The sequence below is a fragment of the Coregonus clupeaformis genome, chromosome 24 (genome assembly GCF_020615455.1).
Source record: "Coregonus clupeaformis isolate EN_2021a chromosome 24, ASM2061545v1, whole genome shotgun sequence".
Classification (NCBI taxonomy): domain Eukaryota; kingdom Metazoa; phylum Chordata; class Actinopteri; order Salmoniformes; family Salmonidae; genus Coregonus; species Coregonus clupeaformis.
In genome coordinates, this window is record NC_059215.1 from 48,248,959 (window position 1) to 48,370,854 (window position 121,896).

The 121,896-nt window shown below is 44.4% G+C and overlaps 3 protein-coding genes across 5 annotated transcripts; 2 read left to right on the forward strand and 1 right to left on the reverse strand.

The window, feature by feature from the left end:
• Positions 1 to 19,936: 19,936 nt before the first annotated feature.
• LOC121537729 (ATP synthase F(0) complex subunit B1, mitochondrial) lies at positions 19,937 to 26,260 on the forward strand. The gene is made up of 7 exons (XM_041845335.2): positions 19,937 to 20,063; positions 22,457 to 22,493; positions 22,682 to 22,824; positions 23,584 to 23,747; positions 24,207 to 24,332; positions 25,038 to 25,217; positions 26,017 to 26,260. The coding sequence occupies exons 1-7, from the start codon at positions 20,036 to 20,038 to the stop codon at positions 26,092 to 26,094; spliced, it is 756 nt and encodes a 251-aa protein (XP_041701269.2). The 5' UTR covers positions 19,937 to 20,035; the 3' UTR covers positions 26,095 to 26,260.
• An 89-nt stretch (positions 26,261 to 26,349) lies between these two features.
• On the forward strand, positions 26,350 to 41,760 carry LOC121537728 (epidermal growth factor receptor kinase substrate 8-like protein 3). 2 transcript variants are annotated; one of them, XM_041845334.2, is made up of 20 exons: positions 26,350 to 27,082; positions 28,602 to 28,665; positions 31,044 to 31,107; positions 31,438 to 31,508; positions 32,564 to 32,628; positions 32,849 to 33,007; positions 33,641 to 33,790; positions 34,355 to 34,446; positions 34,574 to 34,671; positions 35,096 to 35,235; positions 36,063 to 36,183; positions 36,433 to 36,503; positions 36,838 to 36,912; positions 37,217 to 37,362; positions 39,360 to 39,525; positions 40,018 to 40,046; positions 40,268 to 40,364; positions 40,719 to 40,921; positions 41,148 to 41,280; positions 41,462 to 41,760. In XM_041845334.2, exons 3-20 carry the CDS (start codon positions 31,067 to 31,069, stop codon positions 41,504 to 41,506), a joined length of 1,902 nt encoding a protein of 633 aa, XP_041701268.2. In that variant the 5' UTR covers positions 26,350 to 27,082; positions 28,602 to 28,665; positions 31,044 to 31,066; the 3' UTR covers positions 41,507 to 41,760. The 2 variants fall into 2 exon arrangements, with proteins under 2 accessions (XP_041701268.2, XP_041701267.2); XM_041845333.2 differs by lacking the exon at positions 28,602 to 28,665.
• Positions 41,761 to 54,305: 12,545 nt separating this feature from the next.
• On the reverse strand, positions 54,306 to 103,289 carry LOC121537725 (AMP deaminase 2-like). 2 transcript variants are annotated; one of them, XM_041845329.2, is made up of 18 exons: positions 103,071 to 103,289; positions 79,907 to 80,031; positions 79,649 to 79,779; positions 77,639 to 77,707; positions 77,130 to 77,241; positions 76,733 to 76,919; positions 76,069 to 76,216; positions 74,965 to 75,054; positions 74,424 to 74,553; positions 73,107 to 73,301; positions 69,975 to 70,106; positions 69,523 to 69,686; positions 68,736 to 68,862; positions 68,264 to 68,427; positions 66,087 to 66,207; positions 65,025 to 65,198; positions 61,540 to 61,650; positions 54,306 to 54,774 (listed from the first exon to the last, which is right to left on the reverse strand). In XM_041845329.2, the coding sequence occupies exons 1-18, from the start codon at positions 103,174 to 103,176 to the stop codon at positions 54,400 to 54,402; spliced, it is 2,661 nt and encodes an 886-aa protein (XP_041701263.1). In that variant the 5' UTR covers positions 103,177 to 103,289; the 3' UTR covers positions 54,306 to 54,399. The 2 variants fall into 2 exon arrangements, with proteins under 2 accessions (XP_041701263.1, XP_041701265.1); XM_041845331.2 differs by lacking the exon at positions 103,071 to 103,289 and adding an exon at positions 86,565 to 86,654.
• Between the last annotated feature and the right edge of the window lie 18,607 nt (positions 103,290 to 121,896).

A 121,896-nucleotide genomic window follows, 5' to 3' on the forward strand; every position in this document is an offset into this window, starting at 1 on the left:
CCTCCGTTTTTGTTTCACCTGCAGTCACACGTCCGGAACCTTCACCCCACCTCTGCCTGATGGTCGGCGGCTGCCGAGCCATCACTGGACCTTGCACTGCACCCCCAACAACTCATCCACGCCGCCTCGCTCTGTCCCTGGAATATTCTGCACCTTTTGTTTGTATCCGAATAAACCCTCACTTTCGTTCAACTCTCCTTGTCCTGGTCTGCTTTTGGGTTCTGGCTGAGGGAACTGTGACAGAACGATCCGGCCAATTATGAACCCAGCGGACCTGGACTCCGTTCGCCATGCCATTACCCAGCAGGAGAAGATGTTGGGCCATCATAGCACGGTACTACAGGAGATCGCGTTGTCAGTTCGGAACCTTTCTACCGGCCTGATGGAGGTCCAGAACCAACGCCAGTGTCCGGTGGAGGATCCACTACCGGTTTCACCCATCTCGCCTGCCGCTTCTGAAGTTGTGTCCCTCCGTGAGCCCAAGGTTCCGACGCCGGATAAATATGAGGGGAGCTGGGAGGATGCCGTTCCTTCCTTATGCAGTGTGGATTAGTGTTCGATCTACAGCCCTACTCTTATGCCACAGACAAGGCTAGGATAGCCTTTGTGATTGAGTTGCTGCGTGGTCGAGCGCTAGAGTGGGCTTCAGCCGTTTGGGAACGACAGGATCCCTGCATGGCTTCATACCAGGGGTTCACGGCCGAGATGAGGAAGCTCTTCGACCATTCCGTCCGAGGGAGGGACGCAGCTAGGCGCCTGTTTTCTCTTCACCAAGGAACTCGCAGAGCGTGGCCGACTTCGTGATCGAGTTCAAGACGTTGGCTGTGGAGAGTGGGTGGAACGAGGAGTCTTTGCAAGCGGCCTTTTACCAGGGTCTGTCGGAGCAGCTCAAGGATGAGTTGATCTCCTATCCGGAGCCTAGTGACCTGGACAGCTTGGTAGCCTTGTCTATTCGGGTGGATAATCGAGTCCGTGAGCGAAGGAGGGAGAAGCAATGGGGTCCATCCAATCGATCAGCTTCTCAGTTCCCAGTCGGGTTGGGTGGTGGTCCAGAACACGCCGATCATTCTCCTCCACAAAGGATTAGTGGAGAGGTCCTCTCTCCCGATTCTGAACCCATGCAAGTGGGGGGCGGCACGGGATAACCAAGGAGGAGCGTCAACATAGACGTAGGACCAACTGCTGCCTCTACTGTGGTCGCTCGGGACATTACATCTCCACTTGCTCCCTGCGGTCGTCAAACTGCCCGGCTCGCTAAAGTTGGGAGGACTTTTAGCGAGCCAGTTTCAACCTCTCAGTACCTCTGTCAGACCCCGCTTCCGGCTACCCTTGTGAACAGGAATCAGAGCTTAGCGCTTAACGCTTTTATCGATTCAGGTGCCGATGGAAGCTTTCTTGATGCCGAGTTGGTGGAGCAGCTGGGGCTTTCAAGGAGCAATTGCCGGAAGCCATTGAAGCGACCACTCTGAACGGCAGTAGTCTGGCACGTATCACGATGAGGACTGAACCGAGTTAAGATGCGGTTGTCAGGAATCATTCTGAGATGATTTCATTTTTCATTCTGCCGTCTTCCCATGTTCCTCTGGTCCTTGGATACCCCTGGCTGAAGGAACACAATCCCACGTTCGATTGGGTGACGGGCAAGGTAACGAGTTGGAGCCTGGATTGTCATGCTAACTGTCTCAAGACTGCCTGCCCTCATTCGGTTACCAGTCAGGTGATTGAGGCTAAACCTCCAGATTTGTCCCTGGTTCCCGAGACATATCACGATTTGGGGAAGTTTTCAGTAAGCAGAAGGCTCTGTCACTCCCCCCCACCGACCATATGATTGTGCCATCAACCTGGTTCCTGGAGCTGTCTACCCCAAGGGAAGGTTATACAGTATCTCCCGACCTGAACGTGAGGCGTTGGAGACCTACATCAAGGAGTCCCTAGCTGCTGGTCTCGGTCGTCCCCTCGTCATCACCCCCTGGGGGCAGGATTCTTCTTTGTGGGTAAGAAGGATGGCTCTCTTCGACCATGTATTGATTATCGGGGGTTGAATGACATCACGGTCAAGAACAAGTATCCCCTGCCCTTGATGAGTTCTGCCTTCGACTCTTTACAGGGTGCTACGGTGTTCACCAAGTTAGACCCTACGCAATGCGTATCACCTGGTTCGGATCAGAGAGGGGGACGAAGTGGTTGACGGGTTTCAATACACCGATGGGGCACTTCCGAGTATCAGGTGATGCCGTTTGACTGACCAATGCTCCAGCGGTATTCCAGAGTATGGTGAACGACGTCCTGAGAGATATGATCGGGTCTCTTCGTGTTTGTTTACCTGGATGACATTCTGATCTTCTCGAAGGAACCTTCCGACCACGTCCAGCATGTCCGGCAGGTTCTGCAGCGATTATTGGAGAATCGCCTGTTCGTGAAGGCCGAGAAGTCGCGAGTTTCACGCCCACACGACATCCTTTCTCGGGTACATCATCTCCAGGGGTGAGATTAGGATGGACCAGGAGAAGGTTAGAGCGGTTCTGGAATGGGCCCAGCCGGTACGAGATTGCAGCTCCAGAGATTTTTTGGGGTTTCTGCGAATTTCTACCGCAGATTCATCCGGGGATTACAGCCGTGTGGCCGCTCCATTAACTGCCTTGACTTCCAGCATCAGGACCTTCAAGTGGAATCCGAGGCGGATCGAGCGTTTCTGGATTTGAAGAGGCGATTCACCAACGCACCGATTCTCTCTCAACCGACCACGGCCCGTCAGTTCGCCGTTGAAGTGGACGCGCTGATGTGGGAGTTGGCGCCATCCTGTCGCAGCGATGCTCCACGGACAGTAAACTCCATCCCTGCGCCTACTACTCGTCGCCTTTCGCCTGCGGAGAGGAATTACGATGTGGGTAACCGGGAGCTTCGCGGTGAAACTTGCCTTGGAGGAGTGGCGCCACTGGTTGGAGGGGGCGGAGCAACCGTTTATTGTCTGGACTGACCACAAGAATCTTGCTTGCAATCGGCTAAACGTCTCAACTCCCGCCAGGCCAGGTGGGCGTTGTTTTTCGGACGATTCAAGTTTGTCCTGACGTCCGACCTGGATCTAAGAACGGCAAGGCGGACGCCTTGTCCCGGATGTTCTCCAAGACGGAGGAGAGTGGGTCCAAGACCGAGACAATTCTCCCCCGGAACTGCGTCGTGGGAGCAGTTATGTGGAGGATTGAGGAGGAGGTGCTGGTGGCCCTTCGGACTCAGCCCGGTCCCGTAACGGTCCACCCGGTCGGTTGTTTGTGCCTGAGTCGGTTCGTCCTGCTGTTCTCAAATGGTCCCACGCCAGTAAGATGGCTTGTCACCCTGGCGTGGCTCGGACAATGGCGTTTTCTTCGCAGACGTTTTTGGTGGCCTGCCATGGCCGAGGATACTCGGTGTTTTGCTGCTGCCTGTCCAGTGTGTCAGAGAATAAGAGTACCAATCGGCCCAGCTCTGACTACTTCACCCCCTTCCTATTCCCCGGCGTCCATGGTCGCATCTGGCCCTGGACTTCGTCACGGGGTTGCCCGCTTCTGAGGGGAACACGGTCGTTCTGACTATCGTGGACAGGTTCAGCAAGTTCGCCCACTTTGTGCCTATTGCCAAGCTTCCTCTGCCTCGGAGACGTCCGAGATCCTGGTCAGGAGGTTTTCAGGGTCCACGGTTTGCCCAGTGATATCGTTTCCGACCGTGGCCTCAGTTTACCTCTGCTGTCTGGAAGTCCTTCTGTTTGGCCATTGGAGCTACAGTCAGTCTCACATCTGGTTTTCACCCCCAATCCAATGGTCAGGCGGAGAGAGCCAACCAGAAGATGGAATCCACGCTACGCTGTCTGGTCTCTTCCAACCCCACCTCCTGGGCCTCTCAGTTGCCTTGGGTTGAGTATGCCCACAATACTCTCCCTACATCTGCCACTGGGATGTCTCCCTTCCAGTGCCTGTATGGCTACCAACCTCCCCTGTTCCCTTCTCAGGAGAAGGAGCTCTCTGTGCCTTCTGTTCAGGCCCATATTCGTCGCTGCCACCGGACCTGGCATCGGGCCAGAAAGGCACTCCTTAGAGGTTCGGACCGGTATCAGCTCCAGGCGATCGCCGCCGAACCCCCGCTCCCACCTATACCATCGGAGATAGGGTTTGGTTGGCCACACGGGATCTTCCGTTACGGACTGAGTCTAGGAAGTTGTTACCGAAGTTTATTGGTCCGTTTGTGGTGGAGAAGGTGATCAATCCAGTGGCAGTGCGACTCAAACTACCGAGGACGCTCAGAGTCCATCCCACCTTTCATGTCTCCTGCCTCAAGCCTGTCTTCCTCAGTCCTCTGTTGCCTCCTCCGCCTCCTCCTCCTCCTCCTCGGATGATCGGAGGTGGTCCTGCCTACACGGTGCGCCGCATTATGGATTCCAGACGGCGGGGCCGGGGTTTCAGTATCTCGTGGACTGGGAGGGGTATGGTCCTGAAGAGAGGAGTTGGATTCCGCGGCGACAGGTCCTAGATGCGGATCTCATCAGGGACTTTACCGCCTCCATCCTGGCGCTCCGGGAGTCCGCCCGGTGGCGTTCGTCGGAGGGGGGTACTGTAACGATCCCGGCTGTTTGAGTCGGGTCCTGGTCGTAATCTCCAGTTTCCCGAGGGTTCGGGAACGCTCCGGGAGCGCTCTGGTTTCCGCACCTGCTTCCCATTAGCAATCTGCACACCTGGGCCTAATCAGCACCTTTCTTAGGCTCTGGCCCAACATCCAGTTCCCTGCCGGATCCAGTTGCATGAACAGTAGGTGTATCTGCGTATCAGTTAGAGTATCTAGCGTGAGTTTTTGTTGTTTTGTACTTTGTTGAGTTTTGTGTCCTTACCTCCGTTTTTGTTTCACCTGCAGTCACACGTCCGGAACCTTCACCCCACCTCTGCCTGATGGTCGGCGGCTGCCGAGCCATCACTGGACCTTGCACTGCACCCCCAACAACTCATCCACGCCGCCCGCTCTGTCCCTGGAATATTCTGCACCTTTTGTTTGTATCCGAATAAACCCTCACTTTCGTTCAACTCTCCTTGTCCTGGTCTGCTTTTGGGTTCTGGCTGAGGGAACTGTGACACTCAGACCATGAGAAACAAGATTATCTGGTCTGATGAAACCAAGATTGAACTCTTTGGCCTGAATGCCAAGCGTCCAGTCTGGAGGAAACCTTGCACCATCCCTACGGTGAAGCATGGTGGTGGCAGCATCATGCTGTGGCGAGGTTTTTCAGCCGCAGGGACTGGGAAACTAGTCTGGATCGAGGGAAAGATGAACGGAGCAAAGTACAGTGAGATCCTTGATGAAAACCTGCTCCAGAGCGCTCAGGACCTCAGACTGGGGCGAAAGTTAACCTTCCAACAGGACATCGACCCTAAGCACACAACCAAGACAACGCAGGAGTGGCTTCGGGAGAAGTCTCTGAATGTCCTTGAGTGGTCCAGCCAGAGCCCGGACTTGAACCCGATAGAATATCTCTGGAGAGACCTGAAAGTAGCTGTGCAGCGACTCTCCCTATCCAACCTAACAGAGCTTGAGAGGATCTGCAGAGAAGAATGGGAGAAACTACCCAAATACAGGTGTGCCAAGCTTGTAGCGTCATACCCAAGAACACTCGAGGCTGTAATCACTGCCAAAGGTGCTTCAACAAAGTACTGAGTAAAGGGTCTGAATACTTATGTACATGTGATATTTCAGTTTGAAGTTTTAATCAAATTTGCTAACATAAAAAAAAGAGCATACAGAGACCCTGGGGACAGAGCATACAGAGACCCTGGGGACAGAGCATACAGAGACCCTGGGGACAGAGCATACAGAGACCCTGGGGACAGAGCATACAGAGACCCTGGGGACAGAGTATACAGAGACCCTGGGGACAGAGCATACAGAGACCCTGGGGACAGAGCATACAGAGACCCTGGGGATAGAGCATACAGAGACCCTGGGGACAGAGCATATAGAAACCCTGGGGACAGAGCATACAGAGACCCTGGGGACAGAGTATACAAAGACCCTGGGGACAGAGTATACAGAGACCCTGGGGACAGAGCATACAGAGACCCTGGGGACAGAGTATACAGAGACCCTGGGGACAGAGCATACAGAAAGGGTTTGGATTTATGTTCCTCTGAAAACGTTTTTGGGGGAGTCAATATCTCATGTGGGCCAAATTCTAGCTGGGTCATTTGGGGATTTGGGTTTCTTGATGAGAATTTAATATTAGTCTAGACAGTACTCCAGTTGACACCTACTGCTGGTATATATTTGTTCCATTTTGAATAGATTGGTAATTGGTAACATGTTGGTTTCAGTAAGAATATATATAATTTCAAGACTGTACCCTTACTTACCCTTGCTGTCATTATTTTGTGGATAGGATGAGATACTAGATCAGAACCACAGGGTACTCCATAAGGACGTAGAGCAGAACCCCAGGGTACTACATAAGGATGTAGATCAGAACCCCAGGGTACTACATAAGGACGTAGATCAGAACCCCAGGGTACTACATAAGGATGTAGATCAGAACCCCAGGGTACTCCATAAGGATGTAGATCAGAACCACAGGGTACTACATAAGGACGTAGATCAGAACCCCAGGGTACTCCATAAGGATGTAGATCAGAACCACAGGGTACTACATAAGGACGTAGATCAGAACCCCAGGGTACTACATAAGGACGTAGATCAGAACCCCAGGGTACTCCATAAGAATGTAGATCAGAACCCCAGGGTACTACAAAAGGACGTAGATCAGAACCCCAGGGTACTCCATAAGGACATAGATCAGAACCCCAGGGTACTCCATAAGGACGTAGATCAGAACCCCAGGGTACTACATAAGGACGTAGATCAGAACCACAGGGTACTACATAAAGACATAGATCAGAACCACAGGGTACTACATAAGGACATAGATCAAAACCCCAGGGTACTACATAAGGACGTAGAGCAAAACGAAGCTGCAAATAAACGAAAAATGAAGAACCAGGCAGATCGTGTTGCTTTTTCAAGTCTTGGAACACAAGTAAGCTACAACTGTCCACAATGTCAGAGAGAGTATGCGTTCCCTTCTCACTCCAAGCTGGAAAATATATTGGCTGGCCACCCAAGAGGAGGCTGGGATTTTAAACAAAATATATTGGCTGGCCACCCAAGAGAAGGCTGGGATTTTAAACAAAATATATTGGCTGGCCACCCAAGAGGAGGCTGGGATTTTAAACAATGGCATTTGGGGATGATGATTAATTATATACTTGGAATGGTTCCCCATTGAACACGGTAATGTAAGCATTTGCGTGACGATGGGCCAAAGGTGAGTTTGGCCTTTTTGAAAGAGATTAGGGGAATATACCAGATCTTGGTGCCTGTACGGCTTTGCAAAATTCTCCTCCAGGAGGCGCCATGCCACTGAGATATTGGGGTTCAACCACACGTAGTGGGCGTAGCATAAAGGCCCAAAAGTATAATTTAAGATTGGGGAGGATTTGGCCTCAGAACACTTCAGTCTATGTAAAGTGGACATTTTGATCCGAGGGCGCTTGCCCTTCCATATACATTTGGAGATCAACGTGTGCAGTTTCTTACAATATCCCAGTGGCGGTGAAAGGGGAATCATAGAGCTGTAAAAGTTTATCAGGTGGAAGTATGTTCATCTTAACGATGGAAATGCATGTCTGAAAAGAGTTTGAGAATTTGAGCATTGCAGGTCAGAGTCTTATTTGTTTATAAACACTATTACAAATTGGTAGTGGTGATGATCTGTAAAGGACGGTGAGATGTCAATACCTAGGTAATTTTGTAACCTGAGATTGAACTGAAGTTTTTCAAAGATATTGAGAAGGATACGGTAGAGAATGAGGAACGTCTCCAACAAATAATAAAATATACTTTGCATAAAGTGAGATATGGTGGTCAGAGATGTGAGCAGTGATAGGAACATGTGTGGACTGATGGACTTCCTGACCCAGGGGTTCTAATCATAAAGTGAAGAGTAAGCTGCTGAGAGGACAGCCTTGCCTTGTCCCTCTGGAAATGGGGAAGTGTTTAGAACATCATTTCCCAGTAAGCTCCATAGCAGATGGATTAGAATACAGTACTTTGATCATGTTCATAAAACAATCTCTGAAGCCCATACATTTGAGTACTGTCAAGAGGTACTGCCATTCAAGGTGACCGAAGGCCTTTTTTCGGCATCAAGTGAGAGAACAGCAGCAGGAAGTTCTACATTTGGTACAATTTCATCATTATGTTTAACCTGTGATGAGTACAATTCAGATAACCAACTGTTGAAGTAATCATTTTGCCTAGCTCAGGTATCTGAACTTCCGCGATGCTGATTGAATGTAGACGCTGTTATCAGGGAAATATCAGGGAAATATCAGGGAGTGTTCAGAGGGGTTGGTAGGGTACAAGGAAGTAGTATTAGCTCTTCTAGTAAACAACTAGCACGTGCCATAATAAGGCCTTTGTTCCTTCAATTGGAAATTCTATCAATCTTTACCTAGACATTCAAGAGTACAGTATCACATTAGTGCTGATATACAATACGTATAAATGTTTTTCACTGACATCAAAAAATCAATCAATCATAAAATGTAAATTAAACTTATAACAGAACAAATGATCAGGAGAAAGGTTGCCTTGTCTAAGAAAAGTTTCTCACTTGTGCATAGTTGTAGCTTTGATTTGTTAAAAACTTTTTGGGGTATAAATTATCTCACTATTTGACAAGCTTGATGTTTGTCTGAGACTCTGCCTTTAAGAGGGGTGTGAACAGTTTGAACAGTTTAGGATCACATAAAGTTGCGAGGTGGGGGTTTGTTATTAAGCCGATAAATGACAATATCCATCCGGACCGTTGCCACCCAGGAAATGTGTGTGTCTGGACCTTCTCAAATAGTATTTGAGTACCCCTGTTCTAGACATTCAAGAGTACAGTATAAAAAATAAAATATATATATATTTGTTTTAATGTATGCACTCACTAACTGTAAGTCGCTCTGGATAAGAGCGTCTGCTAAATGACTAAAAATGTAAATGTAAAAAATCAAATCAAAGTTTATTGGTCACGTGCACGTAAACGGTACAGTAAAATGCTTATTTGCTAACTTATTGTACTGCACATTTGAGGAGAGTTCGCAAGTAAGCATTTTACTGTACCATTTACATGCACGTGATTAATAACAGTATCTATATCAATCAAGAAAATCAAATGCCAAAATACAAAGTCCAAAATAACAAGTAGTAAAAATAAGTCTAACATTTTTTTTTTTTACTGCTGATATACAATTCCTAATTATTAGGGGTAATGTTTAACCTGTAATATCTTATCTTAGCCTGCTGATAATCTTATAAAAATGAAAATGTGTATACATGTAGGCAGAGCAAAAGGATCAGGAGAGAGGTCGTCTTGTCATCAAGTGTTCAAAATGGCAAGATATTTATCAAGTCTGTTGCTGTGTAAGTGAAAGTTTCCTATTAATTTGTTTATATTTCTATTTCACAACTTTGATCCTGTGATCATATTTTTTTAGCCTATGAATCAATAGTGTTATGTTGAATTTGTTGTCAACTTTGCTGAAATAGGACTGGATCAGAATTAAATAAATAAAAACAATCTCACTTTACGAGACTTACAGTATATATTCACACAAATACCTTAGCCATCTTTTTCAAAATATTTGACTAAAAATAAATGTTTCTCTCACTTTCAGTGTTGATTTCATCGTGGCAAGTTGAATTTGGTAAGAAGCCGTTTGTGCATTATGATACAGTAGTCTATACATTTTTATATCACAATCATTATTTAAAATCAAGGTACTGTACATTATCTTCTTAGCAATGTATCAAACATGGTAAGCAAAGTTTTTAAAAAAGCTCAGTGAGCAAAGAAATTGTTATTACAAATGAAAATGTATACAATGAACTACAGAAATATGATCAGAAATAAAATACAAAAATATTCTGTATGCTAATCAGGAGTTTCACAAAGCTCCAGGATTGCCTGTGAGGGGCAAACTGCTCATCTTCATTGTGGTAAGTTCTGATAGGAGCCTTGCTCATACCGTTATTTCAACATATTATATATTATTTCCATTTATTATCTTCCATTCAAAGTTTTCATGAGATTTCTGTCATTTTGTAAAAGCATATGGTGGAGGTACGTGGTGGTGGAGCTTAGGAGTGTGCGGGTTCTATTTCCTTTATAAACAGAGGGTGGAACCATAAGGATCATTGGAGCCAACTATGGACGGAGAGATCATCGGACCTGCGGACGTGGTATCTGGATATACAATGGCAACTGCATACACCATGGTACCTACGCTATTGTGTCTTCCAGGTAAGGCTTTTTTTCTTTTCTTTACAAGATGAAATGTTCTCTGTACACTTTTAAACTTTAGAGAATTTTTCTAATGATAACACAATTTAAATTGAATCTGTGTTATTAGCAAACTGAAGGCTGTTGTATGATACTCATTCAGCAAAATGGCATTGAAAATATGTAGAATATGTCTTTATGGACCTGTATATTTTATTTTACATATTTTATAGACGTTGCTGACTATTTTTGGGCCAAATCAAGGCTGGGCCAACACAATTTTCAACATCTGTGGTTGTTCAAATCAAGGCCAGGGTGGACAAACCAAATTTCAATCAATGATTAACGTCCATGGATGTCATGCATCAGTTGGTGCTCACTGGGTAAAAGTCTGGCAGTTGTACGTGTATAACCTCTCTCTTTTAACTTCAGGTGTAATGGCAGAAGCTACTGTGCGGTCCCTGCAAGAAACTCTGTTTTCGGGGACCCATGTCAAGCAATTTGGAAGTATTTGGAAGTTAAATGGTTATGCAAGCGTGCTGCCTGTGAGTGTTTTCCTACCAATTTATATAACAAAATAGCATATATATATATATATATATATATATATATATATATATATATATATATATATATATATATATATATATATATATATATATATATATAACACAATAACATATTTATATAACAAAATAACATATTTCACAGTGATTGTCATTGTTTCATAAAGCCTTTGTATTTCAACAGCAGCTGCTGCTGCAGGTCAAATGGGATCAGGCATGCTGGTACAGCGTGAGCAATCCGCAGGCCCACATTACCAGTTGACGAATGTACAGCAGACTCCGTATCTGAACAAGCAGTCACCCCCCCGCAGGAAAGTTGCCCCCTCCAGTGGAAAACAACTCACAGGACAGTGATAGGCTTAATCTTTCACTTTTGTCTTGAGTGTTGTGTTTTTCAACTTATTTTACCACTTTTTCTTCTTAAGGCATTCATGATGATGACGACTCGTTGGAAATGGTTTACCATATCAGACCTGACAGTGAGTCATTTTAGTCACATCTATTTCCATAAACTCTACACACCATTCAACAAAACAAACAAAAAAACATTGTAGTTGAGTTGTTGGAAAACAATCATTACCATTAAAGTGTAGGAACACTCATTCAGTACTTTGTTTCTTAAACAAAATGACTCAAATAGAATACTTATTGTGATACTTATTAACTGATTTGCATGATTTTTGTAAAGTCAAATATGAAGTACAGAAGACAAATATTAATTTCAAACAATTATTACATAATGATGGCAGTAAATTGTTATTTTTGTCCCTGAGTTTTTGTAATAAACATTGTAAATATTGTTGTTTATGTAAAACTATTTGCAAAGAGACTTCTTAAAGATGAAATTAAAAGCAACTCATTCATCTATAAAGGCACACAAAAGTTCTGAGTTAGAAATATAAAATCAATGATTACAAATTGTTTTATCTTTTATCATGTGCATAGTTTTTTGTTATTTTTTTCTCATAGTTCAGTCTGCCCCCGGTCCCCCCTATTGAAATGTACATATGTATAGGTATTGTATATTGTAATTTGTAATTGTTTATGACTTACAATAACAAATAAATAAATGTTTAATACCCTAACAAAATTTCCTAATTTACAATTTTTTTTAGTCATTTCAGCAGACGCTCTTATCCAGAGAGACTTACAGTTAGTGAGTGCATACATTTTCATACTGGCCCCCCGTGGGAAACAAACCCGAACAAATCCCTAATTTACACCAAACAATCTCAACATACGAATTCTATTCCTGAGCTGAGCTGTGGTAGCCTGAGTCCCAGATCTCTCTGTACTGTCTTGCCAAGTTCAATGTCATAGAGTTGGCAAGACGGCCTCCAATGTCATACAGTTGGAAAGAGAGCCTCCTATGTCATAGAGTTGGCAAGACAGCCTCCAATGTCATAGAGTTGGCAAGACAGCCTCCAATGTCATAGAGTTGGCAAGACAGCCTCCAATGTCATACAGTTGGAAAGACAGCCTCCAATGTCATACAGTTGGAAAGAGAGCCTCCAATGTCATAGAGTTGGCAAGAGAGCGCACACCAACCTTGGACTCAGGCTAGTGTTGTAGCCAGACAGGCTTGAAGCAGCCAGAGTGTTGTGGTCAGACAGGCTTGAAGCAGCCAGAGTGTTGTGGTCAGACAGGCTTGAAGCAGCCAGAGTGTTGTGCTGAGGCTGCCTGCAGTAGATAGCCCCTCTATGTGTTCCTCTACAGCTGAGTACAGGTCCTGGACCTGGTCCCTGAAAGGAGGGAGCCACGCCCACAAGATGGCCACCATCACCACGGACAGCACCAGCAGCACACACAGTCAGTCACAAGACACAGGGCTTCTAGAAACATCTTTAAAACCTTAACCTGTACTGAAGAACAGCAGAAAAAAACAACAACATTTACTTCAAAGTGGATGTAACTGCGCCGTCAGGGGCATATTTCAGAAATGCATTTCATTACATGGGTTATGGGGTGATTTTGGGCAGAAGGACAATAGAGGGAAGGAGATGTTCACTGCTGCTGCTGCTGCGTCGCTGGCTGAGCTGTCTGAGTTCGTCCCTGCACTGCGTCAGACGGACCTGGCACGACTGGCACTCTGCCTCCACTGCCTCCAGCTTGTTCTGCAGCTCCACACACACACACACACACACACACACACACACACACACACACACACACACTCAATGTTTTCACCTTCCTCGTGTATAAAATATTCATTTCATAACTGAATTGAAACATCTGTACATTCTATTCACAGTTACTGGTCCATTTCAGATGATGATGATTTGAGGTGATCAATGAACATGTAATAACTCATATTCATCATGCTTTCACTGTCAGGCTTAGCACAGTAAAGAGGCTCCCTCACCTCTCTCTCCTTCAGCCGTAGTCGGTCCTGAGTGTGACGGAGCTGCTCCTCAACTTGATCTCCTTCTCCCCATGAGAACTGCTTCTGCTGTGATGACACAATAAGCTCCTACCTCCACCTCCCTCTCTCTTTCCCCTCTACCTGCTCCTCCTCTAGCACTTCCTCCAACACAGCCAACTGCACCATGGTCTCCTCCAAGTCTTCTGACTCCTCTGACAATACATCCAGCTTCCTCTGCTCCTCCTCCTCTGGTACCTTTCAGCAACACACTCATCTGCTCCTCCTCTTCCATCAACACAGCCACCTGGGCCAGGGACACCCCAAAGGGACGACTCCTCAGCGCTGGGATCTAGGAGTCAGGGCAAGCAGGGATAGTCATTCATCCCACAGGGACGACTCCTCAGCGCTGGGATCTAGGAGTCAAGGCAAGCAGGGATAGTCATTCATCCTCCAGGGATGACTCCTCAGCGCTGGGATCTAGGAGTCAGGGCAAGCAGGGATAGTCATTCATCCCACAGGGACGACTCCTCAGCGCTGGGATCTAGGAGTCAGAGCAAGCAGGGATAGTCATTAATCTTCCAGGGACTCCTCCTCAGCGCTGGGATCTAGGAGTCAGGGCAAGCAGGGTCAAAGTGGAGAAACTGCCACTAGTTTTCTGGTAGAGTTCTTCTCATTTTTTCCTAACGGTGATTGCTCTCCATAATGAGGCCTGGGCGAAAGGAAAAGCAACAATGAAGGGACTCCGTAATTAAGCTAAAATAACATTTCCTTAATAAATGAGCTCAGGATCGTCTGAATAAAAGGATAAAAAAGGCCTAATATCAACAAGATGAACTTCAAATATATTGATAAAGACAATAGACATGTACAGTAGATGGTAAGCTAAGGAATAACATGCATCTTTTCTTACCCATTCACTGCTGTACAGTTCAGCCAGGTCATCTTTGGTTGTTCTTGTTCTTCAAGCCATAATCAACGGACGTCCATTGGATGTAGGCCTAGAAGTCATAGGCCAACACACTGGGCACAGACGTCAATTCAATGTCTATTCCACGTTGGTTTAACGTAATTTCATTTAAATGACGTGGAAACAACGTTGATTCAACCAGTGTGTGCCCAGTGAAAACTGACTCTACCTCACAACGACTCTGTCTTGGCTTCGTCGCAAGATAGTACAACTGTTGTCCTTGACCTTTGCCCTTTCTGACCTTGGCAGATTTGACTTAGGGGGTCACACTGTAGTAAGCCTGCAATGTCTCGGACTTGGCTGTATCGGCTTCACAGATGACACAACTGTCATCCTTTCCAGAGTATTTTGCCCTTTTTGGGCTGACTGATCTTCTCCTGGTAAATTCCTGCTGTCTCCTCTGCCTCAGCTCCTTCTTTGATCCACCTGGTGAACAAATATCTAATGGGGTTTTGAGTCTGCACGCAAACTGATGTCACATAAAGCAATTACTTCATTTTTCAATTGTTTTTATCAGGATGCAGTTTGTCAATATAGTCCAACACAAACAGTGTAGCCTCTATGGCACATTTGCTAACATAACATCATGGAGCTTGTGTAGGGAAGGAAAGCTTGAATACATGGAGAGGTTTTAGACGTCTGCATTGAGTTGTTGCAATAGATGGATGGGACATGTTACCCTCTCAGTTACTAATCTTGTCTGAAGTAATGGATCCTGAGGAGCCGGTGTGTGTTAAAAAACAGCCTCATATGCCTACAGTCTTTCTCCCTCTTTGTCACGCCCTGGCTCTGGGGACTCTTAAATGTTGAGCCAGGGTGTGGACTTGTTATGTTTAGGTGTCTATGGGTGTTCTAGATTGTGTATTTCTATGTTGGCCAGGGTGGTTCCCAATCAGAGACAGCTGTGGCTCGTTGTCTCTGATTGGGGACCATACTTAGGCAGCCTATTGGCACTTTTGTATTGTGGGATCTTGTTCTGTATAGGTTTGTGTTGGTGAACCGTTAGACTTCACGTATCGTTTTGTTGTTGGTGTATAGTACTCATTGAAAGATGTACGCCTATCACGCTGCGCCTTGGTCTGCCTCTTACAACGATCGTGACACTCTTCTAAACTGTGTCCTCCCAGTAGCTTCTCTGGTAACTTCTCTGTCTGTCTTTCTCAAGTCGCTCTTTCTGTCTTGCTGTCTTGCATGTTTTTTTCAGGAAGTGGAGGGGATGGGGAACCACACCAGTCTTATGTGTTCCTCCATCTCACCAACCAGCTGTACTAGAGCTGATTCCACACACTGCTGGGATCCAATGATCACAGACTCAGCCTGCAAGGCCAAGTTGACCCAATTGTCACACCCTGGCTCTGGGACTCATTATGTTGAGCCAGGGTGTGTTCATTTCTATGTGTGTATTTCTATGTTGGTGTTCATTCTAGTTTGTTGTATTCTATGTTTGCCTGAGTGACTCCCAATCAGAGGCAACGAGTGTCAGCTGTTGGCTGGTTGTCTCTGATTGGGAGCCATATTTAAACTGTATGTTTTCCCTTTGTGGTTGTGGGTTTTTGTTCCGTGTTCGGTCATTGATACCGTGGACGTCACGAGTCGTGTTTTGTTTTGTATTTTGACGCTTTAACTAATTAAAGTCATGTTTGTTCATCACGCTGCGCCTTGGTCTACTCCTTACCTCGACCTTGACACCAATGATTACAGACTCAGCGAGACTGGTCAGCTGTTTACAGTGCTATGTAGTTGGTCTCATATGTAACTAATGGAAAGAATGCATATATTGTAAACCTCCCATCAGTCTCTTACTGTTAACGTGTGTGTGTGTGTGTGTGTGTGTGTTTGTGTGAAAATAAAATGGGTGTTTATCCAATACACTGCCGATTTTGCTGGTTTTCCTACTTACAAAGCATGTAGAGGTCTGTAATTTTTATCATAGGTACACTTCAACTGTGAGAGACGCAATCTAAAACAAAAATCCAGAAAATCACATTGTATTATTTTTAAGTAATTAATTTGCATTTTATTGCATGACATAAGTATTTGATCACCTACCAACCAGTAAGAATTCCGGCTCTCACAGACCTGTTCGTTTTTCTTTAAGAAGCCCTCCTGTTCTCCACTCATTACCTGTATTAACTGCACCTGTTTGAACTCGATACCTGTATAAAAGACACCTGTCCACACACTCAATCAAACAGACTCCACCCTCTCCACAATGGCCAAGACCAGAGAGCTGTGTAAGGACATCAGGGATAAAATTGTAGACCTGCACAAGGCTGGGATGGGCAACAGGACAATAGGCAAGCAGCTTGGTGAGAAGGCAACAACTGTTGGCGCAATTATTAGAAAATGGAAGAAGTTCAAGATGACGGTCAATCACCCTCGGTCTGGGGCTCCATGCAAGATCTCACCTCGTGGGGCATCAATGATCATGAGGAAGGTAAGGGATCAGCCCAGAACTACACGGCAGGACCTGGTCAATGACCTGAAGAGAGCTGGGACCACAGTCTCAAAGAAAACCATTAGTAACACACTACGCCGTCATGGATTAAAATCCTGCAGCGCACGCAAGGTCCCCCTGCTTAAGCCAGCGCATGTCCAGGCCCGTCTGAAGTTTTCCAATTACCATCTGGATGATCCAGAGGAGGAATGGGAGAAGGTCATGTGGTCTGATGAGACAAAAATAGAGCTTTTTGGTCTAAACTCCACTCGCCGTGTTTGGAGGAAGAAGAAGGATGAGTACAACCCCAAGAACACCATCCCAACCATGAAGCACGGAGGTGGAAACATCATTCTTTGGGGACGCTTTTCTGCAAAGGGACGACTGCACCGTATTGAGGGGAGGATGGATGGGGCCATGTATCGCGAGATCTTGGCCGACAACCTCCTTCTCTTAGTAAAAGCATTGAAGATGGGTCGTGGCTGGGTCTTCCAGCATGACAACGACCTGAAACACACAGCCAGGGCAACTAAGGAGTGGCTCCGTAAGAAGTATCTCAAGGTCCTGGAGTGGCCTAGCCAGTCTCCAGACCTGAACCCAATAGAAAATCTTTGGAGGGAGCTGAAAGTCCGTATTGCCCAGAGACAGCCCCGAAACCTGAAGGATCTGGAGAAGGTCTGTATGGAGGAGTGGGCCAAAATCCCTGCTGCAGTGTGTGCAAACCTGGTCAAGACCTACAGGAAACGTATGATCTCTGTAATTGCAAACAAAGGTTTCTGTACCAAATATTAAGTTCTGCTTTTCTGATGTATCAAATACTTATGTCATGCAATAAAATGCAAATTAATTACTTAAAAATCATACAATGTGATTTTCTGGATTTTTGTTTTAGATTCCATCTCTCACAGTTGAAGTGTACCTATGATAAAAATTACAGACCTCTACATGCTTTGTAAGTCGGAAAACCTGCAAAATCGGCAGTGTATCAAATACTTGTTCTCCCCACTGTATATAGGTATTACGCCCCCCCCACTTCTAAAACCAAAGTTGCACCCCTGCTTTAAAGTACCACTTAAGGAGTTTTTTGGGGTATCTATACTTTACTTTACTAGTTATATTTTTGACAACTTTTACTTCACTACATTCCTATAGAAAATTATGTACTTTTTACTCCATACATTTTCCCTGACACCCAAAAGTACTCGTTACATTTTGAATGATTAGCAGGACAGGAGAATGGTCCAATTCAAGCACTTATCAACAGAACAACCCTGGTCATTCCTACTGCCTCTGATCTGGCTTACTCACTAAACACACATACTTAGTTTGTAAATTATGTCTGAGTGTTGGAGTGTGCCTTTGGCTATCCATAAATAAATAAAACAAGAAAATGGTTCCGTCTGGTTTGCTTAATATAAGGAATTTGAAATGATTTATACTTTTACTTTTACTTTTGATACTTAAGTACATTTTAGCATTTACATTTACTTTTGATACTTAAGTATATTTAAAACCAAATACTTTTAGACTTTTACTCAAGTAGTATTTTACTGGGTGACTTTCACTTTTACTTGATTCATTTTCTATTAAGGTATCTTTACTTTTACTAAAGTATGACAATTGGGCACCTTTTCCATCAAATCAAATCATTTTATTAGTCACATACACGTGTTTAGCAGATGTTATTGCAGGTGTAGCGAAATGCTTGTGCTTCTAGCTCCGACAGTGCAGTAATATCTAACAAGTAATATCTAACAATTTCACAACATATACCCAATACACAAATCTAGTAAGGAATGGAATTTAAGAATATATACATATATGGACAAGCAATGACAGAGCGGCATGGACTAACATACAGTAGAATATTATAGAATAGAATACAGTATATACATATGAGATGAGTAGTGCAAGATATGTAAACATTATTAAAGTGACTAGTGTTCCATTTCTTAAAGTGGCCAGTGATTTCAATAGGCAGCAGCAGCCTCTAATGTGCTAGTGATGGCTATTTAACAGTCTGATGGCCTTGAGATAGAAGCTGTTTTTAATTATCTCGGTCCCAGCTTTGATGCACCTGTACTGACCTCGCCTTCTGGATGATAGCGGGGTGAACAGGCAGTGGCTTGGGTGGTTGATGTCCTTGATTATCTTTTTGGCCTTCCTGTGACATCGGGTGCTGTAGGTGTCTTGGAGGGCGGGTAGTTTGCCCCCGGTAATGCATTCGGCAGACCGCACCACCCTCTGGAGAGCCCTGCGGTTGCGGGTGGTGCAGTTGCCATACCAGGCGGTGATACAGCCCGACAGGATGTTCTCAATTGTGCATCTGTAAACGTTTGTGAGGGTTTTAGGTGCCAAGCCAAATTTCTTCAGCCTCCTGAGGTTGAAGAGGCTCTGTTGCGCCTTCTTCACCACACTGTCTGCGTTGGTGGACCATTTCAGTTTGTCAGTGATGCATACGCCAAGGAACTTGAAGCTTTCCACCTTCTCCACTGTGGTCCCGTCTATGTGGATAGGGGGGTGCACCCTCTGCTGTTTCCTGAAGTCCACGATAATCTCCTTTGTTTTGGTGACGTTGAGTGAGAGGTTATTTTCATGGCACCACACTCCCAGAGCCCTCACCTCCTCCCTGTAGGCGGTCTCGTCATACTGTTGTGTCATCTGCAAACTTGATGATTGAGTTGGAGGCATGCTTGGCCACACAGTCATGGGTGAACAGGGAGTACAGGAGGGGGCTGAGCACGCACCCTTGTGGGGCCCCAGTGTTGAGGATCAGCGAAGTGGAGATGTTGTTTCCTACCTTCACTACCTGGGGGCGGCCGGTCAGGAAGTCCAGGACCCAGTTGCACAGGGCGGGGTTCAGACCCAGGGCCTCGAGCTTAATGATGAGCTTGGAGGGTCCTATGGTGTTGAATGCTGAGCTATAGTCAATGAACAGCATTCTTACATAGGTATTCCTCTTGTCCAGATGGGATAGGGCAGTGTGCAGTGTGATGGCGATTGCATCGTCTGTGGATCTATTGGGGCAGTAAGGAAATTGAAGTGGGTCTAGGGTGATAGGTAAGGTAGAGGTGATATGATCCTTGACTAGTCTCTCAAAGCAACTATATTTAGGAGCTTTACTAATATCCCGTGCAGCAAAAAGTCAAATCTATGTTACTTGTCTGCCACCTAGTGAATAAAACATTGAATAACTGGAGAATTTGTATGACCCGGACATACAAGTCCCGTTTACGAAGGCATAGAATCTCGCGACGTTTGACAAGGCTTTCCCATTCCTCCGCCATTCTTGTGGCTCTTTGCAGTAGAAGGGCACGAAGAGAGCAGTGCCCAGTAAACCAAGGTCTTGGTACTTTGTCGTTCAACCATGCTGTCTAGGGTCGTTTTCGTTTCAGGTATGCAATGCCAGCCTTTTATACATACGATTGAGTTGAAATAGCAGTAGTAATGCCACGAAGTGTGGCTGACTTGAATGTGAATCTGAAGGGTAAAGTCAGGAGGAGAAGGCCGCCCTCACATTGAATGAGCAACATGCAACCCTAGCAAGGCTAACGACAGCTAGTAAATGTAACTATAAATGTAACTTGCAAAATGTTATTCATTTGTCCAATTTGGGTAGGTATTGCACAGGTTTTGAAATAGTTAGCTAAATGTCAAGGTAAGTCATTGTTTTTCGCGATATTAGTTAGATAACTAAAGTTAGCCACTAACTGACGTAAACCAGGCTAGCCTGGTTTGATTTCTGCCCTTGGCTAGCCAACATATCTGACCCGCTTGTTTACAACTGCACTAGGGTCAGACCGCATTTCTGTGTAGATTAAGTTACTCTGGAGCCTAAACGAGATATGGTTCAGAAAACATACCTCAATCCAGAGATGAGAAATGCGTTGCGCTCTGAATTGTCCCATTATCCCAACTGTTACTCTGAGAAGATTAAACAACTGCTAGTTTAAGTAAAATGCAGTTTTCGTCCTCATGCTAGCTAGCAGTAGCCACAGCAGCCATTATGGATGCAAGTCGCGTTGAACAACAAAGGAGCTGATTGGCTGACACTTCCATTCCAAAATGGCTGCTGTGGCTTCTGCTACCTAGAATGAGGAGGAAAAGGACAGTTTTCAGAGCAAACTTGATATTTATTCCGAGCCATGTCTCCGCAGTGTCTTAATCTAAATGGGTCATTCTCATGAAACGGTCCAAAAAAACAAGTGTAATTTTTGATTAAATTTCCTCTTGAATCACTGAGATTAGGATCTGTAATTATCTATTTCATAATTATTCTAGTTTCTTTATCAGATATGCATTTTCCAAAAATGCACATTACGTAAGTTTTCGAAGTCCCAATTAAAAAAAAAAAAATTAACATTGCTCCCCTAATGAAAAAGCCTGAGTTAAACAACACTGAACATAAACATATTTCAAATGAAATTATACAATTATTATGAAATTAAATCAACTTTCCCCCAATTTTAGTTCTTTAGCATTTTCGGTAATGGCGAAGGCCAAGTGGGGTAAAGGGGGTGTTTGAGAATAAGAACTTCATTCTGAAGGAATATAAGTGAATAAATGAACTTGTGCTCATCTAAGGATTACTCCTCTAGATGATGCATCATGGGGTGAATAAAACTTTATTTAAAAACTGATTGGAGTTTTTACAGGAACTTGAAGAAGTGTTACGTTAATGACATGTTCAGACACTGTTTGTACATAATAAATATTATAGTTTAATGTAAACTTCAACTAGTATACAATTTATTCAGATTTATGGACAAACTAGACCAACATATTTTGTGTTTTATCCAAATAAGTTAGGTTTTTCTAAAGATCTTTTATATTTTTTATTAAATGACACAACATTTAATCCGGACGCATTTCGGTAATGAGAAATTTGGCCTGGAAATATTTTAACATACTTTACCGGTTGACCGTGGGGTTGGTCCTTTTGGAGGTAGGAATGTGAGACTACATATCCACAGTAAAGTATAATAACAAACTTTTCAAAGCGCTGGTAGTGTGTTCAGATTTCTATCACCTGAAGCATGAGCAGGACAACCGCATGGACAACCGGTAAAGTACGTTAAAATATTTCAACTTTTGGGCTAGTAGAGGTCGTGCAACAAGCTAACTGTTTGCAAAGCTAACTGGCAGTTGGCAACACATCTTGCAAGTTCATGCATGATATTGGCCTCTTGAAGTTTGTATTTGTTAGGTAAGTATTTAGGTAACTAGCTAGCTAGTTATCCATGTAGCTGTCCAAGTAAAACTCAACTCCACAATGTACTTCAGGTTAACCGAGTTGAGCAGCAACAAGTGTGGGCAGACTGGAGCTCCAACAGTACATACAATTAAGTTTGTATGTGCTGAAATCTGTAGTTTATTTTTTTTAAATAAACGCTCCAGTCCGCCCACTCTCGTCGCCGCTCTATCATGTAACTAGCAAGCTAGAGACAATATTTATTATTATTATTACAATATTGAATTCTGGAAGCTTGCTAACTAGCTAGCATGGTAACGCTTGCAGATGCCATGGCTATTGCGCTTGACGGCTGACTAACGTTGGCTAGCTAAAGCTTGTCAGTGTGTACAGTTCACAAGCACATTCTCTTTGTTTGATTGATTGCATAAGTAAAAGTCCATATTCATCTCTACAATTATGTTCAAAATTGAGCAACAGAGCACTCTTTCAAGCAGCCACAGTCTCCACATGTTTAGTTTCATTGACACTTTCATGACGTTCAAAACATTTGTACTTGTCTTTTTAATTCTATTGGCTGTGCTTTTTTTCCTCCAGCTAATGCTGTAAAGAGCAGTGGTCCCCTCGGCGCTGGGTATGCATCTGTTGTCTTATTATGACTTCCAACCTTTAACTGAAGCAAACATTGGTATTTGTTAAATATACATATAAACTGAAATAAGGGTGACAAAATTATAACGGTCACCTTGAACTCAACATTGAAGATCTACATGCCCATCCCTTCTGCAGTTCCTGTAATAAGTCGTCTGTCTGTCCTCCCAGGTTGGTCCAGCTGTCCCACCTCCACACGTCCCCCAGCAGCCAGGCCCCAGTCCCCGCTCTGCCAGACAAAGGAGGCAAGACACGCCATGGAATCATCCCAGAGGAACTCTTTCAGCTCCTGTACCCCAAGACTGGAGTCACAGGTCAGTAGAACTTCCCCAAACCTGGAGCATCGTTCAGCAACGTTCGGATAGAAATATGACATCTAGAACAGACATGACTCACTGATATGTAGACTAATAATTTCAGCTGTATTCATTACATTTCTATCTGCGTGATCAACGATGTTTGCATATTGAATGTGGTCACTCCTCTCACCTTTCCTCATCCCCTCATCTCCTCCTCTTCTCTCCTCCTCTCCTCCTCCCCTCATCCCCTCCTGCCCTCATCTCCTCCTCTTCTCTCCTCCTCCCCTCATCTCCTCCTCTCCTCCTCTCCTCCTCCCCTCATCTCCTCCTCTCCTCCTCCCCTCATCTCCTCCTCCCCTCATCTCCTCCTCTTCTTTCCTCCTCCCCTCATCTCCTCCTCTCCTCTCCTCCTCTCCTCCTCCCCTCATCTCCTCCTCTCCTCCTGCCCTCATCTCCTCCTCCCCTCCCCTCATCTCCTCTTCTCTCCTCCTCCCCTCATCATCTCCTCTTCTCTCCTCCTCCCCTCATCTCCTCCTCTTCTCTCCTCCTCCCCTCATCTCCTCCTCTTCTCTCCTCTCCTCCTCTTCTCTCCTCCTCCCCTCATCTCCTCCTCTTCTCTCCTCTCCTCCTCTTCTCTCCTCCTTTCCTCCTCCCCTCATCTCCTCCTCTTCTCTCCTCCTTTCCTCCTCTCCTCATCTCCTCCTCTTCTCTCCTCCTTTCCTCCCATCTACTCTTCCCTTGACACTCACCTCACTCCTGTCCTGTTGTCTCCAGGCCCCTACATGCTGGGTGCTGGGCTACTCACATACATCCTCTCCAAGGAGATCTACATCATCAACCACGAGACCTTCGCTGCTGCCTGCATGGGTACCGTCATCATCTATGGTGTCAAGAAATTCGGCCCCGACGTTGCAGCTTTCGCTGACAAACTGAACGAGGTGGGGAATTTGTCCTCAGTCTGTTTGGGTTATTTGATCATTCATTGCAGGAGTTGTTAGCATAAATGTATGTTGTAGTTGTGCTCTGGAGTGCTGAAAAGATGCACCATGTCAACACACAGCCTCGTTTCTACTCAATTTTAAATTTAGGCTTTGAGCTCCTCCCCCCTTAATGCCAGCCCGTTCTGAGACATTTCATATGTTTGAGGAAATGGATCCATACTGCAAACGGTCCATACTGCAAACGGTCCATACTGCAAACGGTCCATACTGCAAACGGTCCATACTGCAAACGGTCCATACTGCAAACGGTCCATACTGCAAACGGTCCATACTGCAAACGGTCCATACTGCAAACGGTCCAAACGGTCCATCGTACGCTGTGTCCCTCTGAGGCTCGTAGTCTCATAGCTGACCTATGACCCTGACCCTCTTGATGTTGTCTGTGTGGTTTTGCAGGAGAAAGTTCAGAAGGCTCAGGAAGTGAAGGACCTGGCCATGAGCAGCTTGGCTCAGGCCATCCAGGATGAGAAGAAGGAACAGTGGAGGGCGGAGGGCCGACAGATGCTCTTCGACGCTAAGAGGGTGAGTGTGACTGACTGAGGGTAGAACACGGGTCTCCTTTATGCATTCAAGACCGTGTTAAATCTGAGCTAAAACCTAGGCTCGACCATACACACCCAAATTAGGTGGAATCAAGCCAACTAAAAAGCATTTGATAGAGACCTATTGAACATGGTCTTTAGTCTGTGTAACCACTCCTAGGGCTGGTTTAATTGGGCATAGACCTTGATTAAAAATCATTCTCAATGGAGAATATCTGTTGAAAGAGTGTTTTAGTTCAAGACTAAACTTTATCTGGGTCTGGGAAACCAGACTGTAATGTCTTGGTATGATTTTGGCATGAGATGGTGTACTAATGTCTTCTCCTGTCCTGTCCTCTTCTCCTGTCCTCCTGTTGTCCTGTCTGTCCTGTCCTCTTCTCCTGTTGTCCTGTCCTCTTCTCCTCTTCTCCTGTCCTCTTCTCCTGTCCTCTTCTCCGGTTGTCCTGTCCTCTTCTCCGGTTGTCCTGTCCTCCTGTCCTCTTCTCCTGTCCTCTTCTCCGGTTGTCCTGTCCTCTTCTCCGGTTGTCCTGTCCTCCTGTCCTCTTCTCCTGTCCTCTCCTCCTGTCCTGTCCTCTTCTCCTGTCCTCTTCTCCTGTTGTCCTGTCCTCTTCTCCTGTTGTCCTGTCCTCCTTTCCTCTCCTCCCTCCTCATTCCCTCCTTTCCTCCCCCCCCCCCCCCACCTCAGAACAACGTGGCCATGCTGCTGGAGACCAACCGCAGGGAGAGGGTCCACATGGTGACCAACGAGGTGAAGAAGAGGCTGGACTATCAGATCGCCCTGCAGACCCTCCACCGCCGCATGGAGCAGGAACACATGGTTAACTGGGTGGAGAAGAACGTTGTCACCAGCATCACCCCCCAGCAGGTGGGTTAGGGATGGGAGACAGATGGGGAACATTACATACTTGACTGGAGTGTGTAGTCAGTGTGTGTATAGTTGGTATATAGTCGTGTGAGTGGGTAGTCACTCTCCTGAGTGGCGCAGTGGTCTAAGGCACTGCATCGCAGTGCTAACTGTGCCACTAGATCCTGGTTCGAATCCAGGCTCTGTCGCAGCCGGCCGCGACCGGGAGACTCATGGGCGGCGCACAATTGGCCCAGCGTCGTCCAGGGTAGGGGAGGGAATGGCCGGCAGGGATGTAGCTCAGTTGATAGAGCATGGCGTTTGCAATGCCAGGGTTGTGGGTTCGATTCCCACGGGGGGCCAGTATTAAAAAAATATGTATTCACTAACTGTAAGTCGCTCTGGATAAGAGCGTCTGCTAAATGACTAAAATGTAAATGTAAATGTAGTCGGTGTGTGTGTGTATATAGTCAGTATGTAGTTGGTGTGTATGTAGGTGGAAGGTGTAACAGTATACAGGTGAGTCAGAAAATAAAATCTCAGAGAGATACGGTGTATAAAAAATAAAATTAAACTCTCCACTAGAGGTAGTTACTGTACCCTGCCATGTTTCTGGTAGGTAGGTAGCTTGTTCTCAAAATGAACTTGGCAAATGTCAGCCGGCGTTTGCTGTATTGATGGGCAACAGAATTACAGCTCAACCCGCTGCAATTTGGTTTATTTTGACTTTTAAAAAAAATGTATTCTTGTTTCAGTTGACCCTTGACCTTGCTAATGCCTTGCTGTCTGACTAACCATGTTTGTTCGTTCTGTGTTTCAGGAGAAGGCGAGTATTGCCAAGTGCATCACAGACCTGAAGGTGTTGGCTAAAATCCAGCAGGCTAAGGCCACTGCATAACTCACTACTGTACTGTCGACACCTTTGCCACTGAACCCCAACTCATTGATGCCCACTTTTCATTACAAATCAACTATTTCCTCTTAACGATATGGTCTCTGTCCATGTTATGAGTGTATATACACATCAACTGATCATAAAATAAAAGGTTCATTTTATTCACTAACCTTATAGTTTGGCGTTATTAACTGTCTGATAGTGCTGTTACGATCCTCAACGTGCTGAAAACACTTTTGATAATATTTGTTGGTAGTGTGGGTTCTGGTTCAAAGCAACAATCCGGGATTTGTTTTTCAGCAAAATGGCCCCCACCACAAGTTCTGTTATACCAGGCCCAGTTTTGACAGATTCTAATGGTGTACTGTAGGTGATAACACACTGTTGGAAAATTGCGTAAGAGGTCTTAACGTTTCCTGTCTTGTGGGGCGCTAATAATCTCTTATCAACAGAACTGCCAGGCATTCCCAACCCTTTGGACTCATAACGGACAAAAAAAAACAGAGATTTGTTGCTTTCCATCGAGCCGTAATGACCCTTATAGAAACTAAGGACCGAGTCCCAAATTACACCCTATTCCCTATGGCTCCTGGTCATAAGTAGTGCGCTATACAGGGTGCCGTTTGGGATGCACGTTAGCTGTGGGGCTGGCCATTCTCTGTCGCTGCTGGGACCTGTTCAGGAGTGTGTAACGTTAGCGATAGGAATGTGTTGGGACAGATACGACTGTATGTGTAGTACAAGGAGACGGGACACGGCTGTAGTTATGTTTTCTATCAACTGTCAAATGTTCACCTCACTGAATGCACTCTCGCAGGTGGACTTTGACCGTGGCGTTTCCAAGCAGGAAGTCAAGGATAATAATTGTCCATATTTTTTTTTAAACCTGCCGATTGTGTTGGATGCTGCTCCTCGAACATGTATGCCACTATTGGAATATAAGAGGATTGATCATGGAACAGTGAATTGAGGACACAGGCTACATTCACAGGTAATAATATTGGACTTCATCCAAGTGGATGCTTAAGAGACTATATAAAAATATGTACTGTACTGAAATGTCTGTGGTATAAAGATACAGAAATGTGGAAATACGGGAGGGACCAAGAAAGGACAATGATGAGCTTTGGAATAAAGTTATTGCAAGTTGGTGCATTCGGAAAGTATTCAGACCCCTTCCCTTTTTCCACATTTTGTTACATTACAGCCTTATTCTAAAATTGATTTTTTAAAATATTTTTCTCAATCTACACACAATACCCCATAATGACAAAGGGAAAACTGGTTTTTAGACATTTTTAACAAATGTATTACAAATTAAAACAAATCCTGTATTTACTTAAATATTCAGACCCTTTGCTATGAGACTCGAAAATTGAGCTCAGGCGCATCCTGTTTCCATTGATCATCCTTGAGATGTTTCTACAACTTGATTTGAGTCCACCTGTGGTAAATTCTATTGATTAGACATGATTTGGAAGGCACACACCTGTCTATATAAGCTCCCACAGTTGACTGCATGTCGGAGCATAAACCAAGCCATGAGGTGGAAGGAGTTGTCTAGAGCTCTGAGACAGGATTGTGTCGAGGCACAGATCTGGGGAAGGGTACAAAAAAATGTCACACAGTGGCCTCCATCATTCTTAAATAGAAGAAGTTTGGAACCACCAAGACTCTTCCTAGAGCTGGCCCCCCGGCCAAACTGAGCAATCGGGAGAGAAGGGCCTTGGTCAGGGATGTGACCAAGAACCCGATAGTCACTTTGACAGAGCTCCAGAGTTCCTCTGTGGAGATGGGAGAACCTTCCAGAAGGACAACCATCTCTGCAGCACTCCACCAATCAGGCCTTTATGGTAGAGTGGCCAGACGGAAGCCACGCCTCAGTAAAAGGCACATGACAGCCCGCTTGGAATTTGCCAAAAGGCACCTAAAGACTCTCAGACCATGAGAAACAAGATTCTATGGTCTGATGAAACCAAGATTGAACTCTTTGGCCTGAATGCCAAGCGTCAAAGATTGAACGGAGCAAAGTACAGAGAGATCCTTGATGAAAACCTTTTCCAGAGCGCTCAGGAGTTTTTTTTAATACATTAGAAAAAATGTCTAAACCTGTTTTTGCTTTGTCATTGTGGGGTATTGTGTGTAGATTGGAATTATGGAAGAAAAAAACGATTTAATCAATTTTAGAATAAGGCTGTAACAATGTGGAAAAATTCAAGGGGTCTGGACACTTTCCAAATGCACTGTATATTGCAGTCTGAATTTGTTTAGCTTCATAACAGAATCAACATTGCATTTATTACTGATATCTCCATTAGTAAATATTGATTTTGTGACCACATACTTTTTAGCCAGTAGGGAAATGGTTTTTATTGTCACCTGGAAGGTAATAAATGTGTTATGAACTAGTTGATATATAACTGTGGTGGTACCTGGCAAGGTGAACTGGGACTAAGCCTACCTTTTCGATCAGTGTTACATACATCTCTTATTTTACTATACTGGCTAAGGACCCATTTTAAAGGAGGAAGACTGCTGTTCAACTGTCAGCTGCTGACTGAATAGAACACTGAGGTATGTCAGCTGCTGACTGAATAGAACACTGAGGTATGTCTGCTGCTGACTGAATAGAACACTGAGGTATGTCTGCTGCTGACTGAATAGAACACTGAGGTATGTCAGCTGATGACTGAATAGAACACTGAGGTATGTCTGCTGCTGACTGAATAGAACACTGAGGTATGTCTGCTGCTGACTGAATAGAACACTGAGGTATGTCTGCTGCTGACTGAATAGAACACTGAGGTATGTCTGCTGCTGACTGAATAGAACACTGAGGTATGTCTGCTGCTGACTGAATAGAACACTGAGGTATGTCTGCTGCTGACTGAATAGAACACTGAGGTATGTCAGCTGATGACTGAATAGAACACTGAGGTATGTCTGCTGCTGACTGAATAGAACACTGAGGTATGTCTGCTGCTGACTGAATAGAACACTGAGGTATGTCTGCTGCTGACTGAATAGAACATTGAGGTATGTCAGCTGCTGACTGAATAGAACACTGAGGTATGTTTTGAGGTCTTGCCATGCCCTTTTTATAAGCCTTATCAGACTATTTGTATTGCCGTCGAAATGTTCCCTGTTCTGCGATGAGAATGATTAGACCTGAAATATTACTTTGATTTCTAGGCCAACTTTCATTGACAATCACTTCACATTTCAAGCATTAATTCATTCATGATTTGCTTTCTTGTCGACATGTTTATCTGAACTATTTCACCTTAACCTTAACCATTCACCTGTTGAATGGGATATGTACTGGTTTGTGAACAGAGGTGATAGCAAGTGTTTTATATTCTATATAAATTGCCAATCACTAGGAAAAAAATCCTTGGTAGTGATTAACCAGTGTCTGACTGATGCAAAGTTTGTGTAACTCAGCTTGTTCGTTCTTGGTTTCCTACACTACCAGTCAAAAGTTTGGACACACCTACTCATTCAAGGGTTTTTCTTTATTTTTTACTATTTTCTACATTGTAGAATAATAGTGAAGACATCAAAACTATGAAATAACACATATGGAATCATGTAGTAACCAAAAAAGTGTTAAACAAATCAAAATATGTTATATTTGAGATTCTTCAAATGGCCACCCTTTGCCTTGATGACAGCTTTGCACACTCTTGGCATTCTCTCAACCAGCTTCATGAGATAGTCACCTGGAATGCATTTCAATTAACAGGCGTGCCTTCTTAAAAGTTAATTTGTGGAATTTCTTTCCTTCTTAATGCGTTTGAACCAATCAAGTGCTTTGATGGAACTGGCTCTCATGAGGACCACCACAGGAATGGAAGACCCAGAGTTACCTCTGCTGCAGAGGATAAGTTCATTAGAGTTACCAGCCTCAGAAATTGCAGCCCAAATAAATGCTTCACAGAGTTCAAGTCACAGACACATCTCAACATCAACTGTTCAGAGGGGACTGTGTGAATCAGGCCTTCATGGTCGAATTGCTGCAAAAAAAACACAATTAAAGGACACCAATAAGAAGAAGAGACCTGCTTGGGCCCAGAAACACGAGCAATGGACATTAGACCGGGGGGAAATTGTCCTTTGGTCTGGAGTCAAAATTTGAGATTTTTGGTTCCAACCGCCGTGTCTTTATGAGATGCGGTGTGGGTGAACGGATGATCTCGATGATGATGACAATGACCCAACACACCTCCAGGTTGTGTAAGGGCTATTTTGCCAAGAAGGAGAGTGATGGAGTGCTGCATCAGATGACCTGGCCTCCATAATCCCCCGACCTCAACCCAATTGAGATGGTTTGGGATGAGTCGGACAGCAGAGTGAAGGAAAAGCAGCCAACCAGTTCTAAGCATATGTGGGAACTCCTTCAAGGCTGTTGGAAAAGCATTCCAGGTGAAGCTGGTTGAGAGAATGCCAAGCGTGTGCAAAGCTGTCATCAAGTCAAAGGGTGGCTATTTGAAGAATCTCAAACATAAAATATGTTTTGATTTGTTTAACACATTTTTGGTTACTACATGATTCCATATGTTTTATTTCACAGTTTTGATGTCTTCACTATTATTCTACAATGTAGAAAATAGTAAAAATAAAGAAAAACCCTTGAATGAGTAGGTGTGTCCAAACTTTTGACTGGTACTGTAAGTCAACTGAATTGGCACATTTCCGGATTCATAATAGCTGTCGGCTTGTAAGACTGATTACTCAGTCAGAACTAAAGGTGTGTGAGCTTCTATAGAACTAGAGTTGAACGATCATCCCCATTCCAAGTCATCGTTCTGTGATGCGTGGTAGTTCTATTTCTTTTATGGCTGGTTTCCTGTACATCTCTTTCCTGTCATGTGATCAAAGCAGGTCACAGGTCACACGCTGTTTTCGCAAGACCGGCTGATACACTACCATGACCTTTGCCCTTTTTGCAGGTTGGTGACGTCACGATTCAAAAATGTTTGGGAACAACAGCGGGCTGTTTTCCTCTCAACCAAGGTACAGTGCACATCTGTGTTCTCGTTGTCTTGATTATTAAGTGGGTTGCTAAATCCGGTCAAGGAAAGACAGTAGCGATATGATCAGCCACCTTACATCAGGGGTGTCCTCTGGAGACTGGCTGTACTAACTACACACTCCCGTTACTATATAAACGATACATCATATTGTGTGGCAATGCTAAAACTCCCTTAGAGTTAGTTGATCTGAACATTGCTAACATACTGCACTTCACAGGTGCTTGTTGATCTAGTGTCAGACGACATACAGTAATGTTGTATTGCCTGTAAGTACACAGCAGAGTTAGTAATGTGTGTGTGTGTGTTGTAGAGGGTTCCCTCAGGTGGATCCTCCCTCTCAGAGGTCCAGTTTGTCCAGGCCCAATGCCAGATCCATATACAGTGAGTTCAAAGTTCACCTCAATCATGCTTACCCAATGCGGGAATCATTTTGTGTATTGACTCTTTTCCATGTTGTCTGTAGCTTGTGAGGTGTGGAAACACTGTTGCTTTTGTATATTTTGTTTTGTTGCTTTTTGCGCTATTGCTCTGTCTGCGTGCTACGTGTTGCTTGTTCTATGTTGCTCTGTCTGCGTGCTACGTGTTGCTTGTTCTATGTTGCTCTGTCTGCGTGCTACGTGTTGCTTGTTCTATGTTGCTCTGTCTGCGTGCTACGTGTTGCTTGTTCTATGTTGCTCTGTCTGCGTGCTATGTGTTGCTTGTTCTATGTTGCTCTGTCTGCATGCTACGTGTTGCTTGTTATATGTTGCTCTGTCTGCGTGCTACGTGTTGCTTGTTCTATGTTGCTCTGTCTGCGTGCTATGTGTTGCTTGTTCTATGTTTCTCTGTCTGCGTGCTACGTGTTGCTTGTTCTGTTTCTCTGTCTGCGTGCTACGTGTTGCTTGTTCTATGTTGCTCTGTCTGCTTGCTACGTGTTGCTTGTTCTATGTTTCTCTGTCTGCGTGCTACGTGTTGCTTGTTATATGTTGCTCTGTCTGCGTGCTACGTGTTGCTTGTTCTATGTTGCTCTGTCTGCGTGCTGCGTGTTGCTTGTTCTGTTTCTCTGTCTGCGTGCTACGTGTTGCTTGTTCTATGTTGCTCTGTCTGAGTGCTACTATGTTGCTCTGTCTGCGTGCTACATGTTGCTTGTTCTATGTTTCTCTGTCTGCGTGCTACGTGTTGCTTGTTCTATGTTTCTCTGTCTGCGTGCTACGTGTTGCTTGTTCTATGTTTCTCTGTCTGTGTGCTACGTGTTGCTTGTTCTATGTCACTCTGTCTGTGTGCTACGTGTTGCTTGTTCTATGTTGCTCTGTCTGCGTGCTACGTGTTGCTTGTTCTATGTTTCTCTGTCTGCATAAAAATAAACTCAAACTCAAATTTTGGTAAGCACTAAGCCTATTTGTTCAATTCAATCTTTCAGTAAGCACTAGGCGTAATGGTTCAATTCAATCTTTCAGTGCAAAGGAAGGAGTATTCTGAAACAATCAACAAACAACCAGATAGCTTCCAGTACAGAGTGGAGGTAAGGTCAATTCTGAACATTCAGATTGAAATGTATTGTGTGGCTCTCTTATGATGTCCGTCATGTAGAACAGGAGTCATGTCTCCCTTTAACTCTGCTTAACAGCACCTGTTCACATTCTATTCTAGCACCTGTTTCCATTCTATTCTAGCACCTGTTTACATTCTATTCTAGCACCTGTTCACATTCTATTCTAGCACCTGTTCACATTCTATTCTAGCACCTGTTTACGTGTGAGTTGGACGGCCAGGAGGTGCGTAGCCTGGATGACTGTGTGGCCAGGCTGCAGAGACTGCAGGCTAAGGGCCGGGTCTGGGGACAGGAGATGATCCTGGAGGTCCAGGGAGGATACCTGCAGCTCAACGACATCGAGACCAAGGTTGTCAACTGTCTCTAGACGATGTACAATGTATCAAAATGTATCTATTGTTTGTATATGGAGACCCAAGGTACTGTCTCTGTAATAGATGTGTTGTCAGTAACAGACACGACAGTCTGTTGTACGCCTGTGTCTGTATTGTTCCTGTCTGTGTCGAATGCTGGTGACAAACAACATTTATACTGTGGAGATCAAAGTTCAGTTCAGTTATTCTTATGTGTGGTACAGAGGCGGGCGGGTGGGTGGGTTTGGAATACCATAATGATGCAAATTAGAAATACAGTGGTATTGGGTATTGTATAACTTGTATTAGCTTGACTTCATCTGTGTCCAGGCAATCTTATGAAGTCACGCTGTGTCTCTTTTGCCACGTTCACAAGTCGGAACTAGGAAACTCTGATGTTGCCGACTTGTTAACGAACTGGTTGGAGTTCTACACATGCCGTGTTCAACCAGTTAGCAAGTCGGAAATGTCAGAGTTCCGACTAGCACGTGAACGCGGCATGAGTTCTCTCTACAGGCAGAGCTGGAGTATGTGCCTTTGGGAAGTGTAGTTCAGACCAAGGCCGTGTTGGACACCTGTGCCTACAACTCCCTGCTCACCTTCTCCCTACCCCTCTGTTCTCTCTACAGACAGAGCTGGAGTCTGTGCCTCTGGGAAGTGTAGTTCAGACTAAGGCTGTGTTGGACACCTGTGCCTACAACTCCCTGCTCACCGTTATGGTCCAGGAACGCAACAGACGCATCGCTCAAGTCTTCATGTTTCAGTGTGAGGAGGTCAGGGTGAGTGAGACAGATTTCACCACCCTAACATCACTGTACATGGACAAGTTACACATTTCACCATAACCTCAGCTAATACCGACAAGTTAAACAGATGCCTTTTCTTTCAGGTAGAGATGTGAAGTGTGTTTCACCCCACTGTCTGACTCTGGGGAAACATCAGTGAACGATTGGATATAGTATTTCTTAACCTTTTGGTAGGAGAATATCTTGGATAGTCATAGCTGGAATTAGGAAAAAGTAACTCGGAATTCACCACTGTGAAAGTAGCAGGAATCCAGCTCATAGTACCCTTTATGTATTTATTAATGTCAAAACGATTTCACATTGGGAACTGTGCTCCCATGAGTTCCTCCTCAACCCATATTCCAGCCCTGGGTGTAGGGATGTAGTGTATGAGGTATCCTGAGCCAGATTGGTTCTGTCTGTTCCTCTGAGCAGAACCCATCAGAGACCTGGACAGGGCTGTCCAACACAATGCTAACACTCCACCTGGTGTCACCTAGCAGTGTCTTAATGAGACTAACCTGTATAAATAGGAGATTGTTCTGTCTGTTCTTCTAGGCAGAGCACATCAGAGAAGACCTGGACAAGGCTGTTCAACACAACGCCAACGCTCCTCCTCCTGAACCTCGCAGAGAACCAAGCAGACACCAGTACGACATCAGAACACGCACACGCACACACACGCACACACACGCACACACACGCACACACACACGCACACACGCACGCACACACACACACACACACACACACCTCCTGAACCTCTCTCTTTTTCAGGAGTAATCCTCCTCCTCCCATGATGCTGCAGGAGAGGACCCCCCCTCCCCCTGACCGTCCCGCCCTGCTGTACAACGACAGGAACAGCAGGGAGAATGGTCAGTCTTTAGCTCTGTCTTGAAAGTGTACAAGGCGTCAAATATTTGATTCCTCCTGTCCTTGATTCCTCCTGTCCTTGATTCCTCCTGTCCTTGATTCCTCCTGTCCTTGATTCCTCCTGTCCTTGATTCCTCCTGTCCTTGATTCCTCCTGTCCTTGATTCCTCCTGTCCTTGATTCCTCCTGTCCTTGATTTCTCCTGTCCTTGATTCCTCCTGTCCTTGATTTCTCCTGTCCTTGATTCCTCAATTCCTTGACTCCCTTTCATAGTGCATTAAAGGAGAGGTGCCAAGGTCCCTCCCTTCGAACCTTCTCCTCCAATGAGTTTTGAGAATGGCTGCAAGGAATTTCCTTTATGCTTTACTGCAAAAATTGAGTTGAATGCCTAAGGTTGAGATCTGTCTTCATCCGTGTGTGTTTCCAGAGAGCTTTCCTCTGCCTCCAGTCTTCAGCCCACCACAGCAGCCACTGTACGGTCAGGAGATGTACGGAGGGTCACAGCAGTACGGAGCTAGAGACCAAGAGCCCCCCCACCCTCAATACACTGACACACAGAGGAGTGTGGTCAGTACTGTGTCTGTTGCCTAACACAACACCCTAACCATAACCCCTTACCCCCAACCCCAGCCTCACCCCCAACCCCAGCCTCACCCCCAACCCCAGCCCCACACCTGGCCCCAGCCTCACCCCCCAGACCCAGCATCACCCCCAGATCCAGCCTCACCCTTCACCCCCAGCCTCACCCCCCAACCCCACACCTGTCCCCAGCCTCACCCCCAACCCCAGCCTAACCCCCAACCCCAGCCTAACCCCCAACCCCAGCCTCACCCCCCAACCCCAGCCCCACACCTGGCCCCAGCCTCACCCCCAGACCCAGCATCACCCCCAGATCCAGCCTCACCCTTCACCCCCAGTCTCACCCCCCAACCCCACACCTGTCCCCAGCCTCACCCCCAGACCCAGCCTCACCCCCCAGATCCAGCTTCATCCTCACCCCCAGCCTCACCCCCCAACCCCAGCCTCACCCCCAGACCCAGCCTCACCCCCAACCCCAGCTTCATCCTCACCCCCAGCCTCACCCCCAACCCCAGCCTCACCCCCAACCCCAGCCCCTAGCCTGTTACACCAGATTTTAAGTGCATTGTTCCGTCTGGTTTAACCAGGCTATCTGTTCCCCAACGCAACATACAGCAGTTGTATTTCAGACAATATCCCCCAATTTTGTAGCCTGGAATCTGTAGTGGATATTGCTCCATTTCACTGTCAGTGAAGTGAAGGAAATATTCTGTTTGGATTCCCGGCTACCCATTTTAGGGTACATTTAAAAGTGTGTTTCTCAATCATTCGATGTGCTTTAGAATAGCTCCTTCTTCCATTATTTGTCTGTGTAGGACATTTTAAACCATGTGCTGAATGACTTGGAGTTGTTCATTGAGAAAGTATCAGCTGCCGTTCCTAATGAAGACAAGAACAAGGACAAGAAGAAGAAGAAGAAAATCTCAAAGCAAAACGGTGATTTCAGTCAAATTATCTCCAATCAGTGTGGGAAACACTGGTCCCAGATATGTTTGTGCTCTTGCCAACTCCATTACGCTAAATGTCAAGCCAAACATGACAGTGAGTTACAAGGAGTTAGCACAAACATACTGGCACTCAGGCCAGGAAACACTAGGGTAAAGGACTGATGCTCTGCAGAAATATTTATAACTGATTTGGGTTTCTTTCTATACTGGAAAATAATAATTTGACTCTTTTCTCTAGCTGTCAACTTGCCACATTGGGAGGAGTTTGTCGCCTGTCTTCAGAAAATCAAGTATGGATTCAACCTACTGGTATGTTTCCCTCCTATAAGAAATCAGAAGACGGCAGACGTTGACTTGAACTAAGTGTTGACTTAATTCACCTCAGGTTTTCTATAATTGCATATAATTAATCAGAAATGAATGGTATTTTCATATTACCTGAAAATACAGTATGCTGTTGAATTACTCTGTACAACTCAGGGGTTTAGATTCTTGGGGTGAGTTTGGGAAACCCTGCTTTATAGTACCGATTGCAACACAGCCCATTTTCGCTGAACTTATCTTTCTGTGTTAATCGGAATGTGTGCCTCATTGGTTCTTGTGCTGGGTAAGCTCTGTCGTCATCGGTCCTTTTCTGTTACAGGGGAAACTGAATGGAGAGATCCAGAACCCTAGCGCTGCTGACTTTGTCCACATTCTCTTCTCCACTCTGGGCATGGTGAGCGTCTTGTCTTGTTTTGGTAAAAAGCTGAGGGATGGGCCTGGAGAAATGTAACCACTCTCAGAATAATAGACATTTGAATAATAGACAGTTGAACTAAGGTAATGACGCATTTATAAGTTATATTCTTTAAGAATCAATGGGTATATATTATTAATTTATAAGATCCAAAAATGGATGTAGGATATCAAAAAATGAATGTAGGATTCTAGCTTCAATATATGTCCGGTAAACCTGTCCCACAGCGTTTAGATATTTGGATGACCCCATTCCCTCTCTCCTGTCATTGTCTCTATTCCAGTTAATGTCCCACTACCCCCCCGACCTGCCCCCCTCTGTCCTGACCCCCCTGCTGACAGAGCCAGCCCTCATCCTGCTCAGCCTGGTGGTCACCCCAGAGGAGGACAAGCAATGGAGGGCCCTGGGAGACGCCTGGAACATCCCCAGGTAAAAGATCCTTAGTACCCCATAACCACTTCCTGAGTTCCCCTCCCTATTCCCCCCTCCTAACTCCCACAACCAGCTCTGGTAGACAGCTGGAACATACCCAGGATCCCCTTTAACAACCCCTCCGTTTTCCTAAGTGGGCTCTATTCCATCCCTAAGTATCACCTATCCCTTTCCTTAGTACCTCGACACAAACAAACAAACTAACGCCCCGTGTAGCTCAGTTGGTAGAGCATGGCGCTTGCAACGCCAGGGTTGTTGGTTCGATTCCCACGGGGGGCCAGTATGAAAAAATAAAATAATGTATGCACTCACTAACCGTAAGTCGCTCTGGATAAGAGCGTCTGCTAAATGACTAAAATGTAAATGTAACTAGGTACCACTATCCCTTTCCTTAGTACCCCTAACCTCTAACTAACTGGACCAGCTGTGAAGGGTCCTGGGTAACAGCTGGAACATACCCAGGTATGGCTGCCCTCGGACACCCCTTCATATTAGTGGATTCGGCTATTTCAGCCACACCTGTTGCTGACAGGTGTATAGAATCAAGCACACAGCCATGCAATCTCCATAGACAAACATTGGCAGTAGAATGGCCTTACTGAAGAGCTCAGTGACTTTCAATGTGGCACCGTCATGGGATGCCACCTTTCCAACAAGTCAATTCGTAAAATTTCTGCCCTGCTAGAGCTGCCCCGGTCAACTGTAAGTGCTGTGAAGTGGAAACATCTAGGAGCAACAACAGCTCAACCGCGAAGTGGTAGGCCACACAAGCTCACAGAACGGGACCGCCGAGTGCTGAAGCGCGTAGCGCGTAAAAGTCGTCTGTCCTCGGTTGAAACATTCCAAACTGCCTCTGGAAGCAACGTCAGCACAATAACTGTTCATCGGGAGCTTCATGAAATGGGTTTCCATGGCCGAGCAGCCACACACAAGCCTAAGATCACCATATGCAATGCCAAGCATCGGCTAGAGTGGTGTAAAGCTCGCCGCCATTGGACTCTGGAGCAGTGGAAATGCTTTCCCTGGAGTGATGAATTACACTTCACCATCTGGCAGTCCGACGGACGAATCTGGGTTTGGCGGATGCCAGGAGAACGCTACCTGCTCAAATACATAGTGCCAACTGTAAGTTCGGTGGAGGAGGAATAATGGTCTGGGGCTGTTTTTCATGGTTCGGGCTAGGCCCCTTAGTTCCAGTGAAGGGAAATCTTAACGCTATGGCATACAATGACATTCTAGACGATTCTGAGCTTCCAACTTTGTGGCAACAGTTTGGGGAAGGCCCTTTCCTGTTTCAGCATAACAATGCCCCCGTGCACAAAGCGAGGTCCATACAGAAATGGTTTGTCGAGTTCGGTGTGGAAGAACTTGACTGGCCTGCACAGAGCCCTGACCTCAACCCCATCAAACCCCTTTGGGATGAATTGGAACTCCGACTGCGAGCCAGGCTTAATCGCCCAACATCAATGCCCAACCTCACTAATGCTCTTGTGGCTGAATGGAAGCAAGTCCCCGCAGCAATGTTCCAACATCTTGTGGAAAGCCTTTCCAGAACAGTGGAGGCTGTTATAGCAGCAAAGGGGGGACCAACTCCATATTAATGCCCATGATTTTGGAACGAGATGTTCGATGAGCAGGTGTCCACATACTTTTGGTAATGTACTGTATGTGGGTTGGTTTACTTGTTAGGTACTGTATATAACCAGACCTGGGTTTAATTAGTATCCACTTTATATCTGTCCTGTGGTCCTCTGTAGCTCAGCTGGTAGAGCACGGCGCTTGTAACGCCAAGGTAGTGGGTTCGATCCCCGGGACCACCCATACGTAAAAATGTATGCACGCATGACTGTAAGTCGCTTTGGATAAAAGCGTCTGCTAAATGGCATATTATTATTACTATATTATTAAATAGTATTTGATTGAACCTGCCTGGTTTGCAGGGTCAGCAACTAGCCAGCGAGGTGTTCATTGGTTTCCTATGTTTGTTGTACCAGGTCTAACTGGCCAGACAGTCACATGCTACCGTCCTACAACCCAGAGTTCTATGATGGTTGGCTCCCACCCAAGCCTGTCCCACCGGCAGCCAATCAGGGCCTGAGGAGTAGCAACAGCCAGCACATCCCCCCCAGAGAGGAAATGATGCAACAGATGCCTGATGAGGTAACATCAAACAACAAAATCGAATAAAATGCCATATGGATTTCAATTATTTGTTAAAGCAGTGAAGGTCTCGAATCCTAATTTGAGATACAGTATTTGCATTTAACTCAGATTTTTGCACAAAGTTATGTAAACTCATATAAAATTAGGATTCAGCCATAAGAAGCAATGTTATATATCATTATCTCATGGTAATTCCTCTGTCCTCTGTCCTGTGTCCTCTGTCCTGTGTCCTCTGTCCTGTGTCCTCTGTCCTGTGTTCTCTGTCCTTTGTCCTCTGTCCTCTGTCCTGTGTTCTCTGTCTTGTGTCCTCTGTCCTCTGTCCTCTGTTCTCTGTCCTCTATCCTCTGTCCTGTGTCCTCTGTCCTCTGTCCTCTGTCCTCTATCCTCTATCAGAATCCATCAAACATTCATTAAACTGTATCTTATTATAATAATAATATTATAATAATAATGATGTTTCTCATTGCTTTATTGTCATGACTGTCACAGCCCATGATGAATTCTCCACCACCTTCACGGTAAGCTACATCATCACCCAAAGCAGCTATACTGTTTTGATGATGATATCCTCAGTAATTCAATAGTGGGTAAAAGGATTGTATTACTTTTTGTCATTGGCCCTTTGCTTTGCTATTACATTGTCATGCAACGCTATTAAGTTCCTATAACATTGCTATTACAATGCTGTTACATTGCCGTTACATTGCCGTTACATTATGTTTCTCTGTCTCCTCTGCAGCCCCAGTGAGCTGGCCCCAGATAGGATGTGTGTGATCTATGACTTTATGGCCAGGAACCCCCAGGAGCTGAGCATTTTGAAGGGAGAGGTGGTCCAGGTGTGTTAGGGTTGGGGTTGGGGTTGAACCACCAGGTGGGTGTCTGACTGAACATTATGGAGGGAGAGGTGATCCAGGTGGGTGTCTGACTGAACATTATGGAGGGAGAGGTGATCCAGGTGGTGTGTCTGATTAAGCCCATGGCTCCTTTAAGGAACACAGGCCATTGACAAATGTCTTCCATCTCACTGACTGAATATGGATTTAAAAAATAATAGCAGTGAATGTCAACCAAACCAGAATCAAAATAACAAAATAGAAATAAATGGTTAGGAAAATATATCTGTGAAAATAAACGTATTGTTGATCTAAAGAAGTGATTTTAAGTTGTTAATTGCATTTGTGTGTTTCTAGGTTGTTGACAAGTCGGGGCAGTGGTGGAGGGTCCGTAATGAACGTGGTGAGGAGGGTCATGTTGCTAAGAACGTTCTAGAGCCTCTGGATGGAGGGGAACCCTGGGGTGAGGGCCAGAAGATGCGCTCCCCTCCACCCCTCAACATGCAGTCCAGACCTGCAGACGTGAAAGCCTGGCTGGAGTACAAGGCCTTCTCCAAAATGTAAGACATTACATGGACAACAAACTATTATCTTTCCTCCTTGGGGGCTCTGCTTACCAGCACTGTAAAACGGACTCAGGGACCGGTCAGCAACATGTCACGGACCACCGCAGGTCCACAGACACCTCAGGTCCACAGACCGGAGGTTGGGAAACATTGTGCTAAATAAACTTTTTGCTGTGTTGTGGTGTTTTATATGCTTATGAAGGCTTTATGTTGTCATTAGAACGGTTCGTAGCCTGAGCGTGCTGAATGGAGCCCTGCTTCTGGGGATGACCAGAGATGATATGAAGACGGTGTGTCCAGAGGAGGGAGGAAGAGTCTTCTTCCAGCTGCAGGCCATCAAGTCCTCCATAGCCGTAAGTGACAGTAGCATTCATGCACACGCACACACACAACTCAGATCAAGCAACCTGAAGTTATAGCTATCTGCTAAGAGTTTGGGTGCATTTCTACCACTGACAAATTCAAGCTGAATGAAATGCATTGTCTGTGGAATAGAGATAAACCACCAGGCTTCTTTTCTCTCATTGTCTGCAGCTTGCCAGTGAGTCCAATGGATACGGCCCTTACAACGGTCGTTAGACTGACCTGTCACGAATAACAACCAAGAGCCTACCGGAGGAGAAGAATAACTCAACTATTTAACTTTCATTTAATCATATTTGTTTTGTCCATTCTTAGACAGGTTGGTTGTTTAGCAACAAAACTGATGCGTGCATAACTATGGGTCAAAACAGACGGGATTGGTTTTGACTGTTGACAACATGTCAACTATATTTTGTCTCCAAATGTTTATTGAAAACATTAATAAATATATATTTGAACTTCCTAGATCATTTCAGACATCTGAGCATCCCCTTTCTTTTACCAGATAGTCACCATGTGAGTCACCATATGAGACACCAGATAGTCACCAGATAGTCACCATGTGAGACACCAGATAGTCACCATGTGAGACACCAGATAGTCACCAGATAGTCACCATGTGAGACACCAGATAGTCACCATGTGAGACACCAGATAGTCACCAGATAGTCACCAGATAGTCACCATGTGAGTCACCAGATAGTCGCCATGTGAGTCACCAGATAGTCACCATGTGAGACACCAGATAGTCACCATGTAGTGACTAGGTACCATGTAGTGACTAGGTAGTCACTAGATAGTCACCATGTGAGTCACCATGTGAGACACCAGATAGTCACCAGATAGTCACCATGTGAGACACCAGATAGTCGCCATGTGAGACACCAGATAGTCACCAGATAGTCACCAGATAGTCACCATGTGAGACACCAGATAGTCGCCATGTGAGACACCAGATAGTCACCATGTGAGACACCAGATAGTCGCCATGTGAGACACCAGATAGTCACCAGATAGTCACCAGATAGTCACCATGTGAGACACCAGATAGTCGCCATGTGAGACACCAGATAGTCACCAGATAGTCACCATGTGAGTCACCAGATAGTCGCCATGTGAGTCACCAGATAGTCACCATGTGAGACACCAGATAGTCACCATGTAGTGACTAGGTAGTCACCAGATAGTCCCCATGTGAGTCACCTCAAAGCCAGTTCCACTGCTGCTTTTAGTGTTCCCCTCTAATCAGGGACTGATTTAGACCTGGGACACCAGGTGGGTGCAATTAATTATCAGGTAGAACAGAAAACCAGCAGTACTCCGGACCTCCAGGCTTGGATTTGAATACAGGTACCCTTGCTTTATTCTCTTTTGGCTGAATCAGCACCATTGGCAAGGTGGAGACTCATAGACAGGGAAGTGATTAGCCAATAAAAGTGTATCATACCTTGTCACCAGGTTCCTAGGAACTCGGAGAACTGCTTCAGTGTTCCGGGGATTTGCTTTGTGTAGACTTGCTTCATCTTGTCCTGAGGGAGAATACAGGAGGGGGGGTTGTACTCCAGACCAGCTAGGGTCACTCAGTATCAGAGGAGTCTTTGGAATGAAAAAACCCACAAGAACATAGGAAGGTACTGTAGTGATGAATCAGGTGAGTAGCACGAGGTCCCTATAGCGGGCTGCAAACCCAGATCGCCTGATCCAAATACAAACGTCCTAACCACAATCCTAATAAGGATGTCCGGTGGGTAGAAGACTGTAAGGCGCCCATCAACTAAAGGGATAGATTCTATCAGATCCCCGCGTAGCGGTTGTTTTGGCGGTGTCTGAGGTGGAACTGTGTTAGAGCTGTCCAAACCCACGAGTGGCTTCCTTGCGTGATTCTCAACAATGTCCACACGACCCTTCTCGTCCTCACTCTCCCCAACCTACAAATGTCAACTCGGTAGTCTAGTGCAGTGGTTCTCAAACCTCTCCTCGGGGACCCCCAAACATAATCTGATAATCAGTGAGGAATCAGAGATATAATGTGGCATTACAATATAGCCTCTGTAGCTCAGCTGGTAGAGCATGGCGCTTGTAAGCCAAGGTAGTGGGTTCGATCCCCGGGACCACCCATACGTAAACATGTATGCGCACATGACTGTAAGTCGCTTTGGATAAAAGCGTCTGCTAAATGGCATATTATTATTCTATAATGTGGCATTAGAATAAAGCCTCTGGCCCTCAGTGCTGTGTCATGCAGTTGTTGTGTGCAGTGAGTCAAAGTTGTTGATAATAATATGCCATTTAGCAGACGCTTTTATCCAAAGCGACTTACAGTCATGCGTGCATACATTTTTTTGTGTATGGATGGTCCCGGGGATCGAACTCACTACCTTGGCGTTACAAGCGCCGTGCTCTACCAGCTGAGCTACAGAGGACCACTTGATCAGTGGTGTAGTGTTTCACAGGTATGTAATTTCCTCAAATTGTATACAGTACAATCTGGGCATATGGTCAGTTCAAACCACCATGTTTCTGTAAAGGAACAGCGAAGGATGTTGTATGCTGTGCACTGCACATGGCTGACTGAGCTATCCCTACCTGGATCAGTGTAGCTTTTGCCTTTCCTGTATCTGGTCCAACTTGGAGAGGGGTCTTTCAGAATGGATTTCCCACTGGGTACAGACGTCAGTTCAACGTCTATTTTGGATTTACATTTAGTTGAGTTGTTAATTAATGTGAATTCAACATGAAATCAACAAAAAAATGTCACTATTACATTGGATTTAGGTTAAAAGCTGGGTGAAAAAAGGTATGAAATTCCCTTACGTTGATTAAAAGTCATCACGTTGAATTTTGTTGTTGAAATGACGTGGAAACAACGTTGATTCAACCAGCTTTTGCCCAGAGGGTTGTGCTGAACTGTTTCTCTCTCTCGCTCTCTAATTCAAATTCAAATAGCTTTATTGGCATGGAAAGTGTTACCACATACAACGCCAAAGCAAACATATAGACACATATCAAATCAACGATGACGCAGATAGATAATACTAGGAAAAATAATAATACTCAATGAGTAGTGACAATTAACAGAACACTACAGTAAGAAATTCATGCGAACAATACTGAAATAGTGAGAAAGACACAGGTAGCAATGTTATTGTTCTGGTTGGTCGATCCACTGGCTGTCCCTACGGGTGTGGCAGGAAGCTACATACTGTATCTCTCGCTCTCTCTCAATTCACATTTACAATATTAACATAATTAAAATAATAATAATCAATTTGTCAACGGGACAATCTCTCTCTCTCTCTCTCTCTCTCTCTCTGAGGGATTTAGTAAGGTAATGATAGATGCAGTGGACAGAAGAGGTTAGAGGTTAGAGGTTAGAGGTTAGAGGTTAGCGGTTAGAGGTTAGCGGTTAGAGGTTAGAGGTTAGAGGTTAGCGGTTAGCGGTTAGAGGTTAGAGGTTAGAGGTTAGCGGTTAGTGGTTAGAGGTTAGAGGTTAGAGGTTAGAGGTTAGCTTCCCTGTTTAGCTAAATTCACATGGAAAAGTCTGGACGGATTTCCCTTAAAACTGTCCTGAACAATTTACATGATGTTGGAAAGTTCAAACAAAACCTTGACGTTTACATTTACATTTACGTCATTTAGCAGACGCTCTTATCCAGAGCGACTTACAAATAGGTGCATTCACCTTTTAGCCAGTAGTACAACTACTTTACAATGTTTTTATTTATTTATTTATGATTTTTCATTATTTTATATATTTTTTTAAATTCCGTTTTTATTTTCATTATTATTATTATTATTATTATTATTTTTATTTATTTTTCTGACGTTGTGGTTCCTTGTCTATTTACTAGACCTTATTAACAGAGATCTCTTTCTGTCTCTCAGTCTTCTCCCTCTCTAAAATGACTAAACCCATTGAACTGTCTGCAATGCATTTTCTCTCTTTCCTGTGCCTTGCCCTTGTCTGGGCACACACCTTATCTGTACTGATTGTCATAAATACCAGTTGAACTCTGTGACAGCTCGACTAGGCCTACATAGTATCTGAGCTCCATTCTGTGTGAAAATGATGACCCAACAAATGACTTACGTGTGACGGAAAGGCCCAGTGCAGTCAAAAAAACGTGATTTTCCTGTGTTTTATATATATTTCCACACTTGGAAATAATACTGTGAAAATGATGATAATGCTCTTTTTAGTTTAAGAGCTGTTTGTAAAGGACTGCCTGAAATTTCAGCCTGTTTTGGTGGGAGGGAGTTTTGTCCTTCCGTGGTGACATCACCATGCAATAAATTAGTTAATAGACCAATAAGGAAGAGAGTTCCAAACAAAAAGTTTCCCCTTCCCACTCAAACCACTCCCAGAGTCCTAGCAAAAATTATTGCTTTAGAAATTTTAGCTAAGAAGCTTTTTCTGTTTCTTTCTTTTTTTTTGTTGATTTTATTTAACCAGGTAAGCCAGTTGAGAACAAGTTCTCATTTACAACTGCGACCTGGCCAAGATAAAGCAAAGCAGTGCGATAAAAACAACAACAAAGAGTTACATATGGGGTAAAACAAAACATAAAGTCAAAAATACAACAGAAAATATATATACAGTGTGTGCAAATGTAGCAAGTTATGGAGGTAAGGCAATAAATAGGCCATAGTGCAAAATAATTACAATTAGTATTAACACTGGAATGATAGATATTTGCACAAGAGATGATGTGCAAATAGAGATACTGGGGTGCAAATGAGCAAAATAAATAACAATATGGGGATGAGGTAGTTGGGTGGGCTAATTTCAGATGGGCTGTGTACAGGTGCAGTGATCGGTAAGGTGCTCTGACAACTGATGCTTAAAGTTAGTGAGGGAGATAAGTCTCCAGCTTCAGAGATTTTTGCAATTCGTTCCAGTCATTGGCAGCAGAGAACTGGAAGGAATGGCGGACAAAGGAGGTATTGGCTTTGGGGATGACCAGTGAGATATACCTGCTGGAGCGCATACTACGGGTGGGTGTTGCTATGGTGACCAATGAGCAAAGATAAGGCGGGGATTTGCCTAGCAGTGATTTATAGATGGCCTGGAGCCAGTGGGTTTGGCGACGAACATGTAGTGAGGACCTGCCAACAAGAGCGTACAGGTCACGTGGTGGTTAGTACAGTGGGGAAAAAAAGTATTTAGTCAGCCACCAATTGTGCAAGTTCTCCCACTTAAAAAAATGAGAGAGGCCTGTAATTTTCATCATAGGTACACGTCAACTATGACAGACAAATTGAGAAAAAAAATTCCAGAAAATCACATTGTAGGATTTTTAATGAATTTATTTGCAAATTATGGTGGAAAATAAGTATTTGGTCACCTACAAACAAGCAAGATTTCTGGCTCTCACACACCTGTAACTTCTTCTTTAAGAGTCTCCTCTGTCCTCCACTCGTTACCTGTATTAATGGCACCTGTTTGAACTTGTTATCAGTATAAAAGACACCTGTCCACAACCTCAACCAGTCACACTCCAAACTCCACTATGGCCAAGACCAAAGAGCTGTCAAAGGACACCAGAAACAAAATTGTAGACCTGCACCAGTCTGGGAAGACTGAATCTGCAATAGGTAAGCAGCTTGGTTTGAAGAAATCAACTGTGGGAGCAATTATTAGGAAATGGAAGACATACAAGACCACTGATAATCTCCCTCGATCAGGGGCTCCACGCAAGATCTCACCCGTGGGTCAAAATGATCACAAGAACGGTGAGCAAAAATCCCAGAACCACACGGGGGGACCTAGTGAATGACCTGCAGAGAGCTGGGACCAAAGTAACAAAGCCTACCATCAGTAGCCTACCATCATGAAATTTGCTAGAGTGCATTTGGATGATCCAGAAGAGGATTGGGAGAATGTCATATGGTCAGATGAAACCAAAATAGAACTTTTTGGTAAAAACTCAACTCGTCGTGTTTGGAGGACAAAGAATGCTGAGTTGCATCCAAAGAACACCATACCTACTGTGAAGCATGGGGGTGGAAACATCATGCTTTAGGGCTGTTTTTCTGCAAAGGGACCAGGACGACTGATCCGTGTAAAGCAAAGAATGAATGGGGTCATGTATCGTGAGATTTTGAGTGAAAACCTCCTTCCATCAGCAAGGGCATTGAAGATAAAACGTGGCTGGGTCTTTCAGCATGACAATGATCCCAAACACACCACCCGGGCAACGAAGGAGTGGCTTCGTAAGAAGCATTTCAAGGTCCTGGAGTGGCCTAGCCAGTCTCCAGATCTCAACCCCATAGAAAATCTTTGGAGGGCGTTGAAAGTCCGTGTTGCCCAGCGACAGCCCCAAAACATCACTGCTCTAGAGGAGATCTGCATGGAGGAATGGGCCAAAATACCAGCAACAGTGTGTGAAAACCTTGTGAAGACTTACAGAAAACGTTTGACCTGTGTCATTGCCAACTAAGGGTATATAACAAAGTATTGAGAAACTTTTGTCATTGAACAGATACTTATTTTCCACCATAATTTGCAAATAAATTCATAAAAAATCATAAAATGTGATTTTCTGGATTTTTTTTTCTCATTTTGTCTGTCATAGTTAACGTGTACCTATGATGAAAATTACAGGCCTCTCTCATCTTTTTTAAGTGGGAGAACTTGCACAATTGGTGGCTGACTAAATACTTTTTCCCCCACTGTATATGGGGCTTTGGTGACAAAACGGATGGCACTGTGATAGACTACATCCAATTTGCTGAGTAGAGTGTTGGAGGCTATTTTGTAAATGACATCGCCGAAGTCAAGGATCGGTAGGATAGTCAGTTTTACGAGGGCATGTTTGGCAGCATGAGTGAAGGAGGCTTTGTTGTGAAATAGGAAGCCGAGCTGGGGGCCGGGGTAGTGATAGCCAGGTGGAAAGCATGGCCAGTCATAGCAAAATGCTTGTTGAAATTCTCAATTATTGTAGATTTATCGGTGGTGATCGTGTTTCCTAGCCTCAGTGCAGTGGGCAGCTGGGAGGAGGTGCTCTTATTCTCCATCGACTTTACAGTGTCCCAAATCTTTTTGGAGTTAGTGCTGCAGGATGCACATTTCTGTTTGAAAAAGCTAGCCTTTGCTTTCCTAACTGCTTGTGTATATTGGTTCCTAACTTCCCTGAAAAGTTGCATATCGTGGGGGCTATTTGATGCTAATGCAGTACGCCACAGGATGTTTTTGTGCTGGTCAAGGGCAGTCAAGTCTGAGGAGAACTAGGGGCTATATCTGTTCTTAGTTCTGAATTTTTTGAATGGGGCATGCTTATTTAAGATTGAGAGGAAAGCACTTTTAAAGAAAAACCAGGCATCCTCTACTGACGGAATGAGATCGATATCCATCCAGGATACCTGGGCCAGGTCAATTAGGAAGGCCTGCTCGCTAAAGTGTTTTAGGGAGCGTTTGACAGTGATGAGGGGTGGTCGTTTGACCACGGACCCGTTACGGAGGCAGGCAATAAGGCAGTGATCGCTGAGATCCTGGTTGAAGACAGCGGAGGTGTATTTAGAGGGTAAGTTAGTCAGGATGATATCTATGAGGGTGCCCATGTTTACGGATTTAGGGTTGTACCTGGTAGGTTCCTTGATAATTTGTGTGAGATTGAGGGCATCTAGTTTGGATTGTAGGATGGCCGGGGTGTTAAGCATATCCCAGTTTAGGTCACCAAGCAGTACGAACTCTGAGGATAGATGGGGGGCAATCAATTCACATATGGTGTCCAGGGCACAGCTGGGGGCTGAGGGGGTTCTGTAGCAAGCGGCAACAGTGAGAGACTTATTTCTGGAACGGTTACAGAAGTCAACAAATGATAGCTCCTGGGGAGTAGGAGTGATACTGGGGGCTGCAGGGCCTGGGTTAGCCTCTACATCACCATAGGAACAGAGGAGGACTAGAATAAGGATATGGCTAAAGGCTTTAAGAACTGGTCTTCTAGTGCGTTGGGTACAGAGAATAAAGGGGGCAGATTTCCGGGCGTTGTAGAATAGATTCAGGGCATTATGTACAGACAAGGATATGGAAGGATATGTGTACAGTGGAGGTAAACCTAAGCGTTGGGTAACAATGAAAGAGATAGCATCACTGGAGGCACCAATTGAGCCGGTCTCGGCGTGTATGGGGGGTGGAACAAAGGAGCTATTTGAGGCAGTTTGAGAGGGACTTGGGGTTCTACAGTGAAATTGTATAATAAGAACTAACTGGAACAGCAATAGGCAAGGCATATTGACATGGGAGAGAGGAAATAAAGAAATCACAGGTGTTATTAGAGAGAGCTAAGACAACAACTGGTAATGGCGATGAAAGTTTGGGCTGAGGCTAAACAGATAAACAGGACAGGGTACCGTGTAAAGGAACAGTCCAGCAGGCATCAGCTGTGCAGCTGAGTGATCATAAGGTCCAGTGAACAGCAATATGTGAGTCTGAGAGCAGTTCGAATTGGTGCTACAGCACAGCGAGCAGAAAGCACGGCTGTTGTTTGCGTGTGCTAGCGGGCCGGGGCTAGCAGATGGATCTTCGTAGTCGTCACAACGGGAAGCCTGTTGAAACCACAGATGATTACGTCGGCTGACCAGTCGTGATGGATCAGCGGGGCTCCGTGTCGACTCTAGGAGGTCCCGTCCGGTTGACAGAGAGGTAGATAGCCAGGAGATGTGCCTGACTCGAGGCTAGCTCAAGGCTGATTAGCCAACAACAACATCCATTTGGTTACAGCTAGCTAGTTGCGATGATCCGGTGTTAAAGGTCCAGTGATTCAGTGATTCTGGCATAAAATCCGATATGTTCTGGGTCGATAACGCGCTGTGCAGACAGTGCAGACTGGCCGATAATAGTCCAGGCTAGAGCTGGCTGGTAGGTAATGCAGGCCACGGACAATGGTGAAAAACCGCTAACGGTGGCTAATAGCAAGTAGCTGGTTAGCTGGCTACTCCCGTCCGGTAGACAAAGAGGTAGATAGCCGGGATATGGGCCTGGCTCGAGGCTAGCTCAAGTCTAACTGGTGCTTGCTTTGGGGGCAGTGGTGATTAGCCTACAGCAACATCCATTCGGTTGCGGCTAGCTAGTTGCGATCCGGTGTTAAGGTCCAGTGATTCAGTTATTCCGGCAGAAAATCTGATGTTCTGGGTGAAAACCGCTAACGGTGGCTAATAGCAAGTTAGCTGGCTAGCTAGTTTCAACTGGAGATTCTAGATAAAAGGTAAGTCAATAATAGAATCCGTTCCACATTGATTGAGGCGGGTTGCAGGAAAGTATATTTAGTAGAAGGATGAAAAGTGTGATAGGGAAATATGTACGAAAAATACAAAAATATACAAAAAACAGGCTATTTACAACAGAGAACACGACCACACTGCTACGCCATCTTGGTATATTTTAATTGAAAACAATCACAATAAGGTACTTAATTGTTCCTCAGAAATGATTTGATGTTGAGACAAAACACGCTTTATTGGAACGTTAACAGAACAAATAAATATTTTCCACAGACTTTGACTGGGATTCAAACTGATTGAGCGTTTGCAGAACGTTTGCAGAACATTAAAAGCTGCATTGTCGACAGATTGAATCCCGGCCTTAGCGATTGCTAAATTAATCACACACTTCAACAACTGCAATGAATTCCTGCGTCTTAAAGACATTTATTTCAGAGATAAACAAACAAACACCAAATAGAAATTAACAGTTCTCTTCAACGGGATATAATGAACCAAGTCAGAAGGCTTTTCAGTCAACAGTTACGGGGAAAATAAATGAACACAACAGTTAGTTCACCATGGACAGACAAGTCTGAAAAGAGACCATTATGAAGCCACAATACGCCACTACTTGTAATACAAAGCTGTTTTTTTTACAGCGTTTTGGCACAGGTTGAGTGTGTTCCCCTTTCATTTGGGTCATGTCCCCGACATTTTATGGAAACACAGACAAATCTATGAGTTATTATTGATTGTAAAACAGATATGAACGTGATGCAGTATTCTCCATCTAAAGTAGATGATCCAAACATGGACCTTTGTTTTGTATGCAGGACACTGACCCCAGTTCAGATATAATGTTCACCGAGTGGTGTAATATGCAACGATATGATAAGCTATGATATAGTCACTATAATGAAAGTCCATTGTCGGAGATCTGATGAATCTGAGCCAAAAGATACAGTGAGGGAAAAAAAGTATTTGATCCCCTGCTGATTTTGTACGTTTGCCCACTGACAAAGACATGATCAGTCTTTAATTTTAATGGTAGGTTCATTTGAACAGTGAGAGACAGAATAACAGAATAACTTGGTGGCAAAACCCTTGTTGGCAATCACAGAGGTCAGACGTTTCTTGTAGTTGGCCACCAGGTTTGCACACATCTCAGGAGGGATTTTGTTCCCACTCCTCTTTGCAGATCTTCTCCAAGTCATTAAGGTTTCGAGGCTGACGTTTGGCAACTCGAACCTTCAGCTCCCTCCACAGATGTTCTATGGGGTTAAGGTCTGGAGACTGGCTAGGCCACTCCAGGACCTTATTGTGCTTCTTCTTGAGCCACTCCTTTGTTGCCTTGGCAGTGTGTTTTGGGTCATTGTCATGCTGGAATACCCATCCACGACCCATTTTCAATGCCCTGGCTGAGGGAAGGAGGTTCTCACCCAAGATTTGACGGTACATGGCCCCGTCCATCGTCCCTTTGATGCGGTGAAGTTGTCCTGTCCCCTTAGCAGAAAAACACCCCCCAAAGCATAATGTTTCCACCTCCATGTTTGACGGTGGGGATGGTGTTCTTGGGGTCATAGGCAGCATTCCTCCTCCTCCAAACACGGCGAGTTGAGTTGATGCCAAAGAGCTCGATTTTGGTCTCATCTGACCACAACACTTTCACCCAGTTCTCATCTGAATCATTCAGATGTTCATTGGCAAACTTAAGACGGGCCTGTATATGTGCTTTCTTGAGCAGGGGGACCTTGTGGGCGCTGCAGGATTTCAGTCCTTCACGGCGTAGTGTGTTACCAATTGTTTTCTTGGTGACTATGGTCCCAGCTGCCTTGAGATCATTGACAAGATCCTCCCGTGTAGATCTGGGCTGATTCCTCAACGTTCTCATGATCATTGCAACTCCACGAGGTGAGATCCTGCATTGAGCCCCAGGGCCAAGGGAGATTGACAGTTCTTTTGTGTTTCTTCCATTTGCGAATAATCGCACCAACTGTTGTCACCTTCTCACCAAGCTGCTTAGCGATGGTCTTGTAGCCCATTCCAGCCTTGTGTAGGTCTACAATCTTGGCCCTGACATCCTTGGAGAGCTCTTTGGTCTTGACCATGGTGGAAAGTTTGGAATCTGATTGATTGATTGCTTCTGTGGACAGGTGTCTTTTATACAGGTAACAAGCTGAGATTAGGAGCACTCCCTGTAAGAGTGTTCTCCTAATCTCAGCTCGTTACCTGTATAAAAGACACCTGGGAGCCAGAAATCTTTCTGATTGAGAGGGGGTTAAATACTTATTTCCCTCATTGAAATGCAAATCAATTTATAACATTTTTGTCATGCGCTTTTCTGGATTTTTTGTTGTTGTTATTCTGTCTCTCACTGTTTAAATAAACCTACCATTAAAATTATAGAATGATCATTTCTTTTGTCAGTGGGAAAAGCAAACGTACAAAATCAGCAGGGGATCAAATACTTTTTCCCCTCACTGTAAGTTACCGCAGCAGCTCAACAGTGAACTGTCTTAATGCTGCCCAGGTATAAAACTAGCCTGAAATCCAGAACCTGTTTGGTGCCAACATTCCACTCCTTGTACTCCTTGTCATTGCCAAAAATGTTGTTTGGTACAAACAGACTGGAATTCTCCAAGCTAGCATAAAACCATAAAGGCTTAAGAAATATTTCCAGAAATACATGGGTCGGATAACACAAGGACCAGGAGATATACTGTAGGTCGGATAACACAAGGACCAGGAGATATTGGTCGGATAACACAAGGACCAGGAGATATGGGTCAGATAATATAAGGACCAGGAGATATGGGTCTGATAAAATAAGGACCAGGAGATATGGGTCGGCTAACACAAGGACCAGGAGATATGGGTTGGATAACACAAGGACCAGGAGTGAGAATATAGTGGATTTTTTATACTGCAGAAAACAATTGCCTTAAAATAATATGTAGCCTATTCACTTGCAAATAAATAAATTCAGAAATGATATCACAGTGACAAGTAACATTTACACAGTAAAAATTTACAAATAATTTTGACAGACAGGAATAGATTCATTCACTCATACTGCATTGCCCAGATCTCTTCCATGTCTCTCACACAGTTCTTTCTATCAACCCATATCTGCCAGATTTTCCTTTAAAAAAAAGTATATATATTCCCTACTCTGTCCTGGCAATGGGTTTGATAACAAGAGATATGAAGAGATATGAAGAGATATGAAGTGATATGAAGTGATATGAAGTGATATGAAGAGATATGAAGAGATATGAAGTGATATGAAGAGACATGAAGTGATATGAAGAGATATGAAGAGATATGAAGTGATATGAAGAGATATGAAGTGATATGAAGAGACATGAAGAGATATGAAGTGATATGAAGAGATATGAAGTGATATGAAGAGATATGAAGTGATATGAAGAGATATGAAGTGAATGATTGGGTATCTTCCAATATCCACATTCACATACCATTTAGTATGAAGCAATGTTTTGGGGCATTCTGGTACTCTAGTGTGGCACAGCTCTAGTCTTGTTTCCTCAAGACTGGGGACTGTCCTCCTCCCTCCTCTTCCCTGCTCCTTCTCCCTCCTCTTCCATGGTCCTCCTCCCTTCTCTTCCCTGGTCCTCCTCCCTCCTCTTCCCTGCTCCTTCTCCCTCCTCTTCCATGGTCCTCCTCCCTTCTCTTCCCTGGTCCTCCTCCCTTCTCTTCCCTGGTCCTCCTCCCTCCAATTCTCTGGTCCTCCTCCCTCCTCTTCCCTGCTCCTCCCTCCTCTTCCCTGCTCCTCCCTCCTCTTCCCTGCTCCTCCTCCCTCCTCTTCCCTGGTCCTCCTCCCTCCTCTTCCCTGGTCCTCCTCCCTCCTCTCTCCCCTACACAGGCCCCATACACAGCATGGCCTACACCTCCTCTGTGTGGATCTCCTCTGTGTGGATGGCCTCCAGCTCCTCTGTGTGTATCTCCTCTGTGTAGATGGCCTCCAGCTCCTCTGTGTGTATGGCCTCCAGCTCCTCTGTGTGGATCTCCTCTGTGTGGATGGCCTCCAGCTCCTCTGTGTGGATGGTCTCCAGCTCCTCTGTGTGGATGGTCTCCAGCTCCTCTGTGTGGATGGCCTCCAGCTCCTCTGTGTGGATGGCCTGGGTGATGAGGTTAAGCTCTTCACACATGGTCTCATAGCGGTACTCCACACGGATGTCAGGGACGTTGGTGCGTCGGATGTCGTTTCCCTCCTGCCCCTCCTTGATGTAGTGAGGGCCCAGCCAGTAACTCTTCACCTGGAGAGAGAAAGGGAAGGGTAATTAACATGGGAAATGGCTGGAAATAGGGCGGCAGGTAGCTTAGTGGTTAAGAGCGTTGTGCCAGTAACCGAAAGGTCGCTGGTTCTAATCCCCGAGCCGACTAGGTGACAAATCTGTCGATATGCCCTTGAGCAAAGCACTTAACCCTAATTGCTCCTGTAAGTCGCTCTGGATAAGAGCATCTGCTAAATGACTAAAATGTAAATGAGGAGTAGAAATACTTAGGAACAGGCCTAGGTAGATAAAGAGTCAATTTAGTCATGTAGATCAGAGGTTCAAACTTTTTCACTCAGACCCCCCCTTCCAGCATTGGGGAACATCCTGCGCCCCCCCCCCCCTGCATGCGCCACGTCTATTTCTATGTGTACAAGCACTGTTCATGACACAAACGGTTCACACCCCTCTTGTTGGCGGGGAGAACATTTAACAGGTTTAAAGCTTATTTCCTGCAATTCTACACATTTTGTCATGGGGTTGCAGAGAATCAGGATCAGCTTAATATTGCAGATAGGTTGTATCTTCTATCAATGTAATTGTCTGCATCACTTCCAATCCCCCATGTTTTTTATATATATACTCCACTTTATTACTTTTCAACCCCGCCATCCTTTCCCTACTTGGAGTAAATTAGTGAACAACAATGCCCAGGCCTCTACTTCTGGTCTATACTTACTATCTACACCTTATGGACACAGTTCATTTTACAATAATTCTATTATATATATATATATTATTTTTCTCCGATCATTTTCATGATGTCCATCCGGTTTGCTTCTATATGCCATATCTTTCTAACTGTGCTCTTTCCCAAAAGCTCCCAACATACAACCTATATACTTATTATGGACACAGTATGCTTACATTATTAGCTATCTTTGTTATTATTTGTTGTTATTTGTTATTAGTCCCATCCATCAACTCTATTCAATACCTCCCATCTATCTCTTAACACCATCCATATAGGATTTCTATTTGCCATATATATTTCAACCGTACTGTGATGTTTTACAAAAGTTCTGAACCTTTCTATTCTCATTGCTTCTACAGATTGTGAATTAAAAATAAACATTTTTGCTAAAAGTATTATTATATTATTGATCGATTGACTATGACTTTTCAGATCACCCAGTAATGCTAACTGCAAGGTTAGTTCCAGGTAAATATTGCAATCCTTTAGCCATTCCTTGACCTGTGTCCAAAAACAAGCTACAAATGGAAAGAACCAAAACAAATGATCTAATGATTCTGTCTCTTCACAGCAAAATCTGCAGAGCTGGGAAGATTGTATCCCCCATATAAATAACATTCTATTGGTAGCAAGAATTGTATATAATAATTTAAATTGAAAGATTCTAATTTTTGAATCCGGTGTCGTTTTGCGTGTCAGTTCATAAACACTATGACATGGGATCGGTACGTCAAAAATCTCTTCCCAACTATTTTGCTATCTATATGGGACGGCTGTCAATTCTTTAGTCCTTAAGTGAAACTGATATACTTTTTTATTTATCACAGTTTTCCTTAACCAATTATGTTCTTTAATGCAAGGCCGACAGACAAGTTCCTTACTTTCTCCCCCTTCCACTTTCCTCTTCCACTTTTGCGGTAAGGCTGCAATTATTTGGTTGTAATTTTGGGTAAAGCAGACATTTCCATATGTTTTTGTTAGCTGCATGTGCGACATAACTCCACCAGTCCTACCGATGATATCATTTACGAAGATTATACCTTTTTTAAACATTCTGTCAAAAATTAAAGTTTTTTTGTCAATTAGTATATTTGAATTTAACCACAATATTTGTTGCATTATTTGTTCTGTCGTTTCTGGAGGATTACATTGAAATTGCAACCAACTTTCTATGGCTTGTTTTAGAAATAGTGATATTTGGGAGATGATTTCCTTTTCAAATAACTGCAAATGAGTTGTTGTAATCTGAATAAAGGGAAAAAGGCCTTTCTTGAACATTGGGTGAGACAATCTTACTAATTTGCTTGAGAACCAGTTCGGATTTAAGTATAACTTTTGTATGACTGAAGCTTTTAGTGATAGGTCTAATGCTTTAATATTTAATAATTTCTGTCCTCCGAATTCATATTCATTATATAAATATGCCCTTTTAATTTTGTCTGGCTTGCCGTTCCAAATAAAATTGAATATTTTTTTCTCATATAATTTTAAAAAACTGTTCACTAGGCGTAGGCAAGACCATAAGCAAATAGGTAAACTGGGATAATACTAAAGAGTTAATCAGGGTGATTTTTCCACAAATTGACAGGTATTTTCCTTTCCATGGTAGTAAGATCTTATCTATTTTTGCTAACTTTCTATTAAAATGTATTGAAGTGAGATCATTTATTTCCTTTGGGATATGTATTCCGAGTATATCCACATCACCATCAGACCATTTTATTGGTAAACTACATGGTATTGTAAAAATTGTATTTTTTAGTGATCCAATACGTAATATAGTACATTTGTCATAATTTGGTTGTAATCCAGAGAGGTTAGAAAATGTATCTAGATCCTCTATGAGGCTGTGGAGGGATTCTAGTTGTGGATTTAAATGAAAACATGAATCATCAGCGTACAATGACACCTTTGTTTTTAAGCCCTGGATTTCTAATCCTCTGATATTATTATTGGATCTGATTTTAATAGCTAACATCTCGATGGCCACAATAAATAGATATGCCGATAGTGGACAACCTTGTTTCACTCCTCTTGACAGTTTAAAACTTTCTGAGAAATAGCCATTATTTACTATTTTACACCTAGGGTTACTATACATGATTTTGACCCATTTTATAAGAGATTCTCCAAAATTGAAATGCTCCAGGCATTTATATATAAACCCCACTCGAACTTTATCAAATGCCTTTTCGAAGTCTGCTATGAATAGCAGGCCTGGTTTCCCATATTTTCCATAGTGTTCTACTGTTTCCAATACTTGCCTTATATTATCTCCAATGTCTCTTCCATGTAAAAAACATGTCTGATTAGAATGAATAATATCCGACAATACCTTTTTAATTCTATGCGCTATACATTTTGTGTAAGGGGCCTCCAATTTTGTAAATGGACTGGATCTTTATATTTTCCACTTGTATCCTGTTTCAGTAATAATGAGATCAGACCTTCTTCTTGAGTGTCAGATAATCTACCATTTACATAGGAGTGGTTAAAACATGCTAATAACGGTCCTCTTAGTATATCAAAAAAGGTTTGGTATACCTCGACTGGTATGCCATCCAACCCTGGAGTTTTCCCAGACTTAAAGTCTTTAATTGCATCCAGAAGTTCCTCCTCTGTAATTTCACCTTCACATGAGTCTTTCTGTGTGGCTGTTAATTTGACATTATCAATAGAAAAAAATCTCTACAATTAGCTTCAGTTAGAGGAGATGGAGGCGACTGAAAAGAAAACATATGCTTAAAGTACTTTGTTTCTTCCTTCAAAATATCATTTGGTGAATTATGGGTGACTCCGTCAATTGTAACCAGTTTCATTAAGTTCTTTTTGGTAGCATTCCTATGTTGAAGATTAAAAAATAATTTTGTGCATTTTTCCCCATATTCCATCCAGTTTGCTTTATTTTTATGATATATTACACTTGATCTTTCTTGAATAAGTTTCTCAATTTCTTTTTGTTTTTCCTCTAATTTATTCTGAGCCTCTATGTTACAGTTTTTATTGCCATCTATCTGTTCTGTTAGACTTTCTATTTCCTTTCTTAGTATAAACTCTTTTGACCTAAATTGCTTTTGTTTTCAAGATGAGTACTGAATTGCATGACCTCTAAAGGCACATTTAAAGGTGTCCCATACAATAAGGGGATTCGCTGTACCTATGTTATGTTGGAAAAAGTCAGTTATAAATTAATTATAAATAAATTATCATCCAATAGGCTTTGATTAAATTTCCAATATCCTCGCCCACGTGGAAATTCAGTAAGAGTAATGTATATGCCTATTATATGATGGTCCGACCGCATTCTGTCCCCTATCAACACAGCTTTGTACACTCTTAGCATTCTCTCAACCAGCTTCATGAGATAGTCACCTGGAATGCATTTCAATTAACAGGTGTGGCTTATTAAAAGTTAATTTGTGTGATTTCTTTCCTTTTTAATATGTTTGAGCCAATCAGTTGTGTTGTGACAAGGTAGGGGTGGTATACAGAAGATAGCCCTATTTGTTAAAAGACCAAGTCCATATTATGGCAAGAACAGCTCAAATAAGCAAGAAGGTCAGTCAATCGGAACATTTCAAGAACTTTGAAAGTTTCTTAAAGTGCAGTCGCAAAAACCATTAAGTGCTATGATGAAACTGGCTCTCATGAGGACTGCCACAGGAAAGGAAGACCCAGAGTTACCTCTGCTGCAGAGGATAAGTTCATTAGAGTTACCAGCCTCAGAAATTGCAGCCCAAATAAATGCTTCGCAGAGTTCAAGTAACAGACACATCTCAACATCAACTGTTCAGAGGAGAATGCGTGAATCAGGCCTTCATGGCCGAATTGCTGCAAAGAAACCACTTCTAAAGGACACCAATAATAAGAAGAGACTTGCTTGGGCCAAGAAACACGAGCAATGGACATTAGACCGGTGGAAATCTGACCTTTGGTCTGATGAGTCCAAATTTGAGATTTTTGGTTCCAATCGCCGTGTCTTTGTGAGACGCAGAGTAGGTGAACAGATGATCTCCACATGTGTGGTTCCCACCGTGAAGCATGGAGGAGGAGGTGTGATGGTGTGGGGGTGCTTTGCTGGTGACACTGTCAGTGATTTATTTAGAATTCAAGGCACACTTAACCAGCATGGCTACCACAGCATTCTGCAGCGATACGCCATCCCATCTGGTTTGCGCTTAGTGGGACTATCATTAGTTTTTCAACAGGACAATGACCCAAGGCTGTGTAAGAGCTATTTCACCAAGAAGGCGAGTGATGGAGTGCTGCATCAGATGACCTGGCCTCCACAATCACCCGGCCTCAACCTAATTGAGATTGTTTGGGATGAGTTGGACCGCAGAGTGAAGGAAAAGCAGCCAACAAGTGCTCAGCATATGTGGGAACTCCTTCAAGACTGTAGGAAAAGCATTCCTCATGAAGCTGGCTGAGAGAATGCCGAGAGTGTGCAAAGCTGTCATCAAGGCAAAGGGTGGCTACTTTGAAGAATCTAAAATCTAAAATATATTTTGATTTGTTTAACACTTTTTTGGTTACTACATGATTCCATACGTGATATTTCATAGTTTTGATGTCTTCACTATTATTCTACAATTTAGAAAATAGAAAAGTAAAGAAAAACCCTTGAACGAGTAGGTGTGTCCAAACTTTTGACTGGTACTGTATATATATGCTGAATAAAAACATAAAACGCAACATGTAAAATGTTAGTCCCATGTTTCATGAGCTGAAATAAAAGACCCCAGAAATGTTCCATATGCACAAAAAGCTTATTTCTCAAACTATTTGTGCACAAATTTGTTTACATCCCTGTTAGTGAGCATTTCTCCTTTGCCAAGATAATCCATCCACCTGACAGGTGTGGCATATCAAGAAGCTGATTAAACAGCATGATCATTACACAGATGCACCTTGTGCTGGGGACAATAAAAGGGCACTCTAAAACCACCAGAGCTGTTGCCAGAGAATTTAATGATCATTTCTCTACCATAAGCCGCCACCAACGTCGTTTTAGAGAATTTGGCAGTACGTCCAACAGGCCTCACAACCGCAGACAATGTGTATGTCGTGTTTTCTGATGTCAACGTTGTGAACAGCGCCCCATGGTGGCGATAGGGTTATGGTATGGGCAGGCATAAGCTAAGGACAATGAACACAATCACATTTTATCAATGGCAATTTGAATGCACAGAAATACTGTGACGAGATCCTGAGGTCCATTGTCGTGACATTCATCTGCCGCCATCACCTCATGTTTCAGCATGATAATGTCACAAGGATCTGTACACAATTCCTGAAAGCTGAAAATGTCCCAGTTGTTCCATGGCCTGCATGTCACCCATTGAGCACATTTGGGATGCTCGGGATCGACGTGTACGACAGCGCGTTCCAGTTCCCGCCAATGCCAATATCCAGCAACTTCGCACAGCCATTGAAGAGGAGTGGGACAACATTACACAGGCCACAATCAACAGTCTGATCAACTCTATGCGAAGGAGATGTGTTGCGCTGCATGAGGAAAATGGTGGTCACACCAGATACTGGCTGGCCGACCCCTATGTGGTGCGCGCCCCACAGTTTGAGAACCACTGATGTAGATCATGTCATTAATAGATAATTAAGTGATAATGCACGAGAAGCAGGTGTTTAAAAATGTTATATTGATGAATTTATTCATACTATTTCATCCTTCCACGAGATATAGTCCTGACACAAATCTAGGGTTGCTACCCAAGCCGGCTTGTCGTTCGGTTGCCAGAAACGCGACCCAGTAGTTAAGTATTTTTGTTCTGAATCTATGACCCAGTCGTTCGTTCTAAATGTTCTATTGCCATACTGGCTGGCAACGTTCTTATCGCTTGCTTGCTAGCTAGCCAACTACGGCTAACTTACAGTCACGTCAAACAGTGCAGCCAGAATAACAACAAAGTAGCTGCATTTGCATTTGTTTAAGCTGTTTTCTAGTGACATGTATTTTGATACATCCATAACAATGTAGGTCATGTAGGAATGTAGAGAGAAGATATTGCTCTAAACAGCAGTGGTAAGGTTACCTTATGGGAGAAGCCGCTCATCAGAACACTGTTCCTGGCCAGCTCACACATGTCACAGGAGCTGAGCTTCCACACCTGAGCAGCGATGCTGTATTCCTCCATCAGGGGCTCCTGGAAAGGGACAGTATCGATACAAGACAATCATTTACAGACTTAGGGCTGGATTCAGTCCGTATCGCGGAAGATCCATATTTTAGCTCGATTGAAAATTAAAGGCAATGTTCCCGCATTCGCGGAAAATGCATTCACAGTAAACCCTTTTTAAATGTTGACACGGATCGCCTGCGATACTTCCACGATACTGTTATAGTATGTTACCCATATCTGCAATATCCTCCACATACTCATAGTTATAGTAAGTAACAGAACACAACCCTATTCTTCAGAACAACTTACAGTATACAGTGGGTATAGAAAGCCACCAACCCCTTTCAAAATGTTCACGCTTTGTTGCCTTACAAATGAAAACACATAAAATCAGACTTTTTCCGGCTTTATTTACACACAGTAACCCACAATATCCAAGTGTCATTATTAATTTTTTTAAACCTCTGAAAATTAATTTAAATCAAAACAGTAAAATACCCTATTTGGGTAAGTGAAACCCCCCCTTAGAATTGCAATTGCAAACTTGCTGAGGTATAACCAACCATTTTCCAGATCAAAACTCAAGCTAATTCCATCTGTGATCAATTGTAGTGACTTTGATTAGTTCAGAATAAAAGCAGTTGTTCATAGAGGACTCCACTGCTTAGTAGTGCAATTCAAAGCAAATAATCCACCATGGGCTGAAAGGTACTTTCAAAAGATCTACGAGATAAAGTTGTGGAAAGGCACAAGTCAGGGGATGGATATAAAAATATTGAAAAGGCTTTGTCTATCCCTCGGAGCACAGTTAAGACCATTATTAAGAAGTGGAAGGTGTATGGCACTGTTTTAATTTTAATTAATTTTCAGAGTTTTTTAAAAATTATTTATTTTCACTTGGATATTGTGGGTTATTGTGGGTTACTGTGTGTAAATAAAGTCTGATTTTATGTGTTTTCATTTCAGGCTGTAAGGCAACAAAAGGTGAACATTTTGAGAGGTGGGTGGTGACTTTCTATACCCACTGTATCTATACAGCTGCGATTTTGTATTTTGTGGGGCACAGCAAGGGTTTTTATCCATTCATTGTGTTGTGTTAAGTAGTCATTACGGTCATCTACACTATCTACCAACTGACTGTATTTTGTGTGTAGAGCATATGAAGAGTTTTATTCCAAAACGCTATATATACACATTTTCAGAAATGTTGGTAAATTAGCATTTATTGTTTAAAGAAATTATTATTATTTTAATTTTTTTATTATGAAAGAGATTGATGTGTTTTTTTCACTATCTAATGATGGCATGGGGTTGTTCAATGATAGACATGTATTTGTTTAAAATCTATCACTTGATGGTTTCATTTGAGAGAGACAAATACAGTAATCATGTTTTTTTTGCAAAGATTCCATTCTAGCTAAACAATGGATATGGCTAGCGTTTTGCAAAAAAAAGCACATTTTAATACCCATCTAAAATCTATGAATTACAAATCAGAGAACAGTAATATTTGACAAACATGTGAAGGTACCCATTCATTTCTGATGATAAAAACACAAATGTGAAATATTTGTATATACAGTGGGGAGAACAAGTATTTGATACACTGCTGATTTTGCAGGTTTTCCTACTTACAAAGCATGTAGAGGTCTGTAATTTTTATCATAGGTACACTTCAACCGTGAGAGACGGAATCTAAAACAAAAATCCAGAAAATCATATTGTATGATTTTTAAGTAATTAATTTGCATTTTATTGCATGACATAAGTATCTGATCACATACCAACCAGTAAGAATTCCGGCTCTCACAGACCTGTTAGTTTTTCTTTAAGAAGCCCTCCTGTTCTCCACTCATTACCTGTATTAACTGCACCTGTTTGAACTCGTTACCTGTATAAAAGACACCTGTCCACACACTCAATCAAACAGACTCCAACCTCTCCACAATGGCCAAGACCAGAGAGCTGTGTAAGGACATCAGGGATAAAATTGTAGACCTGCACAAGGCTGGGATGGGCTACAGGACAATAGGCAAGCAGCTTGGTGAGAAGGCAACAACTGTTGGCGCAATTATTAGAAAATGGAAGAAGTTCAAGATGACGGTCAATCACCCTCGGTCTGGGGCTCCATGCAAGATCTCACCTCGTGGGGCATCAATGATCATGAGGAAGGTGAGGGATCAGCCCAGAACTACACAGCAGGACCTGGTCAATGACCTGAAGAGAGCTGGGACCACAGTCTCAAAGAAAACCATTAGTAACACACTACGCCGTCATGGATTAAAATCCTGCAGCGCACGCAAGGTCCCCCTGCTCAAGCCAGCGCATGTCCAGGCTCGTCTGAAGTTTGCCAATGACCATCTGGATGATCCAGAGGAGGAATGGGAGAAGGTCATGTGGTCTGATGAGACAAAAAAATAGCTTTTTGGTCTAAACTCCACTCGCCGTGTTTGGAGGAAGAAGAAGGATGAGTACAACCCCAAGAACACCATCCCAACCGTGAAGCATGGAGGTGGAAACATCATTATTTGGGGATGCTTTTCTGCAAAGGGGACAGGACGACTGCACCGTATTGAGGGGAGGATGGATGGGGCCATGTATCGCGAGATCTTGGCCAACAACCTCCTTCCCTCAGTAAGAGCATTGAAGATGGGTCGTGGCTGGGTCTTCCAGCATGACAACGACCCGAAACACACAGCCAGGGCAACTAAGGAGTGGCTCCGTAAGAAGCATCTCAAGGTCCTGGAGGGCCTAGCCAGTCTCCAGACCTGAACCCAATAGAATATCTTTGGAGGGAGCTGAAAGTCCGTATTGCCCAGCGACAGCCCCGAAACCTCAAGGATCTGGAGAAGGTCTGTATGGAGGAGTGGGCCAAAATCCCTGCTGCAGTGTGTGCAAACCTGGTCAAGACCTACAGGAAACGTATGATCTCTGTAATTGCAAACAAAGGTTTCTGTACCAAATATTAAGTTCTGCTTTTCTGATGTATCAAATACTTATGTCATGCAATAAAATGCAAATTAATTACTTAAAAATCATACAATGTGATTTTCTGGATTTTTGTTTTAGATTCCGTCTCTCACAGTTGAAGTGTACCTATGATAAAAATTACAGACCTCTACATGCTTTGTAAGTAGGAAAACCTGCAAAATCGGCAGTGTATCAAATACTTGTTCTCCCCACTGTATAGCGTTTTGGAAATCAACTCTTCATATAAAGCCTACAGACACTGGTACAGCAAAGCTTTTATCCATTCAAATGGCATCGTATATATAATGCACTAACTTCCCTGTACAGTACAATTCACTACTTTTGACCAAATTGCCATTCAGGACGCAGGCATAGTGTTGCGTGGAAGCACTCTGTCAACGATATTACAGTTGAGTCACATGAACAACCTTAGTGAAGTGGAACTGCAGAGGGTCGTCAGTGGACAGCGAGACCATGAGTCCCCTGGACAGATACTCAGGCAGGGGGTTCCGGTGGTAGCTGAGGAACAGACTGTTGTTGCTGAGAGGAGACATGGCGATGCCGATCTGAGCCAGGTAGTAGAGGTACTGCAGGACGGGGGCCTGGAGGAGAGAAGAGACGGGAGGAGATGATTTTGTGTTATATGTTCTGTTGTGGTCCGTGGTCCCTTGTGACTGAAAACACACAAAAAACAACAATTGGGCTCAGATGGTTCACAAGGTCATAGTAGGGCCCTCAAACTCAACTCTGGCCCACGAAGCCAGTTCCACTGCATTTTTTCATTGTTCAAATTAGGGACTCATTTAGACCTGGGACACCAGGCGTGTGCAATTAATTATCAGGTAGAACAGAAAACCAGCAAGCTCCGGACCTCGTAGGGTAAGAGTTGAATACCCCTGGACTAGAGTAGATGACTGAGGCCTTGTCCTCGTTGTGTGAAATAGTCAGTACCTTTCTAAGCAGGAATTCATGGGAGATGTTCAGTTGTGCTTATCCAGAGTAAGTGCTTGAGTGAGTGCGTGAGTGAGCGAGCGACAGAGAGAGAGAGAGAACCATACTGTACCTTCCTCAGCAGCAGTCCATGTGAACACCAGTGTCTATTGTTTAGAGAGTAGGTGGTAGGGGAATTGGGGTTGAAGACAAGCGTACAGTACCTTCCTCAGCAGCAGTCCATGTTCTCTGTATTAGTGTGTGACAGAGAGACTGGTATGAGTGAGTGTGAAGACCAGTGTGACCAGCTGCTGGTGTGACTGTGAGAGGGCTGTCCAACCAGTGCCTACCTTCCTGAGCAGCAATCCATGGGAGATGTTCTCTGACACGATGAAACCTAGGGGGTAGGCGTTACGGGGTAAGAGTTAGGGGCTAGGAGTTAGGGGGTACAGTACCTTCCTGAGCAGCAGTCCATGGGAGATGTTCTCTGACACGATGAAACCTAGGGGGTAGAAGTTACGGGGTAAGAGTTAGGGGCTAGGAGTTAGGGGGTACAGTACCTTCCTGAGCAGCAGTCCGTGGGAGATGTTTTCTGACAGCATGAAACCTGACACCAGGTGATGGATAGGCCCCGCCTCCCCACAGTGAGGACGCAACACCAGGGTGTTGAAACCTCTCTGCCTAGAACACACATAGAGATATCATTGATTGATCGATCGAAAGATTGATTGGTTGTACACACAGTCATAGAGGTACGGTGGGGATGAGATTCAACCATATATATACTGTAACACAACTACACAGACAGAGAAAGAGATAGGGTCTGTATAAGATCCCCCTAAAGTCGATGTCCGTGGCCAAACGGAAATCGAATTAGAATTGTTTTTTAAATTCCCACCGAAATCCGTCTATTTAAGCTAGAGATAACCGTTTTTTTTACATGGGCTGCGCCTCAATCCACCGCATCCGCCGGTCGCCCTTCTGCATCTGCAGTGGAAGGTGTTTGTCAGACCAGGAGACAATCAGTCTTCTCACAGTTTGGGCTACAAACCAATATCGAAAGCTGAGACTCTCACGAACAATGTGTTTTGCTCTCACGACGCCTCACAAGACTCGTCTGAAGGTAACCCGAAACCGGTGTGAAAAATTTATGGAAGTGAATAGGGCATTTCCACGTCAAAGGTATACGTGTCATTCCACGTCAAAGGTATACGTGTCATTCCACTGTATAATAATAATAATAATAATAATAATAATAATAATAATAATAATAATAATAATAATAATAATTCCTGATCTTTCTTAAATCTCTTAGATATAGGACAGACACTTCAAAACATACTTTCTTTTGATTATTTTTTTGACTATCTGTGTTTCCATGTATGACTGTGTTATTCAATGCGTTTGTTTCTATGGGCTAATAGCAGCAAGGCCATATTCAATGTTTCATCAAATAATATTTTTTTTTTTATACCTACAGGGGTCCTGAAATTCTAAATCAAATAGCTAAATGATCCACGGCATGACCATCTTAAAACAACTCCATATGTTAGCTTAGTAGAACCCCAAATCCAAACTGCCCACTTCGTGCAAATCCTTGTGAATGCGGTGTCTTTTCCTATGATATGACATACTAACTCTTTTCAGCCTAAGTTTCGTTATTGGGCTGGGTTTTATTTGAAGGTAACCACCCACCAGCATGGCCTTGTTAATTAATCATAAACAGTTTGTGAGGGAAAGAGATAGCCTTGAATTGTACACAGCATCTCCTCTCACTCTATCTTGGTTCGTGCAGGTGACTGTGACCTCCTCCTCAGACCAATTGGCAGTACGCCCAGAACATTGCTCTGGGAACCATAAGGAGTATCTCAGTTTCAAGGTCCCAGCTTTGAGAGAAGCAGCATTCAGTCACGTGCTGGAACCAACGTTAATAATGAATAATGAATGATGTAAATCATGCTTATATGACTTGTTTGTGTAGCAGTATATAAGGACTGAAAGGGAACGCCCTTTTCAGAGTTCTCATCAAGCTTGTATTGTTTGTGAACCTCTCCGGCCGTGATAACAAAGATGGATTCATTTACATTGAGTTTGAGTCCTTAGAGGTGAATTTCCACGACAAGCTGTTTTGGCATCTTCCATAAATTGTGGCTGCGAATCCGCCATAGAAAGAGTTATACACTCTATTTAATCTATTTTGAATTCAGGTTGTAACACAGCAACATGTGGAATAAGTCAAGGGTTATGAATACTTTCTGAAGGCACTGTATATCATTATGCAACACCATGGGTAACCTCTGGTCATCGTCTTTCAGCTCGAAAAAGTGGATTTCTACTGGTGTGGGCGTTTAAATACATGTAATTTTACCTTGAAACATTTAATTGAAATACTGTAGAATTCCATTCATTCCTATGGAGGACTGCTCCTTCTGGGGGGGGGTGCCAATATGGCCGACCGGTGGCTTCTAAACCTCTCACTGGCCAGTACATAGCAACAGCAATCTAGGGTTTGCGTACATCACTGGTTATAACTAACCGGATTCAGCTTATCAACCAGCGAATTATTAGAAAACAGGTGCGCGGCTAGATTAGGGTTGGACTGAAAACCTACAGGACGGTTGCTCTCCAGCAGAGCCCTGATCTAGCTACTGTTCCCACACATAGCCAAGTGATGAGATAACATGTCATCGTAATGCTAGAATCAGTGTAAATGGCGTAGTGTCATGTGGTCCCATACCTGCGCAGGTGGTTGAGCACGGTCATGTTAGCATACATATAGTACAGGTAGTATGCGTAAGGAGGGTTGTCTTCTTCTGTCCAGTCGGCTGGCAGAGGACTCTCCATGTTGAAGCAGTGATGCTCCGGTTTAGACTCATCGTCCACACTGTCGAAGCCCACCACCTGAACACACACACACACACACACACACACACACACATACAGACACACACGCAGACATGCACACACCATCGTCATCATCGTCGTCATGGCCATCATCGTGGTTCTGTGTGGCTCAGTTGGTAGAGCATGGCGCTTGCAACATTAGGATTGTGGGATTGATTTCCGCTGGGGGTTGAAAAATGTATCCATGCACTACTGTGCGTTACTTTGGATAAAAGCATCTCCTGTGACGTTTATTCTTCTACATCATCATCATCATCATCATCATTGTTAAATACCTGAACCACTAAACCTTGTTGTTTACTTACATGTTGTAGGAAGAGGTGCAGCTCACGGTGTCTGGCGGGGTCGACGGTGACCTCAAACAGAGGCATGAAGATGTTCTCCAGCAGCTCCTGGAAGTTACCCAGCTGCTTCTTGGTGTGGTACACATCACTGTGGAGAGAGAGAGACACAAGCCTCACAAAGAGAGATGCTGATGTAGGATCAGTTTGACCTTTTGAGATCATAATGAACAAGGTTGTATGGACAGGGGGGTGGACCGGATCCTAGGGGGGACCGGATCCTAGGGGGACCGGATCCTAGGGGGGACCGGATCCTAGGAGGGGGGACCGGATCCTAGAGGGGGTGGGGGGACCGGATCCTAGGGGGGACCGGATCCTAGAGGGGGGGACCGGATCCTAGGGGGACCGGATCCTAGGGGGGGACCGGATCCCTAGAGGGGGCCGGATCCTAGGGGGGCACTCCTACTCTGAGATACTTTTTGAATACTGACCCTGGTCACTTTTATCTGACATGACCATGGCTATGTGAAAGGGCTTTGAATCCGTCAAGGGAAGTAGGGCAAAACCAAACAAGACAGAGTCCTCCTTGAATAGAGGTCAGTTGTATTCACAAGACAGAGTCCTCCTTGAATAGAGGTTAGTTGTACTCACAAGACAGAGTCCTCCTTGAATAGAGGTTAGTTGTACTCACAAGACAGAGTCCTCCTTGAATAGAGGTTAGTTGTACTCACAAGACAGAGTCCTCATAGAATAGAGGTTAGATGTACTCACAAGACAGAGTCCTCCTTGAATAGAGGTTAGTTGTACTCACAAGAGTCGTGGGACCTGCACCAGCCAGCGTACGTTGTTAGAGTAGACTTGGTGTTTGACGGCCCACTGGGCCAGCTTGTCCCACTCGTCCCTGCAGCGGCCGTAGATGGACAGACGCAGCTCCACGTTCTGGTATTTACTCTCCTCCAGATCAGCCATCACCTCCTGAGGAGCAGAGACACACACCCGTCAGCAGGGGGCGCCAAGCACTACACGACTTTTACTAGAATACAGTACAACACTCAGCTGTATAGACAACTGCTGGAACAAGGATTTAGAATCCAAATACTTGTCCTGATTGGATGAAGGTACTGTTTCAGAGGCAGCAACAGGGGGTCCAAACTATCTCTACATAGCTCTCTGTCATCTCTGTCAGAGCGCCCTTTCAGAACGAGTCCTAGCTGAAGAGTAGGGCCTTTACTATTATTGACGATGCACTCATTCAGAAGGCACCTTGATGATGTGTCCAAAGTATTTCCCCTCTACATGGTTGTCTGTTTTGATGAAGATCTCTCTCAGGATGGACTCCCCGATGGGGTTGTATTTGGCGTTGAACTTGTCAAAGCGATGGAAAGTGTTGCGGTCCTGTGAGGAGAAAGGAGACGGTGAGACTCGATCAATGTCAAGATGTCAAGTTAGCTAGTCGTCTTGTCTTCAAAGTGCAGTAATGATCGGCTAGTTCAGTGAAAAAGCTCTCAGAAGTAGAACGACTGTTCATCCATTATTTTCTCAAAATGAACCACTCTCAAATTCATAGACAGAGTTATGAATACAAGGACTGACCATCTATGATATCAAAATTAAGGTTTTAACCATGTTTTGAGGCTATACAGTGTTTGTTTACATTTTAGTCATTTAGCAGAAGCTCTTATCCAGAGCGACTTACAGTTAGTGAGTGCATACATTTTTTTTTCTTCCATACTGGCCCCCCATGGGAATCGAACCCACAACCCTGGCGTTGCAAACGCCATGCTCTACCAACTGAGCTACACGGGACTTTACTTTGTTTACAAACATTAGACTAAAACAAGCTTCTATTTTGGGTTCTGATGGAGGATGACAGTTGAACTAAGCTCACGAGGCATTTATAAATAATATTCTTCAAGAATCAATGGGTTCATATCATTCATTTATAAGCCCACGAATGGATGTAGCAACTGCTGATTGCCCTTTTAATATAGTAACTGAAAACTAAATATTGTACAAATAGCAAGGATGGAAGAGAGGTACAGTGGGGAAAAAAAGTATTTAGTCAGCCACCAATTGTGCAAATTCTCCCACTTAAAAAGATGAGAGAGGCCTGTAATTTTCATCATAGGTACACGTCAACTATGACAGACAAATTGAGAAAAAAAAATCTAGAAAATCACATTGTAGGATTTTTAATGAATTTATTTGCAAATTATGGTGGAAAATAAGTATTTGGTCACCTACAAACAAGCAACATTTCTGGCTCTCACAGACCTGTAACTTCTTCTTTAAGAGGCTCCTCTGTCCTCCACTCGTTACCTGTATTAATGGCACCTGTTTGAACTTGTTATCAGTATAAAAGACACCTGTCCACAACCTCAAACAGTCACACTCCAAACTCCACTATGGCCAAGACCAAAGAGCTGTCAAAGGACACCAGAAACAAAATTGTAGACCTGCACCAGGCTGGGAAGACTGAATCTGCAATAGGTAACCAGCTTGGTTTGAAGAAATCAACTGTGGGAGCAATTATTAGGAAATGGAAGACATACAAGACCACTGATAATCTCCCTCGATCTGGGGCTCCACGCAAGATCTCACCCCGTGGGGTCAAAATTATCACAAGAACGGTGAGCAAAAATCCCAGAACCACACGGGGGGAACTAGTGAATGAACTGCAGAGAGCTGGGACCAAAGTAACAAAGCCTACCATCAGTAACACACTACGCCGCCAGGGACTCAAATCCTGCAGTGCAAGACGTGTCCCCCTGCTTAAGCCAGTACATGTCCAGGCCCGTCTGAAGTTTGCTAGAGTGCATTTGGATGATCCAGAAGAGGATTGGGAGAATGTCATATGGTCAGATGAAACCAAAATATAACTTTTTGGTAAAAACTCAACTCGTCGTGTTTGGAGGACAAAGAATGCTGAGTTGCATCCAAAGACCACCATACCTACTGTGAAGCATGGGGGTGGAAACATCATGCTTTGGGGCTGTTTTTCTGCAAAGGGACCAGGACGACTGATCCGTGTAAAGGAAAGAATGAATGGGGCCATGTATCGTGAGATTTTGAGTGAAAACCTCCTTCCATCAGCAAGGGCATTGAAGATTAAACGTGGCTGGGTCTTTCAGCATGACAATGATCCCAAACACACCGCCCGGGCAACGAAGGAGTGGCTTCGTAGAAGCATTTCAAGGTCCTGGAGTGGCCTAGCCAGTCTCCAGATCTCAACCCCATAGAAAATCTTTGGAGGGAGTTGAAAGTCCGTGTTGCCCAGCGACAGCCCCAAAACATCACTGCTCTAGAGGAGATCTGCATGGAGGAATGGGCCAAAATACCAGCAACAGTGTGTGAAAACCTTGTGAAGACTTACAGAAAACGTTTGACCTGTGTCATTGCCAACAAAGGGTATATAACAAAGTATTGAGAAACTTTTGTTATTGACCAAATACTTATTTTCCACCATAATTTGCAAATAAATTCATAAAAAATCCTACAATGTGATTTTCTGGATTTATTTTTCTCATTTTGTCTGTCAGTTGGCATGTACCTATGATGAAAATTACAGGCCTCTCTCATCTTTTTAAGTGGGAGAACTTGCACAATTGGTGGCTGACTAAATACTTTTTTCCCCCACTGTAGCTACTTAAGACCTCTGTCTCCTCCTTGTCCATTCGCGCTCCCTCCCCAGCCATACTTTAAGTATGTCTGAGCACCTCCGGGACGCATGATACCTACTAATGGTGTAGTTTATAATATATACAGTGCATTCAGAAAGTATTCAGACCCCTTGACTTTTTCCACATTTTGTTACGTTACAGCCTAATTCTCAAATGGATTAAATTAAATGTTTTCCTCATCAATCTACACACAATACCCCATAATGACAAAGCGAAAACAGGTTTTTATAAATGTTTGCTAATTTATATATTTTTTAAACAGAAATATCTTATATACATAAGTATTCAGACCCTTTGCTATGAGACTCGAAATTGAGCTCCAGTGCATCCTGTTTCCATTGATCATCATTGAGATGTTTCTACAACTTGATTGGAGTCCACGTGTGGTCAATTCAATTGAAAAGCTAGTACATTTCCCCGTAATTCTCCTTTGTCGTCACAGTGCAACTAGCAACCTGGTCTCAGAGAAAGATGTATAATACTATATGTCCTCCAAGATGTATGAAAAGTCACATCATCGAATTTGTATGCAATTGTACGACCGGGTATGATACTATAAGTCCTATAATATGTAAGACACCGTATGACCGTTATTCCATTCATAATGTAACCTAACGTAACGTTATATACCATACTAAATGGAGAGTCACAGATTGACATACAGAATAATATGAATTGCCCTGAGACCATGTTGCTGTCACCCACCACCACTCACAGCGTGCATGTCCAGTGTGTCCACACTCAGGTCGAAGGCTGTGAGGTTCATGGTTTCGAACACCTCCATGAGCGTCTGTCCCTTGTCTCTCTCCACATGGACTATCTCCCCTGGATACTTCTTCATGGCCCTCTTGATGAACCTCAGCAGGTGTTTCTGGTTCATACAGGACGAGGCGTGGATGTGGGTGTCCACCTGGAATCACAGACATAGAAGAAGATGGATTAGGGCACTTTATCATGACGCAACCGATACAACCAGAGGATGGGCCCCCTGCTCTGAGGAGAGTGGTTCCATTCAAGGTTTCTTCCTTCCTGCTCTGAGGAGAGTGGTTCCATTCAAGGTTTCGTCTTTCCTGCTCTCATTAATATTCCCCAGGAGCATACAGTACCATCAGAGGCAGACCTAACCTCAGAGACTAACAGAACCTCAGAGACTAACAGAACCTCAGAGACTAACAGAACCTCAGAGACTAACAGAACCTCAGAGACTAACAGAACCTCAGAGACTAACAGAACCTCAGAGACTAACCTAACCTCAGAGACTAACAGAACCTCAGAGACTAACAGAACCTCAGAGACTAACAGAACCTCAGAGACTAACAGAACCTCAGAGACTAACAGAACCTCAGAGACTAACAGAACCTCAGAGACTAACAGAACCTCAGAGACTAACAGAACCTCAGAGACTAACAGAACCTCAGAGACTAACCTAACCTCAGAGACTAACCTAACCTCAGAGACTAACAGAACCTCAGAGACTAACAGAACCTCAGAGACTAACAGAACCTCAGAGACTAACAGAACCTCAGAGACTAACAGAACCTCAGAGACTAACAGAACCTCAGAGACTAACGTAACCTCAGAGACTAACAGAACCTCAGAGACTAACAGAACCTCAGAGACTAACAGAACCTCAGAGACTAACAGAACCTCAGAGACTAACAGAACCTCAGAGACTAACAGAACCTCAGAGACTAACAGAACCTCAGAGACTAACAGAACCTCAGAGACTAACAGAACCTCAGAGACTAACGTAACCTCAGAGACTAACGTGACCTCAGATACTAACCTAAACTCAGAGACTAACCTAACCTCTGCAATAATGCTAAATTAATCTTGTTCCCAGCCGGTGATAGCAATTGAGCCTGGGGACGAGGTTAAACCACATGTCAGTGTTTCAGGGTTAGGGTTAAGAGGGAATTACCTTGTGTACGTTGGAGAAGTCTCTTTGAGGGACTTACCTTGCGTATGTTGCAGACTTCTCGGTGTGACAGGGTTAGTGTTAGGTTCAGGGTTAGGGTTAGGAGGGACTTACCTTGCGTATGTTGTAGAAGTCTCTATGAGGGACTTTCTTCTGAGCTGCCAGCTCCTTCATCTCATTCAGCAGGATGTGCATCTGGAACTTAGAACTCAGGTACTGTAACCGACGGTAACAGAATGACTTCCTGTGGTAGTGAGTTAGCACAGACATTGTGTCAAATAAAATCAAACGTTATGCTTATAAGTCCATAAAAAATCTCTATACACTTTACAGTGAAACAATACATTACCAATACTTTACAGTTAAACAATACATTACCAATACTTTATAATGAAACAATACATTACCAATACTTTACAATGAAACAATACATTACCAATACTTTACAGTGAAACAATACATTACCAATAGTTTACAGTGAAACAATACATGACCAATACTTTAAAATGAAACAATACATGACCGATACTTTACAGTGAAACAATACATTAACAATACTTTACAGTGACACATTAAAAGACAAAAACAACAAAGAATAAAAGTGTACAAGAGAACAAAACACAGTATAAAAGACAGGGTCTGTCTGTGTACTCACACAGGTCCGTTGATGATGAGAGCCATCATGACATTCATGTCAGCGATGTACTCCTGTAGGTCTGGATAAGGAAGCTCCAACTCTGTGCTCCTGACACCACAATGCATGTTTTAAGGGGACAATATAAGAGGGGTCAATTCCAAGAGTTCAATTCCCAATTCAATATTTATCCCCACAATTTGACAAATTCCAATTCGAATTCAGTTCCCTCAGGTTTTCAGGCTGTCGCTGTTCAGACAGCCTAGCTATACGGGAAATATAGGAATACAGGTTGAAATTATTAAAAACAAATCCTACAGTAAATTCTTTATACTATGTGCATTAAATCCATTAACTGGGAAATACAGTACAGTGCCTTGCAAAAGTATTCATCCCCCTTTGGCGTTTTGCCTATTTTGTTGCATTACAACCTGTAAATGAAATTGATTTTTATTTGGATTTTATGTAATGGACATACACAAAATAGTCCAAATTGGTGAAGTGAAATGAAAAAAATAACTTGTTTCAAAAAATTATTTAAAATAAATAACGGAAAAGTGGTGCGTGCATATGTATTCACCCCCTTTGCTATGAAGCCCCTAAATAATATCTGGTGCAATAGTTATGCACGCTCAAGTTCTGTTTTTTTTGGTGTTATTTCTTGTTTGTTTCACCCCAAAAAATATTTTGCATCTTCAAAGTGGTAGGCATGTTGTGTAAATCAAATGATACAAACCCCCCAAAAAATTCCAGGTTGTAAGGCAACAAAATATGAAAAATGCCAAAGGGGGTGAATAATTTCGCAAGCCACTGTATATTCCAATTCAATTAAATTCAGTTCAATTCCAAAGATTAAATATGCTTACAATTCCAATTCAAAAAGTCCAAAAAATCTAATTCCAATTCAATAACTTGAAGATTAAAAAAAAAAAAAATTACATTTAATTCTATGTAAATTCTCCACTTCATGAGTGAATTCAAGAATTGAATTGGAATTTCAAATTGAATTGGAATTGGCCCCAACCAAGAATCATACAATTCATTACACCTGCAGGTTTGAAGTAGAGTGTTACCAAAGTCATTTATGTGAGAGAAAGATTTAACGGAAGAAACCAATGATCTCACTTCTCCATGGTGTCCTTCTTAGTGTAGATATGGACGACACCGTTTACCATGTTGCAGCCGTAGCCTATGTCAGGAGGCATACAGGAAGTGTCTTGGTTCTCATAGGGGTGAGTGGCGGAGACAGGAGGGTGGACCGTCTGGTCTAGGTCTAGAATAGAGTAGAAAAAATATATACTGAACACTTTACATGTTGCGTTTATATTTTCTGTTCGGTATATCGTAGAATTAAAGTTATTAGTCCATCAGACACAGAACTTCTTCTCGCTCTGTCCTTAACACCTGCAGATGGTTGGAATGGGCCAAGCATGCTGCCAGCGCCATACCGAGGTTCACACTGCATTTCAAATGGTGATAATTCTCCCAGTCTGTACACTGCGTGGCGGTCTGTGCTGCTAGGTTGTAGAGGGGGATAGCAGATGGAGTGTGAAAATTACTTCTATTGATGATTATGAAACTGTTAGTTCTGAAGAGGCATAATGGTTGGCTGAGAGGCATTTGAAGTTGTGCTAACACCAGAATAACCTTTGACAGCGTGCGGTTTCAAATGTTGAATTTCAATGATGAAAATACTACCAGTTTGCACACGGAGTGACAGTCTGTGCTAGGTGTTTGTGTGCATGCGTGCGTGTCTGTTTGTCTGTCTTTCTCTGTGTGTCTTCTTTACCTGCAGTAACAGAGGTCTCCGGGATCTCCTCGTAGATGCCCATATCTAGAGGTCTGTCACTGAGCTCCTCCAGGTAGCTGGCTGTGGTCCGACAGAAACTCTGCATGGACAGGCCAATGTACTTCTCCCTGATGAACAAGGCCTTCACCACACACTTCGCAGCATCTAGCAGGTCTGTGAAGGGAACCTGGAGGGAGGGGGCAGGTTAGCCATCGGACCTTAGAAGAAAAATAATACTTGTACATTGTAATTTCTCAATCATATTTTTCCTCTTTAACCCACACCCATGAGCTGTGCCCCTGGAACAGTTTTTAAGGGTTAGCTAAGTGCCTTGCTCAAAGGCCCAACAGCAGGATATGGCATGGAGAGTTTTCTTGGGGATATTTCTGTGACCTACCCCACATTTCTCCTCTCCAGAGATGGAGACCCGCTGGTACTCCTTCTCTCCTTCTCGGTCTTTCTCCTTGGGGTACAGGTCCATGAATGCCTGGCTCTGCTCCTTCAGGTATCTAACACAAGACGATAGGCCAGGGGTCAACTGTTACCCTACGAGGTCTGGAGCCCGCTGGTTTTCTGTTCTACCTGATAATTAATTGCACCCACCTGGTGTCCCAGGTCTAAATCCATCCCTGATTAGAGGGTTAGAATGAAAAAAGCAGTGGAACTGGCTTCGAGGTCCAGAGTTGAATATGAAGGTGATAGGGGAAGAGAAACAGTTTATAGACAAGACTGTGTTTGCCCGCTGAGCTAAAGCCTATATTGCTAAACTATATGAGAGAAACTATATGTGACCGACTGGGATTCAAACCCAGGGTATTATACATGCCACAAGACTGTGTTAGCCTGCTGAGCAAAAGCCAATGCATTAGCTAGCGGAGCTAACGCGAGTCTCCTTACTGTACTCACTCTAGGTCAGTAGCGCTGTCAGTCTTCATGAACTCCTGTTTGGCTCGGAGAAGGATATCTGGCTCAAACCTGAAGAACATAAATGAAAACGTATTTAGAGACTTCAACATTGGGATTCATGAGAAATTGTTGCTGACTATTCATTCTCTCTTTTCTCCCTCTCTCCTCTCTCCTCTCCCTTTCCTCTCCATCCTCCGCCCTTCTCCCTCTCTCCTCTCCCTCTCTCCTCTCCTTTTCCCTCTCCATCCTCCGCCCCTTCTCCCTCTCTCCTCTCTCTCTCTCCTTCTTCCCTCTCCATCCTCCGCCCTTCTCCCTCTCTCCTCTCCCTTTCCCTCTCCATCCTCCGCCCTTCTCCCTCTCTCCTCTCTCTCTCCCTTTCACCTCCGTCTCCCTCTCTCCTCTCCCTTTCCCTCTCCATCCTCCGCCCTCCCTCTCCTCTCCCTCTCTCCTCTCCCTTTCCCTCTCCATCCTCCGCCCTTCTCCCTCCCTCCTCTCCCTTTCCCTCTCCATCCTCCGCCCTTCTCCCTCCCTCCTCTCCCTTTCCCTCTCCATCCTCCGCCCCTTCTCCCTCTCCCTCCTCTCCCTTTCCCTCTCCATCCTCCGCCCTCTCTCCCTCTCTCCTCTCCTTTCCCTCTCCATCCTCCGCCCTTCTCCCTCCTCTCCCTCTCTCCTCTCCCTTTCCCTCTCCATCCTCCGCCCTTCTCCCTCTCCTCTCCCTCTCTCCCCCTCTCTCCTCTCCCTTTCCCTCTCCATCCTCCGCCCTTCTCCCTCCCTCCCTCCCTCCCTCTCCATCCTCCGCCCCTTCTCCCTCTCTCCTCTCCCTCTACATCCTCCACCCTTCTCCCTCTCTCCTCTCCCTCTCTCCTCTCCCTTTCCATCCTCCGCCCTTCTCCCTCTCTCCTCTCCTTTTCCCTCTCCATCCTCCGCCCTTCTCCCTCTCTCCTCTCCCTCTCTCCTCTCCCTTTCCCTCTCCATCCTCCGCCCTTCTCCCTCCCTCCTCTCCCTTTCCCTCTCCATCCTCCGCCCTTCTCCCTCTCTCCTCTCCCTCTCTCCTCTCCCTTTTCCCTCTCCATCCTCCGCCCTTCTCCCTCTCTCCTCTCCCTCTCTCCTCTCCCTTTCCCTCTCCATCCTCCGCCCTTCTCCCTCTCTCCTCTCCCTTTCCCTCTCCATCCTCCGCCCTTCTCCCTCTCTCCTCTCCCCTCTCCCTCTCTCCTCTCACCTCCATCCTCCCCTCCCTCTCTCCCCTTCCCTCTCCATCCTCCGCCCTTCTCCCTCCTCTCCCTCTCTCCTCTCCCTTTTCCCTCTCCATCCTCCGCCCTTCTCCCTCTCTCCTCTCCCTCTCTCCTCTCCCTTCCTCTCCATCCTCCGCCCTTCTCCCTCTCTCCTCTCCCTTTCCCTCTCCATCCTCCGCCCTTCTCCCTCTCTCCTCTCCCCTCTCCCTCTCTCCTCTCCATCCTCCATCCTCCGCCCTTCTCCCTCTCTCCTCTCCCTTTCCCTCTCCATCCTCCATCCTCCGCCTCCCTCCCTCCCTCCCTCTCCATCCTCCGCCCTTCTCCCTCTCTCCTCTCCCTCTCTCCTCTCCCTTTCCCTCTCCATCCTCCGCCCTTCTCCCTCTCTCCTCTCCTTTTCCCTCTCCATCCTCCGCCCTTCTCCCTCTCTCCTCTCCCTCTCTCCTCTCCTTTTCCCTCTCCATCCTCCGCCCTTCTCCCTCTCTCCTCTCCCTCTCTCCTCTCCCTTTCCCTCTCCATCCTCCGCCCTTCTCCCTCTCTCCTCTCCCTTTCCCTCTCCATCCTCCGCCCTTCTCCCTCTCTCCTCCCCTCTCCCTCCCTCCCTCCATCCTCCATCCTCCGCCCTCCCTCCCTCCCTCTCCCTCCCTCCATCCTCCATCCTCCACTCCTCCCTCCCTCCCTCCCTCCTCCCTCCCTCCTCCCTCCCTCCCTCCCTCCCTCCCTCCTCTCCCTCCTCTCCCTCCTCCTCTCTCTCCATCCTCCGCCCTTCTCCCTTCCTTACTTGACATCCTGGCTGATCTGTCTCTCTAGTCGTTGTCGTCTCTCCTCCAGCTGTTCTATTGGACTGTCTTCAGGGAACTCATAGGGGGCGCTGAGCATATCCTGCACTGCTATGCTGCGAGAGAACAGCTCCTACACGGGCACAGAGACACAGTGAGAGTAGCTTGTTTAGAGCTTGCTTTGAAATAAGTTGTAAAATTCAGTTGATCCATTTTATTGTTAAATGATCACATAAATTCCATCTTTCTATCTCACTCACCTCCGCGATCTCCTTGTACTTGCCGTCCATGGAGGTGCGTAGGTCAATGGTTTGTTTCAGCGCCACGGGGATCCCTGGCAAAGAATGCTGGGAAGTCAGGAGGTGGCGGGCACCACGGGGGTCAACTAGAGAGAGAGAGGAAGGAGAGGAAGGACAGAGAGAGGGAGAGAGGAAGGAGAGAGAGAGACAGAGAGAGAGAGAGAGAGGAAGGAGAGAGAGAGAGGGGAAGGAGAGAGAAAGGAAGGAGGGAGAGAGAGAGAGAGAGAGAGAGAGAGCGATAAAGAGAGAGAGGTAGAGAGAGAGAAAGGAGATAGTGGGAGACATAGAGGGAGAGAGAGTGTTATGCCGATCTGCACCGTGCCAAATCAGATGTTTCCAAGATCAGTTTTTCTTTCCCCTTTCTACTAAGCTTAGCCTACTCCACAGTTCACAAACCAGAAGGCACAGAAGGCACAGACGCTTGTTATTCTCAGCCTGACGACGGTGAAGACAATATACAGAGCAGAGGAGAAACAGTAACCCAGCCCAGTGCTGGAGGTCTGAGCTCAGCTGCTGTTTCTGCCTCCAGACACAATGGACCATTCAGGTGGAGACTAGAACCCATCAACAACACACTGGCCTTGTTGCCAGCACAGGATTCAATGTCTCCATGTTGGATTCAATGTCTCCATGTTGATGTGAGTCATTAAGCAAATGCAGTTGCAAGAAAAACAATAACATGCTAACTACAGTTACAAGACCTGGGCCAAGGGTCAAGGGTCAAGGGGGTCATTGAACAATACAAGCTAGGATGCAAAGAGATCAGATGCAGGAACATGTGAATACAAAATGGTTGAAAACAGTTCAGACATCCAGAAAGCCAGACAGCCAGACAGCCAGACAGCCAGACAGCCAGACAGCCAGACAGCCAGACAGCCAGACATCCAGAAAGCCAGACAGCCAGACAGCCAGACAGCCAGACATCCAGAAAGCCAGACAGACAGACAGCCAGACAGCCAGACAGTCAGACAGCCAGACAGCCATACAGCCAGACAGCCAGACAGCCAGAAAGCCAGACAGACAGACAGCCAGACAGCCAGAGGGAGGGATATAGTATGTGCTTCACCTTCCTGTGCCCCAGAGTGTACTTAGCAATCAGCATCAGTGTCTGTGTGTGTGTGTGACAGTATTAATCTTCTCCCCCAAACAGCGGACAAGGATCTAAAATATGAATGTTCCCCGTTTGATATTCCATCCCGGCCTCCAACCCCTGAAGTGGTAGAACGTCTGAGGGACCGCTGCCCAGCAGTATATACAGTCTGACATGCTACTGGACTCCACTGGGACCAGGCTTCGTACAGCAAAACAAGCTGAATACTTTCATTAATCTCTTTGCTCTGCCCTCGTATTTAGCCTCACAATGAAGTGTTTTACTATTTTATTTTCAGGACAACCAGGGCTACAAGTGGAATACAATTTGACATAAACAGTTGCATTCATGAGTTTTATTGACAAATGTCAATCAAAAAAATAAGGTCAGCCAAGCAAAAACCTGATACATTTTTTTATTTATAAGAATGCTTTAAGTATAGATATTGTTTGCTCAGTGGGAAATGAATATCCAACTAGTCAGAGACAACTGTTTAGAGTTTGGAGTTTGTGACAGCAACTATGTGAGCTTATTACAGTATTTTAGACACTACAGTGCATTCTGAAAGTATTCAGACCCCTTGACTTTTTCCACATTTGTTACGTTACAGCCTTATTCTAAAATTGATTAAATAGTTTTTTCCCCCTCATGAATTTACACACAATACCCCATACTGACAAAGCAAAAAACAGGTTTTAGACATGTTTGCTAAAGTATAAAAAAACAATAACTGAAATATCACATTTACATAAGTATTCAGACCCTTTACTCAGTACTTTGTTGAAGCACCTTTGGCAGAGATTACAGCCTCGAGTCTTCTTGAGTATGACGCTACAAGCTTGGCACACCTGTATTTGTGGAGTTTCTCCCATTCTTTTCTGAAGACCCTCTCAAGCTCTGTCAGGTTGGATGGGGAGCCTCGCTGCACAGCTATTTTCAGGTCTCTAAAGAGATGTTTGATCAGGTTCAAGTCTGGGCTCTGGTTGGGCAACTCAAGGACATCTAGAGACTTGTCCCGAAGCCACTCCTGCGTTGTCTTGCCTGTGTGTTTAGGGTTGTTGTCCTGTTGGAAGGTGGAACCTTCGACCCAGTCTGAGGTCCTGAGCTCTCTGGAGCAGGTTGTCATCAAGGATCACGCTGTACTTTGCTCTGTTCATCTTTCCCTCGATCCTGACTAGTCTTCCAGTCCCTGCCGCTGAAAAACATCTCCACAGCATGAGGCTGCCACCACCATGCTTCACCGTAGTGATGATGCCAGGTTTCCTCCAGATGTGACGCTTGGCATTCAGGCCAAAGAGTTCAATCTTGGTTTCATCAGACCAGAGAATCTTGTTTCTCATGGTCTGAGAGTCCTTTAGGTGCATTTTGGCAAACTCCAAGCGGGCTGTCATGTGCCTTTTACTGAGGAGTGGCTTCCGTCTGGCCACTCTACCATAAAGGCCTGTTTGGTGAAGTGCTGCAGAGATGGTTGTCCTTCTGGAAGGTTCTCCCATCTCCACAGAGGAACTCTGGAGCTCTGTCAGAGTGACCATCGGGTTCTTGGTCACCTCCCTGACCAAGGCCCTTCTCCCCCGATTTCTCAGTTTGGCTGGGCGGCCAGCTCTAGGAAGAATCTTGGTTGTTCCAAACGTCTTCCATTTAAGAATGATGGAGGCCACTGTGTTCTTGGGGACCTTCAATTCTGCAGAATTTTTTTGGCACCTTTCTCCAGATCTGTGCTTCGACACAATCCTCTCGGAGCTCTACGGACAATTCCTTCGACCTCATGGCTTGGTTTTTGCTCTGACATGCACTGTTAACTGTGGGACCTTATATAGACAGGTGTGTGCCTTTCCAAATCATGTCCAATCAATTGAATTTACCACAGGTGGAAAAAGGATGCACCTGAGCTCAATTTCGAATCTCATAGCAAAGGGATGGAATACTTATGTAAATAATGTATTTCTGTGTTTCATTTTTAATACATTTGCAAAAATGTCTAAAAACCTGTTTTCGCTTTGTCATTTTGGGGTATTGTGTGTAGATTGATGAGGAAAAAAACGTATTTAATCCATTTTAGAATAAGGCTGTAAAGTAACAAAATGTGGAAAAAGGGAAGGGGTCTGAATACTTTATGAATGCACTGTGTGTACTGATATTTCCTATGATCTTCTATCTAGAAGAACCCCTTACCTTCTAGTGACTCAGTATTATAGACACTATGTCCTGGTATTTCCTATGATCTTCTATCTAGAATAACCCTTTACCTTCTAACGACTCTTGTGTAGCTTGTGAGTGTCATAGAGCAAAACATGTTACATGTGCGTGTTCGTGAGTCTCAGATCTTCATAGATGGGTCATAATAGTTTGTAGCTGAAACCGTTCAGACTTTACAGACGTTTTTTGTGAGAAAAAAAAAATTTCGGGATCCAACCTTCTCTCACAAACACAGCTCTAGCTCATCCCCCATTAATCACACAGACTAGTGGTTATCATCTACGGATGCAGAAGAAATAGACAAATTCAAAGCCATAACCCAGCAGTCTGTAAAAAGGGGTTACAAGTTCAAGACGCGCCAGCGTTACCGTGGGACTCAAGAGGTTTAGCTGTCTATGCTGTCCACAGCGGGCATGTCCTTGTGTCTTCTTAACAGTAGTGGGAAGCCAGCGGTCAGCGGCAGGAGCAGGAGGTTGGTGGCACCTCAAATGGGGAGGACGGGCTAGTGGTAATGGCTGGAGCGGATTAAGTGGAATGGTATCCAATACATCAAACACATGGTTTCCATATGTTTGATGCCATTCCATTTGCTCCGTTCCAGCTATTATTATGAGCCGTCCTCCCCTCAGCAGCCTCCACTGCCATCAGTGTGTTTGTACAGGTCTTAATGAACGACACGTAACTGCCAAAATAAAGGAAACACTTGAGTAAATGAGGGATACAAAAGTATATTGAAAGAAGGTGCTTCAACACAGGTGTGGTTCCTGAGTTAATTAAGCAATTCACATCCCATCATGCTTAGGGTCATGTATAAAAATGCCCAGTTGCCCATTATTTTGGCTACCATGGCTAGAGGAAGAGATCTGTGACTTTGAAAGACGGGTCTCAAAAGGAACATAGCGGGTTTAAAGGGTGTGTGTCTCAGTCACCAGATCTCAACCCAATTGAACACTTCTGGGAGATTCTGGAGCGGCCATTCTTCCGAATTGCTCACGGAAGGATGGTGTCGTATCCCTCCAATAGAGTTCCAGACACTTGTAGAATCTATGCCAAGGTGCATTGAAGCTGTTCTGGCTCGTGGTGGCCCAACGGCCTATTAAGACACTTCATGTTGGTGTTTCCTTTACTTTGACAGTCACCTGTATTTGTGTGTGGAGGGCGTCCAGAGCTGAGCCTTACGGGCCTGTATGTATCTAATCCAGCTGGGTGTGTGTGCGTGTGTGCGTGTGTATCCAGCAAATCCCACTGCCACCGGCCCTGTCCTTTATGTATCTAATTCCCTAATGGCTGCTATATTTAGATAATCTAATGGTTACATAACTCCCCATCCACACAATACACACCAAGGAGAAACTAGCCCCCAGCGGGCACATTTCACATGGAGCAACATATTGTACTGAGCTGTACAGGGTAGCATCCATTATGGCTCTTACAGGGACACAGTTGGAGGGATACATGGTATCATGACAATAATCTGTAAGGATCATATATTCTGCTTGTACAGTAAGGAACTCCAGGTAACCAAATCTCAGTCCATTGATTTAGATTTGACCCGGAAACACAACATGCAAAATCATCGACTAGGACAATCAGTCAATCATGTCTACAGGTATTCAGGTAATACAGTTAGCGTGTGGAAACATAACATTGGTGCCCAGAACCATATCTTGCACGTGCTCTGGCCAACTTGTCGATTTGTTAAATTAATGTTCCACAGTGTGTCATGAGAGACAACGGGAAAACAGTCCAGAACATTCCTATATTATATATAACACACGGTAACGTCTCCACTCTTTTGTTGGATTCAATTGTAGGTGAGGCTTGAAAAGGAGGTCAAATGGTATCCCCTTGCTAATTGACTTCCACTCCGTGCATAATAGCAATACACAGAACCAAGTATATGTAACATATTAGGTCCTAACCCTAACCTTCATTGGGCTCTCCTCGAACCAGGTATGTTCTGGTTCAAGCCAAACGCTCACATTTCAAAAGCACACCTGAGAACTGATCTGCCTCCACCTCACCCAGAGCTTGTGTTGTTGTTGTCAACGGTCCTCAGGGAGGGATGACGATCAAGTGAAAACAATCTGATACTAAGAACTGATAATAAGGAGAGTAAAGGTCAAAAGTGAAGGGTCATCGCTTCCTGTGTAATCAACGTCCTCAAAGAGAAGTCTGGTCTTGGACCTCCTCCACACTACTGGTTTCCTGTTTTGAGTTTCAGACGTCCCCCGACAACACTCAGATTGTTGTGTCAAGTCCACAACTGTACAGCTGTGGGTCCAGTGTCTCAGTGGGTTAGAGCATGGAGCCGGCAACACCATGGGTTGTGGGTGTTCATCAACCAGTACGTTTCATTAACCATCAGCAGTAACGATAGTAAAGAGATGACTGATACTATAGACTTGTGCAGCTAAGACTACCACAATGCACCAGGGGAATATTACACAAGTCACTGTCTGTCTGGCGACAGGGTAGCAGAGGGGGAGAAGGAGAGGAGAGAGAGAGAGAAGAGAGAGTGGGGGGAGAGAGAGAGAGAGAGAGAGAGAGAGAGAGAGAGAGAGAGAGAGAGAGAGAGAGAGAGAGAGAGAGAGAGAGAGAGAGAGAGAGAGAGAGAGAGAGAGAGAGAGAGAGAGAGAGAGAGAGAGAGAGAGAGAGAGAGAGAGAGAGAGAGAGAGAGAGAGAGAGAGAGAGAGAGAGAGAGGGTGAGGGAGGGAGAGGGAGAGATAGCTAGAGAGGAGATAGCTAGAGAGGAGATAGCTAGAGAGGAGATAGCTAGAGAGGAGATAGCTAGCTAGAGATAGTTAACCAGCAGGGAGAAGAGGGTAAGAGGGGAGGAGAGAAGTAGCTAGCTAGCGTTGTTTTGTTTGTCTGGGATCAGGGTATCGAAGCATTAGCTAGCCTTGGTCCCAGAACTGTTTGTGCTCTCTTAACACATCCATTGGAGCTGGCTATAGAGCAATAACAGATCTGGGACCAGACAAGGGGTTTAGAGGAGAGAGATCGCTATCTAGCTAGCGTTGTTTTCGTTTGTCTGGTATCAGGGTAGTGATGTGTGCCTCTCTGCCTGTTATACCTGATGTTCTGATGAGACACTGAACTGTGCCCTGTCTGCCAGAGAGATAGAACATGCCAAACACTCTTTCCAGATAGGCTCACATGAAGGGGGAGAGGGATGATGACAAGGAGAGAAAGAGAGACACACACTCAGACAAAACAATAACAGTGACACACACACACACACACACACACACACACACACACACACACACACACACACACACACACAGGCTCGTCCACTGTCCTCTTTAATCTCTGTCATGTCATACGTACACAGAGCTGGTCCTGTAGATCCATCCACTCTCCCTCTGTCTCTCTTTCTGTCCCGGTGTCTGTGTATCTGTCTGCCCCCACCCCTGCTTCTGCCTGGTTTGGCCCAGCTGTCTAGCAACCTCTGCTGCTCTTCCTTCTTCATTTAAATGCCTGTGACATCGATCTGGACCGTACCATGTGGTGCAGCTGGGCAGGGGGGGTGAGAGGCTGCATTACTCAGGAAAGAGGCTAGATTCTCTGTTTCTCTCACATAACCCCCCTCTGGCTCATCTTTTGCTTTTTCACATTTTATTTTGCTCTGGGGAAGGTTTAGGAAAATGCTGCAGTGTGTGTGTGCTAGCGTGTGAGCATGCCTGCGTTAATTTGTGTGTGTGTGTGTGTGTGTGTTTATGTGTGTGTGTTTGTGTGTGTGTTTGTGCGTGTGTTTGTGTGTGTTTGAAAGAGAAATCTGCTCAGGGGTATGGTTTGAGACATGCTAGCAGAGAGCCAGAGGTCAGCCAGGAGATTATAGTTTAATAAAAAAGACCACCCCCCTCCTCTCCATCTCCCCTCTCCATCTCCCCTCCATCTCCCCTCCTCTCCATCTCCCCTCCATCTCCCCTCCACCTCCCCTCCTCTCCATCTCCCCTCCCCTCCCCTCCATCTCCCCTCCTCTCCATCTCCATCTCCATCTCCCCTCCTCTCAATCTCCCTTCCTCTCCATCTCCCCTCCTCTCCATAGCCCCTCCTCTCCATCTCCCCTCCTCTCCATCTCCCCTCCCCTCCCCTCCATCTCCCTCCCCTCCCCTCCTCTCCATCTCCCCTCCTCTCCATCTCCCCTCCTCTCCCCTCCATCTCCCCTCCCCTCCCCTCCTCTCCATCTCCCCTCCTCTCCATCTCCCCTCCTCTCCATCTCCATCTCCCCTCCTCTCTATCTCCCCCTCCTCTCCATCTCCCCTCCTCTCCATCTCCCCTCCTCTCAGCCCCCCTCCTCTCCAAAGCCCCTCCTCTCCACCCCCTCCTATCCATAGCCCCTCCATCTCCATAGCCCCTCCTCTCCATAGCCCCTCCTCTCCATCTCCCCTCCATCTCCCCTCCTCTCCATCTCCCCTCCTCCTCTCCATAGCCCCTCCTCTCCATCTCCTCTTCTCTCCATAGCCCCTCCTCTCCATCTCCTTCCTCCTCTCCATCCCCTCCTCTCCATAGCCCCTCCTCTCCATAGCCCCTCCTCTCCGTCCACCCTCCTCTCCATAGCCCCTCCTCCTCTCCATAGCCCCTCCTCCGCTCCATAGCCCCTCCTCTCCATATTTATTTCACCTAATGACATTGGTGGAGCGCCTGTCTTCTGCAGTGCAATGATGCAGTCTCCTGATGTAAACACTATGCCAGAAATAAGATAATGCAAAGTTGAATTTTTTACATCTGCATTTTCACGACACAGAGACACATTGTGAGGTAAATAAACACATGATAACATAGTAAGATTTATAGACCATCATCATTATCTCTGGTAACACTTCACTTGACACCCAGCGTCATAACACATTATGACATGTTCATAACCTGTCATAATATGGCCATGTCATGACCCATATATTTACACCTGTTGTTACTTTATGGCTGGTTATAACATCTACATTTATTAAAATGTTTTTTTTTCCCCACCAAGAAGTTTCCTTTCATTTGAAAGTTTTTTTTTTTTAAAGTCTTTTGTTGTTGTTTTAATTAATTATTTACAGACAGGTTATTTATTTATTTATTTTTTAATCATATTTTAAATACACTTGATGACACTCTCATGAAGCATTATGACCATCCTTTGTCACTTTACTTGGACTAAGAAAATACACTTTATGAAGTCAAGAAGCAATATGACCATCATAATCATTTAAGCCAGATAGGCCTATCAGGTACAGGCCCTTATATCAGTCATCAGTCAATAAGACGGTGTCTTCTCCTGCTCCTGAAATCTGCTCCTGCATTTATCCCAGTCATCAACAATCAGAGCATTGGGGTAGGTGCATGTCTGACATCAATGTGTGCGTAATTACAATGATAATTGAGCTTTTGTGGGTTTTGACACTCTTATAGACACCCTTTTCCCCCTTCTGATAACCAGGTGGCGAATCGCATCTCTGCATGTCTGGCAGACATATCAGTATGGATGACGGATCACCACCTCAAGCTGAACCCTGGCAAGACGGAGCTGCTCTTCCTCCCGGGGAAGGACTGCCCGTTCCATGATCTCGCCATCACGGTTGACAACTCCGTTGTGTCCTCCTCCCAGAGTGCGAAGAGCCTTGGCGTGACCCTGGACAACACCCTGTCGTTCTCCGCTTACATCAAGGCGGTGACCCGATCCTGCAGGTTCATGCTCTACAACATTCGGAGAGTACGACCCTGCCTTACACAGGAAGCGGCACAGGTCCTAATCCAGGCACTTGTCATCTCCCGTCTGGATTACTGCAACTCGCTGTTGGCTGGGCTCCCTGCCTGTGCCATTAAACCCCTACAACTCATCCAGAATGCCGCAGCCCGTCTGGTGTTCAACCTTCCCAAGTTCTCTCACGTCACCCCGCTCCTCCGCACACTCCACTGGCTTCCAGTTGAAGCTCGCATCCGTTACAAGACCATGGTGCTTGCCTATGGAGCAGTGAGGGGAACGGCACCTCCGTACCTTCGGGCTCTGATCAGTCCTTACACCCAAACGAGGGCATTGCGTTCATCCACCTCTGGCCTGCTGGCTCCCCTTCCTCTGCGGAAGCATAGTTCCCGCTCAGCCCAGTCAAAACTGTTCGCTGCTCTGGCACCCCAATGGTGGAACAAGCTCCCTCACGACGCCAGGACAGCGGAGTCACTCACCACCTTCCGGAGACATTTGAAACCCCACCTCTTTAAGGAATACCTGGGATAGGATAAAGTAATCCTTCTAGGGTGAATGCACCATTTTGTAAGTCGCTCTGGATAAGAGCGTCTGCTAAATGACGTAAATGTGCCCTTGAGCAAGGCACTTAACCCTAATTGCTCCTGTAAGTCGCTCTGGATAAGAGCGTCTGCTAAATGACTAAAATGTAAATGTAAATGTTATATAAGCCATAAAATAACGCAATATATGTCACAACTGGTCTAAATATATGTGTCATTACAGTATTATGACCACATTATGACAGGTTATGACAAGTTATGTCAGCTGTTATGACCATATTGTGACATGGCTATGACCGTGACTGGGTGTCAAGTAAAGTGTTACCTTATCGGTAATGTAGAAAGTAGAAAAAAACCTCTAAGGCATTATAACAAATGTCAACCCTTTCTGAAAGCTAACAGGTCAAATGTGATGAATGCCGACATGGTGCTTGAAGAGGGAGAGAGGAGGAGAGGACACTGCTGCGGATTGCGTTCTGAACGCGCTCCATGTGATTTGAATCTTTTTGCCCGCGCTTGCGCTGCAGATGGCTGTAGAGCCCCCCCCGCCGTGGAGGTGTCTACCATTCAATCCAATCATTTTTCCACCATTCATTTTTCTCATAGGGGATTTTAGAAACACTTCAAATAAGGGCTGTGTTTCGTGTAGGCTCACCCTGGCGTGACGTTTTGATAACCGTGTAAATCTCTCTAGGACAAGGTGACTTTTATCAATATATTCGTCTCTATTTACTCACATATTCGAAAATGCTAATTGGTATCAAAGTAGACATCATGCAAAACTACAAATCCCTGCAAACTCCTGCACGTCATCTCTGACAGACAACTTTTCTAACAGGTGTTGTGTCAATTTAAAACTTGCACAAGGCAGTTCACAGAATTGCACATTTAAATAAATGTAGCCAATTTATTCATTACTACATTTAACTAACATTAGATAGTTAATCCAGAGATTCTTACCTTTACCTCGATTCGGCAGTCTCGTCCAGATCATCATGGCATTTGTAGTTCTTTATGGTAGCCACATTAGCAGCTAATTAGCATTGCTAATTAGCTGCTAATGGGGGTTAAATACAGGTAAATATATTGATAAAAGTCACCTTGTCCTAGAGAGATTTACACGGTTATCATAACGTCACGCCAGGGTAAGCCTACACGAAACACAGCCCTTATTTGAAGTGTTTCTAAAATCCCCTATGGGAAAAAAATGAATGGTGGAAAAAAACGATTGGAACCATTTCCCTGTTTGACCGCTAGGTTTTATGGGTATTATGACTCATACTGTGGTCCTCTATATATCGGTCCACTAATACAGGACTGGTATTATTATTTGTGTTATTTTTTTTTATTCTGATTTTTCAGGGGGAGCTGCAGCACACCTACTTCCTGAGGCTATGAGGTTTTATGGGTATTATGACTCATACTGATATGATACTGATCATACTGAGGCTATGAGGTTTTATGGGTATTATGACACATACTGATATGATACTGATCATACTGAGGCTATGAGGCTACCTGCCATAGATGAGTGAAGGAGAAATACGTTTCCTTCTATCAGCCAATCAAGAACTGAATTAATTCAGACATTTGACAACGTCAGGAGGGAACAACGGTTCTTAGACGGTGGCTATTGTTTACCTTTTTTAAAGAGATATACACCGGTCATGTTAGTAATGACGTGTTAATATAAGGTTGTACAGATCGCGATCGTATGAAAACGGTAAACGTACACAGAACAGAGATCAGGGCTCCTCAGGGCGTTGCATAAAATGTGGTGGAAAAACCATGTCGTTCCCTCTGAAAGAGGCGACTGATTGAGGGCTGATCCAGTTTCAATAGCAGCCCTGTCAGAAGAACAAAGCCAGAAGCTCTCTCAAGCATCGGAGGCAATCAGTTCTTCACAAGCATCCCAGCTGTGAGAGTTTATGGATGCTATCAAATGGCACCCTATTCCCTACATAGCACACGACTTTTGACAGGGGTCGATAGGGCTCTGGTCAAAAGTAGTGCACTATATAGGGAATAGGGTGCCATTTGGGATGTACACTATTGCTCAAAACGGTTAAAAACCCTCTAAAGATAATTTCATCTCAATGAGTCATGCTGGACTGTAGCGACCTGAGCCCAACCACCTGACAACCTCGTCGAGAGGTTCGGATCTCTTGGCGTAACGGCTAAGGTAGAACATAGACGCAGAATAATTTGGTAACATTTTACTCAATGTTGAAAGGTATAAGGCATTGTAATGCAGTTATAATGCATCATACGACTTGTTATAAGCATTTATAAAATCCTTATAATGTCTTAGTAACCATCTCATAACGATCCTGCCCCTCTTGACCCCTGACTAACACTGTAAACATGTCTGACACTGCTCATGATGGGATCTGACTGCATCTGTGTCATCACACTCCCCCTAGTGTCTATGATGAGGATTTTTCAGTAAACTATGAGATAAACAAAGTTAATCATAACATGACGAACATGGAGCCAAGGTTAAACAGGGGGTACATCTCTGTTGCTAGGCAATCATTTAATTGGTTCCTCTCACTGGGTTTGTGTGTGTGTGTGTGAAATGGGGATCTGACCGGCTGTCCTACCTTATCAGAGACTGAAACCAGACTGTTGCCTTTTGCCTCTCTCCTCAGACAAAGTCCTGAAAACGGAGCCAGAGTTGAACAGAGTTCAGACTAAACATGAGTAATTACAGCATGACGGGAGGGAAGAGAGGAGTTGGGTTTGGGTATGTTTGAGAGATTGAGTGTGGACCTGTCATGTCCAACAAATCAATCTCCAGTTCAAGCCAGGGTGAGCCAGGGTTGAACAGAGTTCAAACTGAACATGATTAATTTTACATGACAGGGTTGTTATTTGTGCAGGACAAGGCTTGGGGAAGTCAGATTTAGCCACTGCCATAAACTAGGGAGGTGGGTGGAGCAGTCAGGAGATGGAAACTGGAGACAGTGGTGTGGGGAACCCAGGAGGGAGGGGTTAAGCTGAAAATGTATGTGGAATGACTATAGAAACTGAGAGCTGGGGGGTGAAGAAGGAGATGCTTTGCAAACCACCTCGGCTCTATTGCGTATTTAATAAAGTCTATCTTAATTCTACAAAAACTCTGAAATGCTTTGGTTCTTTGATAATGAGGACGAATTTGCCACATCATCTACAAAGATGTTCACAGACGATCTGCAAGAGAGTCCAACATACCTAGCTACCATTATGCAGCATGCCCAACATTCACACATATAAAGGCCAAACAGCTAGCGGTACTGGAAATTTAAAAAACAGCAAGGGTACTCATCTTATTCACAACCCCCACTCGCAAACCCAACCACATCAAGACATCGACTTATCGAAACACAACAAAGAGAGAGAAGTTAAGATGAACGTTCCTACTTCACCTCGGTTTTCTACTGTTTCCTCTTAACCAATAGAAATCGGGTACTTTGCTGTCTTTGGGTGGAGTGACAGTAAAATGAAGGAACTGAACCGTCAGAGGGATGTCTCTACACCCCGTCCTCTCTAACCCCTCTATCAACTACTGTATGAGGGATAGCAGACATTGTGGTCCCGCCTACAATATAGGACAATAGTCCACAGGTCAATCACATGTAGTAACATAGGGCCAGAGAGAGAGAGAGAGAGAGAGAGAGAGAGAGAGAGAGAGAGAGAGAGAGAGAGAGAGAGAGAGAGAGAGAGAGAGAGAGAGAGAGAGAGAGAGAGAGAGAGAGAGAGAGAGAGAGAGAGAGAGAGAGAGACAGAGAGAGAGAGAGAGAGAGAGAGAGAGAGAGAGAGAGAGAGAGAGAGAGAGAGAGACGAGAGAGAGAGAGAGAGAGAGACAGAGAGAGAGAGAGAGAGAGACAGAGAGAGAGAGAGAGAGAGAGAGAGACAGAGAGAGAGAGAGAGAGAGAGAGAGAGAGAGAGAGAGAGAGAGAGAGAGAGAGAGAGAGAGAGAGAGCAGAGAGACGAGAGACAGAGAGAGAGAGAGAGAGAGAGAGACAGAGAGAGAGAGAGACAGAGAGAGAGAGAGAGAGAGAGAGAGGGAGAGACAGAGAGAGAGAGAGAGAGACAGAGAGAGAGAGAGAGAGAGAGAGAGAGAGAGAGAGAGAGAGAGAGAGAGAGAGACAGAGAGAGAGAGAGAGACAGAGAGAGAGAGAGAGAGAGAGAGAGAGAGAGATCCGTAGAGCAGTGGTTTCAATGGAGGGGTTACTGGGCATCAAGGATTCTGTATGTAGGCATCTGCAAATCATTTGTTGCGTGGGAGCTATCATGGCCCCAGACTGTCAATCACTGCTGAAACCCACTGGGAGCTGTGATGTACCAGACAACAGTGAATACGCTGAGTTCCATGAGTTCAGTTTAAATCACCAGTAGTAAGATACAGTATCACATGCACACCTAAACCCTAGTGGTTTATGATCACATGCACACCTAAACCCTAGTGGTTTATGATCACATGCACACCTAAACCTTAGTGGTTTTTGATCACATGCACACCTAAACCTTAGTGGTTTTTGATCACATGCACACCTAAACCTTAGTGGTTTATGATCACATGCACACCTAAACCCTAGTGGTTTATGATCACATGCACACCTAAACCTTAGTGGTTTTTGATCACATGCACACCTAAACCTTAGTGGTTTTTGATCACATGCACACCTAAACCTTAGTGGTTTATGATCACATGCACACCTAAACCTTAGTGGTTTATGATCACATGCACACCTAAACCTTAGTGGTGTATGATCACATGCACACCTAAACCCTAGTGGTTTATGATCACATGCACACCTAAACCCTAGTGGTTTATGATAGACTCGTATTGATTAATAGTTATTAGGAAATCCTCTCTGAGATATCACATACACACATACAGTACATGTCGAAACAATTATTGGGAACGATCAAGTTATTAGGCAATCCTCAAACCTAATTTAAGGTACTACTGTATACGACTATGGCCACCACAGTGTGAGCTGTACGGTCGAAGATTCTGTGGGGCTTACTGTACACTAACAACCATTTTAATGACATCTTTCTGTCATAAAATAGGGTCCTGCTATTATCTCTCTCTCTCTCTCTCTCTCTCTCTCTCTCTCTCATTGGAATTAACCAGATGGTTACATTTAAATCAGCTCTTTTTAGAACATTCTCTATATGGCTCTATCCAATATAATGCACCAGCTTCAACACCAGGACACATTGCTAAATTGTGCGTGGGAGAGGTGTTAATACCAGGCCAACCGTTTCAATGCTTAAACCGTTATGATTCATCCTAACAGTTCATCCATTTCACACTACCACAGCTCTTCCAGTTCCAACCTGCTGCCTCATTCAATCCAAAGACAATCTCTAATTTCAATGGAAATTATCTTTGGAATGAGACACTTCATGGGTGGGTGCTATCTCCATAGATAATGGTACAAGAAACTCATCAGTCGAAGTACCAGGAAAGGAGGCTTGAGTGACAGACAGGCAGACAGGCAGACAGGCAGACACAGACAGACAGACAGACAGGCAGGCAAGCAGGCAGACTGACAGACAGACAGGCAGGCAAGCAGGCAGACTGACAGATTACTTTCCTCTACTTTCCTCTCTTCTATCCAAGCTGACTTGATAACACAGGAGGAAACAGTCAAGAATTTCAGCCCATTCAATCCATTTAATTATAATGGCAGTCTATTGTAAACCTGGGAAGCATTCTGGTATGGTCAGATCAATCGATATCTACTCACACTACTCTAAGCCACCAGAGGAGATGCGGATATAGGTTAGGTATATGTTGATTATACCATGTATAGCCATCCATGTATACAATAGATATGCACACAGTAGATATTTGATTACTCTACTATTCTACAGTTAAAGCAGAGTTACCTGGGTGTTCTAGTATTTACTCAGTTTGTACTGTGCTGTACTGTATTAATACAACTATTAGGACCATAATGGCGGTGTGTTCTCAGTCTGTACTGTGTTGTACTATATTAATACAACTATTAGGATATAATGGCGGTGTGTTCTCAGTTTGTACTGTGCTGTACTCTATTAATACAACTATTAGGACCATAATGGCGGTGTGTTCTCAGTCTGTACTGTGTTGTACTATATTAATACAACTATTAGGATATAATGGCGGTGTGTTCTCAGTTTGTACTGTGCTGTACTCTATTAATACAACTATTAGGACCATAATGGCGGTGTGTTCTCAGTCTGTGCTGCAGCAGAGCCTGTTCAATTCACACACACCCCAGGGCATCAGACAGATCTCTGGACTGCCATCTAAAAGGGAGTCTCCTTCCTTTCGGACCATGCCTCTGCTAGCCTTGTCGTGGGTCAGACTGTGCTGTCTTGCCTCCCGACCAAATAAGCATTGGTAAGACAGCACAATCTGACCTTAGACCAGGCTAATACAGCTCTGCACACAAGACCAGCTGAAATCTGAACTTTTTTGTCACAGATAATGACAGATAAGAGATGGGACTCAAGGGAGTTCCTAAAAGCTGTGTGGGTGTGTGTGTGTGTGTGTGTGTGTGTGTGTGTGTGTGTGTGTGTGTGTGTGTCAGTGACGTGCAGTGAGGTAAGTGGGTGGGTAGGCACTGGCTATTATCAAAGCCAGATTTACTCACAAGTAAACCTTGATGAAGGCCCAGTTCACCATACAACAGACAGCTCCAACAGCCAGACAAACAATTTTCACCAAATGTAGGACGAAATACCAATGTAGCCAAGATACACAAGCGATAACCTCCGATGGCCGCATATTTCAAAATCATCAGACAAAATGACACACTGCTCAACTCAGCTCAGCCATAGACCGACGTAGCATCCACAGAATACAAACCAATAGGGGGCATTAAAATACCAATATATGGACACATTTCATCCAAATAGTTTGCAACGCAAACTCCATAGCCTTTCACAATGGATTTACAATTCTTCCAATGCACCGCACGCTCAAACACACACACATAGAAACACACACACAATAATATTATTATTGTGTGAAATATTATTACACACACTTATATAATAAATAATACTGTTAAAGGTTTGAATGAAATTTCCATATCAACAATCGAAATGACTGAGAAATGTCTCATCAAAACAACATTTCCAGCTTTGATAAATCAAATGAGATGAAAAACAAAGCCATGGGCGTGCTCTAAACAGCAGACCAGCAAATGAAAACAATGACAGATATTAAAGCAACGGATAAATCTACATAATGCATTGAAATAAAGGGCAGAAATCCAAGGTATTACTTACATTATCAAGGAAAACAAAACAAATAACTCGACCCAACAACGTGGAAAGTAAAGCTAAAAAGCAAAATATTTTATAAAGGTAGCTGAGGCCACAGCCAGGACTGCTGAATGGACAGCGCATCAGGGCAGGTTAACTCCGTGGTGCTGAATGGACAGCGCATCAGGGCAGGTTAACTCCGTGGTGTTGAATGGACAGCGCATCAGGGCAGGTTAACTCCGTGGTGCTGAATGGACAGCACATCAGAGCAGGTTAACTCCGTGGTGCTGAATGGACAGCGCATCAGTGCAGGTTAACTCCGTGGTGTTGAATGGACAGCACCGTTGTCTAGACAGCTATAATTCTTACTGTTTGTGGATAGGCCAGGAGACGGTTTGTGGGCACAGTTCATTTCACACGCACTGATTACGTTTTAATAAACAGTTAGGCTATTCTCATGTTCATTCAATAGTAGCCTGCAAATTGTAAGGAAAATGCATTTAGGCCTACCTTTACTTGTAAATGAAGTCCATTTGTCTGTCCTTACATCACTGACTGCTTCAATCAAATCATTCTATATTCTGTTTGATGTAGGCCTACCCGAAAACACAGTGGAAGTCTCCAAGTGCCTGGGTTCATCATTACCCCCAAATGCTAACTATTGTTTCCCTAAGCAAGGTCCTTCTTCAGAATCTCACGGTTTTCCTTTAGGCTACCTTAACATGGTGACTTGTTGTTGCTGCTCATTTAAAGCAGCAATCAGCAGTTGAAACAATGACAAAGTGATCTCCCCACCACTGTTTCTGTAAAAAGCTGAGGGATGGGGCTGGAGAAATATAATCACCCTCAAATTCACAGAGAGAGCTATGGATGTAAGGACTGACCATCTTTTCGTTTTTTTTCCTTTTTTCCCCCAATTTCGTGATTATGATCTTGTCTCATCGCTGCAACTCCCCAACGGGCTCAGAAGAAGCGAAGGTCGAGTCATGCGTCTTCCCGAAACATGACCCGCCAAGCCGCGCTTCTTAACACCCGCTCGCTTAACCCGGAAGCCAGCTGCACCAATGTGTCGGAGGAAACACTGTTCAACTGATGACCGAAGTCAGCCTGCAGGCGCCCGGCCCGCCACAAGGAGTCGCTAGAGCGCGATGAGCCAAGTAAAGCCCCCTCGGCCAAACCCTCCCCTAACCCGGACGACGCTGGGCCAAACCCTCCCCTAACCCGGACGACGCTGGGCCAAACCCTCCCCTAACCCGGAAGACGCTGGGCCAAACCCTCCCCTAACCCGGACGACACTGGGCCAATTGTGCGCCGCCCTATGGGACTCCCGGTCACGGCCGGTTCGAACCCCAGGCTGTAGTGATGCCGCAACTACATTTTTTAGTTTTAACCATGTTTTATACAGTGGTTGTTTACATTTACTTTGTCTACAAACATTGGAATAAAACAAGCTTGTATTCTGATGGGGTATGACAGTTGATAAGCTGATGAGGCATTTATAAGATATATTCTTCATGGATCAATGGGTGCATATCATTCATTTATTAAGTCCAAAAATGGATGTAGCAACTACAAATTGCCCCTTTAACGTCAGATTGATCCATGTGTTCCCAAACGTTTTTAGGGTGATTTGGTGTTGGATGTGCGATGCAGATTTTTCTTGTTTGATTAAGGCATCAGGTTGATGAGGTCACAGTAGCAGCCTTCTGTTGTCCCCGGTTGAGAAGAAAGGAAAGGGGAAACAGTACAGACAGACAGACAGACCGACAAGACAGACAAGACAGACAGACAGGCAGGCAGGCAGGCAGGCAGGCAGGCAGGCAGGCAGGCAGGCAGACAGACAGACAGACAGACAGACAGACAAGACCAGACAGACAGACAGACAGACAGACAGACAGGCAGGCAAGACAGACAAGACAGACAGACAGACAGACAGACAGACAGACAGACAGACAGACAGACAAGACAGGCAGACAGACTGGCAGACAGACAGACTGGCAGACAGACAAGACAGGCAGACAGACAAGACAGACAGACAGACAGACAGACAGACAGGCAGGCAGGCAGGCAGGCAGGCAGGCAGGCAGGCAGGCAGGCAGGCAGGCAGGCAGACAAGACAGGCAGACAGACAGACAGACAGACAGACAAGACCAGACAGACAGACAGACAGACAGGCAGGCAGGCAGGCAGGCAGGCAGGCAGGCAAGACAGACAAGACAGACAGACAGACAGACAGACAGACAGACAGACAGACAGACAGACAGACAGACAGACAGACAGACAGACAGGACAGGCAGACAGACAAGACAGACAGACAGGCAGCCAGACAGACAGTTTTTATTCACACCACTCCCGTTTAAATGATGGGATGATTTTTCTGTCCCTTTCCTCTGATGAAGGTCAGGAAGCGCAGATGTTGGTCTCCCTTTCTGAATTAGCTTATAATACGTTTGGAAAATAGTTTGAGGGGCTTTATAATAACAATTTTGTCAGGTTGTTTTCACTAGCTAGCTTCCTTACTCAGTTCAAGGGATCCGCGCCAAATTATGTAGACGCCCAAATAAGCAAACTCCATTCCCCTAAAAGGCAATACGCATTCACAAAATATTAAATCCGCTCAATGCAACGAATGAAGCTAGTATAAGCCTCGACGCCAATGCCTACCACTGTCCAGCAACAGTGAATGGAGCCAGGAAGGGCCGCGCCTGTCAACGATTTGAATGGATAGGAAGGCAGCCACAGATCAACGAGAGCTTTTGATGCAATTTGAGCACATTTGGGGATTTTGAGCATAAAAACCACCAAAATCATTGACAAAAAAACAAACATTAGATACTGCCTACCCTGCCTACCCTGCCTACCCTGACTACCCTGCCTACCCTGCCTACCCTGCCTACCCTGCCTACCCTGACTACCCTGCCTACCCTGACTACCCTGCCTACCCTGCCTACCCTGCCTACCCTGCCTACCCTGCCTACCCTGCCTACCCTGACTACCCTGACTACCCTGCCTACCCTGCATACCCTGCCTACCCTGACTGCACGTCACTGATGTGTGTGTGTGTAACTGTGTGTTTGTCTCCCAGTGCTGCAGTGTGATTACAGTAATAAGTGTTGTCAGCTGCGAGACATCTCTGCAGCTAATCAGAGAAAATTGTGGTGCAGTGCGTCCCAAATCCCCTATATATTGGGTCTCTGGTCTAAAGTAGTGCACTATACAGAGAATAGGGTTCCATTTGGGACACAGATGTTGCCTTGTTTTTTTTTTTCATGATTGGAGGGTTTGTTTCCGTACTGATCTGATTTAAATAAATTCAGTTTCTGTGTTTCAGTTTAGTTTTTCTTAAATCAAATGAAGGCCTTTCTGGGAGAGGTAATATATTTATATTATGTTCTAGAATCACGTTCCTGCGTAGAAGTAAATGCTCTGCTTTTTTTAATGATAAACGTGTTTAATTTAATGACACGTTATGTAAACAGATGACATAATTCCAATAATCTAACAGGTGTTTTGCCATCTGATATGTTGTTAGCTACTGGGCTGGGTGTTCATAACACCGTCTGTCTGTGTGTCTGTGACTGGAGAGGCACAGGCCCACTCATATGCTGAATATAATACAAATATAGTTTTGTTTCAACCCAGAGTTAATTCAAAGATACGTGTATAGAATTCGGCCATAAAGGTGAATGACTCCTCTATCAGCTACCTACAGTGTCTTGCAAAAATATTCACCCCCTTTTGATTTTTTTTTGGGGGGGGTTTGTATCATTTGATTTACACAACGTGCCTACCACTTTGAAGATGCAACATATTTTTTATTGTGAAACTAACAAGAAATAAGACAAACAAACAGAAAACTTGAGCATGCATAACTATTCTGTTATTTCATAGTTTTGATGTCTTCACTACTATTCTTCAATGTAAAAAACTGTAAAAATAAAGAAAAACCCTTGAATGAGTAGGTGTGTCCAACCTTTTGACTGGTAGTGTATCTGGGCTGCATGATGCAACTATAGTCTATTGATGATTTGAGAAAGTCATAAAAAAAAGCTTGCGCTCCGTTCCTCGCCTCAGGATGCACAGCTCATATGTAAAATGAGTTTTGATTTAGAATGGCCCATTTATTAAATGGACAGGAACAGGGGCAGGGGAAAAAAACACATATAATCTGTGTGCACTCGAATAGCGAATGGAGGCCGGTCCGTTTTTCAATGATGATGGCTACTTCGGTTTTATAGTGGAGCATGTGCTTAATATGAGCAGCTGAGAAATAAATATAAGAAAACTTATTTCCAGGGGCGCAACTTTGTTTTTAGAAGTGGGGGGGGATAATAATACGTTTTTTTAATCCAATCGAATAAACACTCCAGACAGCCTAACTGACCGTTCGGAGGCGTCCGCATGGTCCTAAAGCATACCGTTGCCTCGTTTTGTATCACATTCCAATGATAAAACTGGGGGGCAAAACATGCAATTTCAGAATGTGGGGGGGATGGGGGGGGATGTCCCCCCCCCCCAGTGAAAGTTGCACCCCTGCTTATTTCACTCCACACATCAACCGCCGTTTGAGGAGCATGCTCTCGCTGCGCGACAGGTGATATTCCGCCCAAACTCTGTATTCCATGAGCTCTCCAACCTTGTTCCTGCAGCTACCCAGTGCTTAATTAGGGAAACCAAGTGAAATCTGTTCAGGAACATCGATAGTAATATGTTTTTCGCAAGTAGACATATTTCACTAAACTGTTGACAGCACCTCTGGGCGCTCGAGAAAGGAATGAAGGAGAGAGGAGGAGATGGAAACGCATTGTGGTGAGATATTATGAATAGCTACAGGTAATGTGCCAACCAATTGATATGAAAATATACAAAATTCACGTTTACTAGGCTTTTCAAATACAAATTCACTATAATTGTAGGCTAATTGTAAGCCGCCCTGCACAATCAATGAACCAACAGCATCGCCTAGGGCTATACATTATCTCCCAGACTCTTGGATCGAAATTTTGGAGCAGCGTAGCATAAGGTAACCAGTCCATCCAGTATGCATAATAATACAGTCCACACTAAAAGGCAATTACTCTTTGGTACATAATTACAAATGATGTACCAAAGACATCTTCAATCAGTTTGTTGTATGTTTTTCTGTCATGTGTAATATGCAGTAGGCTATGTATTGTATAACGGCATAATCATTATTTTAATTCAGGTTTTTTTTTCCGGGCTCATATAGACCTAAACGTATGCATAAGCTCTAATATGCCAAAGGGTGTTTTGAACATTTTGCTGCAGTGTTCTAAATCAGCGTCACACAGAGTGTTTCTTGGTAGTCTTAAACAAATCTACTTTGAAACAAAAGTATACACCTCACACAGATGGTTATGGGCTTAACAAAAAGAAGACACCTGCACCATGCCAGGTATAAAGTTTGAAATGTATTCTAAACTTAATTAAAATAAACCAAATAAAATCACCCGCGGGTCGAATTTGAGATATTCTGATTCTATTTCTATGGTTCTAGATTCCAGAACACGTCAGATAGATCCTCTGTTCTGTTCTGTAGTGGTGATGCTGGTCTGAATGGCATGCTGTGTATATAGTAGTACAGCATAGTTAATCCTCTCATGCAGTTATACACTTTTGGGTTCCAAAAAGGTTATACGGCTGTCCCCATAGGATAACTATTTTTGGTTCCAGGCAGAACTCTTTTGGGTTCCATGTAGAACCCTCTGTGGAAATGGTTCTACATGGAACCCAATAGGGTTCTACCTTGAACCAAAAGGGTTCTACCTGGAACCAAAAATGGTTCTACCTGGAACCAAAAATGGTTCTACCTGGAACCAAAAATGGTTCTTCAAAGGGTTCTCCTATGGGGACAGCCGAAGAACACTTTTAGGTTCTAGATAGCATCTTTTTTTATAGTGTAGGGATCAAAGAGGATCAGATAATCACTGATGTAGTAAAGGGTACGACAACATGTGCAGCAACATCTGTCTGCATCGGTAGCATCATTAACATAAGTAGCAGGTTCCTCTTGTAAAATATATTTTATCTCAATGAGAATAACCTGTATAAATAAAGGTTAAATGAAAAATCATTAATTTCATACTGCATCCTCTCGTTCTGTATCGGTGTACATACACAACAAACACTCAGTCACAGATAATATGTTATATAAAGTACCCCCTACCCTCTACCCCCTACCAACTACCCCTCTATCCTCTACCCTCTACCTCCTACCAACTACCCCTCTACCCCCTACACTCTACACACTACCCCTCTATCCCCTACACTATAACCCCTACCCTCTACCCCCTACCCTCTACCCCTCCATCCCCATGTCCCTCTCCTTACCTGGGCTGGTTGAGTATTGCAGGCTACCCCTCTTCCTGAAGGGGGACTGGAGTTTGGGTTTGGCCCCGGGTCCAGACCCTGCTCCTGGGTACGGGTTGGAGGACATCTTCCCTGGCTGGTTCAGTCAAGACTGGAGAAAGAAAAAAACACAAGCAGCACGGCGGAGCTGGAGCAGAATGTAGAGAGTCAGGGAGCCACGAGTAAGAGGGGAGGAGAGAAGTAGAGAGAGAGAGAGAGAGAGAGAGAGAGAGAGAGAGAGAGAGAGAGAGAGAGAGAGAGAGAGAGAGAGAGAGAGAGAGAGAGAGAGAGAGAGAGAGAGAGAGAGAGAGAGAGAGAGAGAGAGAGAGAGAGAGAGAGAGAGAGAGAGAGAGAGAGAGAGAGATATGAGAGGAGGAGAGGAGGAGAGAAGCAGCACAGATGCTGAGAGAGGGAGAGAGCCGGGGGGGGTGTTTTGGTTTCTGCGATCCCTGGCTGCAGTGTTGACGGTGCTGCTGGGGGCGTGACAGAGCTACTCAACGTTACACACAGCACGGCTCCAGCCAGTTCCATTCTGCTCTGTACTGGTCTGTTGCCCTGGTAACCACAACCCCGTCATGTGCAGAAAAATACATCCAATGGCAAAAGGAGAAGTGGTCACGGAGGACTGACAGATAGTAAAACAATAACAACAACAACAACAATATCAGTTATTTAATTAAAGGTCATTTTAATGAAGGGAAGAGAGAAGAGAAAACAGAGAAAGAAGATAGAGAGCGAGAGGGAGAGGGAGAGGGAGAGGGAGAGGGAGAGGGAGAGGGAGAGGGGGAGAGGGAGAGGGGGAGAGGGAGAGGGAGAGAGAGAGGGGGAGAGGGAGAGGGAGAGGGAGAGGGAGAGAGGGAGAGGGAGAGGGAGAGGGAGAGGGAGAAATGTCTTTCTTTGAAAGTTTTGTGAGTGTAATGTTTACTGTTCATTTTTTATTGTTTATTTCACTTTTGTTTATAATCTATTTGACTTGATTTTGCAATGTAAACATGTTTCCCATGCCAATAAAGCAATTTGAATTGAATTGAGAGCGAGAGCGAGAGCGACAAACCATCAAACAGGCAAAGCGTCAATACTGGACTAAGATTGAATCCTACTACACCGGCTCTGATGCTCGTCGGATGTGGCAGGGCTTGAAAAATATTACGGACTACAAAGAGAAACCCAGCCGCGAGCTGCCCAGTGACGCAAGCCTACCAGACGAGCTAAATTACTTCTAATGAAGCATGCTTGTCACGATCGTCGTAGGAGTGAGTAGACCAAGGCGCAGCGTGTGAAACAAACATGACTTTAATTAGTTAAAGTATACCAAACAAAACACGACTCGTGAAGTCCACGGTAAACAAATACCGACACGGAACAAAAACCCACAAACACAAGGTGAAACACAGACAGTTAAATATGGCTCCCAATCAGAGACAACCAGCCGACAGCTGACACTCGTTGCCTCTGATTGGGAGTCACACAGGCAAACATAGAAATAACCAACCTAGAACACCCAAACAAAGAAACAGAACACATAGAATGAACACACCCTGGCTCAACATATAGAGTCCCAGAGCCAGGGTGTGACAATGCTCGCTTCGAGGCAAGCAACACTGAAGCATGCATGAGAGCACCAGCTGTTCCGGACGACTGTGTGATCACGCTCTCCATAGCCGATGTGAGCAAGACCTTTAAACAGGTCAACATTCACAAAGCCGCGGGGCCAGACAGATTACCAGGACGTGTACTCAAAGCATGCTCGGACCAACTGGCAAGTGTCTTCACTGACATTTTCAACCTCTCCCTGACCGAGTCTGTAATATCTACATGTTTCAAACAGACCACCATAGTCCCTCTGCCCAAGAAAGCGAAGGTAACCTGCCTAAATGATTAACGCCCCGTAGCCCTCATGTCGGTAGCCATGAAGTGCTTTGAAAGGCTGGTCATGGCTCACATCAACACCATCATGGCGGAAACTCTAGACCCACTCCAATTTGCATACCGCCCCAACAGATCCACAGATGACGCAATCTCAATCGCGCTCCACACTGCCCTTTCCCACCTGGACAAAAGGAACACCTATGTGAGAATGCTGTTCATTGACTACAGCTCAGCGTTCAACACCATAGTGCCCACAAAGCTAATCACTAAGCTAAGGACCCTGGGACTAAACACCTCCCTCTGCAACTGGATCCTGGACTTCCTGACGGGCCGCCCCCAGGTGGTAAGGGTAGGCAACAACACATCTGCCAAGCTGATCCTCAACACTGGGGACCCTCAGGGGTGCGTGCTTAGTTCCCTTCTGTACTGCCTGTTCACCCACGACTGCGTGGCCAAGCACGACTCCGACACAATCATCAAGTTTACTGACGACACAACAGTGGTAGGCCTAATAACCAACAATGATGAGCCAGCCTATAGGGAGGAGGTCAGAGACCAAGCAGTGTGGTGCCAGGACAACAACCTCTCCCTCAATATGAGCAAGACAAAGGAGATGATCGTGGACTATAGGAAAAGGAGGGCCGAACAGGCCTCCATTAACATCGATGGGGCTGAAGTGGAGAGGGGTCGAGAGTTTCAAGTTCCTTGTTGTTCACATCACCAACGAACTATCATGGTCCAAACACACCAAGACAGTTGTGAAGAGGGCACAACAACACCTTTTCCCCCTCAGGAGACTGAAAATATTTGGCATGGGTCCCCAGATCCTCAAAAGGTTCTACAGCTGCACCATCGAGAGCATCCTGACCAGTTGCATCACCGCCTGGTATGGCAACTGCTCGGCATCTGACCGTAAGGCACTACAGAGGGTAGTGCGTACGGCCCAGTACATCACTGGGGCCAAGCTTCCTGCCATCCAGGACCTATATACTAGGCGTGTCAGAGGAAGGCCCAAAAAATGGTCAAAGACTCCAGTCACCCAAGTCATAGACTGTTCTCTCTGCTACCACACGGCAAGCGGTACCGGATCGCCAAGTCTCGGACCTTAACAGCTTCTACCCCCAAGCCATAAGACTACTGAACAACTAATCAAATGGCTAGCCAGACTATTTACTTTGTTTTTACACTGCTGCTACTCGCTGTTTATTATCTATGCATAGTCACTTTACAAATTACCTCGACTAACCTGTACCCCCGCACATTGACTTGGTACCGGTACCCCCTGTATATAGCCTCGTTATTGTTATGTAATTTTATTGTTACTTTTTGATTTTATATATTTTTTTTTACTTTAGTTTATTTAGTAAATATTTTCTTAACTCTATTTCTTGAACTGCATTGTTGGTTAAGGGCTTGTAAGTAAGCATTTCACGGTAAGGTCTACACCAGTTGTATTCGGCGCATGTGACAAATAAAATTTGATTTGATTTGATTACACAGACCCACAAAGAATTAGAGAGAGAGAGAGAGAGAGAGAGAGAGAGAGAGAGAGAGAGAGAGAGAGAGAGAGAGAGAGAGAGAGAGCTTCTCTTTTGAGGTAAAGCCAGTGTGGCAGGCCAGCCTGTAGTAAGAGGCTGAGCAGACCGTGAACACAAGCCACTGGACTAGAAGATCTCGCTCTCGGGGGAGGGTGGAGGGTGGAGGGGGGAGGGTGGAGGGGGGAGGGTGGAGGGAGGAGGGTGGAGGGGGGAGGGGGGAGAGGGGAGGGTGGAGGGTGGAGGGTAGAGGGTGGAGGGTGGAGGGTGGAGGGTGGAGGGGGGAGGGGGGAGGGTGGATGACCCACTAGACTAGCATAGACAGACATTTTATTACAGAGATCCATCATCTAGAAGAGATTATTCCACTCCATGTATGGGGAAGCTTATCCTTTATCTCATAAACATGGAAATGCCTCATGTCAGAATATAAACCTGCAGAAATACACATAACATTGATTTATATAATTGCAGGTGCAGTAGCATGCAGCAACATCCACAACATAGTCCACTCTCTCACTGGCCAGCAACATCCACAACATAGTCCAGTCCCTCAGTGGCCAGCAACATCCACAACATAGTCCAGTCCCTCAGTGGCCAGCAACATCCACAACATAGTCCAGTCCCTCAGTGGCCAGCAACATCCACAACATAGTCCAGTCCCTCAGCGGACAGAAATGCAGATGACAGCACATATGGAATACCTCAAAAAGCTCTCGTCTGTGTCTCAAATGGCACTCTATTTCCTATATATACTCTGGTGAAAAGTAGTGCACTATATAGGGACTAGGGTGCCATTTGGGATGCACTCATCCTCTCCCACTGCGGTAAGGGCTCAGGGCTGACTCACAGGTTTTTTTTTTTACATAACAAAGACATTCTGAACACCGCCAGCCTGTCAGCCCTGCAGAAAAATAACAGACCAATGCATCATTGGACGGAACCTGTTGAATTCTGGGATGGGAGGTCAGCCAAACCGATTAACATGGATGAACCTACAGGCAAACTCAGGACCCGTCCCAAACGGTACCCTATTAAAGTAGTGCACTATGTAGGGAATAGGATTAAAGTAGTGCACTGTGTAGGGAAGAGGGTTAAAGTAGTGCACTATGTAGGGAAGAGGATTAAAGTAGTGCACTATGTAGGGAAGAGGGTTAAAGTAGTGCACTATGTAGGGAAGAGGATGTTAAAGTAGTGCACTGTGTAGGAATAGGGTTAAGTAGTGCACTATGTAGTGAATAGGGTTAAAGTAGTGCACTATGTAGGGAAGAGGGGTTAAAGTAGTGCACTATGTAGTGAAGAGGGATTAAAGTAGTGCACTGTGTAGGGAAGAGGGTTAAAGTAGTGCACTGTGTAGGAATAGGGTTTGAAGTAGTGCACTGTGTAGGAAGAGGGTTAAAGTAGTGCACTATGTAGGGAAGAGGGGTTAAAGTAGTGCACTGTGTAGGGAAGAGGGTTAAAGTAAGTGCACTATGTAGGAATAGGATTGAAAGTAGTGACTATGTAGGAAGAGGTTGAAGTAGTGCACTATGTAGGGAAGAGGGTTAAAGTAGTGCACTATGTAGGGAATAGGATTAAGAGTGCACTGTGTAGGAGAAGAGGGTTAAAGTAGTGTACTATGTAGTGAATAGGGTTAAAGTAGTGCCTATGTAGGGAAGGAGGTTAAGTAGTGCACTATGTAGTGAATAGGGTTCAAGTAGTGCACTATGTAGGGAAGAGGTTAAAGTAATGCACTATCTAGGGAATAGGTTGAAAGTAGTGCACTATGTAGGAAGAGGTTAAAGTAGAGCACTATGTAGAATAGGGGATTAAAGTAGTGCACTGTGTAGGGAAGAGGGTTAAAGTAGTGCACTATGTAGTGAATAGGGTTAAAGTAGTGCACTATGTAGGGAAGAGGGTTAAAGTAGTGCACTATGTAGGGGAATAGGGTTAAAGTAGTGCACTATGTAGTGAATAGGGTTCAAGTAGTGCACTATGTAGGGAAGAGGGGGTTAAAGTAGTGCACTATGTAGGAAGAGGTTAAAGTAGTGCACTATGTAGGGAAGAGGGTTAAAGTAGTGCACTATGTAGGAATAGGGTTCAAGTAGTGCACTATGTAGGAAGAGGATTAAAGTAGTGCACTATGTAGGGAAGAGGTTAAAGTAGTGCACTATGTAGGGAAGAGGGTTAAAGTAGTGCACTATGTAGGGAAGAGGGTTAAAGTAGTGCACTATGTAGGGAAGAGGGTTAAAGTAGTGCACTATGTAGGGAAGAGGGTTAAAGTAGTGCACTATGTAGTGAATAGGGTTCAAGTAGTGCACTATGTAGGGAAGAGGGTTAAAGTAGTGCACTATGTAGGGAAGAGGGTTAAAGTAGTGCACTATGTAGGGAATAGGGTTCAAGTAGTGCACTATGTAGGGAATAGGGTTAAAGTAGTGCACTATGTAGGGAAGAGGGTTAAAGTAGTGCACTATGTAGGGAAGAGGGTTAAAGTAGTGCACTGTGTAGGGAATAGGGTTAAAGTAGTGCACTATGTAGGGAAGAGGTTAAAGTAGTGCACTATGTAGGGAAGAGGGTTAAAGTAGTGCACTATGTAGGGAAGAGGGTTAAAGTAGTGCACTATGTAGGGAATAGGGTTAAAGTAGTGCACTATGTAGGGAAGAGGGTTAAAGTAGTGCACTATGTAGGGAAGAGGGTTAAAGTAGTGCACTATGTAGTGAATAGGGTTAAAGTAGTGCACTATGTAGGGAAGAGGGTTAAAGTAGTGCACTATGTAGGGAATAAGATTAAAGGTAAGTGCACTGTGTAGGGAGAGAGGGTTAAAGTAGTGCACTATGTAGGAAGAGGGGTTAAAGTAGTGCACTATGTAGTGAATAGGGTTAAAGTAGTGCACTCTATGTAGGGAGAGAGGGTTAAAGTAGTGCACTATGGGAATAGGATTAAAGTAGTGCACTGTGTAGGGAAGAGGGTTAAAGTAGTGCATGTAGGAAGAGGGTTAAAGTAGTGCACCGTGTAGGAAGAGGGTTAAAGTAGTGCACTATGTAGAATAGGATTAAGTAGTGCACTGTGTAGGGAAGAGGGTTAAAGTAGTTAATTATGGAGGGAATAGGATTAAAGTAGTGCACTGTGTAGGGAAGAGGTTAAAGTAGTGTACTATGGAGGAAGAGAGTAGAGTATGCACTATCAGTGAATAGGGTTAAAGTAGTGCACTATGAGGGAATAGGATTGAAAGTGGAGCACTATGTAGGAAGAGGGTTATGAAAGTGAGTGCACTATAGTGAAGAGGGTTAAAGTAGTGCATATGTAGGAACGGATTGAGTAGGCACTGTGTGGGAAGAGGGTTAAAGAGTGCACTATGTAGTGAATAGGGTTAAAGTAGTGCCTGTGTAGGGAGAGAGGGTTAAAGTAGTGACACTATGTAGTGAATAGGTTCAAGTAGTGCACTATGTAAAGAGGGTTAAAGTAGTGCACTATCTAGGGAATAGGGTTAAAGTAGTGCACTAAGTGTAGGAAGAGGGTTAAAGTAGTGCACATGCTGGAATAGGATTAAAGTAGTGCACCGTGTAGGAAGAGGGTTAAAGATAGTGCACTATATGTAGTGAATAGGTTAAAGGAAGTGCACTACTGTAGGGAAAAAGGGTTAAAGTAGTGCACCATAGTGAATAGGGTTCAAACAGTGCACTATGTAGGAAGAGGGTTAAAGTAGTGCACCAGTAGGGAAGAGGGTTAAAGTAGAGCAATTATGGGAAGAGGTTAAAGTAGTGACATGTAGTGAATAGGGTTCAAGTAGTGCACTATGTAGGAAGAGGATTAAAGTAGTGCACTATGTAGGGAAGAGGGGTTAAAGTAGTGCACTATGTAGGGAAGAGGGTTAAAGTAGTGCACTATGTGGAAGAGGGTTAAAGTAGTGCACTATGTAGGGAAGAGGGTTAAAGTAGTGCACTATGTAGGGAAGAGGGTTAAAGTAGTGCACTATGTAGGGAATAGGGTTCAAGTAGTGCACTATGTAGGAAGAGGGGTTAAAGTAGTACTATGTAGGGAAGAGGGTTAAAGTAGTGCACTATGTAGTGAATAGGGTTTAAAGTAGTGCACTATGTAGGGAAGAGGGATTAAAGTAGTGCACATATGGTGAAGAGGGTTAAAGTAGTGCACTATGTAGGGAAGAGGGTTAAAGTATTGCACTATGTAGGGAAGAGGGTTAAAGTAGTGCACTATGTAGGGAAGAGGGTTAAAGTAGTGCACTATGTAGGGAAGAGGGTTAAAGTAGTGCACTATGTAGGGAAGAGGGTTAAAGTAGTGCACTATGTAGGGAAGAGGGTTAAAGTAGTGCACTATGTAGGGAAGAGGGTTAAAGTAGTGCACTGTGTAGGGAAGAGGGTTAAAGTAGTGCACTATGTAGGGAAGAGGGTTAAAGTAGTGCACTATGTAGGGAAGAGGGTTAAAGTAGTGCACTATGTAGGGAATAGGGTTAAAGTAGTGCACTATGTAGGGAAGAGGGTTAAAGTAGTGCACTATGTAGGGAAGAGGGTTAAAGTAGTGCACTATGTAGGGGAAGAGGTTAAAGCAGTGCACATGTAGGAAGAGGGTTAAAGTAGTGCACTATGTAGTGGAGAGGTTAAAGTAGTGCACTAGTAGGAAGAGGGTTAAAGTAGTGCACTATGTAGGGAAGAGGGTTAAAGTAGTGCACAACTTGTAGGGAAGAGGGTTAAAGTAGAAGTGCACTATGTAGGGAAGAGGGTTAAAGTAGTGCACTATGTAGAGGAAGAGGGTTAAAGTAGTGCACTATGTAGGGAAGAGGGTTAAAGTAGGACTATGTAGGAAGAGGTTAAAGTAGTGCACTATGTAGGAAGAGGGTTAAAGTAGTGCACTATGTAGGAAGAGGGTTAAAGTAGTGCACTATGTAGGGAAGAGGGTTAAAGTAGTGCACTATGTAGGGAAGAGGGGTTAAAGTAGTGCACTATGTAGGGAATAGGGTTAAAGTAGTGCACTATGTAGGGAAGAGGGTTAAAGTAGTGCACTATGTAGGAATAGGGTAGTATAGAAGTAGTGCACCATGTAGGGAAGAGGGTTGCAGTAGTGCACTATGTAGGGGAAGAGGGTTTAAAGTAGTGCACTATGGGAGGTAAGAGGGAAGAGGGTTAAAGTAGTGCACTATGTAAGGAAGAGGGTTAAAGTAGGAAGTGGAAGAGGGGTTAAAGTAGTGCACTATGTAGGGAAGAGGGTTAAAGTAGTGCACTATGTAGGGAAGAGGGTTAAAGTAGTGCACTATGTAGGGAATAGGGTTAAAGAGTGCACTATGTAGGGAAGAGGATTAAAGTAGTGCACTATGTAGGGAAGAGGATTAAAGTAGTGCACTATGTAGTGAAGAGGGTTAAAGTAGTGCACTATGTAGGGAAGAGGGTTAAAGTAGTGCACTATGTAGTGAATAGGGTTAAAGTAGTGCACTATGTAGTGAAGAGGATTAAAGTAGTGCACTATGTAGGGAAGAGGGTTAAAGTAGTGCACTATGTAGTGAATAGGGTTAAAGTAGTGCACTATGTAGTGAAAAGGATTAAAGTAGTGCACTATGTAGGAAGAGGGTTAAAGTAGTGCACTATGTAGGGAAGAGGGTGCCGTTTGGGATGCAATATCAGATGAACATTTAGTGACTTTCTATAAAAATAAGTAGACTGGAATATAAAGGTCTCCGCTGTCTAGGAAATTGAAAGTGTGTCCCACTGGGTAAAAACTGGTTGAATTAACGTTGTTTCCACGTCATGGCAACGAAAAAAAATTGGATGCATTTTTAATCAATGTGGGAAACTGTTTGGATTTGCAAAAAGTCATCAATGCAAGTTGCAACTAGGAAACTCTGAAATTTCCGACTTGCTAACTGGTTAAGTCCGACTAGCACGTGAACGCGGCATTAAGGGATTTTCCTATTATTTTCTTACAGCCTAAATCCAATGACATGGTGACATTTTGTGTTGATTTCACGTTGAATTCACATCAAAGTTAAAAACTCAACCAAATGTAAATCAAAACTAGGGGCTAGATTCTGATCTGCCTTAACCCATAATGCATAGCAGTATTAATGTTGATATTTAGCGATGTCGGAGGTGTACAGTAACTGCGTTGGAGCTGTCAAAATCAGCAAGCGGCTCCCGGCGTTACACTTATCACGGACATTGCCATGGGATGCACCGAGTCGCATTAGTATAAATCCCATGCAGCCTTGCTACAAGTTGGATCACATGAATGTGTGTTGTGATCAGTGGCGGCTGGTGAAAAATATTCTCGGTGGGGCTGTGCCATACTTTTTTCCTGTAACCATCGCGATATATTTTAACACAAACTGCAGGACAGCAGTGCTCAGTGAAACATTCAGTAATTATTTAATGCCAATATTAAAAAGTTGAGGCATTCTTACACAAAAACATATTACACAAACCCAAGCCTTTCATTTTGCATTTAAAGTGAACTTTTTACCATTGGTAGTAAACAGGCAACAACAGGCATGCTGTCAGAACAGAGTGGAAAGTGGACAATAACATGAAATTATTATAAAGTTTATAGGAAATCTTTACACTGTATAAAAGGATGTATAATATAGAAATGGATATCAAGTGGATGAACTCAAACCTTTGACTGGAAGAATAGCATACAGTATTTTATGATCATACTAAATGTGACTAATTGTTAATGTGCTCCAGAACTGCAACAATTAATTGATACAAAACAACATATACATTAATATTAGCAAAGACACTATTAAGACTTTCTAGAGTACCATATATAACTGGATTTTTTATGCTAAGGTCAACTATATACAAAGAAACATGCGGCCAGAGCTGCTCGTGTGTGTGTGTCTGTCATCTTATTTGTACAGGAATTTTGCCCGTCTGTCCTTCTGAGTGGCAAACCTCTCAATGACCCTTTGATTAAAGTCAGGAATGTCCCTGACAAGTTTCTTCTCCATGGAGAGCATGGCCAGAGCGTTCAGGCGATCCTGTGTCATGCTGTTTCTCAGGAAGGTCTTGATCCTTTTCAGTGTAGAGAAGCACCTTTCTGACTCAGCAGTTGTCATGGGTGTGGTGATGAGGATCTTGAGGAGGCTGGCAGTCTCTGTGAAAGTGCTCTGAAGGTTGTTCTCCATGAAGAACTGGTACAGGGCACTGACACCACTACAAGCCTTGAACTCACTGTTCTCATAGATGAGGGACAGTTCGGTTTTGAGCTTGGCCTTGTTCAACATGGGGTACGCCTCCACGGTTGTTTCAAGCGCTGTATCGGGAACTTCACACTGTGTTGTGGGAACAACTCTCCGTGCAATAGTGTTGGCGCTGATGAGGTGCTGGGTGAAGGAGAACCTCTCTTTGGCATGACTCAGGATGGTATCACATACCTGTAAAAGATACATCATCAGCTTTAATTTGCAATTAAGCTATTTTGATGCAAGTGATCCTGACTGACACATGCCTATGTCCAACTCAAGTATATGATTACCAAGGTGCTGATTGTTCCAGGGTTTTGGCTACATACTACCAGGCCTGAAAAAAGTTCTATGGGGGAAACACTGACAATTACATCACAACTTACCTCTATAGCCAACCTCTGTTGTTCTCCTGGTCCCAGCATCCTCCGTCGCTTCATGGGCTGTTGCTGCTCGTCAGATGCGCTGTCCCCACACAAAGAGGGAATTCGAGGCCCTGGGTCCAAAAAATAAAGTTTAATTTGATAACTTGCAATCAGACTTCTTAGCTCACTGTAATTCCCCCTCAACACACAACCAGTGACTTATATATATATATATAGACAGACAGACAGACAGACAGACAGATAGTGTGTATATACACACAAACTATGTCTAGTAACTGCTTTTAACCTGTGATGTACATAATTAACTGATGTTATTACGTTTTAAAGCCTTTTTCCATTACATTTGTGAGAGGGATGCAACATAATTTTGTTCTGCTGTGCACTTAGCAATAAAGTTAATCTTCAATAACAACTAGGCCTCTTCTAGAAAATTGACCTGGTGGACACCTGAATAATCATTACAAACTGTGTAGTACTTTCCTGCATTATTATCAACGTCTGATTGTGTCTTTTTGGACAAACACTTGTTCTCGTGGTCGAGTAACAACAACTGCGCTCCTTGAGTGACGGGGTGGTACTTGGTGAGAGAGGGGAGAGACGACCCAAATTGCGGAGTAAACTAGAAAAACGGACGTTACACATGGCGGAGTGGCATTACCACATTTAACAAACCAAACATTGAAATACCGTTATAGAAGGTAAAGTAAAAACCCAAACTGGTCTGTGCATCAATACCGGTATATAGTAATATATAGGCAACATACCGTATATCTGTATCAATTATGTATCAGTTTTACATGTGACCCATATCAAATTTGCGCATTCACACTGAAGGAGCACACAAATGCAATGCTCATTTGGCGTGATTGTCGTGGTAACACAGGTGAAAAAAAATCCTGAATGGTATCCTAATGGCAGCCATTTTGGTTGAGGAGAAATACAAACAACTCTACTGCCATACATTCCAATTAGACTGAAGGCATACAGTTGTGTCCAAATATATTGGCACCTTGGGCTTTCTTAAATAATTCCCTATTTCTTCTAAAATCAGTTGAAATTTGAGAGGAAAAAAATGGGTCTCGACACCTTTAATTATATTTCTGTAAACTTAAGTTTACAATTGTAATTTAGAAAATATAGACAAATGTCATGGACTAAATTATTGGCACCCTGGAGCTAGTACTTGGTTGCACAGCTTTTGGCCAAGATAGCTGCCAACATATGCTTATTGTAGACATCAATGAGCTTGCTGCACCTTTCTGCTGGCAATTTGGCCCATTCTTCAGCAGCAAACTGCTGTAATTCTTCAATGTTTGAGGGTTGCACTCCACCAACTTCTTTTTCAGATCTTGCCAAAACTAATGTGGTCCCGTGTAGCTCAGTTGGTAGAGCATGGCGCTTGCAACGCCAGGGTTGTGGTGTCGTTTCACGGGGGCCAGTATGAAAAAATTTATGCACTCTTAACTGTAAGTCGCTCTGGATAAGAGCGTCTGCTAAATGACTAAAATGTAATGTAAATGTCTTCTCTTTCCTTTTAAAATACTAAAACAAATATAATTGTGACGGCTCTATGATAATCACTCACTTTGATGACCAGACACATTTAGGCTTTTAAACTGTTGTAAGTGAACTATTCATCTTTCTAACAGCATCTTTATCAGCCAATAGTAAATATAGTTATTTACCTGATTGTTAGCATGCTTTGTGAACCTCTGGACAAGTGCTTTAATCGAAGACAGGGTCGATGTTCCTCTTCTGCAGCTGGCTGAAAAGCATGTCCACAGGCATGATCTTGTGGAACAGTGCCAGGAAAAAACAGAAGGTTTCGAGCATCTCACAAAGCCCCCCGCCTCTCTGACAGTCGGGGCATCAAAGTTCCCAGAGTCTCTGATGGTCTGGAAACACGTTAGGAGGTCATCCCTGTACCTGTACACAGTGTTTACAGCGCGACTGTGGAAGTTCCACCGTGTTGTAGAGGCTCTGGGAGTCTGCGCAACCACTTCGTCAAGCACGGTGGTTCGCTTGGGAGACCTGGAGAAGAAAGCAGAAAATCCGCAAGGTCGGAAAGAAAGTGCCGACCTGGGGATGCGTGAAGTAGCCTGGCATGATGAGGTTCAGCTGATGTGCATAGCAGTGGACGTAGTGCGCATTTTCGTACACATCCACTATTTTACGCTGCACTCCGCGGTGGCTCCTCATCACACTTGCTCCGTCGTAAGCCTGGGCAATAAGTTTGGCCTTTTGTCCATGTGAGAGTATGGTGCTGAGCCTCTCCAGCAGCGCTGTAGCGATGGTGTCGGCGGTTCGTTCTCGATCAAAATGAACTCGAAAAAACGCTCTTGGACGTTACTTTTAGCATCGATGTAGCGTATCACAAGCACCAACTGGCGGTGGGTGGAAACGTCAGTCGTCTCGTCAGCTTGAATGGCGATAAAATCAGCACTCTTTACTTCTCCAGGATGTAATCCTTAAGCACTGACAACATACAGTCCAACAGCTCGTTCTGTATCGTCTTTGACGTGCCTTAAAAACGGTAGCTGTCTTCGGTGCTCCTCCAGCACACTGTCGAGGAGGCAACAAAATCCACTAAGCCCCGGAAAATGCCGGGGTTGTCCGAGGAGTCAGTCTCCTCGTGCCCACGTAAGGCCAACTCAAAAGCCCCACAGAACTTCACACAATCGATAATTTTGGATAGAATGTGCCTGCTTTTTATCCACCTCCTCATTGTGTTTCCTCACCGCAATCCTGTGGCCGTCATCCAGCTGCGTAGCAATGTTCACCCTTCCTAATACAGCTAGCTTTACAGAGTTGTCCATGTGTGCCCTGGTGTTCTATGTTTCTTTACCTTCTCTGACAGGTGCTTCACATCCCTCACTCGGTACCTGTCCATGCTGAATCTGACCCGTCGTTTTTAAAAAGCAAGCACGGAAAGCAAAATAAAGCATTAGCATCAGTGCACCCAGCTAGCCAAGCCTTCCTGGTGTACCAGCTACGGGAGAAGCCGCGCATATACTGCTTCCCCTTCTCGCTAGCCTGCTGTCTGATTGAGAGGTCAGGTTGATCTGGGCCCAGCTCTTTCACCCGAACTTTCTCTGACAAAGTTCTCCTCTCAAACGGATCTTGGAGGAGAGATTTCACCGAGTTAGGGTTGGGTCTTGGAGGAGTAACGCTTTGCGTTCGCCATTGTCGTCTAGTAAAATGGCGCCACTGGAGCCCGGTCCTTATTTTATCAGGGGGCGAGCTTGGGGCGATAAAATAATCGCCCTCCTTGGATTCAATTAAAATCGCTGATTAGCTACATTTTATGTCATACATTCATATCTTAAATTAGCAATTGGCTTAACTCTACGTAGACCCGCCTCCTCGGGCACTTTCTGTATCGCCCAGAGCTGACGAGGCGTTTGACAGGCAGAGGAAAGGTTGCAAATATGATTTTCTATCATATCTTACACATATTACTGTGTGCATTCCATATTTCAAACACACAAATATTGACATACTGATGTTTTTATTATTATTATTATTATTATTATTTTTTTTTTATAATTTTATTTAAAGGGGCGGCGCCCTAGCGCTCTCTATCGGCCAGCCGCCACTGGTTGTGATCTACACCTCGGTTAGGATGACAACTTGACTGTCATTATTTCTACATAGCCTACACTTTCTCCTTGTGAATTTATAACCCGGGTTTAAGGACGGGTGTGGTTTAGTGACAATGACAACAAGTGCAGCCGCTCTCCGATTTGACAGCTCCTCCAACGCAGTTACACCTCCGACAACCCAAAACGTCAACAGTGGGTGCGTTTGAGTGGCTGAAGCAACTGAGGAGTTAAGACAGGGGAGTTGCAACAGCGACAGCCGAAAGTCGGACACTGTGGTTCTCTATCAGCAAGGCTCAGATGAACATAGCAGTTGTTTATAAATGTTTTTCTTTATAATGTCGAAATAAACACTTATCCAACCCCCATATCACACGCTCACAAACTGAGATCTAAGCCTAGAGACGTTGAACTTGATGTCTGTGCCAATGGGGTGTGTCTGTGGGCGCGTTCGAGCGTATCACCTTTGTCAAGTCGGTGACCAACATTGGTCATCATTGGTCACCGCCTTTCAAAGTGTGTTGCATTATGGTTATACTTTTTTTTCTAACCTGCGACTACATGTCCAATGCATGAACTTTACAAGAATCATGTGATCAAAGGTCATGCAGTTTTTGATGGGTTTCTATAGCTTCTGACAAGTCCAGGCCCTAGTTTCTATAGTTTTTGCTACTCAGGTGGCATGGTAAACTGACCTTATATACTGTAGTATTCCGTATAATATGTATATACTCTATTGAGTATTCCTATAGAGATAGATAAAGTAGACTAGTCCAGATTAAAACATCTAAATTTGGGAATACGTGTTGACCTCGTCCTTGGATAACCTGTTCATCCATCCCGTTGTACCATGCCAGGAAACACAACCCTTGTCTACACACTGTAATCCGTCCACCCATAACCACTAAGGTCTATCATGAGACAGTACACACGCTGTAATGCAGCAGCAGAAATGACATAGATAAAGAAATCAACAGTAAACTTTATTTATTAATTACCATTTCACTTTTTCCTATAGCAAATAATAATATTATAGTAAAAGTAAATTATAATGTTATTTACAGTATGTTGATAAAGTGTCTCTCTCCATAGTGTTGACAACAGCCTGGATTGGGAACCATTCTATTTCAGTTCCAATCTGTTCTTGTAGATTAAATTGGTTTTGGAACGATGATAAATAGTTAACTTTATTTTACATTTTTAATAGGTAAACCAAATTAAACTCTGATTAACAGTGGAATGAAATGTGTCTCCCAATATTATTGGGTTGTTTTATTACAGGTTCAGCGGTAGAATAAATATAACATTCAAGGAACATTTAATTTCCATTTATTCAGCCCAACTCTCAATCAATTATCCAGCTCAACTGTCTAAAATGGTATTCCGGTTGTCCTCAAAAGTATAACTTGTCCACTGCTTACTCCTTCAATACCAACCCAAGAGGAAGTACACACTTAACGATGAGCATGATCAGAGGAGTCATGCCCACATGGGGCACAGGGGCACCTCAGATTTGTCCTGATTTGATTTGTTGTTTTGTTTTGTTTCTCTGTAATACTACTTGCCACCTAGCCATTTTATGAAGTTGGCTTTAGCTAGCCCAGATTGGTTCCCATCTCCCAACCTCATAACTAGCTACCAAGAAGTCATTTCAGGCTATCAATCAAGTTAGAGTAGCTAGCTTGTCTAACTATCTTAGCTGGCATGCCTGCTGGCAAGGTTGCTAGACTTTAGAAAAGCAAGCAGTAACTAAATGTACTGAATAAGACTCACATTTCCTTTCAATCTTTTACCCAGATTTTAGCAGCGATGCAGAGAAGCATATTTAGTTTATTTAAAAGAACCACCATTCAGGAGGATACAGACAGCTCAAGAGGTATGCTTAGATATGCAGAAATATAAGCATATATTTTTTTTAAACATAGAATTCAAGAATAATTATTATGTGTGGCATGTTGTATCGGAGGCCATGTGACCATTTAGGGGACACGCAGCCCGCGCACAGCAGTGGGAGAGCGGGAGATCCCAGCTCAATGCACTATACTATGACATTTTAGTCATTCAGCAGATGCTCTTATCCAGAGCGACTTACAGTTAGTGAGCGCATACATTTTCATACTTGTGTACTATAGTTGTACGGCTCCGGTTAACTTGAATAAAGGGACTTGGAAAGAAAGGAAATGCCGACTGAATCTGAAAGTGCAGCAAGTGAAGTGTGATAATGAACGGAAACAAAATGAGTGAAAGTTGTAGAAGAAGACAAGGACCGGGTCCCATAATGCACTTCTTATTGGACAAGGAGATTCATTTGGGAAATCCATTTGTAATATCCAGGACTGTGAGGAAAGCAGTGGGAAAGGTGGATTCAATCAAGGTGACTAGAAGCGGCCTTGTTTTGGTTAATTGTGTTTGATGAAGAACAGAAGAAGCATTCACTGGATCTGGCAGAAAGTAACATGTATTGATCTTCGGAGCAGGGCGCCTGCCAAAGGAGCTATAGTTGGAGTCTCGTTGGATATAGATGACGAGCACCTTAGTCAGAAGATCCCAGGAGTGGTCAGTGCACGTCACCTGACCCGTATGGTAAATGGAAGGAAGGAGAAAAGCCTATTGTTGTTTTGAGGAGACTCTACCTGAACACGTGAAGCTTGGATATGTGAGGTATGAGGTGAGAGCATTTGTGTCCAAACCATTACAGTGTGGGAATTGTAAAGGTTATGGTCACGTGTCAAATGTTTGCAGACGGGAGAAGTATGATATTTAAGAATCTGAAAATGTTGCAGCGGTGGTGGGGATCATACTCCGGACTTCCTTGAGTGCCCTGTTAGGGTGAAGGAGGTCAAGGTGTCAAGGATCAGGGCTGCGCAGCGGATCTCCTATGTGGAGGCGGTGAAGAGAGTCGAAGGGGAAAGAGGCAACAGTGTTGAAGATATGGCGGTGGATGCATTGCAACCAGTTGCTGGTGTTTTAAGTCAATCGAGTGATCTTGATACATTCAATGTGAAGAAAGTAGATTTTGTGGCATTTATAGCCACATTGATTAATTGTATAGCACAGGTTTCTGGACATCAAGAAGCTGGACATCATTATATCTGCAGCCGAGAAGTTTTCGGGGCTCCAAGACTTCACGGCAAAAGCACTACAAGGACTATTGTCGCTAGGAAATGTCTCGCCCTCACAGGAGTATTTTGAGCCTGTGTAGGGACCTGCTTATAATTAGTTTTTTTTACTGAAAAGCAGGTTGATTTTGTTTAGTTAATTAATTTTTTTGATCGTTTGTATGATATTAGATTTATTGTTATATTATTTAATAATTATTTTAATTATGTTATTTAATGTTATTGGGGAGGATCCTTATTATTTACCCGCACAGTAGGTGGCACATCAAATTATATCATAGAAGAAGAAGAACTTGAATAAAGAAGGAGTTGTTTTCTTTAGTATTTCTTAGACAAAAAGATACAACATGGTACCGGGAGTGACAGAACTCGCCGTTGACTCATCCATCATCGTGTTTTGGTCGAAAATGCCGAACGGCACCAAGAGGCTTCACGTCAACAAGCTAACGTTAGCGAACTAGCCACTGGGCTAACGAGACTGAGGTAAAAATAACCACCCTGGAGCTAACGGAGCGTGCAGTGCATGTAGCTAGTCGTTTTGCAGTGCTAGCTGGCTAACGACATGGAGCAGCTAAAGCCTCCAACAGAACTTAAACGGCAACATTGAAGAGCAATGGAAGAGGTTCAAGCAGCATTTCACCCTCTATCTGATGCCGATAGAAGCGGCTGAAAAAGACAACACACAGTAGGTCGCACTGTTTCTCTTATTTTGTACAGAATATTTCTGACACCGTCTCTTATGACCAAAAAGAGCTTCTGGATATCAGGACAGCGATTACTCACCTCGTACTGGACGAAGGTTTTTTCTTTAATGAGTCGGACGCGAAGGATTTTCATCAGACACCCGACAAGGCCCAAATCCCCGTCATTCGCATGAGAAAGAGACTGAGATGTCGGGGACGTAGGTCAGGGTGCCTTGTAAGGATCTGACGGCGAGTGGGTAATCTGCCTCTACCATCAGTCCTATTAGCCAACGTACAATCATTGGATAACAAAATAGACGAACTACGATCACGGATATCCTACCAACGGGACATTAAAAACTGTTTCACTGAGTCGTGGCTGAACGTCGACATGGATAACATACAGCTGGCAGGATATATACGCTGCATCGACAAGATAGAACAGC

Bases quoted from the DNA above. Each gene is read 5' to 3' on its own strand.
- LOC121537729 (XM_041845335.2), top strand. From the start codon at position 20,036: ATGCTGTCTAGGGTCGTTTTCGTTTCAG. The intron at 22,494-22,681 runs GTATGCATCTGT...CTGTCCTCCCAG, and splicing joins AGTGGTCCCCTCGGCGCTGG to GTTGGTCCAGCTGTCCCACC. The intron at 22,825-23,583 runs GTCAGTAGAACT...TGTTGTCTCCAG, and splicing joins CCCCAAGACTGGAGTCACAG to GCCCCTACATGCTGGGTGCT.
- LOC121537728 (XM_041845334.2), top strand. From the start codon at position 31,067: ATGTTTGGGAACAACAGCGGGCTGTTTTCCTCTCAACCAAG. The intron at 34,672-35,095 runs GTCAGTCTTTAG...GTGTGTTTCCAG, and splicing joins CAGGAACAGCAGGGAGAATG to AGAGCTTTCCTCTGCCTCCA. The intron at 39,526-40,017 runs GTAACATCAAAC...TGACTGTCACAG, and splicing joins TGCAACAGATGCCTGATGAG to CCCATGATGAATTCTCCACC.
- LOC121537725 (XM_041845329.2), bottom strand. From the start codon at position 103,176: ATGTCCTCCAACCCGTACCCAGGAGCAGGGTCTGGACCCGGGGCCAAA. The intron at 68,863-69,522 runs GTGAGTACAACT...CTCTCTCCACAG, and splicing joins GTGCAGGTCCCACGACTCTT to TGATGTGTACCACACCAAGA. The intron at 68,428-68,735 runs GTAAGTAAACAA...GTGTGTGTTCAG, and splicing joins TGCACCTCTTCCTACAACAT to GTGGTGGGCTTCGACAGTGT.